This window comes from Notothenia rossii (assembly GCF_949606895.1).
Source record: "Notothenia rossii genome assembly, chromosome: 3".
NCBI classification, from domain to species: Eukaryota; Metazoa; Chordata; class Actinopteri; order Perciformes; family Nototheniidae; genus Notothenia; species Notothenia rossii.
The window spans coordinates 82559525-82675122 of record NC_136901.1 but is presented as its reverse complement, the minus strand read 5'-3'; the positions used below and the strand labels follow the sequence as shown (position 1 = coordinate 82675122).

The following is a 115598-nucleotide window of genomic DNA, read 5'->3' as shown; positions in this document are numbered from 1 at the left end:
GACCTCCAGCAGGGGGCGCTGCAGCTGCAGGAATAACCTGATGAAGTCCATCAGAGAAAGCTGTTCTCAAGACAATATCAACAAAGAACTGTAAGTTTAGGTAAATGCAAATGTGTATTCACAAAGGGCAATACACTTAAATTGTCAATACAAAATATTTTTAAAGGATTCATTTGTCTTAAGGCTCTTTTATTGTTTGGATTAAAAACGTTTTTTTATTAAATTGTTAATTCTTCAACAAATGTATTATTTACAGTAAATTCATTCGTTTTTGTACGCCTTATTTTATGTTGTACAAGTCGTTTCTGTGTTTTTGCTTCCAGCAATCCTGCAAGAGGGGACACATTGTTATAATTATATTCCAATAATCATCTAAATCAGATTTTCAGCTCGAGCTAGAAATTATTTATTTTTATAGAGGGTTCCGCCCTTAACTTCACTGACTTCTATTTCAGCAGTTTCACATAAAGACAGGCTTCGAATGCATCTGTATTGTTCGGGGTGTTCTCTCTGTCAGCAGTGTGTGTGTGTGTGTGTGTGTGTGTGTGTGTGTGTGTGTGTGTGTGTGTGTGTGTGTGTGTGTGTGTGTGTGTGTGTGTGTGTGTGTGTGTGTGTGCGCGCGCGCGCGCGTGTGTGTGTGTGTGTGTGTGTGTGTGTGTGTGTGTGTGTGTGTGTGTGTGTGTGTGTGTGTGTGTGTGTGTGTGTGTGTGTGTGTGTGTGTGTGTGTGTGTGTGTGTGTGTGTGTGGTTCTGACAGAGCTCCGGCTGGGTGTTTCTCTTTAATTCTGCGGCATCCCTCTCTCTGTATGCGGGTCTGCTGCTGCTGAGGAGGGCGGGCCTGAGCCCGATGAGCATATCTCGGACAGTAAACTAACAATGCGACATGCACGCGCAGTGGGAGGATTTCAGCACGCTGCTGCCCATAACTTCGTTTGCATTGATTAGATTTGGCCATGGCACGCTAAGCTGAACACAGGCCCAGTCCGCTGTCTGGAGGCTGACCTCGGGTAAACCCTCAGAGGCTCCTCGGACTTTTGGGATATTCTGCAGCAGAGCCGTGTTTTGGCGCAGCACGGAAACTCTGGCGCAACACAAAGGGGGGATGATCTCCAACTCAGCTGACAGCTAGTGAAACTAAGACCTTTAGAGACACACAGACACAGCTCGGTGCAAGATGATGTCACTGATAGATCTGGACGATGATCAGAGATGGGTGCCCACCCATGTGAATGTCACCGTGCTCCGGGCCAGAGGACTGCGAACCAAGGGCAAGCATGGCAGCCGCTACCTCTACACCATCATCCAGGTGGGCAAGGAGAAGTACACGACCGGGCTGGTGGAGAAGGCGGAGTTGCCCGAGTGGAACGAGGAGTGCTGCTTCGAGCTGCTTCCCGGGATCCTGGAGGCCGGCGGCCGGGGAGACTACCCCCCGGGGAGCGGGGACCTGCTGCTGACCGTCATGCACCGGGTGCTCATCGGACTGGACGTGTTCCTCGGACAAGCCGTCATTCCTCTTGATAGGATATTTCAGGAGGGGATGTGTCCTCGAGATGAGTACGTTGTGATTGGGTTTTAATGAAGCATGCATGACAAAAATGCCAGATTGCTGCTCATATAAGGGATTTAAATGATGTGTGATGTTTTATGTCAGACTTGGACATGCAGGCAGAGGTGGAACAAGAGGTTTTACAAAGTAGCAATACTACAGTGTAGAGATCCTCAAAATATGACTAAGTATCAAAAGTAAAAGCACCCATTATGCAGAATGGCACAATTAGCACTTGTACTTTAGTACTGGAATAAAATTAGTGATGCATGAATGTATTGGCATTACTAATGTTGCATATGGTAAAGTGCGAGTCAATTTCAACCTGTATAGATTGGTTATATATTAGACTACTCTGCAAAGTAACTACATTTGTCAAATATTAAAAAGTATAAAGTGAAAACATGGAAATACTAAGAATACCTTAACATTGAACTTGAGTGCAGAGCTTAAGTGCTTAATTGGATTCCACCAGTGATGATACTTAGCCTATTTAGTAAACATTACAGAAGGAGGTCTTTAAGGTTGTTTTTATTCAGATTATGTGAATCATTCAGCAGCCTAAGTGTTGAGGGATAGTTTTTTTCTCTCACCTGTTATAATGATCCTCATAGAGATGTGCAAACATGTGCTTTTAAAACCCAAATCTCATGAGCTGTTAAAAGAGTAAATGAGAGTTGAATACTTTAATCAGACATCTTAGTGTTTTGCAGGATGACACATTAAGCTGCTAAAGCTTGAATCCTAATTGCACACAGGCTCATTCAATTCTGGCCCTTCAGGCTGATACTGTTACAGAAGCAGTTCCCAAAATGCACTGCAAATCAACAAGATGAGACGACGAGTCGCAGTTTCCACCCTGAAACAAGTTCATTTAGTGATTGTATCGAGAAAGCCTGCATCTTTTTCTGCACACTTTCCATTTCCCTCTTTACAGAACTCAATTTATTCTCATATAACAGCGTGGAAAAACTAGTTAGTTTAATCTTCATACAGAAGATAGAAGTGATGTGTCATGCTGTTATGTCAGACTCACAGGAAGTGGTGGAAAAAGTACTCAATGATTCATTTAAGCAACAGTAACAGTACCACCGTGCATAATTAATAAACTAAGATTTCTACAGGAAAATAACCAAATACTCAAGTACTCATGGTGCACAATGGCTCATTTCAGATTTATATAATACATTACTGATTTAGTTATGGATTAATGTACATTACTTCAATGTGGAGCTGTTACAGGTATGGCTATCCGAACATCTTTATATACTATTGATTAGTTAACAGCTGATGTTAGGACCAAGAATATATCATGTAAATAGTATATATTTGATATAATAGTAATATAATTATAATTGAATAGGGCACTAATGTTTGCACCCACATTTAATTATAATCAAGAAATAAATTGTTTTCCATAGTCTTACTTAATATGGCTGTTGCTTGTGAACTGAGAACTGCCAAATTAGATTGGTGGACTTGTTATCAATACACTGATATAGATAGTACGAGTATGTGAGAAGGAGTGACTGATGTTCATCATTTGATGTGTTCAGAATGTGTGATGTGTTTGATGAGTGTAGAAAACCACAGGGAAGTGAAAATATGAAAAAACATTTGTTTGTGTCCATGATAATTAACTATAACTTAAAATGTGTTCCTTATTCTGCACCATGTGTTTCCGATAGTAGGAATGTTGATTCAGATAACATGCTGTAAGACTAAGTTATTTCTACAGTTTTTTAAATAACGTTGACTCTTTTATAACTTGCCTGATAGTGAGTATTTGAAGACCTCAGTTGTGCCACATGTAACGCAACAGGAGTCGCCATCAAAATATGAAACATCTCCACTAAAGCAATACAACACATCTGGCTTTAATTGTGGGCTCTCCGCCCTCTCTACGCTCAGTGAAACTCACTGAATTCCTGCTGTTAGTTTTGGCACTACAACACGTTCTCTGGTCCACTCTAAGGATTTAGGAGGCAGAAACAGAGGGAGGATTTCATTGGTTCACTCTTCATACAGTATTGTCTCATACAGTACACACAAGCGACTGGAACTTGAAGAATTTGAGTTGTGATTTCCTTTTCTGAGGGCTTGTAAAAACAGTAAGATTATGAGTACTATGCCCCAAGCGTTATTTCCAGGTTATGTAATATGTGGAAAGCATTGACACAAAGAAATCAATGTTATTTGTTGTTGTCCCTGCATGGCTAGTTCAACCTCTGATTGTCTATAACCGATAGCATCACACTTCAGTGACATCATTTGTATGACTGCCCAGACCCGGCGCCAGAACAAATCTACAGAGAGGGTATATGATTTTCATGGGAGGGCACACAAAACCGTCATGTGCCGCGGCCAGTGGCGGCGCCAGGGATTTTATTTTGGGGGGTAGCTTGACGTTTCATAGAGGGGGGTAGCTTCTTTTTTTTTTTTTAATTAATTTTTTAATTTTTTAACAGACATTGCTCCAGATAACAAACCGTACATCAAAACATGTAACAACAAACAACTAAACAAAACGTAACGGGGGAGAGGGGGGGGGGGGGGGGGGGGGTGGATGCAAGGATGACTTCCTAAGACAGCTGATTGTGACATACACAGGACATTACATACACAATACATTATACATTACACATGAGATGCCATATTGACAGGGTTAGATAGGAGAGCTGCGGACAGTGAACCGCAATCCTCCTGTCTCCCCTCAAAATCCCCCAGCAGAGAAGCTGCACGCTCCATGTTCAGTAGGTCCAGATACTCCCTCAGCCATGAGTCCCTAGTAAAGCAGGCTGGTTTGAGTTCCTTCCAGTTTAATAGGATGAGTCTTTTTGTGGCTAAACAGCCCAATGTCCAGAGCCGATCGGTAGTCCTTGCAGGATTGCCATCTGGCTTGAGACCCAGTAGACATGCAATGGGACATGTAGGGAAATTCACTTTTAAAGATTCAGACAATAAGGATATTACTTCTGACCGAAGTTTTTTTACCGCTGGGCATTCCCAGAGTAGGTGCAACAATGTACCTCGCTTGCCACATTCATGCCAGCATAAATCTCTGTGTTTATTGTCCATCTTGGATTTTGTAACAGGGGTGATGTAAGCTCTATTGAGAATTTTGAACTGTATGATCCTGAATCTTACACATTTAGAAGAGAACATAGCTGACTGCCAAATGGAGTTCCATTGCAAAGCAGACAGAGAGATATTCAAGGCATGCTCCCAGGACAGTTGGACAGGAGAATAGGTATTCGGGGCAGCCCTAGATAATAATTTATAAATGTTAGAGACCACACCTGATGATATGATTGCTTTCTTGAGGCGCTGGTCCTCTTCCATACATGAAGCAGGCATGGCTCCCTCCTTACATTTTGTACTAATAATAGATGCTAGTTGTGCATATGATAGAAAAGACGAGCCTGAGAGACCATACTGATTTTTGAGTTGTTGAAATGGAAGGGTTTGGTCTCTATATATCTGTCCAATTGTGAGGGGGGTAGCTTGACGTTTCATAGAGGGTGCTCAAACATGTAGGGCTTCCCATTAATGTCCCGGGCGCTACAGTTGAATTTTCTACTGCTACACTCCCCACTCGCACATACACAGTATACTTGTTACAATGAAGGCTCGATAATCAGCTCACGGCATATATGTGTCAATCACTCCCCTTTTAAACTGTATTCTTGTTTTACTGTCATATAGTATTTCATACCTTTTTTTAATGTATTACTCTTATATACTATCTGAAATAACATACATTGTAGCATTAAAGTTCACAGTTTATTTATAATAAAAATAATAAAAAAATGTTTTTACATTTTTATAAATAATATAAAACGTGTTTATTGGGGGAGGGAAGGAATGTCAAATGGGAGGGCCTGGCCTCCCGGCGCCGGGTCTGTGACTGCCACAGTTTGGATGTTGACTGTCCCTTTTCCTTGTGACTCCAGATGGTTCAAGCTCAACTCCAAGGCGGGCAGAAAGGAGAAGGACCGAGGCGGGCTGCAGGCCACGGTGCAGTTCACTCGCAACAACATGACCGCCAGCATGTTCGACCTCACCATAAAGGACAAGCCTCGCTCTGCTTTTGGAAAGCTCAAGGATCGAGTCACAGGGAGGAAGAGGGGGGACATGGAGTCTTCCTCAGCTATTGTGCCCGGACGCTTCGCAGCCCTGTCAGGATCCCTGGGGCAGCCGTTTGAGGAGGGGGGCGGAGGGCCGGCTGAGACTCGAGATGTGGAGAGAGCAGAGGAGAAGAGGAGCAAGGTGAAGGACTTCTTCAAAGGGAGGCTGCGAAAGTCGTCTGACACCAGGTCGTGTTCCTCCCTGGCTTCAGAGAGCAGTGTGTCTTCCATGGCCAGTGATAACCCCGGCCCCCCACCCAGCCTGGATCTGATGTCAGACCCTCCCAGCTCTCCCATCTACACCAGCAGAGTGAGAGTGGACACCCATTACGGAGAGACAGCTTTAGCTAAAAAGGGTAGGCTTTGACATTGTTCATACATCTGGATTTTGATCTGCTTTGATTGTCAGTGTGATAGGCACTCAGAAATGTTTTATTGTTTGTTTATTATTATGTGTTTACCTGCCCAGGGACTGCAGATGGAAATAAGCTTTTAGCTATAATCATGCATATTGTCTCTTCTCTTTTTGAGATGAATGCATTTTTATGCATGGTCCTTGATCAATAAAGATATAACAATAGTTTATATGTGCATGAAACAGCCTGGTGCCTTATAATGAAGCACATTCTTACAAGCTCGAATGCTTGGACCAGGTTAATTGGTGAACTCAGTTTATCCCAAATTCTGTTTTCATATATGAGGAATACAAGGTCATGTATTTCTATGATTTAAGATGGTAACCAATGGTTGCCTATGAACCTGATATGCTTCTTGTTTGTTTTCCTTTCCTCCATCAGTGCTCGCCAGCCAGCACACCACAAATGTTTTCACTCACAAGCGGGCCTTCAGCGATGAAGCCAGTAAGATCACGACAGCCTTCCCTCGCCCAAACCTTGCAGTGGAGTCTCTGAAGGGTCAGACCATGACTCAGTCCAAGTCTTCCTTGTGTATAAACGGCAGCCACGTCTACGACTCTGAGCCATCGACTCCGAAGAGCCTCGGAGCCCACCAGTCCAGGCTGGTGCTGCTGGAGAAATGCTCCCCGCTGTCTCGCTCCCTGCAGAACCTCACCAAGAGAAGCGAGGACAAAGGGAACTTCACCGGGGGCCGACGCTGGTCCTTTGACAAGACGAAGAAAGAGGAAAAGGAGGACGATAAGGAAGCTCAGGTGTCGTCTCCATCGAATCAGCAAGCTCAGGCAGAGACGCCCTCCACCTCCTCTGCCTCTGTTTCTCCCGACAAAGGGAGGAAGCTAAGAAAGACGCTATTCTCTGGAGGGAGGAGTGATTCTCTCCCAGCTAAGTCTGATATGAACCAGGCTGGTTCGACATCTGAGGGGAGGCTCAGAGGCTGGTTTGGCTCCGGTGAATCCCAGAACAAGCCAAGGTGAGTGAGGGTCATTTACAGGCTTTGCTCTGAGCTCCACAGTGTGTTGTGAATCCACAACAACCCCCACATGTGAGGCCTGCTTTCAGCAGCGTGTCCCGAGTTCAGTGTTTGCTCTGCTCCATGCTCATTTGAAAATGGAATAGATAGTTAACTCCATTTTACAACATGCTGTTTCATCATCTCATTCTATATTTTCCACAAATAGCCCTTGAGCACTTCTATTCTTTTTTGTATCACTGTGTGTCAACGTTTCTCTATCAAAGATGCAACATCACTGTGGTTTAGAGAAATGCTCCTGCAGGATGTGATGAAAGTCATCCCACATTAATATGAGCTCACCCTTGAAGAAGGTCTTGAATGCATTTTTTATTTTGCTTGATTATTTTGCAAATGTGCTCTGCTTTTTTTGATTAAGTTACAGTTTTTTTCATTTGGCCAGTTTGATGTACTACCTACTGATGTTATTCTAGGTAACACAAATGTCCGCTGGTGTTGTGGTTGTCTTCTCTGTTTGGTAACCTGGCACATCATTAACTAAGAGGACTATTGTGCCCTATCTTCCTCTACAGGCTGGAAGTTTCTCCTAAGGTAGAAAGCAGCTCAGACGTACCCCCTCCCCTCCCTCCTCGCTCCCCTGTACCCCTTCAGTGCTCCTCTCCCTCCGCCCCCCCCTCCGGTCATACCTCACCTGATGACTGCAATCACACCAATCCCTTCTCCCCCGCCTCACCCCCCATCTCCTCCTCTAACCCTTTCCCCTCACAGCGCAACCCTTTTTTCGAGGATCTCATAGCCGAGGAGTCACAGAGGTCCCCTACTTTTGCACCTTGCACCTCATCCAACTCCTCCCCCTTTCATTACACCACCCTGCCCTGCACACCCAGCCCGGCTCGGGATGTTACAGCTACAAATATGGCTCACATGAAACGGGAGCGCCCCAGGCCAGTTGCGAGGCAGATATCTCTCCCTGCAATAATACCCAAAGCAGCCAAAACAAAACCCTCCGCCCCTCGCTCCATGTCTGAGTGTACAGGAGAATGGGACGACTCTTTCGATGCCTTTGCCTCCAGCAGGCTCTACTCACCTCAAGGGAGTGTTCCTCAGAAGCAGAGAACCAGTCAACCATCTCCCAGTGATCTTCCAGGTAATAACAACACTCATGCACACGAGCTGCAAACATGTGAAGAGGAGCCTCCACCTTTGCCTCCAAGGAGACCTGTAAGAACTTCTGATGGCTGGTTGCACAGAGGACAAGAACTAGCTGTCCACAAAGAAGCCTACCTGCTGTCTCAGACCGGCGTGGCCTCGCTGCAGCGGGGAAGAGAAGCAGAAAGCAAGAGGAACAGTATCTCTCCGGACCCTCACACCAGCAGCGAGACCTCAGACTCGCTCAGCGCTAACTCTCAGACGTACGCAAATATCACTCCACCAGGATTCACGACAGATGAAAAGCTCAAAAGGTTCAAATATGAACCTTTGGAAGATGAAAACCACCGCTGGGGAGGGACGTTGTTCGAGCAAGACTTGTATGGACGCATGTGCAGAGGAAACTACGGACCACCCAAAATGAATCGTTTATCGTTGAATGCTGAAGAGATTGCCGGAAATAATGTGACATCCGTGAACTCGGGACCTAAAATACTTGATAGTGAGGTATCTGTAGCAGACCTTTTAAACATATCATGTTCTTCCTCAAAACCAGATGCAAAAGCACTAGAGATTACAACCGCTCGAGTAGCAGAGCCAGAGTCTAATCCACTTGAGAGCACATGCATCAACAATAATGTGTCTTTGTCTCCAACCTTGGAAGATCTGAACATGAATGTGAATAATTCTGATTTTGGCTTTATCGATTCAGATAGCTCTTCGCATTCAGAGGTAGTTGACCCACTCAAAGGCATTAGGAGTTTTGGCGGGACTTTTCCACAACCGCCAGAAGCTTCGCAGATAGCTGCTTACCATGTGGAGACAGTCACCACACCTGAGGAACTGTTCACTCTGAAGGACACCTACATACGGGAGAGAAACTCTTCCTTTGAAATACCTGCATCATCCAGCAAACTGTTCAAAGTCCCTCCAGTTTACCAAGACAATTGCCCTGATCAGCTGAATAACTCCAGGGTAAGCAGCAGAGAAATGACTGCGAGAAATGCAGACAATATTAAAACTGAGTCCAGAGGTGTTACTGCAAGAAGTGTTGCAGATTTAAAAAAGACACAAAAGGAGTTTGATGATAACGGAAACCCAGAAGCTAAAACAGCCACACTTAACCAACATGATGCATTTCCTGGTGTGGTCAGTGCACGCTTGAGACCAAAAGGACTCTCTCGACAAAACAGCAGCGGCAGCCCAAGCAACCAGAGCCAAAACGGAGACAGAGAGTTCGAACAGTTCTTGTCCCTCGTTCAAAACATTTCCGAAGTCAGAGAAGGACCGTCGTCATATCTGCCCTCTAAATCATCTCTTTCTTCGTTACTGTCATTAGTAGATAGCACTACAAATCAAAATGAGTCCAATGAAACATCACAGATATCTTCACAAGACAACACAATAGTAAAATCCTCTGATATCAGCTTTGAAGACCTTCATGCTAAAGTAGCACCAAACTCAAGAACCCCCACTAAGTCAAAGATTGGGGAATCTTTGCTCGAACCCTCTTTCTCCTCCATCCCGCGCACACTCTCCCTTTCAGGTGACGCACAGGCTAAGCCCCACCCTACCCTTTTTTGTTGCCCCTCCATACATCCCTCAAGCATGGGGCCCGGTGCTGGAGCCAGCAGTACTCTGGCAGTGGCCCCCTACACCTCCACCACCTGCAACACTGACCAGCCCCTGGTCGATGCACGCCACTCACTTTTTCCTGAGGAGACTCAGCCTGCTAGCAGCCTGCCCCGTCAGGAGAGCAGGTGAGAGACCTCCCACTAGGATATGACGTATGTAGCTATACTGACAAGCTGTAGATTTCCACATGAACTACAAAACACCTAATGTTTTTTTGTTTTTTGTACTCTTGTTGCTTTGTTTACTGTTGGCCTGGCTTGATGTTGAATGTCCTTATAAGTTCTTCCAATGTCGTTGGATGACACCCGCTGCATTGTTCTTGGCTTTGCTTCACATTTATGTTTTTCATCTCATTGTTCTGTTTCTCGTCGGCTATTGTAAATCTGTTGTTTTTCTTTCACTTTGCCTAAACTGCTATTACTTTGACCCGTTGATACATAATCTCCAGATATCTAGAAGTACATAAAAGGTTATTTCTTCTCCTTACTTATATTATATCACCAAAATATGTTACTTTAGAGTTTATGTGTAAGTTTGTTTAATTAAGTGAATTACACTTTATGTATTTTTTACTTTCGTCTTTATTTCTTTTTTGTTTTTTTAAACTACGGACCTTTTATAAAGTGCAATAAGGAATATTTCACAGTAAGATTTCAGAATAAAAAAGTATAAAAAAATCAATGAGGTCAAAAATTATGCAACATTACAGTGTGATTAATTTCATACCTCAAACAATTACCAACTTAGTCCAGAATTTAATGAACAGATTTTTTGAAAGCGAAGAAAAGTAATATTTTCCATAACATAAATGTAATCTTTCTATCCCTGTATTTTGGGGGTTCGGGAAGTGATCAGTGCCTTGTAATGCACATTGCAGGGAGAGATCAGTTTTAATACCCTTCTTAGTGCTTTGTGAAACTCTGGCCAAAAACTCCTTATCACTGGACATTTACAACCTATGCCAGTAATTGGCGTCCTGAAACAAATGCTGCCTCCAACATTTGGCATCCCCTCCAGAAAAATGTGCTTTCTGCTTTAGTTTCTATTTAATTTGATGTATTGTGAACTCAGACGTTTGGCTCAAAACCAACGGCAATAAAAGGCAATACTTGCATATAATGTGCACTTAGGAATAAGTAGAGGGCTTGAAGACGCACCACTTGGGGGTAGAGAGGATGAAATGCTTCAGGGACCCAGAGTTTGACGAGTCATGCCAGGAATCTTTGATAGAAAACATCACTAGTGGCACACCATGATAAGGCCCCGGGACTAAACTTTGTTCACAATCTTTTTTTATACTTTATTTACCGTGGAAACAGGAGAGAAAAATTAATATTTTGAATACAATTGTATTATTAACATATTTTTGTCTTGGAAAAAAGGACCATCGACCGATCTGATTGTCCCCTTTTAGTATCAATAATTTAAGCATAAGATAATCTGGTTGCTTCAGTAGTTTTTCTTCTGATTTCTAGATTTTGAAACATTTCTGTGCTGTTGTTGTTGAGTAAGTACACCCTGTGTTTCCCTATAGATTATTTCATCTTCAAGTAACAAGAGAATCACAACCCTTGTATCAAAGCCATTTTTTCTACTTTAACCTCAGCTCACATTCTTGCAGTTTGTAATGCTCCAAGAACAGTAGATTGTGCTTATGTTTTTCCTACATGGCTAGTGAGCCATGATTAATAAATCCAGCCAGATTCCTTCAGATTTCCTGATCTGCTTAGAAGTTATAACTGCTGTCTGACCTGCTATCAATCATTTGACCGTGCAAAATGATATATGAAAAAAAACAATAATGTGCTTATAGTAAGAGTACTGTGTTCAAATACTCGTGCTGACCTCTTTACTCTGCAGAACTCATCCAGTGAAACCGTTAACTTCCAGCCAATCAGAGAAGAAGGAGGGCCGGTCGGTCCTGGAGAAGCTGAAGTCCACCATCCACCCCGGACGCCACGCCCACCAGGCTGCTGCCGAACCTGAGATGAGTCAGGTAACAGAGACAAAAACACAACACTATATTAACCCTTTATAACCTGCAATATAAAGAATAATCTCGTATAAGGCCATTTTCTGCGCTGTTTAGCCACATTATGGGTTTTCTCATCACACAAATGCGACCAAAATAAAGCACCAATATGCTTTTTTGTGATATGTAACTGCAAAAGGATATTTCAACACTAGTTACCTGTGACGGGGTATTGCTAATATTCTGGTGGGACTGTGTTTAGTTTGAGTTACTGTGCACCTTTTTTTCATCGTGTGATTGAGTTTTATTACTGCCATGAAGTAAATTAGTCAAGGTATACAAAACTGACAGTGTGCAGCATCAGCCCAACAGCTCCTTTTAGACTGAGGCTACTTCCAACACTGGGGAAATAAATGCTGATCCCATTAGTTCTTTGGCCCAGATACGATTTTTCAGGTCCTAAAGTTATGTTTCTAGCCTTTCCCTGTGACATCCTAGTCTATTTCATTGTGTCAGCGGATAACATTATTCTGAGGCTGTTAAAGTAAATGGATAAGCATCATTTTAACCTGATACAGAAGTGCGGAGCTGTTTATTCAATTCAACTTCTTGTTAAGATATGATCTGTTTTTGCTTTTTAGTGTATCTCTATTACACATTTCTTTGAAAGTTTATTTTGGGATTGAGACTGCAGGGGAAATAATAACATCAAATACGAACAACCCTAATAATAAAAACAACCCTAGCTGTCACAACAGTGTTAAATAGTTGTTTTGTTTGTGGGTAGGACAAAACAAAAAATGGTGTTCCTACAGTACTTAGTGTGTGTTGCTGATCTGCATTCATTACATGTATGTCACTTACCTGTCAAACTGGATCTAAAAACGTCACAGTACATTTTCTAAATGTACCCATAACACTGCGCGACTCTCTCTGTGTGTTCAAACAGCGGAATAATTAAGTTATTAACATATCATAATAAATGACAGAAAGCTATTAGGTCCACAGGCTATTTAATGCTTCTGTGAGCATTTATTAACACCATTACAGCACTCAGTGCAGGACCATAGATCACTTCATTGTTTCCAGTGAATTAGTGAGCCATTTATAATCGTAATAAGCCATTTATTTTAATCAGTTTCTCATTTAAAGGAATAATTAGACAATATTACAAATACACTTATTTGCTGAGAATAAATTAGAAGAATCAGAGTACTCTCATATCTGAATGTTAAATATTAAGCTGCAGCAGAAGACAGTTAGCTTAGCTTATTCAAAATAGATATAAATGTAAATATGTAAACAGCTAACCTGGCTCTACACAAAAACTGAACTGCATCTTTCAATTGAGTCATGTTTGACCCTCGCGTCCAGCCTTAATTGCTAACATAGATAACCATCTCCTGTCTTTTGATTTGCTTTAAGAATGTCACAAAAACAGGAAATGAGCTAGCATTTTTGCACACTTAATTTTAATGGGTTTTTGGTAAAATGCCTAAAATAAGCTTTGTGACACAAGAGTAACAGATTTCTACATTTAGTACTACCACAAAATCCTGTCACGTGAATTCATGCAACTGAGTTGTTTTAGCTTTTTATTTCTGCCAATTACATTCATGCTTTAAAATCTTTAAATTTGTGGACATTATATTGCTGAAAAAAACATGAATTATATCTATGTTGGCCTCCAAACATACAGTATGTCATCCCAGCAGCACACTATAGTGGCATCTCTCTCATATAACTCTTGGCAAGGCAGTGAATAAGAATATTTCCTTAATGCCAAACTAATCATTTAAATATTTTGCACACATTCATCTTAACTGTGCCTGTCCCTTCTCTCTCGCAGGAGCTGAGAGTGGACAACACGGCCCACTACCAGCAGCTGACCAACATGGAGCTGATCTCCCTGCTGCTGCAGCAGGAGATGGACATGCAGAAGCAGGACGCGGCCTCTGAGCAGCAGGCGGCACAGCTGCACAAGTGTGAGGCTGATCTGAAAAAGGTCAAGCTACAGGTTCGAGACCTGGAGGACTACATTGATAATCTTTTACTGCGCATCATGGAGCAGACCCCCACGCTGCTTCAAGTCAAAAGACACAAGTGACAATGTGACGTACAATCCTGCAGAATACTGAACTCAAGAGTGGGTGCATAACGCAGGGTTAGTATTACAGATTGGGAATCACTGTTCGAGAGACAGTTACAGTCAAACAAATGCTCCACAAAATATGATCTCACGATCATCCAGGTCTTCTCACTGCTAATACTGCCTTGTTGATGTAGACACAATATTACACAAGATGCATGCTGGTTACTAGCCCAGTTTGACACAGACAAAAAGAAACAACATAATAAACTACTATGAGAAAAAAAGCTTCTATCAAACCTTAAAGGTAATTTTACTCATGCTTTGTAGAATAATTTAAGATAGGCTGTTGTCAATTTAAATTCTGAACTCACTGCTTATACACATGCATAAAATAAAATACAGGCTAGAGGTAACACTTTTTCAGAGTGCATTTAACATAAAACACAAACTAGTTCCTCTGGCAAGATATGATGTTAGCTCAAGTAATCTACATTTGCAGCTGTTAAAGTGCAAACACAACATCTCCACAAAGAATGTTCACCTCACATTGTTTTAGGAAATAGTGAAAAAAGGTTTACTTGAGGTAATGCATATTTTCAAATAGAATTTAAGAAATGCTAAAAAATGTGCATATGAAAATACTGCGCTGCATAACACAAAAGATGTTTCTGCATTAACATCGCTTTATGATAATCAAAAAACAATAATCCTGTTCGAAAAGACTAGGAGATGAAGACTTATTGTCTCTATGTTTTTACTTTTACAAATGATTTTGTTTGTTAAAGTCTTATTTTGTGTTACATGCAAAAACAACAAGGTTTTAATATATTTTGTATGTATTGTTTGTCTTTCTCGCTTTTATTTGTTGAAATAGCAACATTTTATTGTAGAAATAAAACAGCCTCAATGCAGCAGATAAGAGTATTATAAGTTATTTCGATAAAATACTTTTGTCATGATAATATATTATCTAATGTCACTCCAGTACCACTGTAGCTACTCACAATGCTTTACATGACCTTAGTACTGTACTGTAATAAAATAAAGTGCATATGAGCCAAAGTGTTGTGTCATTTGTTGTTGGTTTGGGAAGTAACTAAGTACATTTACTCAAGGACTGTACTTAAGTATACCATTTTGAGATGCTTTTACCTTACTTAAGTATTTCCATTGTATGCTACTTTGTACATCTACTCCCCTACAATTCAGAGGTGTATATTTTACTTTTACTTAATACCTTTGGTGACTTTACATATTTGGATTAATGATGTGAAATATAATCAACACTTAAACAAGACTTTAGTTACACCTGGAGTAAATTCTCAAGCCACCCTGCAGCATACAACGTCATTAAAACTAGCTGCACCTTTACCAGCTTTGACAAAACTTTAATGCATCAATAATTATAATAAAAACGTATAATATTATTCTGAAATGGAGCGACATGCATAACGAGTACTTTTACTTTTGATACTTTAATTATATTTTGATGCTAATACTTCTGTACTTTTACTTGAGTAATATTTTAAATGCAGGACTTCTACTTGTAGCAGAGTATTCCTACACTCACACTTCTACTTTTACTCATGTACAAGATCTGAGTACCATCTCTGCTTATCAGCACTAGTATGAGTGTTATCCATCCTTTATTCTGCAGCAAGGCTTTTGTCTCTCCACACGAGGGCACTCTTTACTACACAGTGTTATCAAACTGCTGGTTCAGCATGCACCTTGTCCTTGGTTTTCACATTCAGGATATTTTAATCTATGTGATTTATTAAAGATATTATGGATTTAAATTGCTTTTATTGCCAGCAGTGCCCAGCTTGCACTGCTGGCAACTTCACTTCTCTCTCTGTGAAATGATGATTAACATTCATTTCTGCTCTGAAGCAAGACATACTAGCATAAGCAGTCCTTGTGTACATGGACGCATAACATCAGCTACATTTCCTGTTAAGACTGACCAGGTTGTTCCCTTTTAGAAAAAAAAGGTTGAGCTGATTCTATATTGTTATCGGCTACTACCCCTTTAGTTGTAAAGATGTAAGAAAATAAAAGTGGTAGCCAGTGAATAGAAGATTTTCTTGTTAAAAAAGATCAATACCACTGTAGAAATTCTCAAATACAAGTCAAATTAATATAATTAATTTAATATATTAATATATATATTAATATAATTCACATATGTGAATCTGTAAAGTAACTCTGTGTCAGATAAATGGAGTGAAAAATATACAACCATGGCCTCCAAAATGTTGTGCAAGGGTATAACAAATAGTATATAATGTTAATACTCAAGATAAGTACCTAAAAGTGTAACCTGCTTCAAGTACAAGCTATGTACTTATTTACATACCACATTTAAAACACAATTGGGATGGGGTTACACACTTGGTAAAAGCAACATATTATTTTTAAATGTTTCTTCAGAACATTGGGATGGATGTCATGGATACAATGTGCAAAATGATTAAGATGCAGAATCATTTGAAGGCTAATGCACATTTCTAGACTTCAGTCAGTTTGAAAGCAGCATCTTCTGCTATAAGAGTCCAGTGTGGTGAGTAGCATCATTTTTTTTTTTTGCGTTATTTTCATAGACTGTATATAAAGGTTATTTTTCTATTGTCCCGTTAAGCCACACCTCCTCACAAAATGATTTATTGGTTCAATCTTGACACCTATAAGGTGCATCGGCTGTTATCTTTCCCAAGATCAATCCGAACAGTTATGCAATAGCGTTAACGTTATCGATTATTTGGGATGTGTAGTCATGCGGTTTAACTTTGCCAGTGTTATTGCAAACGGAAGGACTACACATCCCGACACACTGAGCGACACTCACTGACTGTAGTTCGCCCTACTTGAAAATCCGTTCATGATTCAGTTCATTAATAAATAAAGAGTTGGCTGTCATGGCGGAATCTGCAGCATGTCCTGCCTTCCAGCTCGGGAGACCGCGATACGAGCAGGTAAGTCTTTTTATTTATTCCCCGTCAAACTGCGTTAATGGCATTTTGTTTTTCAGGCTTTCTGTTGGAAAACCGCTCCATCCTCCGCCCTGCTGCTCTGGATGCTCTCACTTTAACGAAAGTTGCCTTTCATCCGCGATTCTTTGTTGTAAAACTGCAACAACTTTGAACCGATTATGAACTTCTGAGCGTGGTTGCACGAGTGTATTGTAGTTTAATTAGTACAAATAATGGTTGTGTATCGCGCTTTAACATCTCCACTTACAGATTTCACACCCTTTGCATCGCTGCTGCTGCTCCGTGAAATATATTATCAGACTATGGGCTGCAGCCAAGGCACTTTACCTCCCTAGTTTTTTGCAGCTTTAATTCTTATTTTTTAGGCTTTAACATTGCAGCTGTTTTGGGATTTTTTGATACAATATCTGCAAATCTTGTACACTTATCTAATCCAAATCGCACTATAACAGCCTGAAGTGTATCTAATATATCTGACTCTATCTCTGCTTTCTGCTGAGTTACTGTGTCCCCCAATGGGATCGAGATGAATGGGCTGCCTGTCCTTATCTGAAGCCCATTACTCAATTTTCCGTCCTCCGAAATGAATTTGCCTTGGTCAGCCCTGAAAGATAATGTGACCTTCACGTAAACCCGTGTTGCACATTAACTGAGGAAGCTGCACGCTGGGTACATTTCCATTTCTGAGGCTTCTTTCTTCAAAGACACTTATTAATCAGCAGCCTCAAAGAAATTATTCACATGAAGTATTGCACGGATCAAGGTCAATAAACAGATTCTGTAAATAAGTTACCAAACTTTTCAGATTTGCTATAAATTCAAATCAGATGAGCTTTAAATGCATATCTTTTCAAAATCCAGAGTAACGCGGAAAAACTATGTAAAGGCACACAAACACAAAAGGAAAGCAATTTATCCTAAAGTTTGAGCACATCAATTCTGACATATCATGACAGAACAGTTTGAATTGATTGTTAGCATTGCTACTGTAAGTGTAAAAAAAAGCCAAATTCCCCGAAATGTCCCGAAATGACTAAGAAGACACAAAACAGGACCACAAAGAATGCTAAATAACCATAAAAGGGGCAAAAAGGCCAATAATACAAAAAATGACAACAAGAAGACACATAATGACCATAAAGAATATACAAAATTACAAAAAATAGGCCCAAAACCACCACGTAAGGATGCAATGACCAAGTACTGTACAGTAGGGCGCAAAACAAAGAGATGAAAAACAAGAAGTATGCAAATCAATCCAGAAGAGATGCAAATCCACCACAAATGTAAGCAAAGCGGCCACAAGGAAAGATACAATGGACCCTAAAATACGTTGTTCTGTGTGTCTTTCACAGTGTCTTGCTCTTAGAGTGATGAGGACTAACTAATGAAGATTTACTAATTAGCACAGGATAATTTATGTTCACAAAAAGCCTGAGTGGCATTTCATTCACACCCTTTGTCACATGTGAATTACTTTTGTCTATTTTTATAGAGTACCTCACAAATTCCTCTTTTAGACCCCCCTAATTTTAATTTGAAGTAATTCAATCTTTGTTTACGGCTCCTATTGCTCGTGGTTTCTAAGTAGGAAGTCTTTTCTTTCAGACTCCCGTAGAGCTTTTTATTTTTCCACCTGCAACCTGCACTTCTTGTCGGGTTGATAAAGGTGCTGTAATACTTTCAGCTCCTTGCGTCAAAGCAGTTGAAATTAGGCCAGTGTTTGAATCAGCAGAAATCTTCCTCTGTTTGTCTGTTCTTTCTGCCGCGCTCCGTCTCAGCTACTACAGCCTTGTTGTGTACTCTCCAGGGAGCTGAAACTCATGCATAATTAAAGCAGGATCCTTACATGGATCCTCAGTCTACCCTCTCTTACAAAACAGCACTGCAGCACATATGGCCTGTCAGAGGAGGAGACGTGTGATGGAGGAATGGCAGTGGCAGCAGATCCAGGGTTACAGTACAGATGGATGGTTATTTACATTCTTCAGGAGCATTATTGTTTCCAGTCATTTCAATTAGGACCCGATGCTGAACAGATAATTGAAATATTGAAGGGGTTTTGTTCCACTGTCATTCCTCTTCCACTGCTCATCATCACTCATAACTCTCTCTGAGGGAAGTTGTTTGAAGCTGCCATGTTTTTGTCCATCTGGTTTGCCAAAGAGACTCTTGGCGTTCATTGCTGTTGGGCCTTTTCAGAGTGCTGGCACACACACTTAGCAATTGGCATGCTGATGGACACAGTGAAGGGAACTGGAAACAGGGCATTTGACCAGCAGCTCAAAGCCTCACTTAGATGGAGGAATGTCTTTGTTAAATGTGTTCAGGTTGCTTGTACATTTACTTTAAAGTACATCTAAAAAAAGGCAGATTTTACTTTTATATATCTCAGTTTAAATGGATTGTTTAGTTATGATAGCACAGACTGTCATCTATTTTTATACAGTTTTATAATTGGCTGTTTTTTTGTTTTGATGTTTCCACATTGAGCATATTGGCTCTGTTTTCCTTTAAGTGGCATTTCAAAGAATCCTTTTGTTAAGGTTTCATTTAAATAGCAAAGACTTGGGCAATGCTGTTCTTTGGGAACAAAATGCTGAGAAGATAATGTACTCAAAAGTATGTTTATTAATGGTGGTGTGTGGCGCAGTGGGTTGTGCGTTGGTGTTCGGATCAGGGGGTCACAGGTTCAAACCCCACTGCAGTCAGCATGTCGTTGTGTCCCTGAGACACTTCACCCCAAATTGCTCCTGTGGGGATTGTCCACAGTATTGAGTATGTAAGTCACTTTGGATAAAAGCGTCTAACAAGGGACATGTAATGTAATGTAATGCTAATGAGGTTCATCGTTCTGCATGGTGATTTAAATCTACCGCAATATTAAGGAAATTTACTTATTCATATTCTGGCTGACAGGGAGGTGATTGATAACACTAAAATGTCCCTGTACTGAATATAAGATACAACCAGCAGTGTGTTAGTTCACTGTAAAAATAAGACTCAGTGGAAACAGTGACTCTGTCCAAAGGTAACAAAATCACCTACAAGCACCTCTCAAGCTCAATGATTAAAATGTGACATCTTGTTTCTTAAAGAACAATATCTGTCTATATTATTTCTCCTGGCTCTAGCATTATATTTAAGCAAAACCATGATCATGGTTGATGACACATGGATAAAAAAGTCACTAAAGGTGAATATTTGTGTGCATATGGTTAAGATACATTTAAGGGATTTAGTATTTATCCAGCATTTAATCAATATACTAAGATTTAAACTAAGCATCATTGCATGACCTAAACACTTCTAAAAGTCTTACTGCAGCCCTGTTTATATACACAACAATAAACTGTACCCAATGTGACTAAATACATACATTTAATGTTCACACCAGAGCTGTGCAACAGACACAGCAATGTCTTAAGATGTATTAAACCAGTGAGTATAAACTAAAGCAATGGAAAGTGTGATAAATCCTCTCAGACTTAATAATACTTCTGATATTATCCATTCACAGAGGAAAGGATTTTGTTTTGTACATTCATTAACAATTAACCTTCTCTTACTTTTTTTTCAAGGGCTCATTTCTGGGTCGGCTGAGACACTTTGCGGACATCATTGACCCCAGCACCCTGTTTGTGTCCGAGGTAAAGAAAAGAAAAATCTGTAAACGTTTCAACAATGTGGTTCCGAAAAAAGATTATCCTTCCATCCATAATTATTAAAAACTTTCCCGTAAACAAATGATCAGATCTGTATTAAAGCTCATCAGGTTTAGGCCATGTTAAACATTTCTACAGCTGAAACAATTAGTTTTTAATTTATTGATGAATCAATTGACAGAAAAAGTGGACTTTTTAAAAATGGTTGTGTTTGACAGTTATATGACCTTTTCTATTGTTTTAATTGTAATTCAAAACAGTTCAGATCTAATGAAGCCTTTTCTTTTGTATGCAGCAACGATTGAAAGAATGCTTGAAACTCCTCGATGACTACAAACATGGCGAGCTTCCACCGGGAGTGTCTGATGGTCAGGTGAGTCTTTACCGACCTGGATGTGATAAAAAACAAAATATATTGCAGTATAATACGATAACATGCAACAGGAAACAGATTGCACATTACAAAGTAGTGACCTTAAGTTTGAAAATACCTGGCTTGAGCAAAATACAGTTATTATCACATTAAAAAATGTAAAGTTAACGAACATATCCAAACCAAATAGGAAAGAAAATCGAACATATGAACTTTATAATTAATTGAAGTGATTTTTAAAACAGTCTTGTTTACCTTTGCAGCTGTGGGAAGCCCAGAAGATCAAGCAGGTAAGTGATTCATGGCTCATATTGTAAGTCATTACATTGAAGCCTCTGGGCTCCTGGCAGCATGAGGGTGAGGTCATGCTCTCTGCACGCAGGCTATCATTCATCCAGACACAGGGGAGAAGATCTTCATGCCATTACGAATGTCAGGTACGACCTCAGATGAAGATCTTTGCCAAAGTTTTTCAAGTTTCCTCCATTTTGTCTTTGTTTTTTTACACTGAAAATCACTTCTTCACTGTGCAGGTTATGTGCCATTTGGAACACCGATTGTAAGTCCCACATGAAAATCATACATTCAAAATCATGGCTGTGCAGATGTCCATTTACATGATCGTGTTCGGGGATAGACGAAATGTAGACTTATTTTACCCCGGAAAATAAGCCTTTGTTCCCTGGTCTCATCTAGGTCATTGGCCTTCTTCTCCCAAACCAGACTGTGGTGTCTACCATTATATGGCAGGTACTGTAAACAACCAACACCTTGTGAAACCATTGCATTTATTGTACATTTTTACATTTTCTGGTAAGCACACTTTTACATGCAATGCTTTCCCACCAAGGACGTTGTAATATAAAGTGCTGCTGCTCTGTTGGCTTCTGTCTGTGTGCTGTCTCTTTATAAAGCAATACATAAGAGAGTATATAGTGCCTGTATATGTCTATCTGAACTTCTTCTCTTTCTTTTGACCTTTTCCCTACTCTCCTCCTCTTGATTCCCCTTTTCTCTTTCCTCCATAATTCTTCTTTGGTCGTTGCTTTAACCTTTGTTTATGGCCTTTTTTCTTTCCTTCAGTGGCTGAACCAGAGTCATAATGCCTGTGTGAACTATGCAAACCGCAACGCCACAAAGGTGGGAACATTGATATTAACATGTTTAGTCCCCCTAAGGACTAGACTAAGCATGTATTTATTAAATGGGCTGCTCAAGACTCTGTACAACATGTCTGATCACCATAATAGAGCTCATTTGTATTGTTTTTTGTTCTGAAAATGACAATTTACGACATTAAATCCCAATACAAACTGTCACTATAGAGTAGGGGTGTCAAACTCAAGGCCCGGGGGCCAAATCTGGCCCGCCACCTCATTGTATGTGGCCCACAAGAGCTTGCAAAGAATATAATAAATGTATTATAAGGTTACGTGCCGCTTTACAGGAGCACGTTGCCTTTAAACTACATGTCCCACAATGCATCTCATTTTGTGAGATGCGCACTGAAGAGATTTGCAATTACTTTAAATTATTTGCCCTAGACTTCTACTTTCAGACGTAGTTAAGTTATTACCCTATCAGATAATAATCCAATGCAGAGGAAATATTGTTAAATAATACATTATATTATATATATTTATCTATACTGCTACCTCCGCGACCCGACCACGGATAAGCGGGAGAAGATGGATGGATGGATGGATAGATATTTATCTATATTTATATAGTCTTAAAGTTACCACCGGCCCTTTGAGTGCAACCATAATTCTAATGTGGCCCGCGATGAAATTGAGTTTGACACCCCTGCTATAGAGAGTAAACCCTGTGTAAAGCTGTGACACAACATTTGCTCTCTCCTTCTTCAGCCTACGCCAACATCGAAGTTTCTTCAAGGCTATGTAGGAGCTGTGACCAGCGCTGTCTCTATTGCAGTATGTGTTTCTCCCTCTTTTCTATTTGAAAAGGGTCTTTTTGGTGAATCTGACCTGCACATTCAAGTCATGAGCTGCTGTTGAATGTGCTCCATAGTTGTTATTACATTGCTGGCTATATTTTATACAGAGTATCATTAACAGTGCTGGTAATATACAGTAAGCTTTTTGAATTGAGTTAGCTGTACAGTTTAAGTACTACTGCTAATGTTTGGCTAGAGTAAAGTAAATATACTAATGCGAAAACAAAGGACCAGTTTGCTGTAAATGAGATTTTAAAGTGTTTCATAGATTGTATAGGTTTGTACTGTAAGGTGAACCTGATTTGTGTTCTTATATGAACTATTGTAGGTGGGACTGAATGTTTTGATTAAGAAGGCCAACAGGCTGAGTCCTGCCACCAGGATGATCATTCAGAGGCTCGTCCCCTTCCCAGCTGTAGGTGGGTTTCCAAAGGACTTTCTGTACCATTTATATTGGGGGGTAATTAGTTGACCCTCAAGTGGTGGGAGTTACAGCTTCTTACTGGTTTTACACTATATTTAAATTCCATCTAAGACCTAATTTGTTAGAAATTAGTAAATAAGTTACATAAATCCCAAAATGCCAGCTTATTATAATTCTTACTGCAATGGATTTCTCAATTTCCCCAAGACTAGTCCGGCTCAAAATTGAGATATTTATAAAGGAGTTTCTTCTTTGGATCCATGACTACATTTCCGTTCTACAGCATATGTTTTTGTGTATATTTATTATCATAAAAGTGGCCTTTCTCGCCTGTCCTCAGCCAGTGCAAACATCTGTAATGTGGGCCTGATGAGGCACAACGAGCTATCTGAAGGCATTGATGTGTTGGACAACAATGGCAAAGTGGTGGGATCCTCAAAGATTGCTGCAAGACATGTGAGTTTCTTTTTTGCACACTACTCTTCTGCACTGAATAGTTCTGCTGGTTTATTCCCATGAATTGCAAATGTGCTGGTGGCTGATAATGGGAAAAGTCATCATTTAATGGGCGGGTCCTGTCACTCAGCAACCTATTTTATAAAGTCTATCTTCAGCACACATCGGATTTCATGAAATTAAATAAAACTCATTTAAACTCATTTGCAGAATTTGAAATGAAGCGTGTGCACAATTTTCTCATATTTACCCCAGGCGATCACAGAGACCGCCTTCACACGTGTGGTCCTCCCGATGCCGATCTTCATCCTGCCCCCCATCATCATGTCCTACCTAGAGAGGTCTGTACAGACATATGTGGTTGGATGTGTTACTAGGGTTGCAATTAACAATTCAATTGGGTATTGGTTAATCTAGTGATTAATTGATTTTTGTTCTGCTTTTTTACTTATCCTATTACCCACAAATCTATCTCGTGCCAATTCCAACATCATCCAATATCTTTGCCAGACTGCAAACCAGCTTCAAACAACACTATTAAGTCAAAGATAGCATGTGACTTAGTAAAGTCTTAAAATGTCTTTCCTACCTGTTTTCTGTAGCTGAAATAAACTTTCTGTTATTTAGTTATTCAGCAGCAGCAGAACTAGTCCTGCTAAAAGATGACTTGCTTAGTTAAGAAGAGTAGGAGCTGTATCAACTATCACAGCATCTGACACAATACAGCTATTTTTTCCTACATCTGTAAGATTTGCCAGAGGCATAGTGAAAAAATAATCTGCGTATAAGTCCTTACATTTACAAGATCATTCATCTCTTTCACAGCTAGCTTGCATCTTCTTTCTCAGCCTGCCTTCAGTTATTGCTCATCTAAAAACCTATCTCTTAATATCAGTACTGAGGCAGGCCCGCCATATGTTGTGCCCTAAAGTGTTTTCCATATACTCATTCAATAGTAGGTCACAGCCTGAGAAAATATAATAATACAGCCTATTGTTTTGAAGCACAAAAAGACTGAATAAAAATACACTTCTTCATTCTTTTGTTATACATACAAAAGAGCTTTTCTACAGTCTGACTCGATAAACCCAGGACTGGAACGTTCTCACAGACAGATTAATCTCCCACCCACTAATTGTGGAAAATAGCACCCCTAAATCTGCACATGCTGTCTTTTTCTCCGGATCCAAAAATAACTCCTGGCTTGGCAGTAGTCATCTGGGATCGATCCACACAGCAGGCTCACATTTCCTTTTATCACTGTCCCTTGACTCTGGTAGGCTGCGATTCCTGCAGGGAAACCGCAGATTGTTGCTGCCTGTCCACAGCCTCGTGTGCCTGCTCACCTTCAGCCTCTCGCTGCCTCTGGCCATCAGCCTGTTCCCCCAGATGTCTCAGGTACAGTACAACGCCGCTTCAACTGCTTCTACTGTCAAGGCCAGATGGCTCACAGAGAGAAAGAGAGGAGAAAAGAGAGCAGCTGGCGAAATTCTAATTACACATACACCACTTGACATGCACTAGTTTCACCTCTCATTCCAGATTTCTCTTCCCACGTCTGATTAAGAGTCAAAATGAATTTTTAAAGCTTTAAGACACAGAAATATAGAGCTTCAATTTCTACCTTCAGTCTGATTTTTTATTATCTTGCAGATTGAAGTGTCTTGCCTGGAGCCGGAGATCGCTATGGCAACAGATTGCAAGGTGGTGACCTACAACAAGGGTCTATGATGGCTGGCGTGGAGCAGGAGAAGAGATCAGAGGAGGAGGCTGCACGGTGAAGAGCTGTCAGGGAGAGCCTCGGCTGGGTTCCTCCTGACAACAGCTGAGGGGATGCCTCTGCTGCAGTATCATAGCTGAGCGTGTATATCATGGTGTACTAACCCAGGTTTTATTTTCTAATTTTTTTTAACCTTTACCAAGATCCTAGTCAATGTGTAAAAATTGGGACATATTCCCTTTGTCCTTGCTGTTTTTAAGAGAATAGAAGAAGCTCTGTATATAGAAATAATGATATATTTACGGTAAATCTGTTCTTTTTAGCATTAACGAAATTATTTTAATATATAGAATACAGTGTTTTCCACACACAGGCTATACTCTGTTGACCACTCATCCAATGAAAACAAAGGTTTTATAAATGCAGTTTAAACCTGCAAAAAATGACTCTCTACATAGCTGCTACATGTTTCCCATGTTCAGCAAAGCCTTTATACCTTTACCCTTTATTTAGAGCCATCCTTAGTGACAGACACAGGATTTCTGAGGCACACAAGACATACAAGCTGACATTTCTTTCTTTACATAAAGACATTACTGCCGTCTCACAAACATTTCCAGTGAAGAAAGATGATTGAAGAAGATTTAAACTGAGCCATTTACAGTTGTAAAAAAACCTCATCTGTGCCCTCTGCTGCACATTTTCATTTGTCATGGGTAATGGAAATTATCTTTATCTTTCTTGGCAAAATACACTGACCCTGATATATCTGCAATAAACTAATATCGGCACACTTGATTTATCACTCAGGCTATTTATCACTCTGCTGTATTATCGTGGCAGAGACAAAGTATATTGTTGACATGTGGGAAACACTGAAATAGATGTCAAAATAAAAGTCTTAGTTATCTCTCGGGAACAAGTCTATTTATCATCTGATGGTAGAGAAACTCTGCAATAACAGTCACTATGGGACAATAAGAAGCCACTCTGTGTCTGTGGAAAAATGCAGATACTGTACTGTAGATGTTTATTAGTTACACTGTTTAATCCAATAATGTGAAATAACAAACACGATTCTGCTGTCTAGATTTTGTTTTGTATAACAGCCAAAAACTGTACGTTAACCCTTCTTTCCTAACTTTGTAGGACGGACATTTTAAATGTTGATTTTTTCTTAACCCACTGCTGTATTCCTAACGACTTCTTTTGTACAATATTTGAAACATAAAACGTACGAGCTAATATATTGTACTACTGATCATGAACTAGTATTTTTTATTATTTTTAAAATACTTATACTACATGTTTATTATATGTTTGCTGGACAAAACACTGTAAAACGTCTATCTATATTATCAAAAAAATATACAATAAATACTCTTTTCTCCATTTACTTTATTCTGTGAAGACTTTATTTCCAGACTTTATTTAAGTGACATGTGCCATATTCTTTTTAGATAGATACATCTCTGCTAAGGCATCACATCTGTAAATATGTATTGGATATATTGAATATAGTTCTATTCTAATATATCTTGTCCTATCCTGAAAAACAAAATCTTAGTGGTAGTATACATTACAATTAAATGGAGCATGTCATGAGTCATTGTAAATTCACAGTTCTCTTACCACTCTCCCAAATCCAAGACTGCACCAATATTCCCATGCGTTATTTAATGTGTAAGCAAATGGTGTGTTTTTTAAGTTTTAAGTGTGTTATTTTATGATTTTAATGTATTTTAACCTGCACATGTACAGTGTCTTTACGCAACTTCTAATATCGCACTATACATTAAATGTGTTAGTATTTAGTTATGCCAAAATATGTGTACTTATGCTGCCTTTAGTCACCTACAATAAAGCAATGAGTTCCCAGTGTTGAGCAGTGACACACCTGCAGTTCGCATGCTGACCACCAGAGGTCGCTGCTGCTTCGCGCGGAGATAGATCGTCAGTGTCAGAGTTGAAAGGGGAAAGGTTGTCAGCAACATGGCTGCTCCCCTGGATGACATGTTTTCCTTCTGCGTGGACCCCGGCAAAGTCTCTGCCTGCGTGGATGTGAGATTTATAGACAATATCAAGGTAAGGCGGTGCAGAGTTGGTCAGATTAAAATGATTTAGAGAGATCCGGAGTTTGAATCGGCTCTGTGGCTGAGGTGTGGTGGACGCGTGTCGGCTGAGAGGGAGCATCACAGCCCGGCAGAGCAGACCTGCAGGGCTCAGGGAGAACTGAAAGAAAACATGTGGTTTATAAAACCTTTTCTGATCATTAGAGATGTGTATGTGCCTAAAACAATCAGTTATGTGCTGATTTGTACGTTAGGGGTGTCGATTTTAACCAGTAAATGTGAAATCAAAGGGACAACATCAACCGTTTTACACTATTATACTTAATAGGGTGCGATGCAAAGCAAGGAACTGAGTTGCATTGTTGAAGGAGAGTACTCAGTTCCAAATGCTGTGGTCCTGAAATACTACATTACAAGTAAAAGTACAACAATTACTCATTCTGCACAATGGCCCATTTCAGAATGATTTAAGATATCTTATCAGCTAAATGTATACATTTATAAAGTAAAAGGACTGGATCTTTTTACTTTTTTATTTTAAAATGTTTATATTGTCCTGTTTTTATCAATAACAAATACATGTAAGAACATTTCACTATCGTAGTTTGTCAATGTGGAGCCAATTTAAGAGATAAGATAAGTGATATTTTAATATATTAGAAAGTAACTACTAACTATAAGTGTTGTACATGTAGGGAAGTAAATATTAAAGTAGCATTTTAAATAGAAATATTTGTACCACTTACGGTTTTAAAAAAACACTGGTGAAAATGGAACAACAGTCATATTTTGTTGTGTCTCTTTCAGGGCAAGGGTCTCTTCGCCAAAAAGAGTATCAAGAAGGGAGATGCCATCTTTCTGGAGCGGCCACTCGTCTCTGCCCAGTTCCTGTGGAATTCTCAGTACAAATATAGAGGTGAGATCTGGACTGTATTTAAAAACACACAAACAGTTTAGTGAAATGACAACACATTGCTGTACATATTAATTTACATAAATACAAGACATTTGTTTTGGTGCTTAACAAAAAACTAGTATGGACAAGAAAAGATAACAAAACATAAAAGTGGTGTTCATTGTAAAGTTTATCTTCACAATGAACGTATCATAACCATTTGTTTGCCACTTGCTATTTGTTTTGTCTGGAATATCAAAAATCCATTGGAGAAATCTCATTGGGCTTTTTGTCAAGGGAACCCGTGCAATGCTAGCTTCGTGGTTGGCCTACAAAAAGAGGTCATGGACTTTTTAACTGCATCTTGCACCAATAAAGAAGCACTGAAACATTGCATTAATAATGTAGTATATAGATAGTCCATACAGGGATGACAAAACCATGAATGTTTTATCAGACTTGACTAATACTGGTTAACTGGAGGTCATTGATCTAGAATGAATATTTAAAGACCCTAAACTAACCGGGTCTTCAGTAATGTTTGTCTCTCTAGGCTAATCCACTATTCTTTTTTAGCCTGTGAGTACTGCTTACGTGCTCTGGAGAGTGCAGAGGAGAATGCGAGGAGACTCAGCGGCATCCCAGGACTCAGCCTCCCTCACCCTGAGCTCTGCAGGGTGCGACCGGAGAGGCACCAAGCCTGCCCGCAGTGCCAGGTGAGGCCAAACAGGAGACGGGTTGTATTGATTTCATGGACGTTGATGATAAGCCTCAATCTTTTTTTGTGGAAGTTGTCGTTTATTGCTCACTGGAGGAATATGCCCTGAAAAAGTTCAGATCAAGATAAAACTTTTAAGACCTCTGTGGTCATGGAGGAACTTCCTCTGCGTTGATGGTGGGCGACACGACTAGCTGATCGATTTTAAGAGGCCAGTATTGGTACTACGGATCAGTAAGCTACTCTGTCTGCTTCTTTTTGTTTTAACCAAAGGGGAACACTGTTTATGCTTGGTGGTTTCTTGTATTCACAGTATTGCATATCTGTGTAGGCCACATGTAAATAAGTTAAAGGGGACCTATCATGCAAAATGCACTTTTTGATGTCTTTTATACATAAATATGTGTCCCCGGTGTGTCAAGGAACTCAAGCAGCATCAGAAAATAAAACCCTCTCTCTTTTCTTCCGTACCCAAATCTAAAAACGGGGCTACAACAGAGCTGATCCAGATTTGCGTCCGATATGACGTAATATCTGAAATGTAGGCTGGCTTTACACCCACGGCCCTATCAGAAACGTTGCTATCAGAAACAATGCCCGACTGTTTTAGACGTAATATGGTCGGCGCATGTTTACATTAGCATCGCTAACACTCAGAGCTAACCTGTACTGCACAGAGCATGTGTGTGAAGAAGCAGGAAATAAAAAGGAACTCACCTTGTGGTATAACCGGCAAGAGAGAAAGACTTTGAGCTCCATACTGTTTCAGAAATAATCCTTGGTAATCCATGATATGGCGTTTCATCACCGCACTATCTGCTGGTAGCATCTTCCGCATGAGCTCAGCCCCCTTCTTTTCTTTTTTTTTAAAGCTTTATACCGCAAATCAGCACTTTTGAAACATGAAGTGAAATAGAGGGATATGAGGCATGGCTAGAATGGGTGATCTGTTTGGTATTTTGAGCAAAACACTTCATAGACATGATTTTTATATATCTGAGACCTATGCTATTGCCTAAAAGTAGCATGATAGGTCCACTTTAAGTTTAAACTGCCACAGAGCATTTTATTTAATGGCTTTCAGATTAGGGTTCCTGAAGCTAATACTAATTACCTTATTTCTACACCTCATTTTCAAAAGCTAGTTAAAACGTGTTGCATAGCGTTATATGTTAAGTGATTAAAACATTCAAGTGATTAAGATTTAGAAAACAAGAGCAATTCAATCGATAATAAAAAGAAAGGAAATGCAGTCAAAGCACAGAATAAATTAATTTAGGAGAATGCTACTTCATAATAATTATTTATTATATTTTTAAATGTAAGTCTTTTCCTCACTTTATCTGCAGTACCTGCTGTTGCAATAATGTAAAATTCCCCGTTGCGGGAGAAATAAAGAATTTCGGATTTGTTTATAGAAGACATTTAAATATAGGCATGATTATGGAAATGTGTGTGGGCGAATTACCACAGAGTTTTTAAGTTTGTGGAATTTATTTCTGTACCCGTCATTTAAAATGATTGCATTAATGTTGTGTTTGTTTCTGATTGATATTTTTAACCCTGCAGGTGATGTACTGTAGCAGCGAGTGTAGACAAGCTGCAGCAGATCAGTACCACAGGGCTCTGTGTTTGGGTCCCTCTCAGGAAGATCCAGACCATCCCATCAACAAGCTCAAAGATGCATGGAGGTCAGAGTTTGGTTTCATTCTAAACTCTCTCAAGTTAATAATGTATTTCACCTAAAAGGAGATGTGTTTTCTGTTCAGGAGTATGCATTATCCCCCTGAGACCTCCAGCATCATGCTAATAGCCAGAATGGTAGCAATAGTCAAACAGGTGAGTCTCTGATAACGTCTTTTAAACCCTTGGGTATGAATCATTGAGTGTTCAATTTAATCAGGGAGGGTATATTCCTCGTATTAGAATCAGAATACCTTGCTGTAAAAGGACATAACATCCCTATGTCATTTTGATTATTACCAGCCATAATATTTTGTTGCCCTGACAAATACAGATACAGAAAATACTGCTGTGTTGTAACTTCTCAGCTCAACACAACACAGCATTGAGTTTCTAAAGAGACAGATATGTATCTCAGTAGATGGGGGAGACCAAAACAGAGCCAAAAGGAGAGTGAACATGGACTTGTATTCATAATATTGTCATAAACCGGACTGTAAATTAATGCTAATGCTGCCCAGAGTGTATACAGACAACTATTTTCTGACTGTTCCGCATAACAACTTTATAAGTTCTGATTTGTTATTGTAATATTACACATGTGTAAGCAAGATATACTGTAATGCTCAACAACTACTCACAATTAACTACCGTCATTTTTGGACTATAAGGCGCACCTGAATATAAGCCGCAGCAGCTAAATTGAATGATGTGTACATTTATAAGCCGCACTGGACTATAAGCCGCAGGTGTTTTAATGTTAATTACCATATGTAAGGGTTCGTGCACAGAGGGGATTGTCGGGAAAGAGATGGCTGTTTGAGGAAGCTCCCATTTATTAACATTTCAACAAACAAGTTGCATATTTGCATAACGTATTCAAGTGTTACCATTTAGTGCAATAGTAGCTACAGAACATGTACTGTGCTGTGTAAACTGTACTGTATCACATAGCGTTTCAGACACACAAACTTTTCAACTTTCAAACTTAAACGGTGCGCTCCCAACGCACGTACCGGCAGTGATCTACAGCAGCGGTTTTCAACCAGTGGTACGGGGACAAACTGTCTCGCTCTCGTAATGTCTGTCTGTCTTGCTCTCGTTCTGTCTCTCGTACCACTCTCGGTTCCACTTTTACTTTTGCGCGCTACCTGTCTCACTCTTTTCCGGCCTCCAGCTTTTCCTGCTGGAACCCGCCGCTTAAAGGTGGGGGTCCTTGGACCGGCCATAGAGCCCATAGAGTTAAAGGTGGTGGCCGTTAGCTGTAAAAATCCATAGATTAGCCGCACCGTTATATAAGCCGCACGTCGAAAAATGGGAAAAAAGGCACGGCTTATAGTCCGAAAATGACGGTACTTGAATAACTGAGTGATGCAATGTTTTTGCTAAATGTTTACTTGCTTGTTGTACAGGCCAAGGACAAAGCGCAGTGGCAGAAGCTGTTTTCACACTTCTGCAGCCGGACAGGTAATGAGGAAGAGGAGATCGCCCATAAGCTCCTAGGAGAGAAATTCAGAGTAAGTGACCATGAAGTGATTTCTGCTTGAAATATATGAAATTGTTGACGTGCAAAATGTATGAAGTCTGGCAGTTAAAATAATATCATGCTTTATGCTAATCCCAGTTGTTTACGGCTCAATAAGCATAGCGTGACAATGTTGCCCCTCTAGAAAGAAGTTGAACTCCCACTGTGGCCATCTTTGATGTATGTATTCTGTTGCGTAACATTTGTTTTTTATCTAACATTGTTTCTATAGGGGCAGCTGGCCTTGTTACACAGCTTTTTTAAAGGAGCACTATACGATGACTATCTGAGTCGGGTAAGAAAGCACAGTTCAAATGTGACAACTGCAGGTTTTATACCAAAATACAATTATTTAGATAATTTATATAAAAAAGCTAAAATATGTTTATGTCAAATGTCATAGAAAACTAAGAAATCAAATAAAATGTGTACAATTGAGAATATTGCAGAAGTTGATATTGGAAACTGTCAATAAGTAATCAAATATTAAAAGTTCTGTATATTATTTCTGTGTCATAATGCAGCAGCACATTACATCTTGAGCTTGTTGCCCGGGGAAGCTAATTAAAGAGGTTCTGAGCTGACAGTTGTTTCGATTTTGTTTGCTTAGTCCCATTTAATGTTGCTCTACTTATTAAATCCATTTTGTATTATATAAATGTCATCTGACACTTTCCTTGTCATTTTGCCATGTTATTGACTTCATGTTAATGTACTGATCCATCTGGAAAGTGAAGTTAAATCTTTCAAACTCCTACAACTGACCCCGACCTCTACCCTTTAGTAAGAAAGGGGTCAAAGGAAATGATTGGACCTTCAGTATTGATCAGTAAAGATATGATTGTGTTGCAGTGGTTTACCCCCGAGGGTTTCCGCTCTCTGTTCGCTCTTGTGGGAACCAATGGACAAGGAATTGGCACGAGGTAAACAACCATCACTTATGTCCTTCAATTTCTTTCATTCTGGGCTCAATAGTAATTACTTTTCTTTGTGCTCTGTTTTTCTCCATTCAGCTCCTTGAGTCAGTGGGTTCATGCCTGTGATGCAATTCAGCTTCCTGTCCAGCAGAAGGAGCAATTGGACTCTTTTATCGACCAGATGTACAAGGACATTGAGAAAGGTCACAGCTTTATCTCAGTCTTGCAGTATATTTTACAGTTTGTAATTGTGTCTCAATTGAGTGTTTATTATTGTCTGTGTTGTCCCAATGCCATTGCTGTGATTATGTAACATGTGTTCAGACTCAGAGTTCAACAAATGTTCGTCATTTGTCTCTTCGTTTCTGTAGAAACGGGAGACTTTCTAAACTGTGAGGGCTCTGGACTCTTTTTGCTCCAAAGCTCATGTAAGTGCAGATGATATAACTGTTATTTAGTGGCTGTTGCTTGAGTCCAAAGACGCTGTTCCTCTTGTCAAGAGACCTGCTTAACGACTTTATGCCTCCTTGACCCTGCAGGTAACCACAACTGCATACCCAACGCAGAGGCCGCCTTTCCCGACAACAATTTCCTGCTTCAGCTCAGCGCCCTTAGTGACATCAACCCAGGAGAGGTCAGCTGACACGCCTGGGTTCGCAGTGATAAATTCTGGCCCGGAAATATACAAGACAGAACATCCCCTCTCTAGCTTTTGTTTGCTCCCTTGTCAGGCGGCATTAGAAGGCTGAGACTTTGAGGATTGCAGTTGGTTTGTCAAGCTGTCACAAAGATTGAGAAGCCTTGCATCTGCGTGGCACAGTGATGTCAAAGCAGTCGTGCTATTTTCAAAGCAAAGCTCTCCTTTTGAACAGTCCCTAAGACAGGAGCGCATTGTGTACGATGGAAGGCTGCAGCCACTTCCTGCATGAGGCGGAAAAAAGTGTTTTTCTTCTGCCATTTGAAATATACCAGTAGCTTGTATATGGGACTGAACTGTAATCTCAAAAACGTCTGCTGATCTTCTTTATTTTTCTTCAATCCTTAGGAGATCTGCATCAGTTATTTGGACTGCTGTCAGCGGGACCGAAGCCGCCACAGCAGACATAAAACTCTGAGGTACAGTAAGCGTATTTAATCCCTCGGATGATCCACTCGAACGGGGTCATTCTATTACGCTGACAATCTTAATCAATACAAAAAATCTCTTCCAGGCAACAATAGGGAGTTTTGAAGTAGACATGCTTGGGGTATGATGGCAGGTCCTGTGCATGCACTCATCAATCAACATGATATCAATCCATCTTTGAATTATAGCTCAACACTCTGGGCTAGTTTGTTCTTCTAGTCTCTTGAGTGTTTGTCAGCATCCTGTGTTAACTCTAAGCATTGAAAAAGAGCAGTTGCTTGCTCACTTGATGGTTTGAAAAAATCTGTGTACCGCACATCAAACCCACTAATTAAAAGTAATAAACATATGCTCTCTTGCTCCAGAGACTGTATTAAAAGTAATAAACATATGCTCTGGTGTGCAGAAGCAGATTTTCCGAACATGAGTGTGATTCCTTTCATCTATTGTTAGAGGTGCAACAGTGTGACCTGCGCTGCGTTCTCTTCCCAGGGAGAACTACCTGTTTGTCTGCTCGTGTCCAAAGTGCGTCTCCCAGATGGGCGAGCTGGACGTGACATCAGAGGAGGAAGAGGAGGAAGAAGAAGAAGGCGAGGCAGAAGGCGAAATGGAGGGGGATGAGATGGAAGATGAGATGACCGATGTCTGATGAATGACTTGCCAATATTGTTTTCAGCCGCTCCCTTTCCGGCCACCATGAAGCCCTGAGGAATAAAAAAAAGAAACTGTTCAAACCACAATCTGCGTTTCACCACGACTGTCCGATTTGTGTGGGAACATGTGTTATTATCACCACATTGCACTCAGTATTTCTCCATTTTGAGAGGTCGGTCCCAGGAAAATGTAAATCAGTATATGGGCAGGGATAGGTTTATTGTTGTTCTTCACTCTACTGCAACAAACTAGAGGGGTGAAACTATGGCTTTCAGCTATCTGGGTTATGGGTTGAACAGTTTATTGACTGGTAGGTCTTTGTAAATCCAATTTGCATGTAAGCCCGTTGTTAAAACTACATTAATGAAAAGACATTTAGTAAATTTCTGACTAAACCTAGCAATCAAAGGTAGAAAGCTTTAACCACAGAAAGGGCCCTTTTTTAAAACTGCTTTTCTGTTACAAACAACAGTGACCATGTTGAGAATCAATCCAAAACAGTAAAGTTGTTGTGCCAAAACAATAAACAAAACAATAGGCTCAAAGACTCAAAAGCTCCCGAGAGCTGATGGAAGCGGCAGAGGTTTTTAAATAGTGAAGTATTACAGTTCTTATACTTGTGTCTGACCTTCAGGTCCACTAAAGCAAACTCAGAAAACTGTCATCCTTTCTTGTCCCTGACAGCTCTTAAACAAGGCGAGGTGATTAAGAGAAGGTCAATATGTTCTCAGGTGTTCTCCTCCACTTAAGAAGTTTCTTACGTGACTATGCATTACTATATTGGAGAGGCCTTTTATTTATATTCCGTTGTAATTACAGTCTTGTCATCGGGGAGGCATCCAGCCGGTGAAGTTTAGTTTGGTTTTCCTCCATTGATCTATGAGGTTAAGTTTAACCTTACTTAATGTATTGTGGAGACCTTGATTTGGAAATTGCTTTGTCAGTAACTGTTTGGCCTGTATTTCAAACCGCAGTTCCACATGAGTGAAATTGCCTGCCGCCCACACATGAATCAATATTACAACAATGACTGTAATCACAAATCCCAATATTTTCAGTAACTCGACAAAGATTGGAAATATTGAATGACTAATCCTAATTTTCTCAGTTGGCATTAAGTGCAGTGGCACAGGAGAATGTGTAAGTGACAAATATATGATTTCGAATATTATAACGGGAGCATAGCAGTTGTCATTTTTACTACTCTGGCATAAACCATTGAAATTGGATGTCTGTTGAGTCATTTATCTGGTAAACACACCCCCTGCCTTTGCTACAGAAGACTACTGGTAAAATATTTGCTCAGTCTTTGCATATTAAATACAAAGCCTTAATCAAATTGTCTTCCTCAAGGGGTTCGGGTTTAGACTAATCATTGCTTCTTTATGCTTTTACTCTCCAGGCTGCCTTGAGCTTGAGGCATATTTAACATGCCACATGTAGATCTAAATCTCATATTTCATATGATTAATTAATCAGTGGGTTCAATTAGGTATTCTACTACTGATGCCTGCCAGTCAATCATTATTCATACTGACATTAAGTACTGGTCCTCTCAATAAAAGTATATTTGCAATGTTAAGAATATTCCTCCACATTACATTTAGCTGACCCCATTATGTTTTCTGAAGCGGATTCATTTCCTGTAGTGTTATGTTTTTGTGCACGTAAATGGTCTGCAAAGGCTCAAATCTGGGAGTTTCTCTCCTATGGCCTGAAACGCCTCAATTCGACTCCTTTGTTTACTCGTACCATAATGACATCACTACGCAACACTCACACTAATCGCAACAGAGCTGGCCAGCTAACCAATCAGAGCAGACTGGGCTCTGGTTTCAGACAGAGGGTGAAAAGAGGTGCTGCAGGCAGTATGAGAAAATAAGGGCGAGGCACCAAATACAAACCTGAAGATACAAAGTCAGAAGAGCAAGAAACCTGCATCTACATCCGCTTCAAATAACAATCAGTCTATGGCTGACATCTCTCCTTTCACCTCCTCAGTTAACTCCACTCCAATCCCCAGTTGTAGCTGTACTTGCATCTGATGCTAATTCATCCAGGATGCACAAAAGATAAAGCGGAAAACAATAACGCATCATGTCCATGAAAGGATTCGCACCTGGGACCCTGCGTGGCGGGAGGCCGGACCTCTGGACAGATCCTCCAGTGGAAGCTCCCCCACTGTCTGCGCTTTCCCTCAGAAGCCGTGCCAGGATCGCTGCAGGAGCTCTGTAACTTCGGGACGTTGACTTTGGTGTGGCAGCTCGGGTGGGACAAGATTTTGGCCTCTCCATCACGCAGCACGGCCGGTTAAAAGTAGTGAAAGGGCAGAGGTCAAAGGGTCCACCCCGAGAGAAGTGGTCTACATAGAGGCTCATTTGAAGGATGGAGCAGGAAGTGAGGAAAGTGTTTGAGGAAAGGAGAAGGGAAGCTTGGAAGCATTAATTACTATGCAGAGAAAGAGTCCTTTATTCTGTCAAAACAAGTAGGAAACGCTTCATATACATTTCAAAGACTACAATGACCTAAAAGAGGCATGTTACTGTCATGGCCATACTGTATTATGCAGATGGGGGAGGGACAATACTTGACTCTATTCAAAGACATTAAAGAAGCCATATGTTCCCATTACCATACTTTTAATCTTGTATTATTCTTCAAGGCTGGACCACACAATGCTTTTTTCTAATGTGTCTTAAACCCATCAGCATTAGATGCTCTTGCAGTTTCCCTCCAAAAATCTATACAGTTGAATAAAATATGATTTTCCGTCAGGCCCTGTAGAATGGGGAATATCTCAAAGATGATATCTGGCAGAATGTGACCTCCTTACAGCTGACTTCATGGGAAAGCAATATAGGGTTGCAACCAAAATGAATACTAAATATAGACCATTGTATCAACTTTTCTATAGATTGGCGAGTCTATACAATTGCAGTGATTGGTCAAACATACCTCCAACAATCTCCTGAAGCACTGGATGTTGCGTCTTGTATTTTCCAAAAAACAGCCCTAAATCTGTGAAAAAAAGCAAACCTTCACGTAAGAGAAACTAGGAATAGAGAGCAGTTAGTTTTTTATTCTTGCTTGAGTTAATTAAGCATAATTCATTTTCTGACTCACCACTTTGTAGATGAATTGTTTCAGCTATATACACTTATCACAATGTTTGCAACCCCATCTATTAAATCCTATTCAAATCAAATGTCCTTGTTTCCATGCTTTCTTTAATACCTTTTGTACTCTTGCTGTTTTAACAATGTTTTTAAAAAAGTATTCCGTTTTTTACCGAACATATTCTAAATGATTTTGACGCGTGATAGAAATAATTTAGGCAGGTAGTTTTATCTTATCATACTTTACTCTGTCCGTCTTTAACATTTCCAGCAACCTGCTGTTGATTTATCCGCCCGGGTGAAAGTTGAACCGTGTTGTTATGACTGCTTGTGTGAAAGTTGTCGATCTATTTCACATTGCATGCTCCAAGTGGGTAAACTATGAAATTAAAGCTGGTTTTTAGTCCCAAGCAAACTGAAAACAGGCCCCATGTGGAAACAATCTCCAGCCTTAGCTCTGTCCAGATTGGTTACCAAAACGCATACCATTGCTACCTAGGAGGGCCACTCCAGAACCACAGTGATGAACGACTGCTTCATGTGTAATTAGCCGACCTGAAGTAAGGTTATTGCACTTTAGCTCACCCTGCATACAAATAAACAAGAGCGAGGAATACAGTTTGAGAACACGAACATGGCTCCTGAGTGACCCACTGGCTTTGATCAATGTTTGAGATTTCTGCGGTAAACTTCTGCTGAAATCATTTCCTCTGTGAAAATCCAAATGATACAAATTGTCAACAGTACTGAACAGAAACACTGTGGGCTGCCCAATAACATCACATTCATCTTCAGGGAAAAATGTTTAAGACCTCAATGGCGTCATATAAATCTTGCAGTGCGTCCTGAGCCAGTGGGATGGAACATGAAGAATTGAGCTGTGAATCATCCAAACAGAGGCTTTAGCATCACAAATACAACAACAGGGTCTACAGTAACACCAACACCATGTTTGTGACGGAGGACTCAAGAGAAATCTGCTAGTTGTGATACCTGAAGTGTTTTTGTGAACAGTTTCTCTCTTTTGGTTCCTGTGACACAATCAGGTGCTTCTTTGTTGAGAGTGTAGGAGCAAAAAGGAAGAATTTCTGCAAACAGAAAAAACATTATGGATGGTTATAAATTGTCAACTACAATTGTAATCCATACAATGTTTTACACCCTCAGGATGAACTGTTATATATTTTCTGATCAATAATCAGGTCAGAATTAAGAAAAAATTTTATACACTGTACTGCATCATTACCAACATCAAAAGACCAAAAAGAAACAATCAAAATCTGATAAGCAGAAATGTGTTTACCCACTGAAGTACTTTAGAACATGAAAGCGACTGCTTAGCTCAAGCATTTTCCTAGCCTTTTTCTGCAAACACAAGGTGTGCAAATTTGAACAGACAAGGACTCTGTGGCTGCTGTGAATTAGCAAGAATCTGGTGATACGTGATGTATCATAAAAGGCCTGTAGAGAGGATTTTATGATCAAGGCCACATAAAGTGCTTTTTTAAATCTTATTTTAGATTGACTGCCATAGTAGCCTTTTCCGTAGAGAACACATAGCAATACAGTGTACATCAAATCAAACACAATGCTTTTAATGTAAAGGAAAAGTTGAATATACATTTTGTTACAGTCCCCTCAACATAAAAAAATAAAAGCAAGCCTTTTTGTGCAATCTGAGCCTCTGACCATGAATGCAATACCCCAAAACATAACATTGCAAGACTCAAATGCAGGGATATTACACCCCATTGTGTCCGAATTATTTTTTTAGAACATTTTCCAAGAACAACTCAGTAGCTGTGGGTTTTCCATTCCTGCCTGGATAGCGTAGTTCTTTTTTCTTCCCTCCCTCAGCACAGATTTGTAGACCCCCAGGACGTGTACATTTACTTTTGTATAAAACCTCCCAGTTGGTGGCTTGGAAAATTAAAACAAGTCTATTGTGCTATATGTGAAAGAGCTCAACTGTGATCAACTATGAATGCTTAGATGAATTCTTTCTCTAAGGTCAAGCCGGACATTCCCACTGAGACCAAACATGGTCTGACTCATGTAGTGCAAATGAGGCATTTGAAACACTTTGGCTATTCAGCTTTATCTCTCGCTATCTCATTTTCACATCTCGTGCAGGACATTCACAAATCCTTACAGGATGAGGCTAACGCTTTCTTTTGGCTGTGGCATTTCAAAGTCCTAGATGCAAACGAAGCAACTGTATCCAATCACGTGGAGCGTATTCTTGCTTGTCAGAAACATGCATGGTAGAAAGATAGCTTTGCGAGATAAGACACTTTTCAATATGAAGAGCTGCTCTCACCCCCTGTGGGCAGCTGGTTGATGAACTGTTCATCAGGAAAAAGGTCACATTCCTGAACCAACTACAACAGGAACCTTTACATTCAAAAGCCTTTTATAATTTTGTTTTATAAGTTAATTTCTGCTGCATGGATATTCATTATTCTGATTGCACCATTCTGCATAATAAAAAGGTTTAATGTGTTTACCACATATTTTAGGTGATACAGCAGTTGTGCAGTCAAACATGTATTATTAACAAGTACATTTTTTCAATATTGATTAATTTACTATCTGATGAAAAGAGAAACTGGAGATAAATGGGAAATGTATTTTAGTAAAAACATAATCTGTAATCTGATACATTTCAAACTTGGTGGGCGTATGTTTTAGGAACCAGGGACGTGTGGTGTCGAGTGTAAAGTTGTTTGGATAAGTTGTTCTCACGAAAGCTGCAAACAGGCCCTGTACACATGCTGCTATACGAAGTACAATAACATTCAGGATTATAAATAGAAAATGTCAGAAAACTGTGACAAATTGTCTTGACAATTTCATATATTCATATATTCCAACCTACTGTATTTACAGTTCAAAAACCCAAATATGTTCAGTTTACATCATAAAAAACACAGAAATCATATTTGAAAGCTGTTTGGCATTTGTCCTTGTAAAAACTAACAAGAATCAGCTATAAATAGTAAGTTTTTGAGTCCATTTACCAATCTAATACATGTGTTAGAATTTCAGCTGTAGTTTGGAGGTTCATTAGCTAAATATGCAAAATCTGTAACCATAGCAAATGTTTGGCTTTTGGTTTTATACATATTGATCTCTTTATTGGGCGCTGTTTTGTTGGCCCCGTGAGAATTGTGTCTTCTAATCAATCCCTGATGAAACGCCTGCAGGCAGCAGGAGCCTCTGCAGAGTGACCCCTTTCAAGATTTATGGCCCCCATACTCAAGTTTAGAAGAAAATGATCCTTCATCTGCAAATTTCACTGCTCGGTCCCAAATGAAATGGCCTGCGTGTGAAAGTAACACCCCCCCCTCATCACTATTTACCCTTAGGACACACTTTGACCAGTATGGGAAGGGGGGGAGCAGCCCATGCCTAATGCTTTGTGTAGTTTCCTCACAATTTCCATTGATTACACATAAAAAGACCACATACAAGCTTTGGTTTCACAAGGCTTTTTCATTATGCTTTCAGGATGAGATAACCCAGTGAACAGTTTCTTCATACATCTGTTATTAAAGCCACACTTCTATTTTCTGAAATTCATTAATAAAGACCTTTACCTGAACACAAACAACAATTGGTATGCAAAGGTTGGCCATTTGATTATTTTCAATGTACCGATAGGCTGTTTCTAAATGTTAATAAATAATGAACTGGCTTTATTGCATATCCTAGCATTGCATGTCAGACATCAATATCACCTCAGGACATCAGCTAATTAACAAGCTGGAACAAACAATAAGAATATTATCCGGAGCTGGCTTCCTAATACATCTAACGTCTGTTTACAGATTGAACAGATGAAGCGTTTAAATGGGACTGTCTTTACAGCACACTACAAGAACACCCGTGTGCCGCAAGCTACCTAGAATTTCCCAGACGACTCAGCTTTTAGTTTAAACAAACAATCCTCCAAAGACAACTCCCGCTCAGATGAAGTGACGCATCAGGTGCCTCTATGACGCAGTGAATGTCTCGTTCTCCAGATGGATGGGCCTCTGAAGGCCCCCGCTGTCTGAAACCAAACCCGTCCAAAGAAGTTTCATGATTGAGCTTAAAGGTACAAAATCCACCAAGACAGAAAGTTGGATCCAAGCACAAGCTGGAAATGTGATTAAGGCCTGAACCTCTGTGGTAAGGATCCACTAAACAAATCCCGCACCCAAAACTGTTATTCTGTCGCGGTTCCTCAGGAGACATTTTGCATTTTCCTAACATAAACCTGTTTAGTGTGACATGGGATGAGGGACCCTGAAGTGACAGATGTTTCTCTTTAATGTGGTGGGAAGTATTTTCTTTTTTTATCAGGGGAGGGGCAAAGCTTTGTGGGGCTCAGTGAGATGTTCAGGTGCTTGGGGCTGTTTAAAATACTACGCTGATCCATGCTTTCTCTCTGTTAAAGTTATTCATGTTGATACGAAATACACCTTCTCTGTTTCAGAGAGGAAATCAACTGCGCAGACATTTCATTGTTTTTCTCCTCCTTTAGCATGGCTAAACTTGAGTCAAAAAGTTATGAACATTTAGACTTTTCAAATAATTGGGGGTCATGGGGGTAGTGTAGCCTCAAGCAAGGTGCCCTGAACATGTAATTGTTCTTGCACATACTAAGTAAAACAGGGACCACTTTTCTTTCTGGGTTTTAGGTTTAGCTAAATATATACTACGCTGCCTTTCATGAAAATATCCTCGCTCCATTTCTCCGATGACGGTCCATTATTTTCATCTGCTAACTACAAGAAGTGAATCACAGATTTTGCGAACACTGCAGTGTTTGTTTAATTGTAATGGGACGGATGGAGCATTGTAGAGGAAGACGAGAAACACAAAGGCCTCTCTCATGGAGCTGGTGGTCTGTTTGTGTGGCTGGTTGAAGAGTGTTGAGACACCAGAGGGAAATCCACCAGACCTTCAAAGAGGAAGCGCAGCGGGGCATGCTGGCAGACGGCTGGTTTGGACAGCTTGCATACCTTATAACATAGCCCCAGTTAACTGACCAGCACACATAAACACAGCACCACCCACCATCGTGGAGGAAGAAAAGCAATGTACAGGACAACACATTTGAAATTTAAAATAATGACTCCCAACTGGGAAAACCTTTACTGTACAGTAGCTCCAGGGTTACTTCAGCCTTTACCATGATTGCGGTGTCGTTTTAAAATAGAAGGCTGTAACATCCAAACATTGAGCTGTGATTGAAAACTACAGATGTGTGAACAGGTCACCAAAAGTAATACATTTTTCAAATGGTTTGCTAAAAAGCAATGAATTGCTCCATTTTGTCAAAATAAAGGGAAAAAAGGTATAGAATATGTTGGGTGTTCTTTCACTTCAACTATTGATCAATAGGGAAAAAGCTTTAATTATTAAATCATGGTGAAAAGCTATATAGGGGATACATGGTTGAAATAGAACATTAAATGTAATGACAGTAAAAAATAGTTAATTAAAAAAATTTGATAAATATGAACAAAGCTAAAAGTAGTTGGGAAAATGGTGGAAATAGAGTTTTATGAAACTGATCAAATTGGTGAAAACATAAAAAGCAGCCAATTGCATAATGGGTGAAAATGCATCCATTAAAAGTAATGGCTTGATGTTTGAAGTGTAAAGGATTCTTCTATGCAGAAGTCATTGCTGATCAAATGACAACTGACCAAATTGAACATCAATATCTTAAATGTATTTAAAAATATGATGTGGATTATAGCAACATTTAAGTTAAATCACATCCAGTTTTAAGTCTCTTATCAAATACTTCTGTATGATGACGTCCATGCAAATTAATAAATGTGTATATTCCATTATTTCCATCCAATCACTCACACTGCGTCTCTTACACACAGGAAGCCACTGAATTATAGATGCAGAAACAGGAAATTCCTTCCTCTACCCTCTGTCACTCAGCCTCCGACCTTGCACTAAATCAATTAGTGTGCTGCAGGCAATCAGCAGACCTCCCCAGAGTCGCTATGAATGTAGCCTTAATTCACGAGGGCCTCTTGGACCCCTCTCCACAGCCTCTACCTGATGGGTGGCCAGCGCTCCTGTTCATACAAACAGGACAGTCATTTCACGCTGCGCAAATCAGAGAGCAGCAGGGGTGAGATGGTTTTGTTTCCTCCGCTGTGCAGCATCCTGTCTTCTCCGTATAAAGGGTCTTCTCTTGTGTGGTCAGGGGGGGCTTGTTCCACTCGCTGACCACTGTGAAGGTCCCTGACTGTGTCCTTTAGGGGCTTTTGTCTTTTATAGTGCTGCTTCAAAGCAAGTGCTGGTATAACAACATGGTTTATGATGTCATTAACCTGGCTGAAATAACCAGGATATATAATGTTGAGTTTAATTTGATCCTAGTATTAAAGATAACAACTCCCTGTGAGTGTGAATGCAAACCAATTAATTGAACCAACCCATTTAAGATATTTATCAAGGAAATGCCAATGTTTGCTCGTTCCAGCTCATCACGAGAGGATTTACCTATAGAGACTGAAAACAAAACAAAGTAGAGCGCCAAAGGGGTTAAATTGACTGAATATGTTCTGATATCTTTGAATGATCATTAACTATGGACATTAAAGAAAGTAAATGTGTATGAATTTGTCTTAAAATTACGAGCAATAAAAGATAACGCAACAGACGGCAACATTTTTTAAATTGAACTTACTATGAAGCTCCTTAAGCCGGGGAGCAGATTCAGGTTATAATTCTCTGTAGGTTCATCATGTGCCACATTGTCATCAATGTATAATTTTTTGTTAATACAAAATAGATTATAGCAATTTAAATGGATTGTTCAAACCTTTGTTTTCAACCAAATATGTGATACTGTCAATCAATCTAACAGAAAGCTTACCAGAACTTTGGATGAAAAATAAATGTCCATCTAACTACTCGAGAAGACACACAGAACAGGAAATCATTTAGGTCTGTCTCTCATTAAGTGCATGTTTCCATCATGTACAGGCAGTTGGGGATTTATGTAAATTGTGGGCAAATAGTGAACATTAGTGGTAATTCCACATATTAGTTGGATTGCATGTCTTCCATACAATGCTCCGAACTTCATTCTGGGCTGACTTAGCGTTTCCGTTTGGGGAACCTGACACTTATTCAAGCTTCCAGCCATTCAGTGTTTATCAGTAGGATCAATGCAGCATCTGTGTCTTTCTCCCCATGAGACTCTGTGGGATGTAATCCCTCTCCAGCCGAGCGGATCCTGAATCTTCCCCATTCACTCTCGCTCCCAAGAGGACACGGAGGCACATTTCCCATGGACCTGAATAACTCTGCATGATTTGCGCAATGTATCGCAATATTATTGTACCATAAAGTAATGGCTGTGAATCATTATTAAGAGTGGTTGCTTTTGAGATTGTGATGCCAAAGTGACATGACCCTTTATGAAAAAGAAGATCTACACAGGGAAACTTGTCCTTACATCCCCCTGAAGCTTTTCATACTTGTGTTTCATGTATGGAAACAGATCCGATCTCAGATCAAACAAATGCTGTGGTTTTCTGCATTAAACTGGGACTTCACACTGATTTCCCTTGGTCATATTTCCCTGACAAACATCAATGTGGGATGATTAAATCACCGGGGAATTACACACCAAACTGGGAAATAAAGAGAGTGGTGTTCTGGGAAATTAAACAAATTACGACATGAGATTTAATAAAGCAAATGAGCAAATTAAATAAATCAAACATTTAACAAGCTAATACACACAGAATGCACAGAGAATGGCACTTTGTGGTAAAAGACTAATTATTTATTTTCCACAAAACTTTGTTTAACTATATTAATTGTTGGCTGCAGTTTCATGGTTTTAATAAAAGCAAAATAAAACATGATCTTGTAACATTCATTTTTACCCAGTGCAGTCACCACCCTTTTCATTCTCGACAGCATAATAAGAACAATTATCACTTGTGGTATTACATAATTATCTCAATCAGATTTGATTGTACCTCTTTATAAGCACTTCTACCAAGCACCTCAGGGCGAAACACCCTGGAGGTGTTATGAATTTGTTCTTTTGATAGTTTCAAAACCACCAGTTTTTGTAAACATAATCACTTAACATTGTATATCCATTTGAACCCTAAAATAGGGTGACACAGAAAATGTAAAATGACCAAAAAATTAGCTGAGCTTTGAAACTCTCTGCTTTAATGTGCTGTCCAATCCTCTTTATGTCCTCCCTGGACAGTGTCCCTCATCATATTATTCTTCACATTTACATTTCTACATTATGATTTGTAATGAAAAGAATTGAACACACACCATACAAGTATTTGCTCACATCTTTCATTGAGAACACAGCTTTTAGAATTGGTATCTATGGTCTTTGTGGAAGCATCTAAAGGTGAAACTGAACCTTATTGTTTGTTGTTATGATTGTGTATGGAACAGTAAAGAATATGCGCCTTCCTTTATTAGCTGATGCAGTAACTCACTAGACTCTCCCTTTTGGTCTATCTATTCTCTATAAAGGATGAGACTGAGTTTGTGACTAACACATTTAGATTTTTGAGTGAAGGATTCTCATTAATCTAAGGACTGCCCTGTCTCTGCAGCTCTCACTGTGACTGTTACCAAACTTGGCACCATCCAATAATTAGACTGGCAAAAAATCATTACATCATTACTCGAAGAGGCCGTGTAATCCAATACTTTTTTTTTTTTTGCTTGTTGGACCTCCTTAGTATGTCACTATGATTCAACTTACATGGACACTCAGATGGTTAAATCTTTAAACATGAATGCTGTACACATCAGGGCACAAATGCACATTTTCATGGTTAAAATGTATTTTTTGCCAGACGGAAAATTCAGATTCCAGAAAGTTAAGCTAAATGCCTTTAATCTGCAATATATGTTTTCCTTTTAAAAATGTATAACATTTTTCGATGTGTGTTTTAAGTTCATGAAAGTATCATTTTGGTCACCAGAAAATGGATTCTGTTGTATCTAAGCTCGACCCACTCCAGTCATCGCTGCTTCCAGCCAAACTGCTAATTTGAGGCTTTAAACCCATAGTCCACAAACCAATGGGTGATTTCACAGTGACTACTTCCAGTTATTATACTGTATACAGTCCATGGTTTATGCACAAAACAGAAACAGGCTCTAAAACCTTCTATTTGTGTTGTACAAAAACAGCAAAGACTGTTATATTGCAGTACATTTGTTGATATCTGGGGCCTAGTAGTGGGGCCCAGGGCAGTCATTTATTAAAGCAGGAAAGGATGACACCTACAGTAGATTGCCTTATTATTTATAATGCTCGCCAGGCATTATGTGAGAGTTTTTACAATGACGGTTTATAAGAGCAGCGAAGAGGAGAGGGTAAAATCATGGCACAGCTCCTATTGTGGCATTCGGTCATAGGTTGTTCATTTACAGTTTGTATTAGTTTAGAGTGTTTAGGATGATTTGCCCAAGCTAACCTCCTGTACAGTATACTTAGTGCTTTACTATAAAAGAGTCATGATAAAAGATTGTTCCTTTATCCAGTTAAGTGAATATCCAAGAAATGAACCTTGGATACTCAGAAAATGTCTTCATTTATAAAGCCACTATAAAGTTCTTCAGTATTTCTAAAGACTGCAAAAAATGCAATAATCTATATCTAAAACTGTGGCTAAAAAAGTATTAAAATATAACACAGAAAATGTATGCATAATAAGATGACGCAGAAACCAGCTGGAGTGCGCTAGAATTTGAAAATACACAACCGGAAAAAATCTGCCCATTCCTTCAGACTTCCTTACAGAGCCCCTCCTCCAACACACACGAACGCGCACATGACCAATGAGGGCACGAGATAAGTTTGTGCACAGATGGAAGGCTGACAGGCAGGTAGGCCATCCACTTATTTTAGCCGGGCCGGATCAGATGATTGGTCGTGCTTTTTACAGCGCCACGGCTTCCACAGATGACATTTTTTAATGTATTTATCGTCAAAGCATTTGCATCATAAGTTATTCATTGCTATCGGGATGTTAAGAGCATTCCATGGAATATAACAAAAAGTGTTCCTGAAATAAATTACATACCCCACCTTTAACTAATGTTAAATGCAATAACGTGTACCAGTTGTATGCATTACATGAGACGAAACACATGCATACAGGTTCTAAACCAAAAATAAGAAGATAAAACTAGTACTGTATCTGATTTATGGGTTTATCCAGAATGATTAGCGGAGAAAAGAGTTGATCTGTGAATCCATAATCTGTACCACATTGAATGTGAGGTATCCCTCTGTCATAACCTTCATCTCTAATTCATGAAGTAATGCGATACACTGCACACAACACAGAGTTTATCATAGAGCATGCTACATTGAAAATTGCATGGAAACCTCAGGCCAGCATAAGCAGTGCAAGGCCCTGTGAAAAACCTAAAGAGCTGAATACTGCATGAGTTGAAAGATGTCTTTGCCTCTGGCCAAAAGAGTGAATCTCCACCTGATGCAGAAGCTACAGAATGCCTAACCTATATCCTACATGTTGCTTAAACTAATGATCACATATGGAGACCATCAAATAATCAGCCTCCGAGTACTTTAAACTCACAATAAATACCCTCACAACTCCTTCTCAAGTCAGATCAAGCAGCTGCTAAATCCCCTGTTAACAGAAATCGACAAGTAGCGTACTTTTACCAACAGGAAAAAACAACAACATCAACACAATGACAGCTTGCAAACCACTTTGTGGATTTTAACGCTCGCATCCATCCACACTGTCGAACAACACCTTTCAAGAACAAGAGGAAGCAGAGCTATTTACACATTGTAAATTAATTGTGTTGCTGAAGACAGTCACCACGACTTCTACCACTCACTCTGCAGCCAATTAAAGGAAGACACAAGGTAAATTGCTCATTCAGCTTGTTTTCAGGAGAAATGAAAGTGATGATGACTTCAAAGCTTTGGAGATTGCATACATTATGGAAATGATGTGAAATGCCCTATGAACACTCCAATAAGCTGTGTAAAATAAAACATATTTGCACTTTTGCACTCTTGTATATATTTATGCATGCACTCTTGTTTAATTCTTTGTAAAGCAAGACATAAAGTGGAGATAATAGTGTTTATAAGAGAGGTAGCTCATGAGACAACAGCCAAAGTAATAGGTTTCCACTTTAGACTCCTAAAAATAACACTGCCGCTGAGCTGTTTGCTTTACAACCAGCATGGAAAACAGCAGAGGTTCCCCTTTCAACCTTTGCCCTCGCCAGATTTTGCCCTCTAATTTGGCTAATTGTTTTTTTTCCCAGGGGAGGCGCATACACAACCGGCATGTGCAACATCAGTGAGCGAGTGTCCAGGTCAGGTCAGTCTTAAAACACAAAGACATGCGCCCAAAATGATCTGGATCTGTCATTCCACCATAGACTAACCCTAACCCTTGGTATCTGCTGTTTGTGGAGTTTTTTACAACACAGACCACCAAAGGGAGATGCTGCTGTCAACACATCACTAAGGTTTTCAAACTGTCCCCAAACAGTAACACTTCATTTTCACTGCTGCCAACACGGCTCTGTATGCTTTCACTCCAGCTCCTTTACTTTCACAACAGCCTGACATGTCTGTTTATGTTATGAGTCAATATTTTTTAAGCTTATACAGATATACATGCTGCTTGAGCGATGCAGTCAGTGAAGATTTGTTGGTGAAGTCAACTCAAACCGCTTCAGTCTGGTTGGGTGTAAGGATCGGCCTGGTCTCACACGGCTGGTAGCTTTTAAAACTGTGTGAACCAATCAGCTGTAATTAAACATAGTTACTTAATTATCCCTGAGAGCTATTAGGTTGACTTGAGCCCTGCATGGCAAAAAGCAGCCAGTTTGCAAATGTCGCTATGAAAGATATAATAGTTGCCACAACAAAATCCTGTGGTGTATCCTAGACAAATGAGCATCTTGGCACCTGATAAACCGTATATGTTACCCGCAATGTATTTAATCCTAATTTTATTCTCAGTAGCAACATTCTTCTTGTGTGCAGTGAGATGAAGTACCTTGGTCATTATATTTCTGATGATTTTACAGATGACAAAGACATCCATGGACAACGCTGCAAACTGTATGCCCAGGCAAACATATTAATGCAGAAATTTCACAAGTGCTCTGTAGATGTCAAGGTATCACTTTTTAAAGCTTTCTGTACACCATTGTCCACGGCTCGCCTGTGGAGTAACTACAAGGCTAGAAGCATACAAAAACTAAAAGTTGCATACAGTGATGCTTTACGGTTGCTGCTGAGGGTACCAAGATGGCACAGTGCCAGCCAGCTGTTTGTTAACTTGGGGGTACCTACCTGTCAAGCCCTTTTAAGAAAGTTAATGTTCAAATTCATGTGTTGCATAGAAGACTCGGACAATCATGTTATCTCGATTTTAATTAACCCTGTGAAGAGTTCTACTCGGTTCTCGTCCATGATTTGGAGACATTGGCACAATAGCCTATACAGACAGTGAGCATGTGTGGCTAGCTGTGATTGGACTGATTTTATGTTTGTTTTTATTTGTTTTGTGTTTAGCTTTTTTAATCTTATTTATTGATGTGTGTCTTGTCATTTTGTATGTGATATGGACCTTGAGTCTGAAATAAAGATTGAATTTAATTGCTTCACTATTTAACACACTACTACTAACAAAGGACTTGAAGAGTCCATACACTTCATAATATCCAAGTCTCGACTCAGCTACGTCCAAAGGATATTACATCTGAATTGAGTCCATTAGTTTCCAGTTGTTTTGCTGCAGGTCTTGATCTTTTTTTGTAATGTGTATAATAACTAAGTGAGTCCAATGTCAGTCCAAGTAGACCCATGATAATCTCTGATCACTGTGTGAATCATAATCATTAAAGCAAGATGGAGCATTGCACCACACAAGGAGTATTTTGTCAGTCAGGCTCCACGATCATCACGCAAACATTCACACAAGTAAACTAAATGATCATGATTTGAGCATTCAGAGTGCCAATAATCTAAAAGTTAAAACTATTTCAACTTTGAGCAGAATGCACTTCAAAACTGGTTTTCAATAGCAGCATCACTTCCCACGAACATCTGCTCTGCGCTTCTAGCTTACAAAGATGTGTGCGTTGAAGTCGAGTGTCAGAGAAAAAGACCAAGTAGCCATTTATAAACACAAAGAAATCTGCATACACTCTCCCACACATATTTCAGTGTGCGCGCTCACATTGACAAATCCCTGGAGGATGAGTTATGGATCTTAAAACACAGAGCTGTTGATCCAGGTGCCATCTGATTATTTTTGGCCACCAGGAGTGTCAGGGACTCTGTGATAGATGCTCACGGATAACCTTATCACCCCCTTAAACCTACCACAGAGATAAATTGCTCATGCTGGAAAAAAGGAAGGAGAGTGTCATGAATTTAACATCTGTCACAAGCAGTGTAACCCGATCTCTTTTTCTTTTCTTATCGTTAATTACATGAGTGATAATAACTGAACCCTGGGGTTAAAGAAAGGGTAAGGTGTTTTAAAAAGGAGCGTAAGGAGCGGATGCATGTTTTCTATTTTCAGCAAAAAATCAACCCACACCTCGGTTGTTGTTGCAGCATGTTGTGCCAATCTTTACTGTGCTGACTATTAGAAAAAGTTGATCCTTATATCAGTAGCACATTCTTTTCCTCTCCATGTTTGTTTTATGAGCATGTGTCTGTTTGTGTATGTGCCTGTGTGGTCCAAATTAGGTTTAAGACTCAACTAGGCGTCCACAGAGAAGTAACATAACCTTGCACACAGTGGGCATGAGACAGACCATCTGTTGTAGTGAGAGGTAACGAAGTCGCCGTCTGTGCAAATGCCCGCCACGCAGTCTGGCACTGCTCTATTTGGCAAGGCCCTGTCTGTAAAGCACCATCTTCAGACCGCTATAACTGCTTGCTCCCAAACTTCTCTCCATGTTGGACAAACCATGGAGTCCCTCTTTGTCAAACACTTTAGAGGTACAAGGTAGATTTCCTCCCCTGACATTTACAAGTGACTCCTCTGCCAATACCCACTAGCCTGCGGGAATAAAAGCTTTATTAAACCACAGTATGCATCTTCAAATATTCAAGAATGACACACGGGGTGAGGAAAAAAAAGTTAATGGGAGTTGTTTCAAATAATGGTCTACTGAGCTGGGAAGAAAGAGGAAGTGTCCCAGGGGTTCACACAGAACAGGAGCCACTCTGTTCACAATCAAGACATGATGTCACTGTCCCGCGAGTAATATGTATGGCCTGCTTCTGCGTCAACTGTGTGTGTGTGTGTGTGTGTGTGTGTGTGTGTGTGTGTGTGTGTGTGTGTGTGTGTGTGTGTGTGTGTGTGTGTGTGTGTGTGTGTGTGTGTGTGTGTGTGTGTGTGTGTGTGTGTGTGTGTGTGTGTGTGTGTGTGTGTGTGTGTGTGTGTGTGTGTGTGTGTGTGTGTGTGTGTGTGTGTGTGTGTGTGTGTGTGTGTGTGTGTTGAAGGTGTAGAATGAAGTCCTGAAACACATGCAACAAGACTCATTATAGCTCACTGCTTCACAAACACTGTCTCCACTTCCCACCCACATTTTCCACCTTAAAAGAGGTTATTTACTTGTGTTTGTCTGACCCGGTCATAACAGATGTCTCAAACATGATTACATGGATAAGAGAAAAACATGTCAGATGATTGGCAGTAGTTTGAGTGTAACACAATGCAGATCCTGATGCAACATTTCTCCACTTAGACAGGAAAATAACATCACTAAAATGAAGGATTTCTGTTTACTGTGACGAATTATCCAGAACAGGGAATGTTCAAGTCGATGAAACTTGTTTACAATGCTGCACAAGAATAAGTGACAGCTAACGACTGTGTCTGAAGGAAGAACAGCAAAGCACTGATACCTCAAAGTATGGTTACAAATAAACAAGAGAAAACAAATTAAAAAACTAAGTGGATGATCTTTTTAGGTAGAATAGCAATTAAACATAAAACACAGTATTTAAATAGACACACAAACATAGTTGTGCTACCTCATTTCGTCTGAGACGTCATGTCAGGATTCTAAAACCTGACTGCTAATTATCTCAACTTACAATTTTTATCATCAACTAATCTACCTTTTACTTTCTCGTTTACTCATTTGGTTTAAAGGGGCCCTATCATTCTCAACTCCCTATGGCGTGAACTTTGGGATTTTAGCCTTTGAAAACCATTTACATGCACAAAAAACAATATAACACACCACGGGAAAGCGACAAATCCAAAAAGCATTGTAGGGCCTCTTTAAAAATCTCAGAAAATAGTATAAAAACTTAGATTTTAATTTCTTACAATTTAAGGTGATGTCTTTAAATGTCTTGTTGTATCAGTCCAACACACAAAAGTAACCAGTTTAATGATAAACAAAATGGATAAGCAAGAAAATGTCATTTGAGATGCTGAAATTGAAATTTTTTCACATGAAAAATTACCTTGACTAGGAATCGATGACCAAAACAATCGTCGATAATTTTTCTGTTGCGGAAAAAAAGGGTTCAGGGCATTTGGTGGCCTTTGCTGTTTGTTATTTAATACAATCCCCATTAGCACGAGCAGGAGCGGTGGCCTAGTAAATCCCAGCCTGACACCACAACATGTCAGACCCAATAAGGTCTAGTCAGGAATATAAAAGAAAAATCTTGTGAGGCTTTGTAAATAGTGTTTAGAAGCCTTAAAACCACCAAAACAAAAATGTACAAAATGCATGCATCATGTAGGACACTTTGAAGCTAAGGGAAATTAGGCCACTGTGCTTTGTTTTGTCATGGAGAAGTTAAAGTCTGCAGTTGGCAGTGACTGTAGCCTTTAAATGCTGCCAACTCATATTTACAAAGCCACTCGTCTCTTCATCACCCAGTGCTGGCACCTTGACACAGCAGCGATTAAAGGTACAATGACTAATCCCTCATTAATGTCGTGTCCACACGGCCCTGGGCTAACTTAGATAGGAAATCGATGTACCTTTGCCTGAAGCAAGAGCTGAGAGCTGTCCATCTCCCATGTTTAAACAGCAGCTACTCTCCATATTGAACGATTGTAAGAGAAGTAAGAGACGCAGGACATATTGACAGTAACTACATACAGGCTTTGGTTTTAGACACAATCTATGACACATGTATGTAAGAGAGATCAGAGCTGAGGTGATTCAGATCACGTTAGGTTGCTGTTTGTTAATTTGATGGTAAGAAAAGACAAAGCCCTCTACACCCATAATCCACTGGGAGGGAGCCATGGACTTTAATGGTTCAGAAGAAAATAAACATTTTCTCTCTAATTCTCCACAAACCGTTGACGGGGCTTTTTCATTCTCGGAGCATTTAGTGTTGATTTGAATTACAAATGCACATGCACATTGCAAGTACTTTACCCCGGAGCTCCCTATGGTATTGTGCTGCTCTTTAAAGATTCATAATGCATTTTCACAGCCTATCTTCTCCACGTTTAAGCAGTCTAACTCCCCCTAGAAATGGTAATGTATTGTTCCAAATATTCTCATTGCAAGCTTGTTAGAGAGTTAAAATTACAATCGTTGAGGCGTAAAGACATTTTACAGTTACAGTCTTTCCAATTTGAGGCTTCAGCAAAAAAAAAAACTTAAAACAACTAAAGCTCTGGAAATGCTTAACGTTGTCAGCTCATGTAAGTCCAGTGAAGCCCTGTAGTGGAGCGGCCATGAATGGCTGTAAAGATAACACCAGCCGGCTGAAAGACCTCTTCAGAGGTCTTCATTCTGTCTCTGGTACACAGCTGGATCATCCTCTTGGACCCCTGTTGTTGCCTTACAGACACACATGCACACACATACAGTAAAGCACCCACACTGAGTATGGCGGATACAACATGGTGACCCTTTGTTATCTGCTCCTCAACAGCTTTGTTTGTGAGGATCATCTGGAAACTCCATTTGTTGTGGCTGTCTTTGAGACGCAATAAATGGGCGAGTCAACAAACTCCAAATGCCCATCAGGACCCCCTGATCATACTGAACCATATATTGAACAGATGGTCAGAAAGCTGAATTCTTAACATTGAAGAATCAATAACTTGTCTGTTTCAAAACAGTGAACAGCTCTGAAAATGGAGCTGCACAGCTCTAGTTGTCAGTAATGACCAGCAACTGGATCCACCTCCCTGTGGGGGCCAGTGTTTTTTAACAGTTGAGGATGCACAAATACATGTATTTGTAAACTCTCATCAACACAACTGTATGTCCGGGTGACTTTCTGCTGTTCCTAGCAGCATTCTCCTCCTGTTAACATCAGAAATGTGGTATTATTATTTTTACCCAATAGCTTCTGGGAGTATATGCCAATTTAAGTGGCTCATTGCCTAAAGCTATCTGACTTGTGAAGGAATCTACAAAATGAGTCTACCCTCTCTGTCTGTATTTTATCGTATGGCCAATTATGTGTGCTGTCGACCTGAATTTGGACTATGAGCTCTCAAACTTTGTGCACAGGAAAACTGCAAAAGCTTTTTGGCTGAGAGTGACCCAGATCTGCCTCTTCTGTTTGGATTTTTCTTGTATTGATATTAATCTTTTTGTTTGATTTTCTAAGATAACTGAAATAGCTATCAGTGAGGATATAGGCTAGGCATTTGTCATAAAGGGTCTCAGATTAAGACTTGTATAATCTGACTGACCAACATTGTGACATTTTAAAACAGGGTTATAAAGAAAAAAATAAACAAAGTCGAGACTGTACCAGGAAGGTATCACAAAGGGATTTGACACCAAACTCCAACTTTAGTTTAAACTGCCAACCAAATTAACATGATATGCTTTTTGTTGTGCCTTTCTAACTCTTTGCTGCACAATTTCCCACTAGATGACATAAGAACTAATGTTGAGGTTAGAATTTGAATATCATAAGGGGAAATTATACAATTATAACATTATTGGAGCATCTGTTAATCCTATAGCATCATAAAAAATACAACCAAACAGGTTAGGACCATTATAATACAATGGCCATATTAAGTGTCAGTAGAGATAATATAATGCTGTTTTCGTAGCTGAATTAACCTTATATCATACTCAACAACGCAACAGAAGCCCTGGCTGTTTAATGCCCTTTCCTGCACAAACAGCTCTCCCTCTCTCTCTCCCTCTTGGCAGTGGCTCTTCCCGGCAGCAGTCAGCATCTCTTCAGCAGCGGACTCAAGGACTTGTGCGACCACCTCGACGCGCAACAGAAGGCTCTCCCTCACAATACCGGACCATTCAGCGCACAGGACAACTTTCACTCGCATCATTACGCATGGCTCTGGCTTTGCGCAAAAGCGCGTCTGCAACACAGTCTTGCAAGAAACTGATGGGATTCTAAGATATTTAAACACAGCCACAACAAACTAAAAAGACGATTTAAGGAATTTGCAAGAAATTATTTTCCTTGTCCCGATAATGTTCTCCACACGCAGAGCAGGATATCCTCTTGTTGCCGTGTAGTTGTATAGCATTTCGTGAAGATACGACGCGTTATCTGAAATTCATATTTCATATAGAGATGGATCTTTGGGGAATGTATCTGTTTCACCTCATAACTTTTGGTAAGTAAATACTTGTCTGTTAATAAATTGAATAATGTTTGAATTATTTGTCTTTAGCAGGTTAGGATAATGTCCAACCCGCTACTAAAAATTCGATTAATCTTTTTAAATTAATCAAACAGAATGAGACTGTCGTTTCTTTATTTATTCTTTTGGATGCCAGCCTGCTAATATCTTTATATATATATATATGTATATATATACATACATATATATATATTTTTTTTTTAAAGACCCACGAACTCAATTCAAATAATTTTAAATGTTTGAGTTATAAAATAATGTAATTTTCCAGTCAGATATCACCTCTGTTGTATGTGTTACGCAAACAAGGGCTTTACGCAAACGCGCACGGGATACAACGTGTGCATGTGTGCGTCTGAGCGCGTGCATGGGATTATGTGTGTGCATATCAAACCTGCAGTAAACGCTCCGGGGCTTAGTATAGTGAATGTTTTGCCCCATGGACATGCATATAGAAACCTCATAACATGTCCATCTTCTAGGTATATAAATGTTGCACGTTATTTATCATATAGGCTTTTTATCCTTACACCAAATAGTATTTGTAATATTGACCTACATGCATTATACGTTTTATGAAACTTGCTCATTGTTTAATCTATTAACCCGTCTAAAAAGTGACAATGCTCAGCAGTAAATCAGTCATTGCAGTGTCACTGAGCTACCTGCTCTCATGTAATTGAGCAACGCTGGAATATTGATTTGAGTGGCAACAACCCACAGTCTTAAGGGGGAGAGCTGCATGCTGTTGGCTCACAGTGTCTCTCCATCTCTAATACACAAATGTGTCAATCTCAACCCCAGTGTTAACTGCCATTATAATTATACCATTGATGGCCATAGCACCAGAGATATTCATTCTCCTTTTAATTAGCATAGTTTTCTGCCTAACAAAGGCAGCAATGTGCATTATATCTTACCCTTTTATTCATTATTAATTAATTAGAGGAATTAATGGAGATGCCATTAAGAAATGCTGAATGGAAATGAATGCAGTTTGGTTTTTGAATCAGCTTTTCTCTCTGTAATGATGTCTGACGGTCACACATTAATTTGGCTGGTAATAGATGATTGGAAACAGATGGGGACAGTGGTGTACTTCAGTGATATGCCTAGAAACAACTCAGATTTCTGTTCTTTATGCAAATATTATAATGTATGCCAGAGTATTGCTCTACTCAGGATACATTACTGATAATAAACTAGATGCTGATTTTAGCCAGTTTAGCCATCTGCTCAAGTTAATTAGCCAACACCAAACTGCAAAAGGTCAGAAACTGTTGGATGACTCAACCCATTTTTTGCGGGGAGTTTCTGTGACTTTCAAGGCTGAATATGGACAGAAAACCGAGCTCAAACATTATCCAGGTCTCTTAACTGCTCCAAATACCTGCAAGCCAACACAGAGGGATTTCAAAGTCACAACAATTTCTCAGGAAAATCTCTAAAAGCAAGGCCAACAATTTATAAATGTTTTGTTAAAAAAATATTCTGAAAACAGTCTTTGGCTGCAGCTCTAGCCTACGCATATGGACAGAATTACATTGATAACCATGGTTCTTGAAAGTATAGCAATATTAGCAATACTTCTACTCTAAGCTTGCTCCTTAGGAAATCCAATTCATGTTGGTCTGAGATGAGACATGAACTTTGAGCAGCAAAGATGTTTAGATCCTGAAGAAAACATTCATCTAGCAACAAGGTCAGTTCATGCATTGAGAGGAGTTCAAACTGAATTGCTTCCTCTACTGCTTTGAAAAATAAAAATGAATCCCAGGCAAGTAGTAGACTTTCCTATTTTTTATGATATCTGTATGATGAATGTGTACCGGAGCTCACTTTGACAGATCCACACAGAGGTTCAAAATTATATGGAATTACCACAATTGTGCAGTGTAAGTCTTTTTTTTATAGGTAAGATAACCATTTTCAGGCAATATAAGACCCCATTTACACGGGAACGTTTGCGTTTACGCAACTAATTCATTTTCAAAAAAGTCTTCCGTTCACATGCATTCGGTGTCCGTTCACACGAGCCCACTGGAAACGCTGTAGTACATATGCCGGGCCTGTAAGTGGCGCTGTACTTTCGCCACAAAATACACAAAAAGCAGCGAAGAAGACCCCGAGCATGGTTGCCATAGTTGCCCTTCTGTTTATGCCCCGCGGTGGATTTAGCAACATGTAGTTCAAGTAATTCTCCATGTCCACTTCTTGCTGATGGTTGTGGTAGAGGAGCTGTAGATTTTGCACTAACATCTGTAGTATGGTCAGTAGCTACTGACAGTAGCTACTGACCATGCTACAGCAATGAGCAGCAGAGGTGGGGCTATGGCTTCATCGTTATCAGGAAATTATCGTATAGGGCATACACACTGCGCCGTTTGGCCCCCCGGAGCGTTCCGGTTGCAGATCTATCCACCTTGGGACCCGTTATCGTTTGCGGGGTCCGTTTCCGCGTTTCCGTTACGGCCTTGTGTGGCTGAACGGGCTAAACGAAAAAGAAAAGCTGCAGATACAACCGTTTGCGTAATCGTGTAAACACCGCCTAAGCTTGAAATGGTAACAGGCCCCCCCCCCCCCCAGTGACTTCACATCCATGTTGTATGAAGTTCCAAACCCAAGAAACCCAGTAGCAGCGCGCAAGGATATGTGAATCGTCCATTATTCTTCTAATGTTTCTAAATGAGGTCTAGTTTGTATTCAGATTTTTTGTACTTGAACCTATTTTCTCAATCAGAGCTTCTCTTTTACTGCATCAGTGGCCAGCTACAGCCTACCATCATGCAATATGTTTTGATTTAATGGTTTTGACATTGTGGGATATGACCTGCGTCTTTAATGGAGACAGATAAGTACTGCCAAGGATGCTATTACCTGGCATATTGGCTGGCCTCTTGTAAGGGATCTGTCATGAATCTCATTTGAAGCAGGCAGTACGAAAGGCGGACAAACAGCCCATCACATGCTCATGCTGTCTTCATGTGGGACAGATAGGACAGTCATTCCAGTAAAACAGTGTAACCTTGACTGTGAGATTTTCACCAAGACACTATTACCACATTAACCCCATGTACGGCACAAGATGTATTTGCACCATAATACTCACTGTTGGTCGGGGTTAAATATACTAACACATCACAACTAAACCATCTGATTATACATCATTTTGAATAATTGTGTGTGGTTATAGGAATGTTGTTTCTTCAAAGTGATGACACTGAAGATTCAATGTGCTTGTAATTGTGCGCAAAATGTGTCATTTAATGGGACATTGACAGCCTATCACACGTTGATGGAACAACTGACTTTCTAGAGTATTTTATAGGTATTTTTAGGAAAGATGTCTAAGAGGGCTACAAATCATGGTTCTGTGACGTCTTGTTTAATGGGCCCCTTGGTTTTCAAATAAGTTCCAAAAGAGGAACTTTAATTTAACCCAAAATATACCTTAATTTGGTGTAGCCTGGTTACAGACTGTCCACATCATTTTGTTCAGGGAAGGGCACAAGAACATATACTGAGTTTCATTTCTAGCATTGCCTAAAGATTATACTCAGAAGTAAAATTCACAAAAAGTAGTCAAAATATACTTTCTTACAACTCTCAGCTGCCAGTTTATGTCATTAAGGAGCAAACTAAATCTTAGAAAGGTCTTATTATAATTTTCTAAAATTCAACAACATCACAGTGCATCCCCCAAAGTGAACATAAATCAATGAATCAACACTTCTCTAAAATGGTTTCTATAAAACTGAACAGTATAGCCCTTATAAAAGCTGAATGTATTGCAGGGCAGTTGACTGCATTCTTTTTTAGCCAGGTGTACATAATAAGAAGGACCCATACAATGAATAATAGTAAAAGACTGACATTGAGCCCCACATGGGAGCTTGTCATGAAGCCAGGTAATAACTGTTACAGCCAGACCAATAGGTCTTTTTTAAATCAATTAATTACAAAAACAAACATTTATGGGATTCCTTAAATGTCGTTATAATTTATTGAACATTGAAAATGTAACTTGTTAGCGCTTACTGCTGGACCAACTATGTAATGAATGCCGTTTCTAAATTGCCTTGACATATCTTTCAAATGTATTGAACATCCAAGCCTCGACACATGCATATATTGATATATCTTCAAATGAATAACTCTAATAACAGGGTTTCTTTTGAGTTTGTGAGTTGATACAAAAATGGGGTTTTAAAATATGAAATACAATCAGTGAAATACCTTCACTGAACCTTTTTAAATAAATGATTATAACTTCTCAAGAGTCAGATCCACAGGAAATACAACTCGGTAAAAGGATATGAGTTCAATACATCTGAATAACATTCACTCTGACAGTGCTGGGTTAAAAGCTTCAGAGACAGAATGGCAGTTACACTTTTCCTGTGGGCAGCGATGTTCTCCACCCATTGTCAGGGCCCTTGAAAATGCCTTTGTGTTTAATTAGTGAGGTTTTAAAATCGGCTGCCTGTCTGATTGCTCTGGCTTTTAATGGTGAAAGTATTCAAAGTCCCACATAGTCATCAGCCTATAATTATGAAATCTTATAACTTCAAATATTATAGGACTTCTATGACATTTGGAGAAAAAGCAGCTCATAGTTTAAAAGACTGAGGCAACATTGTCAGGGTCTGCTGGGGGTGGGGTGGGGGGGGGGGGGGTTGAAGCCGAAGACGTAGCATTGATTAGCCGTGATGAATGTGGGTGAAAAATAAATGAGTCTGAGTTTAAAGCCCTATTCCATTACTGTAGTCGAGTGCTTCCAGTTATATCACTGTTAACTCATTACTGATGTGTTTACATTTTAAGATGTATGTGATTGAAGTCACGTTGGGAAGTAATGAGCAACAACATGCAATGGGGAGACACTGACTACCACTCCTGTCTATCTAACATTTATATTTCAAGTCTTAATAGGCTTAGTGGCTTAGTTCTCCAAGGCTGTTAAACCTTATTGTTTATCCGTTCGTTTTATTAATCTTTCATCCTTTTGTCCAGCTGTCATCAAGTGGGAAAATATTTTTGAAATATAACCAAATCCGACCATTTAAAAATTCCATACTTTAATTATAAAAACATAATTGAATCAAATGTATAATATCTCTTTGGATCCTCAAAAGACAAATATCCTATATCACTCAAAATACCTTCAATGAGACCTTGGTGTGTTAAGATTCTGTAAATAGTACTATCCCCATGCTAATGTAAAATGATAATGTCCCACAGAATGTAAATGGTTTGATAAAGATATCCATATTACGTACTATGGCCCATATTGCCAGACTACACTCTTCCTTTCATTTGCCTTTAAACACTCAGACGGAGTGAATGCTTTAAAGCAAAAAGCTAACTTTTGTAAATTTAGTCCAGGATGTGCAACAGCAACCACTGACAAAGATCCTGGCAAGAAAACCCCACTGTGGTTAAAGCTGGAGTCAGAATCGAGCTCATGGTGAGGTGCTTTGTTTTCGGAGAAAATCTTGACACTCTGTGGTTGTAAATTGACCTTCCCAAAAGACAGAACATTTTGTTATTTGGATTAAATGTTTTTCTCTGAACTGCTGAGCAAGCCTTTATTTTCCCTTAGTCAACGATTTGCATTAGTTGATGAAATGTTGTGGGTTTATTGAAAAAAACACTGCAAAAGGCTAAACAAAGATGATGCTGTTCTGTAAGATGCCTCAGGATTACGTCAATTAAACTTCTGGGACGGACATGCTATAATATATATTCTCAATTACAGAGTATCTGCTTCACCAAAACCCCGGCCCCCTTTCCTATGTTTGTCCCAATATTACCCTCAATTATCATGTTACTGGTCAGTGTCCGAGATCAGGTCTGATACTCTGCTAGATATAAGACGATGCCCTCTATAATACTGGTAGGTTATTTTCAAACATAAAACGGATAAACTGACAGATTAAACGTCACTCAGATGAAAGAAAAAGCAGCAGTGGTCATTATCTTAACTCAAGTGACAGTGATCTATTCACACAAAGGGTTTCCTTTAATCTGCATAGCACACTGGTTTTTAAAAACTGCTGTTGATCATCAAGTTTAGAGCTGGAGGTGAAAATGACACAGAGCGTGCATAAGTAGGGCTCCTCCTCAGACTAAAGGCAGCGTCTCCCTCTCCATTAGACCTGTTAGGAAATTCAGAAAATGGCTCTGAGGTTATAGACATACAGCGGCCTCAAAGGGCCAAACAGAGGCTCATTAACTCAGAGTGTGTCAGTGGTTATCCGGAGAGAGAGACAAGTAGGCACAGCCCCATTGTTATACAATTTCAAACGGAGGGCTTAAGCCCCACTTCTTGTAGTCAGTCTGCGACACAGCTAAACCTGTTTGTTTGTATGAGTGAAGTTTCATAAAGATTGAAGCAAATTGTGGACGAGAACGCGCAACCGAGGTCAATAGACTTATTTCAAGGTCTCGGTCCTCTTGTTAAGTGTGAAATTATAATGTCATTGGACAAAGGCATGGACTACAGCCACTGAGTGGGAATACATTCTTTAACACCGACTGACATGAGTAATAATCGGAAATAAATAATGCAATTTCTAGACCTTGGTAAGACAAGTAATCCTTATAAAAAAGATTAGACGAGCAAATGTGGACCTTTTTTAATGTGTTTCTCTCAATGTAATAACCTTTAGTCAATGTTGAAATTCTTTAAAATTATTATAGTGACTTTTCCGTTTCCTCTTTGACTCTCTGGCATCTCTTGCTGACGGTGAAGCAACTTCTTAATGAAAAAGTCATCTGACCTGCGGTATTTTTACTTCAGATAGCAATGACTGCTTCTGATATTCATTCCTTTTTACGCTTACCAATATTTCTGCAGTATAGAGCTACAGTATCATACAGTGGGTAGCTTTTTGGGCTAACGTTAGAAACATATCTTGTATTTGTCCCACCATATACTAATCAGTTAACTTATTTTTGCCATAAACATTGACCCATTATGTTTCAAAATGTTTCAAAGTGTTAGGCAGTGTGAGCCAAAAACAGAAAATATGTAATAAAAGTTTATAAACCAACCACAAAGCCAGAAAAGGAGCTGAGACAGCGATGCTTGCAAATGATGGATGCAGCATCGTTGTATCATTGCATTCCCAACAAAGGTTTCATGACAGGCAGGATGAATGAGCTCGCTAACTGAGCGTTTTGATATCGGTAGCTGTGCATATGTACCATACTGATCTACTCTTGCTATTATTTGATTAGTGCAGCCTCAAACTTTATGGTATTTCATTACCATTTCAATGTTTGTTTACATGCACAGGGAAGTGAATTACACTGCAGTTCAGCCAGTAAATGGAATAGTTTCTTATCAGCATCCCCAGACTACACCATATACCAGGAAAGCTATAGCACAGAGCAGTTTCTCACTGAAATTAATTTGGCATTTTTATGCCTTGGGGGGGCTCTTCAGTTAATCAAATCAGTGAAATCAGTTTGTGGCCTCATGGTAGCCACAATAAAAAGGAATGACTGGAAATGCTTGTTTGCACAATATAAATTGAATTATTGTCTACACCGAGAAGTAGTATTAGTAAAACCTAATAAAAGGCTACGTGTCGTCACTATATGTTTAAACCATTTCACTTCATTATACTCTGCAGCCTGTCGGGAAAAGAGACATTGGATTTAATCTTAGTGGAAATAATGTTGACTCTCCCTGAGGTAAAGAAAATATGACTAAATATTGCAGATCTTGCAAAGCATATTTTACTATTCAGTAAAAAAATCAACCACATGCACTTTTGTTAGTTACCGTAGCATAGAGATTTGGAATTCAAGTATACTTGTATTGATAATGATGAAAGCAACATGTATTTTTAGAGATGTATAATTTGGGACATCCACAAACACCACTCATTTTATTATTCTCATATCTATTCACTGTTCCAAGTATGAGTGGTTTATACATTAGCATGAACAAAAAGTGCCTTTACTCAAATTCTGTTTTTGCATGTCACGATCCAACTATGCAGGACAAGTCTACTAGAAGCCAACAACATTTGTCCTTGTTATCAAAGCAAACTAACACCTAAAAGTAATCTTAAAGTAATCACTGTAACAGGCTAATTCTGTGAGTGTTTAAACATGTCTATCTATGTAGGACTACACCACCTTCAAGGTTTATGTAGCATCTCCAAAATAGTGAGCTTTTGTCGCAGAAGCAGCTTTTAGACATCATATTTTATTTCCTTCCTCCTTTGTCTGCGAAGAGTTTTCTCGTGAATGCACCCTTTTATACACTGACACTTGAAGATAATAAATAACTTGAGTTGTCTGACTGAAATGTCTGTTATTGCAAAGAGCTTATTCATCCGATAAGTGAAAGGAACTAGAGAACATTGAATAATGAGACTGCTTTGGATTCAACACATACATATGTTATATATACTGTAACAAGTCCAGTACATTTTGTCCCACCAAGCATCCTTCTGAGGGGATCGGTCAACTTGTGTGCTGAATAACCTTGTAATGTAGAGATGTTGGAGGTTGGAGTGAGAGCTGCTCGATTCCTCCAGTGTTTAAGGGAAGGAAACACGCCATTACAGAGGCAGCAGACAGGAACCGGCTGGAGGGCACCTGTCTGTGCGAGCTGCAGAGGATTTACAACATCTGCTCCATGCGGCGGAGTATGCCACCTCCATACACCAATATTTAATTAATTATTATTATAGGCACAGTGAATGACGCACACAACATAAACTGTGTGGACAGAAGATTCTCATTTCACTTGAGTCTGAATCCTAGAAGATACATTATGGGATCTTCGTTCAGTTGTTAGGATTACTTGGTTTTAAGTAAAGCCCCTGAGGGAGATTGGCAGGCTTTATTACATGTTAAAGGTCCTGTATTATACTGTTTATCAATATATTATAGGTCTCAGATATATATAAAACATGTCTCTGAAGTGTTTGGCTTGAAATACCCAACAGATCATTGCAGCCTCCCATAATCCCCTCTGTTTCAGCCCTGTTTTAAAAGTGCTGATTCTCTGTCTGTTACTTTAGATGAAAATAAGGAGCCCCTCCCCACGCCCCTCTGAGAGAGATTTGGTTAAAAAGAACACAATGGTGCTCTAGGAGGAGATTCAGGTGATAAGGTGGGCGGGTGTTACCTTGGTTGGTGATTGGCTAATGGTTACACAAGCCACAAAATCGCTATGACATCATAAAGTTGCCAAAATCTGATCAGCTCATTTTCAGACAGGTTTTTATATAAATGGATCAGGACAGAAAGAGAGAGAATCTTTTTTCCTGAAACTTTCAGAATCTCTTTACACAGAGGGGACACATGTTGATGTAGAACAGACAGGAAAAAGGGGATTTCGCATAATAGGTGACCTTTAATATGTGTTTGGAAACCTAAATCAGCATGTTCTACACTCACAACTTTCTTTGACATAGCAGCACCTCACATGTCTCATTAATGGCCAGAGCGAGACGAGACGTTGGCCTCGCCTGCAGAGACCTTTGACTCTGTCACCACCCAGTAGATTCAAATCCCTTCCCCTGTCCATGCCTTGTTAGGTCCTAATTAATAGCATCAAGAAAATGCCACTAAGCGTTTGACAGCTTTCTGTGAGTGATAACTGTGAAATCAGAGCTGCATTCCCATGGATATTCCTCTTGAGAAGAATCACTCGCTATTAGGGCCATTGACTCTCTGCCACATACATCCTGGGGGATTCAATACGGCTGATAAAAGTAGGAAGACCCTGCTCTGAAAGCTGCAGGAATATGTTTTATAGGTATTTTCTGCATTACTGTGTCATGAAAAAAATATCTTCACAGTTGTAAACATTGTGAAAAACGTATAATCATTAACAGTTTGTAGTATTCCAATTTTTTTTCGTGAGATCAAATCCCATTTTTACATTTTGTATACGTAGTCCGCATCTCTGAATTACCAATGTTTTTACAATCGGTATGTATATAGACGTTTTTATTGTGGTTTGCAGAATCTGCCATTGTCAAGATTCAAATTCCATTCACACTCTTAATGTTAAAAGAAAAATGATTCAAGCTTCAAGCCTAACTTTTCACTTTCGTCACAAAATATCACAGCTGTTTGAAGTGCTAATGAACACGCTGCTCCTGCCAAAAAAAAGTGTTCAACTCGCGAAACAAAGTGACTTTATTGTGAAGCAGCCACAAGAAACATGGTGCCTAAAGGTGATAAGAGCAAACTGCAACAACAGTATTTTGGTCTTCTTGTTTGACAGTGGATCAGTTAAAATATGCAGATGCCATTTTGTGTTTTCAATAAATCTATTGAGATGTAATCTGAAAGGAATGGACGTTATTTGATGCCCTGTGAATCAGGAGCAATGAGCTGCTTTAGGTAGAGATGCCAAGAAGTTTTTGGCAACACTGCTATTTATTTTGTATGTGTGTCTGGGGGTCGCAAGCCCTTCTTTTAACTTTAAAATATGCAGTTGGCCTGTATCTCAGGAATGAATACAATTCTGTAAAAAATAAATATATATATAAAAGCTGGGTTATTCTTTTAGATACAAATATTTAATAAATTCACAGGAAAAGCGCATGGTTTAAGACCTGAACACAAGTTATGTTCAGAGCCTTTCTCTGTATAACAGCATTCGATTGCACTGTTTGCATGTACTGCTTTTTCTTTGGACACATCTAAAAAATGTGTCACTTAGTCAGGGTCGTCAGATTATTCAGTGATAGAAAATGTGTCCCTTAAGGACACACCATCACGTTTGGCGTAAGATGGAGAGAGTCTTTGAGCCAGGTTGAGGAGGAGGAGGAAGAGGAGGAGGAAGGTGTCTTCACATCATGTTGCAGAACAAGCTGCTGCCTGAGATGACCTGTGTCAGTAAAGGAAGAACACCTGTTTGAGGTCACAGAAACAACACATGATGATGTTGTGCAATACAAAAGGTCATGTAAAAGCTGATGTTGCTCTCCTCAACTCATTACAAGGCTACAAGACTATTCAAGCAGAAAACAAAGGTCGCTTCAGGATGACTGTCCCGCTCTGAGTTCATTTGGAATGCTTTTGGAAAGGTTATGCATAGCGACAACACAGCGAATAAAATGCTAAGATGATTTGACTAATTTGCTTTCGAAGCTTATCCATAGAGCATGTCTACCTCTTTTGATAATTAGACTAATTTGGACATATTCTTTTTATGGCATTACCCAGGCAATTACACTGCAACCTTTCGGGGAATGACACCACTAGTCAGCTCGGCATTTTCAAGTGTGACTTTCATAAAAGTAGAAAAAATGCTAATTACCCAGGTCATGTTATGGGTTTATTGTCTCCATTTTTATCTTAAGAAATGTAGTCTAGCCAGCCTTAAGTCTGGCCTATCAGTGGGGAAGTCGTTTTCTTTTTTGAATCAAGCAGGTTAATCACATTAATGTGCCAATATGCATTCAACTGAAACAGATGAACACACCAGGAATCCTTGAACAGGCAGCTGGAAGAGACATACGTTGCATTCAGTATGAGCTAGCATTGACAGTCTTGGTATTCAGGGACCGAGGAAAGTAAGGAGAGCAATGTATGTGAATATCATACAAATGGAAAAGCAGCACACAATAAAATCGATCCATGTAACTTACTGCTGGAGAATAGGTCAGTATGCTTTACACAGGTACAATAGTGACTTAAATGTATTGGAGCGACGAAAATGAGATTTAATTCCTAACATTCATTAACTATAGTTATTTTCCATTTGATAGCGCCTACATTAATTGAGGATTCATTTTCGAGACGCATATAATGTGGACCTCAATGCATGTTGGACCCACTAATAAAAGACAGCTACAACAAGTTCATCTCTCATTGTAACCAAGAGCAAATACTGCAGTGCATTTCAATACACATTCTGCAAATGTATAAATAACACTGACATTCAATTGGTTATTGCCAGGGTTAAGTTGATACACCTCTTTCGATAAGTACTTTCTCAAAACATCAAAGCAGCGTCAGACTCCTGTCAAATCTTGGTCGACTGGTTTGTGGACACCATGCATTTTAGCAATTCTTTTAAAAAACTCATGTATTGTCCATTGCTTTGTTATGGAAGATTGCTTTATATGTTACATGACCCTGCACTCCTGTTTGAAGGAGATTCTTTGAAAGTAAAAGCCTGGTGTATCGTGAAATTTAAATGCCTCTTTGTGAGATACTTTGTTGCAGATGGAATCTAAAACCAATGGTTTTCAAATAAAATAAAATGAATGACAAAAAAACGTGTTCCTTTAAACATAAAGAAGATGTTGAAGTATAAACCCAAAATACAAGTATGAACTTGAAAATAAGCATTATATATGCACACTTTAAGATGGACCACTGATGCCTGTGTCAGTCAGAAAAAGGGTGCAAGAAAGAATTTAGTGAAAGTCTACAAAAACAAAGCACTATCAAAACTTATAATGTGATATATTGAGAAATCTATTTCAAAACCCTTTTTCTTGAAATGTTGTAGGCCGTGTTGGACAAGTCTGTATATGTTTTAGAGGAGTTCTGGCAAACTATGAATGCATTAATGCTGCAGTGAAATGTGGATAACAGGCCACCATTATGATGGCAGAAACTGGCCTCAGATGAAAGCAACTGGAATGCCGCTGGGATTACAGCAGCCGTCATGTACTTGTCATATTTTTGGATTTGTGCAGAGCTTGTCATATACATTTTGTCATTCTAGAAATAAACAGCTTGTTACTCTGTGGCTGAACAGTTTCAGATTCCTTACCATTACCTTCACAGAAACACAGCAAACATGGTTAATGAAGTCCTTATTCAATTATACTCTAGCCTCAAGCTATAATCCAGGCAGCCTGTTTGACTGAGCAACTACAAATTTCAGAGTTGAAATTAATTAGGACATTGTTATGGTTTATTGCAAGTGGAAGTTAAATTGAAGTGACTGAAAAAGAAAATTGTAATCATTTTGTGCACGGCACTGCTTTTGTTCTACAAACTGTGACAGAAATATCTAATGGGTTTTGTCTGAATAATAAATAGCTTTTTCAGTGAGACTCAGTATTTCTGTTTACAACAAACAGTGAATGAGGGATGAAGCAGGAAGCAGTGTCATGAACCATGTTCGCCAGGAGATTTGAAGAGAATTAAACATAAGCTATTTTATATGTCACGTCTTCAAACTGGAATAATAAGAAAAAACAACATTCGAGGTGAAATGCACATCAATCATTAAATAAGTATTAAACACATTTGCAGAGCTTCTTCACAAGCATACAAGGCTACATGCTATGGTATGATTCACACTGAGAAGGAGCTTTACTGTGTATATTCCTAGTATTTTTTAAGACTGCTCAACACTTCAGCTTCTGACTTTGAATTTCTTCTATCACCAACAGTGTAAGCATAACTGACAGCTCTGAAGGTGACGAATAGGTAGCTGGGTTTTTTGAGGAATGACTTTCCCATATCCTTTGCAATCATATCCAGAACAAGTCCCATTATGCCAAACAAGTTTACAAGAAATAACAGAAACCTGTGTTAACTGAGGGCTTTGTTCCATTTAAACTCTAGGTCATGCCTTTTGGTGTTTCTTATCCCTTTGTGACCTTTCATCCGATGCTTTTCAACACTGATAAATTAGCTTCTGAAGATCATTGTTGTAGTCCCATGGGCAGTGCAGGATTGACAGAGTTCTGCGCTCCGGAGTCTCCCTTAATAGGTTAACATCTGGTCATGCTGACCCACATTTCACTTTTTGTCATCTCAATGTGGGCTTTGGGTGAACAATAATTCCCCCGCACTGATCCTCTTGTACAAAGTGGTTACAGTGTATGTATTATTACACCGATTACAGATCATGGAGGCAAATGGAGACGCAAAATCAAACTGAGATGAAAGGCAGAGCTGCTTTAAAGGCCAGTCAACACATTGAGATAATTTACAGCTAAACCGAATTGTTCCACTTCACCGGTGTGGTGTGCATCTTGACCCGTAAAATTGAAAAACACAGTAAAAGCCGTCAGATTTATTACCTGAAAAGGTAAGGAAAATGCCATGTTGCAACTCTTTATCGCATAGGAGGTAATCAGCGGAAGAGCCCCATCTTCCTTATTCATGTGTGAGCTCCTGTCATTCGCTGCTTCTGCTGCATTGCAACCCAACAGACGGCCCTCAAGGACTGGAGGCATGCTGGGAGTCTTAGCAACACACAGGACCCTGCTGTTAAAGAGTCTCATCAGTAAAAGTGTCCATCAATCATCGTATTGGTATGCATGGCCCCTCTCCACGCCTGTAATGACTCTTGAGTGACAGCCACAGCTGGCAGGTGTTATGGTCTTGCCACAACATCAGGCCCGACAGAAGGTTAACACTTAATCCCTTTGTTAAGGCAGCACTGCTACTGTTCCCTAAATAGGTTCCTTTTATGCATTAGCCCTGGGAAAAGGTCACAAGGAACACTATTGTTCCTGAGATACAGTATGTGCTTCTACCTGTGTGTATATTCCAACGATTTTAGAATAAACGTCTGAGAGGAATGCTTAAACTCAGTTTGAACCCACTAACGTAATATGCAACTGCTAAGACATACAGTATGTTGGTCTAGAGACCTCTTTCAAATGTTAAATATTAACAAGAGTTTTTATTCTGGTTGTGATATATTTTACATTTTGGAATCAATTTAAGTTTAAAGTAAGAGCTTTAACCTCCATTTTGAGAATGAATATCTGTGTCATGTGATTAGAGTGTGAAGAAGTGTTTCTTTTTTAGATCTACTATTGAACTACTATCAGGCCCACATTTCAAATAATCAAGCCCATATAATAACTTCAATTTAAAGTGGCCCTATTATCTGATTGGTTAACTGGCTTGCTCTCTTGTGATTGGTCAATCACTAAGAGATGTCCCACCCCTTAGTCGACCACCTACACGTGGTTGGGCGCTAGCCAATGAGTGTTACATAGTGATGCCAATATGTCACGTAAACAAAGGAGAACAATTTAAAGTGGACCTATCATGCTATATTTGAATAATATAGTGTAGGACCACACCTATATAAGGCATATTTATACTTTTTATTTTTCAAAATACCAAACAGATCATGCATTTTAGCCATTCCTCATTTGGCTCAATTTAACACTGTCTTTGCATGGGCTGATTCTGTGAGAACAGCACCATCTACAGACCTGGCATATGTACTACAGCGTCTCCAGTGCTTTCGAACGGCAATGTCCGTGGCTGTCTCCTCCTGATTGGTGGAGTTGGACCAATAGCCGTAGCGCCACTTCTGTGACGTCATAGAGGTGTGCAAATCTGGATCAGTCTGTATCAGATCCGTAGCAGCCCCTTTTTAAGAGATTTGGGTATGGAGGAAAATAGAGAGGGTTGTGTTTTCTGACACTTGGTGAGTTCCCTGGAACACCGGGGACACATATTCATGTAGAAAAGACGTACAAAAGTGCATTTTGCATGATAGGTCACCTTTAAGGGTTTCAGGCAAGGGGAGAGAGTGTGGGAGAGAAACTCCCTCTGGAGGGAACTTTGGGATTTTAGCCTTTGCAGACCATTTACAAAACCTACATAACACACTACAGGTAAAGAGAAAACCCCAAAAAGCTAAATAGAACCTCTTTAAAGCTACAAAACTCTTCTCTCTCGAACATATAAATATCTGACCAACAGAACATATAGTTCAGGAGATTTAAGCCTTATGTCAAGCTCTCATTCACTGCTATATAATACAAACTGCCAAGTTAACCTAACTTTAAAAGTGAGTGACATCTGAATATTGAGGTAGTATTGTTAACTTTGGTACCATCTCTCTCTTATAATCAAAGGGAAAGGTGTTGTATAAGACCGCACAGTGAGAATATCCACCAAAAGACTGGTGAGATGAGTAATGGCGATGTAACAAGTGCCTGTTTATTCTGATTGCGTTATAAAAGCAAGATATGACTGGCAACCATCTTGCAATATGACAGCAATGTTTTTCTTGAGAATCATGTTTAGTATTTTCACTGTGCTGTATGTTCTATATTTGAAAAGACCCATCATTTGTAAGCCCTGATGTCTGGCACAAGCCCTGCTCAGTGCTGCTGACTGCCAGCGCTCTGAAAAACATGATGTGTCACCCTCGCCCCCTCACCAGGCAAAGGACAATATGCTGATAAGTGAATTGCAACCATTACATACCAACAGTGGATGCACTCATAAAGTCACAATTTCCAAGTGAAGATAAAGCAGTCTTTGTTGTGCCACATTGAGACTGAACTTGACAATGCAACACCAAAATGCAAAGTGGCGCACAAACGTGAAGATAGGGGATTGTAGGACATTATTGTGCTAATTTTTGTCACACACACAAATACTTGAACATAACTTTCCAGCAGATCAGCGAACTATGAAGTACTGTAACATGGGCTACTTTTAACGCAATTCATTTGGAGATATTTCCAATAGTTCTTCTTTCACCAAAACATAATTCAACCCAATCTCTATTTGATTTCCACTTACATTTCCGATGTTATCATCAAATACAGAACAGTGTTATGATCATGACTGCAGGATGCTTCACATTCTTCACTTATGAAAGAAAAATGTATTTGGCAAAGATTCCCCAAATAATTTGTTGCTGATTATAAAACATCATTTTAGCTTAGACTGCTTAAGGTTTTAGATTAAATAAAAAAACAAGACATTGCCTTGGCCTCTGGACAAATTCTTATGGAAAAGTGTTAATATTTTTTTAGGATAAGCAATAAAACTTATCAAACATTTCTGAGTTAACAATTAATAATATATGAATGGGTGAATAATTATCAACAATGGAAAGACCAGTTAGTTGCAGTCCTAATCTTCTTGCAGAAGGATAACTGAAAAAACAATTAATATATGTGTAAATCATGGTTTATAAGATATGTAAATTAAAAAAACAAAACTTATTTTAACTGTATTAAAAAAAAACATTCGATTGCAACTGAACGTGAAAGTTATAGATTTGGCACTTTTCTTGTTTTTGGTTTCCTGTGTGAATGCATGTCCTCGCAAAAAATCTATTCAGCCATCTCTGTATGGATGTATTCTTAGATAACAAGGATGCAGATAGCGTTAGCATCTTCAAACCTAAACCTAAAGGGCTGTTACTGAACTGCTACTGTGTCTGAATGCTTTTTTCACAGCTGGGTGAAATAGTTTCTATTGTCAGGTTGAGATTTGCTACAAGGAACAGTACATTGTCTCCCTCCAATTATGTGAAGCCAGTCAAGTAAGACTTTTTCAACAGTGCCTTTGTCATGTAGTCTTTCTTAAGGCTCAACAGGCACACATTAAGCTGTGGGTTTGTTGTCTGCTCATATATGTTTCCATGTGTCGGCTCACGGGTGGTGTTTTGCCGGACTGAATTTTGGCACTTGGCCCACTTGGCTTTAAGACTTTTTCAGGCTGCCAGTGATATATGCCTCAGGTGGGTTGGAAAGCCTTCAGAAACCACCTGAGGAGGAGCGGTTAACGCTTTTGCAGAACAGAGTGGAGTTAGTTTTTCACTTCAGCTACAATAACAGAGAGAGAAAACAATGGGGTGGTGATGGCTGACATTTGCAGGCAGCCTTTTTTGTTCAGGATAGGTTACATTTGAGTGTTTACACCAGTGAAACATCTGTTTTTAAGTTGCCTAGAAAACGTTCTGCTTTGGCTTAATATTGGTTTTGGCTACTTCTTATGTTTTCTTGTGAGCAAACCAGGAGCCAGGTGCATTAAACTTGGTGTTTTTTTCAAGGCTCCAGTACAACTGCACCAAATCTATGGATAATTCATGGGGAAACAGAAAAAATAAGAACCATATAGTTTCACAAGATCCTCTCCAGCAGCAAAGCATAAATCCTCTTGTGATTAGGCACAGCTGTGGCTATTCACAGCACAGAGTCTTAATATATCCTACACGCACCTGTAAATCATCAGACAGTGATCATCATCTAACAGGAAATAGGCATGATGATGATTTGATGAGAATGATTTAGCTGAAATTAGTTTACAAAGTGTTTTGACAAACAAAAGGAAATAAAAGGATTTTACGATTAAAAAAGCAATTTAAAGTTTAGAAATCAGTCTTTGGCAATGATATAGTATGAGTGAAATAACCCAGGAGAATAACATTATATATTGTATTCCATCTCTAAGTTTATTAATTTTCAATTTACCTGGCCAGCCAGCCTTTTCTAAAAAACAAAACACCAGTATGTATATAAACATGGAAAAGCTCTGTATATCTGAATTATACAAAGATGTGCTTATTGTTACCGTAGCCATGATAGCACCATGCCTCTAATGTCGGTTGTTCGGACTGAAATATCTCAACAAACTACTTTGTATTCTCATCTCTTCCTGGCAGTGATATCGCATCCTGTGACTTTATCAGCAAGAGTTTTGACAGGACTCTGGCAGTGTTGTTCAGTTAGAGGTTTATTGATGTCATTCATTATTTTATTCTCCTTTAAATACCAAACGTCTTAACATCCCGGATCCCTGTCCACACAGGGCTCACACTATTTGTTGAAAGGATAATACAACAAGAACACAAACAAACACAAAACGTTACTAGTCAGCTTGTACTTTGAAGATCCAAAACAAACTTTAATGCTATACGTGCCAGAGTTAGTTTTACAGCATCTAGTCTTTGGATCAAACTGACATTAGGTGCTTACATGAAGCAGTATTTCGAGTCATGAATAAGAACCACCATCTTCCGTGAATTCCGATATAATCTTTTGTTTACAACTCGCTCCCTTCAGAGAGCATCCCCTGCATTAAAGGATCACTTTGTGCGGGTTTTCAAACGACACAGTTAGAATGTGAAATTCAAGAATAAAAAAACACAGCAAAGCACGTTTCAAAATAAAACTTGCCTGTGTTAACACATGGTGAGCACAAGGAAACATCACGCCCAGGCCGCCAGTAAAGGAGAGTGATTAGTTATAAGAATATGTATCAATGTAAGTGCCTCTGTGGAGAGACGTAAGCACATGCAGTGAAATACACAAGAGGCGACTGAGGAGTACAAGCTGTGATAGTGAATTTATTATAATTCATTACACTGTATTCAGAGAAGCAGACATATGCAATATTATTTGTCTCGAGGAGTTGAGCGTGCAGAAACGCTTGCTACTGGCTGAGATTATGCATATTTGTTATTTTCTTAAATGTCACTTGTTTACTGCACTGCAGCATTTGTGTCCATGTTTGGAGATGGGAAAGAATGATGCGTGTAGGATCGTCTTCCTACAAACTGAAGGACCATCTCCTCTCCAAAGCTCCTCGGAGGGAAGCATTGATTAAAGATAGGGTTGGTTGTGTTGGTGGAGGATGGGAGATGGCTATCAGGGAAGTAATTTGTTTATAGTCTAGACCCGATGCTATCTCAGAGACGTGAGACGTCACTTAGAGAAATACAGGTTTATTGGTGCTTTAATGGTATGTAATCTAGGTAATCTACAAGCAAAATACGTGGTTGTGTGTAAGTGCATGTGACTTTGAAGTGTTCCATCCTCGTTTTTGCAAAATGTTAAGACATTTTTAGCTTTTTCATGTTTACTTGTTGCAGCCTGTAAAGAAGTTAACTTCAGTGGCTTTACGTAGCAAAACTCCCTCAGTCATAGATTAGCAAAGCATTTAATTCATGCATGTTGGGTGTCGATCAGTATTAAAGGACTTCTAATCATCAATCAGTCTTTCTAATATATTCCAATATTTCAGACCCTTGTTGTCTGCTATTGGCATCCCTCCATCACCGGAACACCCTCTGTTCCTAAGCTTACTAACCTCTTTTGATGGCCTTTCCTGCCTTAGGTTCAAGGTTCTTTATTTTTGTCTTACGACCATAGCTACAGTGTAGTTATGCCGATGAAAATCTTAGGTCACAGGCTTCTCCAACAGTGCAACACAATAACAAAGATAAACAGAAAAATATAGTAAATGGTAAATACAAAAAAGAAAAATAGTTTAAAAAAGTGAAATAGTGCAATAAGAGTCTATATGCAAGTTATTGGAATGATATATTAGAGAAATAGATAAATAATTACTAAGTAGCAGATGAATGTTATGGATGTTGTTTCAACAGTTCAGGTGTTTAACAGTCTTATTGCCTGTGGGATGAAACTGTCTCTGAGTCTGGGGGTTTTAGTCCGGATGCGGCGGTAACCCCAGCCAGACGGCAGCAGACAGAACAGTTTCTGGCTGGGGTGATGGGGGTCTTTTATAATCCGGAGGGCTTTCTTCCTGAGGCGCTGGGAGTAAAGGTCCTCCATGGATGGCAGCTCCGTCCTGGTGATGTGCCGTGCAATTTTCACCCCCCTCTGTAAAGCCTTACGTTTGAGGGCGGTGCAGCTGCCGTACCAGGCCGTGATGCAGCCAGTCAGGATACTCTCTATGGTGCACCTGTAGCAGGTTAGGATACTCTCTATGGTGCACCTGTAGCAGGTCAGGATACTCTCTATGGTGCACCTGTAGCAGGTCAGGATACTCTCTATGGTGCACCTGTAGAAGGTCAGGATACTCTCTATGGTGCACCTGTAGAAGGTCAGGATACTCTCTATGGTGCACCTGTAGAAGTAGCAGAGTATCCTGGAGTCCATGTTGAACCTCCTCAGCCTGCGGAGGAAGAAGAGCCGCTGTCAAGCTTTTTTGGTGATGGTTGTGGTGTGAAGAGTCCATGTCAGGTCCTCAGTGATGTGGACACCGAGGAACCTGAAGCCTCATGCTTTTAGGTACTGCAACTTGTATTAATAGTATGCGTTTGCTGCATATCTATTAATTGCCAACAATATCCTTTAATGTGTGCATATCGGACTGAGCTTTTGTTGAGATTCTTTGCAAAGAAGCAACTATTGGAAAATATTTTTAAAAAGCTAAAAACATTTATATCCAGCACATAATAGTTACCTAACACATTCAGATGAAAGTGTGAATGCTTCTCTTTTTAATACTTTGAAGTTGTATCACTGCACTTTTCTAGGTCTTTGTGCCATATTTGTTTGATGTCCAACATGAGTGGAGCTGACATTGCTTTGTTTTAAATACAGATGGATATGTTGCAGTCTCATTTGCCAAATCTACTCTCCTTTGATGTCTGAAATTGCAATCCCATAAAAGTAAAATGCTGTTGTCTTATATTGAATATCAGACGGCAACTATTTATAACAGAAAATACAGGCTACGTCTCTAAAATAAGATGATTAATTCACTGGTAGAATCTATATTCACTTATGCTATAAAAAGCTGTAATTGATAAGACATACAATAGGATACATAATAACCTAATTTACTTTAACAATATAAAGAACTTTACTTTTACTCCAATGGCAATATTCTGCAATATAACAATACTTTAATGTGATAAGAAGGAGTTTAATAAAGAATAAGACCAAATGTAATATTAACTTGGATTTGTATTAAAGTGTGTCACTTCTAACCCTTTAAATGTAATGAATTTTAATGAGTGAATTAAAAAGGCACATTTACAAGCCTCAATGTCTGCTTTCAGGACATTTCTGTTGGCTCAAGGTAATATTTTAGAGTAGAGAAGTGTAGTTTTTGAAAAAACGAATGTGTTTTTAAAGCTTATATTGCTTAAAACATTGATTAAGGTCAAGGTCACTGTAACAAAAATGTTTTGCCCATAACATAATAAAATCATAAAATGTTGGTGCGGACAGAAATTGTCCACGTCCACTGGTTTTCAATTTAAGCTCAAAATGATTTGAACACACACAAAATGGCTTGTGTTTTCTTCCTGAACATCCTTTGTTACGTAGCCATCAATCCAATCCGCTTTATTTATATAGCACATATTAAAAACAGAGGGTTTACCGAAGTGCTTCACAGCAAACATAACATTATAATAAAATATAATATTACAATAATTGATAAAAGTCATACATAAGAATAGACAAAAGGCACATAAAGGCTATGGACAGACAATAAAAGGATAAACATCGATAAAACAGAGCTTGAAAGCGAGGGAAGAGAGGTGGGTCTTCAGGCGGGACTTCAAAGTTTGGAGGGTGGGTGACAATTTGACATGGGGGGGCAGGTCGTTCCAGAGTCTGGGGGCTACCGCTGAGAAGGCTCGGTCTCCCCTGGTCTTTTTCTTGGTTTTAGGGGCTACTAGCAGCAGCTGATCAGGCGACCTCAAAGCCCTTGAGGGGGTGTACACCTTTAGGAGGCCGGAGATGTACAGAGGGGCCAGCCCATTAAGCGATTTAAAAACAAACAATAAAATCTTAAAATGAACTCTAAAATGGACAGGAAGCCAGTGGGGGGAAGCCAGAATAGGTGTGATGTGCTCATGCTTAGGAGTTCCTGTAAGCAGCCGAGCCGCAGCGTTTTGTACCAGCTGCAGGCGTGCCAACGAGGTCTGGTTTAGGCCGGCATAAAGTGAATTACAGTAGACGAGTAGAAACAAACGCCATCAATAGTGGACGATCACTTACAATTCACAAATCTTAGGATTACTGAAACAAAGGTGATAAGTCTTTAAATACACCAACACAAAAGCATTTTGCTTCCCGGCCTCACTGCTTTGTAGCAATATAGTAGTAAGGTAACAATCCAGATGAGTTCATTAAGTTTCATTTTCCATTTTATCTCTCCTGAAGTGGACCATTAAGTCGGTGCGCGAGGGTAACCGATCAGCTAATCTGCTTGTGATTTATGTGGCAGGGAAACTGAGGACTTAACTGAGCCTCGGACCACATTGATTACTGACATGGTTAATTGGCTAAACCCACTGGTACATTGAGACAGGCTTATTGGAAATGTCAAATCAAGCGCCTCATTTGCATTCATGATGTATGGTGTCTATTCCAGCTTCTGCCCAGGCAGCACAAACTGCCACACATAGCAGGAAGGGCCTGGGAACTCTGCCTTGAATTTGCAACTGACCATCTGGCCTTGGTCGGAGTTTGGCGTTTGGTGATTCCCCCCCCCCCCCCCCCCCATCATCATGCACACGTTTGAATTGGATGCACATAGGTTACATGTGCTGAATAGACGATGAGGACTTCAAAAGATCCTCATGGGAGTGAGACCGAATTCCCCAATCGGGGTTTGACTAAAGATCCAGCTTTAAAGAGACACACGCAGATGATTGAACATTTTTTTTTATGTCGGTTCATTACTTTCGTGCCTTCTGTGTGTGTGTGTGTGTGTGTGTGTGTGTGTGTGTGTGTGTGTGTGTGTGTGTGTGTGTGTGTGTGTGTGTGTGTGTGTGTGTGTGTGTGTGTGTGTGTGTGTATGTGTGTGTGTGTGTGTATGGGGGGGGGTGTGTTTGTTTGTTTGTTTCAGATCAAAACAGTAGCTGAGACAATTTCGCTAACAAAATCCTGTAAAATACCTGTGAGAGCAGATGAAAGCAGCATGAAATTGAATATTTTTTTATATAAGCAGATGGGCTAAAAGACATTACGGGAGAAAACAAAGGGGATATGAATTTAAAAGTTGAAGTATTATCATTTTCTTGGCAAATGTGCTCGTTTGGAAATAAATTAGGAAAAAAAACCACCCAAACATAAGGTGCAAAAAAACACTTAATGAGGAGTACTGGTCTACAATGAATCCTCTAGCCTAGAGTGCTATGATCAGATCACTTCATGGTCAGGTTTATTACAGAAAAAGTCATCAGTGGCTAAAGCCCGTAGAGGAGTGCTTTTTAACATTTAACAACAAACATCTTTTCTCAACCAAAGTGCTTATTGCCCAAGCCCAACCACAGCTGTAACTCTTGATGCACTCTTTTAGTTTAAAGAGCCTTATGCACACAAACAAACCATGTCTTTGAGCGTAATCAAGGCAGCAATCACATTAAGACCAACTCTAGATACACAGAAGGCAGAGCATTTAATTACTTCTAATTCATTACATGTTAATATGCCTCCAAGTGTCAGCTGTTTGCACAATACAGTTTATAAGAACAAAGACCCATAACACAATATGATTCGCTTAGAATGCATTTCTATTTTTTCAATAACAACTACACTTCACCTACAAGTAAGTAGTGGAGGTGCAAGTTTAGGCGTGACTTTATATCAGTTTTACTTTGTGTCTTCATCCCAATCTACCCAAAGTATTTATGCTGCCATCCGAGGTCAGCCATGTGAAAGAAAAACAACAGCTCCAATTTCACCAGCTGTTATGTTGTCAAACTGAGATAGTTCAATAAACAATAAACATGCTAATACATGGGCTCTTCACCATAGCAACGCATAAATACCTTTGATTCTTTCACTCAGTAACTATGTCTGTATTTCCTGACACACACCTGTTATTCAAGTTATCTTTCTGAATAGACTCGACTCATTTCAGGGGCAAAAGCTAGGGCAAGGTGAGTCAGTGAATGAGAGCATGATTTGTAAAAGTCCGTCACTTCAGATTGTTCACACAGTAACTGCATAATACAAACATTTTCAGCGTGCATTAATACTAGTTTTCGTAAAACAAACTCTCAGTGACGTTAGAGGGAATATAGCAAGTGATTCAGCCTTCAGGCCAAGTAATGAGAGAATGGATAGCTACAAATCATATTATTCATGTTAATGCACTCAAGCAAAGTTATAATCATCTCAATAGAGGTAATGTGAAAAGAGACCGAGATATAAAGCCCTTGTTTTCATAGTTTTAATGCTTTAATAAAGAAAATCTTGATAGAAATGTTAATGCCAAATGTGTGAGGAAATAATGTGCCAGAGGCAGAGCGGTCTTCGGTATACTATGGTCTGTTTTTGGATGCGAAGAAGGAAGACACACATGTTCACAAATATAGGCCATTACCAATTGTTAGCTGACACTGGCTGGTTGGAAAACATTAACATATCGTCCGTCCGGTCTTAGTCTATTAATCAAATGGGTTTGTGCTTTGATTACCAGCTCTTCCTGTCAACACTAAGTTTCATTGATAAAATTAAACCCTTAGTTGCTTACCAATGGTCAAGACAGCACATTGCAATGTAGTAGTGTGTTTGAATGGTGTTTGAATGGTTAAATGTAAATGCAGCAATTTAAAATTCATCGCTATCTTGGTTTAGCATGCTCTTAACACAAAGCAGAGTTGATGCTAGTAGAAATATAGTTCGTTTGTCAGGCCATTGTTCATAAAGCAAAGAATTGGAGACATTTAAACTTTGACCTGATGAAAAACCACAAATGTCATCCTCATGGTGGCACGAGATAATCACCAAAGTAATTCTCTAGAGATCATTAATGTTCGATGTCACAAAAGCAATGAGATCCATCAAAAACATTTATTAAAATGTCACTGAAGATAATACAACCTGAGCATTCTCATATTTTCAGATTTAGAGTCACTGATTTAACTTAATGTTCAATATCACCTCACATAAAATTGAGATTTCCCCCCTAATACCTGTGCTCTTTGTTGTGCTTTGATTTTCTCTCTCACAGCTCTGTTAGAGGTCATTCTTGCTGGCAGAGACTGCTTGTTGGCTGGAGACTCGTGCTCGAGTGATGAGACTTGTAGTCCACGTTTGCGGACTCTGCGTCAGTGCGTGGCGGGGAATGGCAGCATGAAGCTGGGCCCCGGGGCCAGGAGCCAGTGTGCCAACGCAGTGTCGGCGCTGCTGTCCAGCCCCTTAAATGGCTGCCAGTGCAAACGAGGCATGAAGAAGGAGAAGAACTGCCTGAGCATCTACTGGAGCCTTCACCAGTCCTTCATACATGGTCAGTGTCTATAGAATAGCAGTGGTCCTTTAAAAGTGTAAAAATCAAACCGTTGCTTAGTTCACATTCGGTAGCTGAAGAACCACAGGTCATCACAAACTGTACCGATGACTAAATATTAGACTGTGTACAAATGATCATTTAGGCGATTGGAGTCTTAGTGGCAACATGATAACATGTGATAATTATAGTATACAACCTAATTAATTTACAAGATTCATGTAAATGCTTTACCTGTTTCTATTTTGCTTTCAGGACTCAACCTGGTGGAGAGTTATCCCTATGAGACCGTGCACAGAGATTACGACTACGTCCGCTTGGCCTCTATTACAGCTGGCAAGTTCACTGACCTTCATTAAGTTTCACCTTATTTGATACAATTTTAACCTTTGAAGATGGATTGTTCTTGCACAAATACATGACTCGACTGAATTTACCCCTGGAAGCATGCCTGGGGCAATTAGAGGTCCCTTCTGTTCTTAAGACACAGTTACACAAGAAATGCTATTCATCCTCATGTAGCATCCAGAAGGGTGTTGTTGTTTTTGGATTAATTTGCCAGATTGACGTGAAATAACACAACGAATGGCTGCCAATGCTGTCCATATGGAGTCAATATTATACTTAGGAATTCAATTATATCAAAATCTAATTTAGCAATGCAACTCTTAAAATGTAATAAAACAAGCCCAAACTCTGAAAGGCAGGTTAATTCTGTGAAAACACGTTCATCGCATGAAATGTTTACTGAAGGCTACACATTTAAGTAGAAGGTAGAAGTCGGAAAACATTGGCCGAAGTTAAATGAGAGTAAAAGGTGTGTTAATGCGTGTATTCTTTTTGTGGTAATTGTAGGCCAATCTGGTCCTGTTGGATGTTAACTTGTCTACAGTAACACTCCTTGTTTTACCTCTAGCCATAGTTGAATACAAACAATGTCCAGAGAATTATTCTGCCTAAAGCTACCATCCACCCCAAGAAAGTTCATGTTTTTCATCATGTTTACTGCCAGAAAAGGGGTTTATACTGTATATTTATCAAACTACAAATCCAACAAGAATACCTGAAGAACTGATGACTAATCCCTGAAGCTCAAATAGCTCAATGAGGTCGGCTCGTTGCTCATTTCCCAGGCAGGCAGGATGTATACAAAAGGTCCATTCAGAAGTTGTCATGAGGAGCAGGGTTCACTCTCACACCAAGCATGACCTGTCACAAAGTCAGGCTTGCTGTATTTTACTGATGCAATAAAGGACAGGAAGCTGTTTGGATGTTTCTCGCAGATCACATAACGCTAGCATTACTCGAGTTACACTTGAGGTGGGAAGACACTCAGATAGTTTTAGGCATGTTACTGAATCTTATTTAGATCAGTTTCGTATTTAAAGACATTTGTTTGCTTTTTATGTCTTCATTTGATAGCAATATTGGAGAGAAAAAATGCTAAATCGGGGAAACAAAGCAGGGGAATGACATAAAGCAAACGGGCCAAACCAGGACATTTACAGATAAGGGGACAGCAGAGAGAAATTAGCAAAGTAGCTGACTATAAAGCAAACTATACTTTTAAAATATGGCATATAGGCCTAGTATTTTGGTGCACTATGCCTGCTTTTATGATTATTTTAATCAGGATGATGGAGAGGCATACACCTTGTTCTTGTACTAGCAATACAATGATGCAAAGAAGCTAGCTGGATTATATATTTTTATTCAGATTTTGCATTTTATTACATAACAGTACAAACGAATTTGCAACCAATCCCCACACAGAACAAGCGAGGGTGATGCAACCAATAGCACAAAAAAAATACACACATAAAAGAAAAAAAAGAAATGGTCACTAGTGCACGGTAATAACATCAGTAACAACTGTCTAGAAGGATTATATTTGAGGCATTATTCTCAATGCAATTCAAGAAATTGTTCTCTTTTCAAAACGTAAGAACGAGATACCAGAATCCTCTCCTAAAACTCGTTTTGTTATTCTGGTCCTCGGGAAATGAGCCACATTGCTTATTCACACACACTTCCACCTTGCTGCGGATCTTAAATTCCAAACGACCCATCTCAACTTTTGAAAGATTACATCTCAGCTTGTTGAATGAATACATCAGTGCAAACTACAGGTCTAACACGCCGTTTATATACCCATAACATTTTTTTTGCTCAGTTGGATTTATATTTCCACTGATATCTACACTTTTCTTTGACCTTACTTCTATCCATAGACTCAGATGTTGGCATGACAACTGTGAATCGCTGCCTGGACGCAGCCAAGGCTTGCAATGTGGACGACGTGTGCCAGAAGCTCCGCACAGAGTATGTGTCGGCTTGTATCAAACCCACTGCCAAGTCGGGCTTGTGCAACCGGCCTAAATGCAATAAGGCTCTGCGCCGGTTCTTCGACCGAGTCCCCGCCGACTACACACACGGACTGCTCTTCTGCCCCTGTACGGACACAGCATGCGCGGAGCGGCGGAGGCAGACTATTGTTCCCAGTTGCTCTTATGAAAGCGCAGAAAAACCCAACTGCATTACACAGATAAAGATCTGCAACACTGACTACGTGTGCAGGTTTGGAGATAAATGGATAATTGACTCCCATTCATTGTTATGTCTTTCTCTCAGGTCTATAACAGATATTAAAGTTATTTCTCACCTGGTCTCATATGGATACGATAAGATATTGCCGTAATATGATCCAATTCCCCAGTTTCGTTTTGCTTTAATGAACTAACTATTTTCTCAATGTATCCCAAATAATCAAATCTAATGTTTAATCATTCCAGGTTTCTTCAAGTACTCCTTGGATATAGATTTGAAATATACTCACACCACATATTTGGGCCAGTGCTGTTCAGTATTATGTCTCTTTGAAACCAAATAAACAGCCATTCAATCAACACAATGGCCTGCTGTTTTACCCTAAAGCTTTCTACCTCCATTGGTTAGAACACCCCAGAGAGCCGGTTGGAATAACACATTAAATATTTAGCACAGATAAAGAGCCAGATGGATCTGAGTTATCGCTCATTGCTATCTCTGGTCATGGCCATTATTTTTCACAGCCCCATTACACTCAGAGGGCTTTGCTAATGATCCCAGGTCTGGGGGATGAAATATATTACTCTTTCTATCACTTTACACATTACAGTCCAATGCTTTCAGTCTACAGCACGTCCAACAATATTTCTTTATGTCAGAGGGGCGAACGTAATTAAATGAAAGTTGTAGTACAAAAATGGACTAAACCAGTGAAGTTTTAACATAAAATCATACAGAGAGCTATGATGATCTTGCTAACCAGTGTTTCGTTGCTTCTCTAGGTCTCGCCTGGCACAGTTCCAGTACGATTGCGAACCCTCCGAAATATCTGCCAATGGCTGCAAGCAAGGGAACTACGGAGCCTGTCTTCTCGCCTACACAGGGCTCATAGGTAGGTGCACACCTGAGAGGTGAGAAAAACACATACAGAAAAGAGAAGATTAATTTAAATGAACAGGTGGAGAGACGTGAAGGAAGATATATGCCATATGCTGGGTTAGAGAAGCAAGCTTACAATTGTGCAAGAAGCAGAAAAGAAATAATGAATAAATACTGAACAGGTCAGGAGTGAGTGGGAGAACTAAATAATATTTCTAATTAAAAACCAGAAGACAAAGGTTCAACACAGCTTAACATACAAAAGCATTCATATTAGACTGACTAACAGAGGCTCTTTCTTTACACAGTGTGTTTTAAAACAAACAAAGAAAATAGGAGCAGCGACTTATTTTCCGCAGAAACTGGAGAGAGGAGATAACCTAATGCATTTCAAGGACCTCAAAAGTTGCCCCTCAGCACAGACACACATTTTGCATTCTTATTCCTGTCTTGTATTTATTAAAGCACTTGGAATCCAAATTCCACTATGTTGAAGGAAAACAGCGAGAGAAAAACATTATCAATGGCGGAGACTTCCATGACCTAAACATTTATCAGAGTCTCGCTCTATAACATCATACAAGTCAATGCAACGCCAGTCTAAGCAAACGATACTAGAATGTTATCATCACTGTGGATCAGGTCAGCGTAAAGGAAATGCAGCGTCCATTACTACAGATGATAATGCACACGGTGTAACAACTCAAAGGGAGGATGAATATTTAATATTGATTGATGTCCGGTGCGTTTTCTCTGCAGGAAGCACAATAACTCCCAACTATATCGACAACTCAACTTCCAGCGTGGCTCCATGGTGCTCCTGCTCGGCCAGCACGAGCCCGAGAGGAGACTGTGATCACTTCCTGGGATCCTTCACCACCAACATCTGTCTCCGTGAGTGTCTCCGACCCTTTCCACAATTTTTGAATGTACCAACCTTTAATAATAATAATAATAATAATAATAATAATAGATGAAATTTGTATAGAGCCTTTCAAGGGACCCAAGGCCAGTTTACATGGTGAGTAAACAAACCAACAAAAGGGGCAAATAATTTACATTCAAAAGTACCAACACAAGTTTTTGTGGTTAGGGGATTTGTTTGTAAAGCTATTGGAGAGGAATACAACATTTACTTTTAGTTGCAATTTAAGAGTAAGAGCTGTGGTTACGTTTTAAAGATACATTTTGTATTTTTTTTTTATAGTGCAGGAAAATAATGAAACTTCATGGAGTTTAGTATTTTTTGTTTCTTATCATCGTATTGAATTGGATCAATGTGTGTCAATGGTATTGGTATCCACTTCTAAAGTTCTTGTACAACTGACATCCCCAGTTTCTATACATCTCAAAGAAAAACAATGCAAGGTTTTGTCTCAAACAGGGGCGCTGCGCCCTCTTACTTTCAGCACCCTCATACCAAAATGCAGATTTTCCCCGTAGAATTTTAAAGTGATGCCAGAAAACAATATTTCTGTTCTTCAGAAACTGTAGACAGATTTCTTTTACAGAGTTCCGACCTCACATGCATCATCACACAAGTAAGCATATGGGAACTTTAAATTGAAGTGTGCGTATAACAAGAGGAAGTATAAACGGGTATAAAGAAAACCCCATCACTGTCAAAAACAAATACGTTTCATAACTACCTCAGGTGCTTGTATGGTTTCATATTAATTCCCTTCACAGCTGGTACAGACAGAGTAATTGCATTATGATATGAAATATAAAAACTGCGTTCCATAATCAGAATAATTTGAACTGATAACCTGCAACAGGAGGCATTTAAACAGACTTCAAAACTCAAGTAAATGAGTTTTGGATGTGAAGAAAGTGACAGGACAGAGCCGTTGGGATTAAGAGAAACATATGTTTCCCAGCATGCAGCAGAGTGAGATGTATTTAAATCAGATATCATGTTTTTTATTTTTATTTTAAAATGTGCTTTTTCACACTCTCTCTCTCTTAGTGATTTTTAATTGCTCACTCCATCGTCTCTTGTTATTAATCATCGACTTCAAGCTGTTTCCTTGGTAATTCCACCTGGTTGTTCAGACAGTCACTTCTTACTGAATAATAAGTAGCTGGGCTGTGAGTGTTGTATAATTGGATATTTACTGCAACTCCTCTAAACACCTAATGTACTTTCTTTCTTTAAAATATGATCTAGAACATGGGTTCCCAAACTTTTCAGCCCACGACCCCCAAACATTCATACCAAGTATTTAGTGACGCGTTTCTAGAGCTACTAATTAATATAATGTTGCTTGTAAATACATGTATAGCATTTTATACTTGTGCTCTAACTGGTCGCTGACTCTTGATGTTAATAAACATGATAATAATATTCAAGAAGACAATGTTAACACCACATTTATGTATGTCAGTGGTGAACCGTGTCTATCACAACTGGACCTTCTGTAGACACTGAAATGTGAGAACTGTTGCTTGAATACATGGCAATGTGTCTATAACATGCAATCAGTGGGTTTTCATATATTTCAGTATACTGAGCAGACAGACCAACTAAACAAAAGGCAAATACAGAAAGCAATTGAGGGTATAATTAAAACAATGTGAGCATTCATTGGGACTTTTTTCAGTTTCATATCTAAAGAACTATGGTATGAATTTAAAGTTTGCTGCTGATGCTTGACTGTCCATCATAAATATGAAATATATGCTGTGACAGCCACTAAGGAAATGTTTTGTAACCTGAATGATGAAGAAAGCTGCAAAGATTTGGATGGTGGAACATGTAACACTAAAATAAACACATCAAAAGAGGAACAGACTGTAGAACAACGTTCAAGACTTTGTGTTGTATGGATTACATGATCAAAGTTGCCGATTACAGTTATGAGCATTAGAAATAGCAGTCTTAAACAAACAATAAGACTACTTTTTTTTATTGAAATCAGTTCAGCTGATGAGATAATTTTATAATATGGTACTACATCAGCCTTAATGAAGAAGGCCTACATTGGTGTCTTGTAATTATTAGTGTCTTCTGTTCTTCTACCATGTTACCCAATGCTAATACTCTTCTTTCCATTTCTCCTATGACCTCTGCTCCTTACTATTGACCTCAGCAACATATATATATCACTGAACCTGTATCGAGTATCTTAACTCGGTGTGAGCGGCGAGGTGAATCTTTGGCCAGTTTCTCCTCGGGCCCAAAGCCTACAAAGGATACAGAGAGAGTCTCAGAGTTGTTTGGCCAGTGCAAACGCTCTACGAGTTAATGAGGTCGATGTGGAGAGGCAGGTGCAGTTTGGATACTTGAAGAGAATACTGAGTATTTTCTGCTTTCCCTCACTCTCTCTTGCCTCTGCTGACCAAACTAGGTCTGGCTCAGCAAATTGTGAAAAATGTACGACTCAGAACCGGAGGCCTCCAATGTGAAAGCATAGGACATGACTGGAACTCTATCAGCATATTGAAACAACGCTGCTGAAATATAACAACTGTTTGTCTTTTGATTTCCATATCTAATATTTCAGAAAATGCTCTTATTACGTTTGGAAGTGAATCAGACCAGCAGCCAACTGTCAGCCAGGCCAGCATGCCGAGCCCTGGGTCCAGCAGCAGAGAAACCAGGAGCACCGCTTCTCCACAAGAAACCATTGAAACTATGAGGAACATTCTGGATACAATAATACCAACACAGGTGTGCAATGTTATTGTCATTTTAAATATAACATTTCAAATGATTTTGATGACATACACTTATGTTTAGAGAAAGGGAAGCACATGTTAAGCAATTTTCTTAAACTGATCAATCAATTATCAGTTAATCATTAATAATAAATACAAATGTAGAATCATTACACCCCTAGTGCGCATCCACACACCATCTTTAAACGCTCTGGGAAGGAAACACAGAGGGCCTACCTTCATTGCTGACGATGAATGGTTCCTCGGTTCACTTTTATTCATAGAAATCACCTACATAAATATTCAGTGAAGCATTGAGGTTTTCTCCATGGCACTTTAAATATCGCCTATGAACATAATGCAAGCTGTACAAACAGAAATAAATGATTCTTCAAGGTTCAATGTGTAGTAAGCTGCGTGCCAAGACACGGCAGGAATTTATGACTATTTAATCCTGACCTTCAGAGCTAAACACAAATTATCAGCCGTCTGCTTTTACACAAGGATTAATGATGAGAAACCAAAGGGTTGTTTATAACACACTAATATAAGCAGATCATCAGGATTGGACCATTCAGAAAAAGAGTGGCCATATTAACTGATCTCTGTGTCTCTTCCAGGCCCTGGGAAATGAGCTGCTAGTGGGTCAGTCCACCCTGCCATCCAACAGCTTCCCAATCTCTGCTTCACCTCCCAGCTTAATGCTCCAAGCTGCCCTCTGCCTTCTGCTGTTGCTCTTTCATCTGCTCAACAATGTACACTAAAGGCTGCAGGGGAGCGTGCTGAGGACCCTCCTAGTATCAAGCAGATGGGAGGACCATGCAGCTCAAAGGAAAATGGACCGTGCGGCGTTACTCCTCCCTCTAAATTTGTACAGCAATTCTGTTTTTCTATTTTTGTGTCCGAGTGGTCCAGTTCCACCTGCCAGTGTGCTCTCAGACTGTGGGAGACCCCTGCAGACTGAAGCCAGTCTGTACATTTGTACATTGCCGTCGCGATCAAATCAAGCTGAAATGAATTGTCACTTATGTGGACTTACGCAACTCTCAGCTATCGAGCTGTATCAATTTTCAAGAGTTATTATGAAAATATACTGCAGATATGTATGATACAAAGATATGAAGTATAAAAGTACCTGTGAAGATTTGTGTTATCAACAGAAGCTCTTATTTGAAATATTGTAAGGGGAACTGGTTGGAGTAAACCGGGGAGCTTTGTGCCTGCTCAGTTTTCAGCAGACAAAGTGATTGGAAAGCTGCTGGAAGATACCACTCTCCTCAATGGACAGAAAGAGAACCATTATTTCTGATCAATACTGCGATAGTAGGAGGCAGAGGGACAGAAGAACTCAATTTTGCTCAGACAACAGGAAGAAATGCCATGTTTCTTACATGTCCAGCAGCACTATCTAGAACAAAAACTACCAGAGTACACAAGAAAAACCTTGGCATAATAATCGTCCTATCAATCAACTATCTCACAACATCTGATGTGATATTGCTAAAGCTACAGTATCTGTTAAACAGTCCTTGGTCTCTATCTGCAAAGACAAGCTCTTGGACTTGATGCAGTAACGTAGCTGCTATACTATGTGTTTGTGAGCGTAATACCCTTTTATTTCTCAATGTGTCCGTGAACATTGCTCTACTGGGCTCTGAGTGTTTGTGCCAGAAAGGAAAGTAAATGGTTGGACTTACTGAACGTTGCCAACTCCAGTACGGAGACCGTGTGAGAAAAGACAGTGATGAATGATTCAGTATTTTCTGTTCAAGGAACGTGACGGTGAATTCTAAACAGCAGCAGAGGTGCTGCAAATAAAAAGATCTCAGATAATTATGTTTACAAATTAGCATCATTTCACTTTTTTACTAATGACAAATGTTTTTTTGATGCTGTTGAATTAAGGTTGCTGGGGATACAGAGGCAACACAACTGGAAGAAATTGTTTACTTAAACTACCACTCCTCAGATGAGTTTCGCAGCACTCTAGGGCACATTATTTGAAATGGGAATTAAACAGGATTTAAAGCATTATCCAGTTCTATTTGTGACCTATAGTCTTCTCAAAAACCAATCTGAATAAAAGCCCATCAGCCGCCTCACTTCAAAGAGCTACTAGACTTATTTCTTGGTTTCTTAAAGGCAAATAAAAAATCCATGTCAACCCCTAAGGTATTTCCGCATACTAATTTACAAGTATTATTTGTTAATTTATCCCTCATCTGACAACTTGAACAATTTTATCCCTACTTTAATCCATACCAAAGACAAACAGGCAGTTTTCTGTAGTATAGATTAAAGCAGTGCTCCAATTACTAAAATAAATACCACAATCAATGACAAAAGCAGCACAGTGTGCAATAAAAAGCTGTCTGATGACCTGTTTCAGTTGATATACTCAGAAGGAAAAGGGTGACTTTAGTGGCTGATTTCTGCTGGCAATCCCACTTAACCCTCCACTGTTTTATTGTTTAAATTTTGCCTTTAGTTTGCTGAATACAGACAATTAACATTACTTAACTCACAACAGGCACCATAATTAAGCCCTGGTGGTAAAACACGATGAAGTAATTATCTTGTAAGTGTTGTCGATGCAGAGCCTAACTGCACTGTAGAGGGGCTAGAGTGTGTGTCAGATGGGAAGAAGAAAATATTCTGCAAGTGGACCAGTGTAAAAATGCAAAAAACGCAATTGAAATACAAACGTTTTTTTTTTAAACAACAGTAGCTCAAGGCACCATTTTTTTTTTTTTTTTACTGCATCCCCTTACAACTTGAATAGATTTAGGACTACTTTAAAAACGTTTTCAGTACTTTTTCTTTGTCACTCACATTTGCTGTTAATCTATTGTAAAAGTAATTATTTGGAAACATTGCTATTTCAAACCTAAAAAGTATAATTGATGCCAATAATTATGGATAAAATATCTTAAGCCGTATATACGCTGGAATATAGACCAAAATATGTTCACATTGTTATCAGCTGTCAGGCAAGAGACCATGATGCAATGCTATAAAATGACACAAACTCTAACCAGGGGCCAGTTTTGCAGACAACCTCCCCAAGACGGAGAGTGTCGCGCACTCGGCAGTGAGACTGACCCCAAGTCAGCGGCGGATGTAACTCGTGCAGACATCCCAAACCCCCACTCTAAGGTTTTTGGCCAAAAATATTAGAAAACATTTAACAAATAGGCCATATCAAAGGAGGTTGTGTTGACCTAACTGTGAAGCTGGTGTAAATGTCACTGCAGTTAAGATGTATTGTTAATGATTATTAAAAGTCTGTTTGCTTAAGAATGTATAACCATTCTCGAAAATCTGTGAGGCTGCATACATACAAAGCCGTGCGCAGAGCTAACTGCTAACGTCGGCATGTTTTCATGCTAGCAATGACACAATTATAATGCTGATGTTTGCAATCTTCATTTACTTATTAACACTAAACCCAAAGTACAGCTGAAGTTAATGAGAAGTTTGGGCATCTCCAGTAATTACAGTTAATCCTCTGGGGAACATGAATGTCATTACCAAACCTCAGTACATCCAAAAGTTCCTGACTTGTTTCAATCTGGACAAAAGTTGTTGGCAGACCATCATTACAATCCCAAGAGCCACACTTCTAGCAAAGCTACTATGAATAATAAGCTAACAATGCTCTAAATGTTGGTCATATTACACACCAACAGCTTTTACTGAACTGTATATGTCTGGCATACTGGTCCAATAATTTGATAGGCCTATAATGAATGGTTCCCTTTGGTGATGTTTGTCCTTTTGCTGGTATTGGTTGTAAGTTTATTATTGTTAGATATTAAACTGATATACTCGCAGTTTGAGTTTTACACAATTCCGTATTTTTTCAACTGCTCTGAAAACAAACCAATGTGTTGATTGCCACAGATTTGAATCAAAAGCTAAAGTGGCAACAACTGATTATTTTGTTATGGATTAATCAATGAATATTTTTTGTTGATGAAAAGCAGGAACTGTAACAAGTTCTGTGATTCCTCTTTGATGCCATGTCAGAACAAAAACTAAAAATCCCAAATTATTCAATTTAAAAAAGACATCAAACAGAAAAGCAGAAAAGTCTCAAGATTAGGAATCTAGCACGAACCCATGGTTGCCTTTGTGTATTGGCTAAAACATGGAAACATACAAAAAAATGTCAGGATTGTTGAGGCCCTTTGTAGTGGTGATGCTAACTGAATGAGTTACTTACACCACAGTGTCAATCCTTCTTGATGCTATGCTGCCCTTACAAATGAATGGTATGCATTGTAACTGATGTCATTTTCAAGGTTACAGCTAAAGCAGAGAGGCAAAGTCAGGAGAAGGCTGCAATATTAAAGTTATCCAGCTCTGCTCAGGGAGAAAACGTAGCCATGTGTATCAAAGTTGCCTAAGGCTCAGCGTTATGACTGTAGAAGTCCTTTATCGGAATGGGGGGAAGAGAGAAGAGGGAATTTAAGATTGTAACACTTTGTTCGGACTGTGGTGATATTACTCCAGAGGCACTGACACTGAAATGAGCGGGAGCAGTGACTTGAGAAGTCATAACTGCACAGGGAGGAACTGTACTAAGTGTAGGTGAGAAACAGATTGCTGTGATGAATCTAAATACTCAGAATATGATCTGCGCAGCTGATTTATCCCCGACTCATCACTCCATGAGTGATGCACTTTCATTTTCAGTGTGCAGTGCTCTGGAAAAAACCAACATAGTTAGTCTAATCTGTTCTATCTGATGACCCATGATACAGTTTGTCAAGGTGGCGCTTAACACTCCATAACAAATCGTGTCACTCTAATTATAACCACAGTATGCATGGAGATGAAAAAAGAAATACTCAAAGAGAACTTCAGCTCATTAATATGCAAACAAGGAGGAATTTGATGCAATGATTTGATGTTTGAGAGATGTTAAATTCAGTCTAATTCAATGCTTTTGATCAAACACAGTATTGTGTATACGAGTAAGAGTTCTTTAATGTATGAATGAATTACTTATTGTGAAATCAAATACAGTTTCAATAGAAAGAAAAGCCCATGAAAGCAAAAAAACACACTGACAGATAAAAAAAACAACCTCTATTTAGTATGGGGCAACAATGTGTGGGTTTCAAAAATTATTGTATGAGATAACAACTGCATACATTAGAGCATTGAATGTGTATTCTACATATTAATGTATTCATCACTGCAGTAAACCCTTCATGTATAGATCTTAAGCTGACATACACCATACTGTCTATGACTAAAGCATCACGTTGTTATCCACTGTGGGGATATTAGTAAACTCCACCACTCACTGGGTGGTGTAAGGCGAGTGTGGACTGCGAGGTGTAGGATTTTAAATATTTATGATGAGCTTTCCAAGGTTTGAGATTTGATATGATTAAGGCTTTAGGTTCCTCCATAACCTTGTATCAGGTAAAACAACTGATGTAGCTTTGAAGCAAAGTTGGCTCACTGCTTATTTATCCATCAGCACTAGATGGAGAAAGCGGCTTATGAAATATAGGCAGGGAAAAATAACCTGACACACACAGAAAAAATATCAAATATTATGCTGCCCACGTTTCTTTCTTTGCTTACTTGCCTTCTAATATTCTCTAGAACTTCAATGTGTGAGGGACTATCGCTCGGATTTATTCACCCATATCGTCCTTGCCCCTCCATTCACCGCAGTTTCTGCCCAATGATGGCTCTGAATCCAACACCGATCAATAGCAACAATCAAATGTTGCTCAAGGGTGTTGAAAACCTCTTACTATTTACCACTGGATCATTTTAACCTGCAACACATCAACCGACTTCCAGTACTTTCACACTTTTCTCACCATGCAGTTACGGTGTTTTTTCAATCTCTCGTGTGTGCAGGGAATAATTCAAATTGATTCCTCCCACTAATTGTTGTTCAGCGCTTGCGACATATATCAACTTAATTGTCTCACTCCAACACGATGAGTTGTTAGTAGCTGCGGCATGATTTCACTTGCAATGAAAGAAGTGATTAAAACTCACTGCAATCGAACACAAAACCTATTCAAGGTTCCCTCTTAGAATACTGTATGAGCAGTAAGTACATCTAAAATGTACTAGGGAAATAAGTAATGATGGGTTTGAACTGTTCAAGTGTTCTGCTGGAACAAAATTCATTCATTTTGTTGCATTAGAAGTCAATTTCAGTTTGTATGCAGAAGGTTATTAAATTGCAGCATGATTCAAAAATGTACTTCAGCATTATGCAAAGATAATCAGAATCAGAAACAGGTTTATTGCCAAGTAGTATGAAGAATTTTCCTTGGTGTATATGGTGCATGCATACACACAGACAAAGAAGATCAATTATAAGAAAAGGACCAAACAAAAAACTATTATAATAATACAATCTAGCAATATTTACATTAAATATAGATGAAATATAGATAACCCTGTACAAAATAAAATGTAATAAAATTAAATATGACATGTGCAGTATTGGTATGACAAGTGGAAAGCCGTTTAGATATAAGAGGTAATGGTAATGATACTAATGACAGCAGAAATGAGCTTCAGCCTCCTTCCAAATAAGTTAATACAAATAACAATGTTTAATATAGGCAGAACAAAAACATGTAGAATGATTTTGGAAAAAACTACCCATGTGAAATGAAAATTGACAATCAGAGACAATCATCTACACAAAGGGATTTGTAACTAATTATAGTTTTTAATATGAGTAACCCATTATGTATAACCGTGTCTAAAGAGCATCACTTTGTTTTCCCCAGCAAGGTTCCAACAGCGCGGAAAATCTGAGGCAAATTCCTCATTACACAATAGTGTGATATTTATAATGGTTTCTACTAAATACTGAGTTTAATCTTTGAGGTACAATTACTGCTCAAGACTAATATTGGGGGAATAAGTACATCTAGAGAATGTTTTACTTGATATAACCATATAACGAATTTGCCATCATCTCATTGGCCGTGATTTCCTCCATTGTCACGTACAGTGGCGTAGAACTGTATACCTTTCAGTCTTTGTGTCTCGATGAGATGAAAACATATTTTCTTGCAGATACACTCCTCCAGATGTACGAGTAGGTTCAGGTTTGTCTGCTCACATCTGTGTTTGAATGCAAGCCTGTGTGTTCATGGCATGCGTGTGTGTGTGCAGCATGTAGGCGTAAGTCTGCAGACATCTGTTTGTGTCTATAATCTGTGTGTGTCCATGCATATATATGTGTATTTCTATGTGTTTGCATGAATGCACATGCTCACATTTGTCTTGTAAAGGTGAGGCCCCTCATAATATTGTATGTTTTACTGCCAGAAAAAGGCTCAGCGTTTCTACAGTAATATATAAGTGGCTCAAGTGTACAGGTGTACACATGAATGTGAGCATAAAGACTGAAGTCTCACAGGGAATGAATTATTGTTACAGTGGCCAGCAGCTGCACTGTAGAAGACGCCGTCGTGTCCCTGAACAGGACAGTGTCTGAGGGGGAGCAGCTGGACAGTGATGTCTGCCCACTACTCACTAATCCTAAACACCCTTTACCCCCTATGGACTCCAACCGAGGCCTCGTGGGAGCTCACTTTATTGCTGGGTGCTTGTGTTCTTCCTGTGGAGGCCATTTGTTAAGCAAATGCCCCTCCCCCAGAGACACTTTCACAATTACTGCCAAAATGACTGCAAGTATGTCATTGAGCTGGTTTGTATACAGTGGCATCATTCAGTCAACATGCAGAGCTAATGGACGGTCTAAAAGTAGAGAAATAGCAATATTCTTCTCCAAGGAATTACCATGATCCATTCTCAATTTAAATGAACTATAAAAGGTGCTTTTGGAGGCCGCAGTTTGTAGCCCTGTTGAACCGTGTTGAGTTATGTTTAAGGGTGTTTCTACAATTATGTCGACCCCATCATATCAATAGGACCATGATGAAAACAAGCTATATTTAACTTAGCTTTTTAAATAAATCAAAAATGAGGACAGTAAAAATAACAGCAATAACTCTTTTTTATAATGATTGCATTTGCTTTAGCTAAATATAGGCTTTTCTTTAAGTTGCCATTGTCTTTGAAAACCCATTGAACATAAGTTTTGCATCATTGACAATGTAAGATTGTGTTATCTTTCAAATGTCAGTTCCTGCATTCAAGGATCTTTGGATAAAAGAATTTGCACTTCTTGACAATAGCCTGAAAACAACACGGCAGGTTGTCAATAATATTTTGATGGAGCATAATAACAAAGGCTACAGGGTATACACCTTTACTTTAGACAACTAAATATTACGAGGTCGTGCAGCCTCTTCAGTTATTCTGCCACACAATGAATAAAATATACAGTAGTGCTACTTTTATCTGGATGTGCAGTTACAGCTTAAACAAAAGCATGTTTTTCTCTCTAATAATTCTCCATTGTTTCTCCAAAAGCAGCAGCGGGAAGTAGCCCACTCCCCCCAGCCCCCCATGAAATGAAATCCATACCCCTGATAGTGTGACACCAGAGTACAGAGACTAACCACAGATAAGCCAGCAGGCAGCTCTGCACTTCTCACCCCTTTTGACATTTCAAAAATGCCATCCCCAATCATCCCTTGGCTTAAATCATGTCCCACCACCATGAAGACACTGCCCTCTATAATCTCTACAGGACAGCTGTTTTACTTAAGGGAATCATTGTGTAAGAAGTGACTTTTTCCACTATATGTGTAAAGATGTCATTTATGATCACTTTATCCGACATTTCTAAAAACACATAAATAAAAAAGATAGATATTTAAAAAGGCAATTGATATTTACTGTCGAGTAAGTGAAGTGAAATAATCTAGTGAAATAAAAAAGATAAATAATTTAAATAAAAAGCATCTAAATGTTTAGAGCCTATGAAATATACTGTACAGAAAAGCGCCTCGTGATTGGGTCTTATCGGTCACGGTGTGCCCTTCCCTGATTGGTCACACCCCTCTCACTCTTGCCTTCCCCCACAGTGGTTTACAGTGAGCAAGTGGGCAGCTGATAAAATAATAAGTACTTTATTGATCCCAATTTGGGAAATGTATGCGTTGCAGCAGCATAAAAAGACAAGGCATTGTACATTAGAGAAATTAAAAGACTAGAAATGACCTCAAGTACAGACATTGAGTGTACAAAATAAGAAACTCATACAGTTGAGTTGCACCAAACAATACTTGATACTGATAATAAAAAATAGTTTATTGTATTTGGGTAAAACATTACTAACTGTACGGTCATAATTAGGGTTTATGTCACAGATCTGACCATTTTTCAGCAAACAAAAAGGAAACCCAATCACTGTTCATGCGACCAATTGCCGATAAATACTAATCTTGCTTTGTTGATTTGTTTTTTTAGTATCTGGTAAACAAAGCTCTTGACCAACCTTTTCCCCACTGTGCCAAAATTGTTTTTAATTGATTCAAAGTCAGTTTAAACTGTCACAAATGTGAAATCCATTTACTTTGTTATACACCTAGCCCTGCTCACCAAAATAACATGTGAAAGATTGATAAAAAATCCTTCCTAATTATATGTTTAGTAAATACAATGTTCTATTCAGACTGTCAAATGTACACTTGACAGGTGTCTTAACATGTTCTCTCTTTTAAACTGCAATGTAGAAAATGTGTCTCAAAGTCAACTTGAAGTGTAATAATTGAAAGAAAGCAGAGTCAACAGAAGTATAAACTCTGACTGGTTCAATTAACTGAATCACTTAGTCGTAAAGAAAACCCAGCCAATTTACCTTTAAACTCTATAGGTTAGCGGGCTAACATCAATTTCAGTTAAGCATTAAAAGGGTACATACATTAGGTGAATCACCATATTGCCAAGTGATTATGCAAAACGATATAGTTCCCAGCTACATAAACGCAAGCACTCAAATTTGCCCCAAAAACACATTCCCATGATTCAAAGTCTTGACCTTGCTGACAGTAATGTTTCAGATCATTTCAGTCTGGTTTCTGCTCGGCTGCTAAATGAGACATTCTGGAGGCAACAAGCTGGTGGGTTGAGTGCATGAAGTTGTCAGTTCACATCCACCTCCGATACCAGCCGTGTCCTCACTCAGTCACTATCATAAGAGCAAAGCTGTTCAGGCTACAACAAGCAGCAATTTCCCCCGCGGGAAATCTCTGCATGGGCCAGAGGTTGGCCTGTTCTCTTTTTGTCTCTCCCTCTCCTGCAGATGTATCAACAACTTTCCAAAAGATTTAGTTTAAGACCTAAGTCAAGCCAACAGCTGCCCGTTGGAAGCACATCACCTTGTCCAGTCAGCCTTGATAAAACCACCTTTGCGTTCTTTATATTTTCCCAAAACAACAAAAGGAGTGAAAATCATCACAGGCTTTCATGTGTAAACATTTGGAGATGCCTTTGTTCTAATTCTGAAGTTGTATTCTTATTATCACAATCACAACATGTGTACAAAGAAAGCAGATGTGCAAATATTAGGGTTTGAGGTACTTGTGCAAAGACAACTTGATCTATTTATGTTTTCCTCAAAGCTACCAACAACACAGGACAAACTGCATTTTTTTTTACAAACAATCACATCAACGGAGATGGTGGTAACATATTTTCTCTCTGTGTTTTTCATACGAAGAAGAAGAAGATTCAACTTATTGTCATTAAGTAGTACAGGTACTATATAACAAATGGTTTCTCTGCATTTGACCCATCCTAGTGTTAGGAGCAGTGGTCTGCCATTATGTACGGCGCCCGGGGAGCATAGAGAACGGTGCCTTGCTCAGGGACACCTCGGTAGCACTTGGTCTTTCCGGGACTTGAACTGGTGACCTTCCAGTTGCCAAGCCAAGTCCCCATCGACTTCACCACCACCTTCCGATATGAATAAGATTGATCTGCTATTCACATATTGTTAGCAACACGGCTACCACTATAGCATGTCTACTGTTCAAGAAATAAGCAACCTTAAGAATCCCGGAGAACAATAAACATCCATACAGTATATAGTTCACAAAGGACCGTTTCCACTGCTACCATTACTCTGGTTGTTCTGCTACCTTAGCACTTTTTTGGTGTTATCAATAATTTAAAATATCATTTTAGCAATACGCTTTCTTGAAGACAATGATTCAGTGTATTATATAGGGAACTCAATTGAAATGCAGCTATAACATTTTGAAATCGACATTAGGTTCATAATAACAAGCAAAAATGTTAACTATTGCCACTCCACATTTTTTAAATGACCACAGGTTTAAAAGACGTAGGCTATGTAATAAATGAAAACAAGTGTGAAGGTAGAAATTAGCAAAACACGAAGCATGGCCATCTGAAAAAATTAACCGCACTTAGTAGACTTTAAGCAGTTAGCAAAACATTCAGTATCACTTCCTGCCAAAACCATCAATCAGAATAAAGGAGGCAACAACCCCTCACTTAATGTTTTGTAGTTGTTCTTATAAACATGCAGTTTAGGAGACTCTGACCTGGGATTATACTGCCCCCTCGTGGTTTGGGCGAGCAGTACAGCACATCCCCAGAATTCAAAATATCAGGACCTGCTGATGCTTTACAATTACTGTTGATGTTACAGCCACGTTAGTGTTGCTGTGACTGAAATCAAATGCTTTCAGTGCTACGAGAATTATCCAACATGTCCTTTTCCCGAGATGGAAAGTGTGATATTCAGAGCTGGTAATTCGACTTACAAAAACCGAAGCTCTCTGCAGTCATGGCAACGTGGGACTGAGACTCAGACTGTACACAGGTGCTCAAAGAATCTTATGAAGAAATGTCAAGTTTCATACAGACCAAGGACGAATGACATTAGAAAATGGCAAATGCAATTTCCAAATGTCATTTATTAAGATACATTATGAAATAATGAAATACACAGAAGAGATGAAAGCTACTCTTATGAGGAAACTGTGTAACGAAGAGTTGGCAAGAGCAGCAGTTCAGTGGCATTAGGGAGACATGCGTCATTGTTTTGTACTGGAAAATATATTGTTTTCTTACAACACGATTTAATTTAACTTAAGCTGTGGCATACCCTGGGTGCATTTAAATGTTTTTATGGTGTTTGAAATTAATTTTAAAAGTCTAGGTTTCTCCATTTTGAAAAAATATTGTCTTGGGTGTGGTATTGTGCAACATTTCTGATGTTTCAAAAACCTAACAATTGGTACAACTGAATTTCCCTTTATGTAATAACAATACATCTGATTTATTTTAGTTACATTGATTAACCTTCTTTAAATTGATTCAGTATTATTATTTTCCTTGCAAGATGTGTCTTTTGCTGTAGGGCAATTCTGATGGGAAACCAAGACAAAAGGAAAGGAGGGAAGATGATGTATTTTTCTTTGTACAATACCGTAAAAATACTTCCATTCAAGCTTCAAGGTTCAAGGCTTTTATTGCAGACTTCCATGTTACCCAGCTGGCAGGCATTTATTCTCCACCTTTCTGTGCCACATTATAGTAAGTCACTAAGCCAAACTACCTTGATCCGAGTTCTCTATGTCACCTTATTAGTGCTGCCTCGCTGCCTAAGGCCCACTCAACCAGAAAATGTGTCACCTATCTGTGTCATTATTTCCCCATTTTTGTGAAGCTAACAGTTCACATCTCAGTCTCACTGTGGTTTATTATCCTGTTTAAACTAGACTGCTGGAGACAGGGCAGTATTTTTGGCAGGGTTAACTAAATCCAGGTTGACTGATTACCGAATGGTTGCTCATTAACTACAAAGCGACAGTGACCTCTTCACAACACCCAACCTTATCAGAAAGCCTTGCAAAATGGACCAAACAGCACACCAAATGAATTTGGTTGACATATGATAAGCCCCAGCTGATGGTTCTATGTATCATCAGCTACAATTAGTACAAACAAGCTTAGTGTCTATAGACTAATGCAATGCAATTTATTTCTTAAGATGCCAGTCCCAACTCTCAGGGAAATGTTCCTATTCAATTAACTAATCACATTTTTCTGAGAAGTATAAGCACATCGTTTTAACAACCATGGATTAACAACAGGATACTTGAGCTCAAGTGGGAGGGCATCACAATGAGAAACACAGTCATCTTAATATAACCACAAAAACTCATGTAGAAGGCAGAAAGAGGTAGATAAATCAAGTGAAAACTGGTGTCATCAAACACAAAAAGGCGCTAATTGAGCTTTGACAGGCAACTTGCGTAAGAGCAGAGATGACATAAATCACCTCAGGGATAAACATCGCGACTTTACAAGTTATTCCATCATGAAGTTTTAACTGACACACCTTCAAAAGATATCCTCACACACAACCTTGGATCACTGCTGACAGTTGGCGTCCAAAAGATGATGTTATGTTTATTTTAGCTGCAGATGAGGACAGTTTACTCAATCTGTCTACCATCGTGCCCACATCCATGCCCTATTGCTTCAGTACAAATTGTTGACTTTTTGTCAGTGAGGCCTTAGTTCACTTTAATTAAAACTCCTGCTCTAAATTGTATCTCTAAAATTAAGGAAAATAGTGCTATAGCCTGCATAAAACTAACAATATATACAATTAAAAGTAAATACATGTGTTGTGTGGAACAGTAAATCATGGGAGTTTTATTTCTTTAGATATGGCTAATGATTGTCTATGCTTATCTCTTTTTGGTTCCTGTAAACTCGACTGTTAACCAGGGAACGGTGTACAACAATGTTTCTCCAAATTACAAACAGTCACAGTTTACACTTTTCTCATTTCAAAGAACCGAAAGAGCCCCAAAGGTCTCAGCATGCCATTTTGCAGCTGATGAGGTCAATTCAGGTCAGCCAGGACACTAATATACAATTCAAATTGTATCATAATGTTAAGGCCTATTTCCTATATTTTCTTACACTATCAGAGAACTGGTTAAACATCCTGTAACACCAAAGGACTAAGCTGTCGTTTTACTGGCTTGTTATACTGTACAAGAGCATAGTAACTTGCAGACATCCTGATGTACAAAAGCTACTAAACAAACCACAGACCCATCAGGCCCAAATGCCAAATCACTGCAGAAAATCGCTTGATAACAACCATGCAAAATCTAACTGATGTCAAGTTGTGTAGTGAAGTTGAGCTAAACCCATTGCTAGTTAATGTTATATCTGCACAAACAATACTTACATAAATGCACCCAAACACAGCTCTCAGTCTCTCAAGGAACAGTGACATAAATTCCTACACAACAAGTGTATAGGATATCAAGAAGTTACACAGAGTATGGCAGAAATAGCAAACAGCTGCTGTGCAACAAGCCAAACAAACCACACGAGCAAACCTCTAAGCAGCAAACTGTATCACACTGCACATTTGATATAAAATGCGTCGCTTACCTTTAGATAAGCATTTTCTCGACGTTGTGCACACAGATCAATGAAGTCGTTAAAGTTGTCTTTGTAGTTGGTCTTTATTTACAGCAGTGACAACACACAAAGTGATGGATTATGATCCTCATTCAAAATGTCACATAGTGTCTAAATTGTCCGCAGATTGAAGACCATATGTTCATAAAAATGCTACATGATGTGCATCATATTACTGCTTATCACGGTCCTGGAGTAAGGTGAGGTGCAGCCATGACATATAATCATGCTAATAAAAGTTGCTTATCGGGCCAACATTAAAAATACAAATCCACAAAAGGACAGCTGAAGTCTGTCTGCAACAATTCATCATGATTCACGTCGATGTCATTTGCAAAGTAACACAAACACGGCTTGTCTAACTTGTGAGCAGGTAAATCCCATTAAACGTCAGATACCATCTATTTCAGATATAACCTGTTTAAAAACCAAGATGGCGCATAGCCTGATTTCTTCTCTGATTACCCAATTGACATGTGGCTCTCAGTGCTGCCACTGGTGGCCGGAAGCTAAAAAGCAATAATCTTTAAGGCTAAAACTAATGAACTGAGTGAGCAATAACAACACATATGTAATTGTGATTACATAGCACAAACTAGAAAACATGTTTTGATATAATATTAGAACCCACTTAGCTTTTTAAACAATTAGTTTAAAGGTAAAGACTTGTAATGCTTCTAATTAGTTGTGAGTATTTTTCTTCTGTTGTAAATCATGTGTTTTACTTTTTATTTGATAGTGCTATTTTTTTTAAAACATAATAGAGAAAATAATTACTACCACCTACATACTTAAGGCACATACCTGAAGTAATCATGCCTTTAGTTTTAAATGTACAAATATGATTTCTTCTGTTCTCAAGTTGAACATAGGTGAACGTTGTTTTTTAGTTTTTGTTTATTGACAGCACATTGAGTATCAAACTCCCTTTCAGATATGTAGTAAGAGCCACACAACTTCCGTAAACATGAACTAAAGAAAGCTTGGCACAACCAATCACAAGGTAACAGAGAAGAAAACTCCCTCTGATGCTTAATGCAATACCCAATACCTTGGGTTGAGGGAAACAGCTTGCACATTAATAAATCAATACATAATCTGAAACAATGAGAAACAGATGTACTAATGGTTTACTGTAGCTTGTCAACATAATCAAAGATATTCTTTAAAAAGTTGTGAAATACTGAAACACAGAATAATTGTAATACACATTGATGTATGTAGATTTCACTGGTTAGGGTTTAACTATTGATCTTGGTGTTGCAAAACATATCCCTCTAGAACAAATTTACTTATTGCACACTCGGCTGATTACTTCCTTGAACTGCAGCGGTAGCCACTTAGATTACATTCTGAAAAACAAATAATGTAATAATGTGTTTTGTGACCTTGCAAAGAGAGATTTAGTCATCTGTATCACAACATATTACAAAGGTTGCAGTAGTACACTCACAGTGAACTATAATGACATAATCCTGAACTAAGACTTGGAAGAGACCATTGGCAATTTATTATATAATCAGGCATGTGACGGGCCAATCCGTGAGATGCAAGAAGATTTAAAACCTACAGACAGATCAAATTAATATATGTCCTATTGATTATGCATGCATGGTTGTCTGCTCAAATTTGAGATGTATGTTTAATATGAGAAACATGCAGTATAATGCATGAGTATATGTCAAATCAGTTATTGGGGTAGTCAATTCAAGATACATCATGAGATCTACAATTTATATTCTTAACCATATGTGATGTACAATACTCTCAATGTACAAGATAGTGAGTTTCAAATGATGCTAAATTGGAGATATATAATGAAATATCTAAAGAAACTAACAAGAAGCACATTTTCTGAGGAATGAGATTCATTAATGAATTACTCAGAACATTTGAATTGAAATGTCTTGTTATGTTTTCAGCCTTTCCTTCGTGTTATAAGAATAAAACCACAGTTAAATTGTGCACAGGTGAATGTTATAATCATGCATAAGTAATAATAAGTATAAATAATAAGTAAATGTGTGTGCATATTCTCACAATCATGCATAATTAGACATGTACCTTTAGACTTCCCTTTCGGCTTTTTAGACAGGTTAGTGACATGGCCTTTTGGTCCATAGAAAATATCTCATTTTGTAGAAATATTCATGATAAAGGCTGAATACTATTGGTCGCTCCATAATGGTTATATTTCTGTTTTCAACCATAAGTCTTGGCAACTGTTGGATGGATTATATTACAAGATGCTCATGAGGCTATCAGGATGTACTGCTTTTACTTTGGTAGTTATTTACCTTTTCTTTAAGTGCCATCGTCACGTCAATAACGTTAATTATAAAAAGACCTGGTCTGTGATAAAATACCTGAAACTGAAGATATTCACATCTTTACCAGCTCTTTTGTGCTACACTAGCAAAGGTTAGCATCAAACCTTGTAAACATTATACCTGCAACAACACACTACATGTTCTTCTATTAGCATTTAGATAAGTATAGCCTCAGAGCAGCAAGCACAGCTGTAGACTTTTAATCTGGTTATTCAACGGCTTTCATGTTTGCTTAAGGTCTCTTCCAGGGCATAAATAGTTTTTGTTTCACGTTTCAGTGACAATTTAAAGCACTACAGTGTTTGTAAAGCTGACCTATAGTTTGTATTCTCCTGCTGCTTTTGTAACAATTCAGGGTCAAGGGGAATGAATTGGCTTTCTTTTCATCTAAGGTCGTACATTTATTAGCCTCCTCTGCAACATATCAATGTCTGAAGCCTCTAACTCTGGTGTGTGTTTGGTTAATGCCTGCTGAACAGAGGATATGAATGAATTTGTTTTTAAGAAGTATCCGTTGCTTCTGTCTGAGGTGTCTGTTGTTTTCAAACACACCCTTAGGTGATAAGCAAAAAATAAAGGTCTCCTCGCTTTATCCATGTGTTTGGTGTTGCTGTTTGCTTCAAATCAGGTTGGATATTGTTATATAGACAGGAAAATGAACAGCTGTAGAGCAATTTGAGCACTTGTTATGAAATAATTACCCAGGTGGCATTTGAGTAATCTTTACATTCAATTAATAATTTCAATTTACAAATGGCACTCAAAGACACCTTGGTTCCCACTCTGCGAGGGAAGAGAAAGAAAAAGAGACACAAGTGAAAATTGGGTTGATTGGGATAATTGAACTGATTTATCATCTGAAATAACTGTTTAGACCTCCCTCTTTGGCAGGAGAGGGATTTGAGTTGAGTGGAAACAAGATATTGCCCAATAGGAATACTTTCACTCTGAGGGATGCAATGTTTTACATGTGAAGGTAGATGACTGACGTGCATTCCTGCGAACATTATGTCATCATATCACCTAAATTGATGTATCCTACATTAAACACTGATCTTTTCAAATGTGTCCAGTCTCGTTGTAAGTGAGCCTGTGTTATATTACCCCTGTAAAGATAACCACATTCATGTGAAATAAAATACGCTCTTTTATTGAAGGCGTGCAGGGTCTGTTGCTTTTTCATTTGAGCTTTTGCTTTGTGCATCTTTCATGCCGCCTGTGTTTATACCCTTTACCGACCAAATGAGTGTGTATATATAGAAGTTTTTAAATTGAGGAAAACTCTCTTAAATAGGGCAATAGACTCTATTTTTCCTGTAGATATGCCTTTCTGTTTTTTTAAACGTGTGTGTTTACCAGAACCGGAAATCAGCTTTTAGCTAACAGAAGACGGCTGCTTGTCAAGCCACTAACATATTCAAGAGGACACTTTACTTTCTTTTTTATCCGTTACATATTTAATCCCTCTTTAAACTCACAAACCGGAGTTGGTGACTGTTGTGGAAAAACAAAGAAACATGGTTTTGGTACGTTTTATTGAGTGTCTGCTCAGTTTAAATGGAGTGTGTTTAAGGGCAGCATTTGTGTGAGTTTGAGTCAAACAGAGAACCTCTGGGTTGGCAAAATTCAACGTGCATTAAACTTGCATTCTCTCTGCTCTGGGTGTCAGACAACACATATATAAACTACAAACATGTTTCACATTCTTCTCTTGCTTGAATGACCTCACGAGGACTGCTTGTGCAACATGTGGCACCGCAGCATTCTATAATGAGTATGTGCTCAATTGTATATTTGCAAAACCCTTTTTGGTGGCTGTGAACAGACATTGTTGCCTTTGACCTGTTAAGCCCCGAGCCTGTTTTCCAGGTCTCAGGCTCGAAAATGACATTCCCAGAACAAATGACCATAACTACACTTCTAAAAGGGGAACATTAATAATCTTTTTACTCAAAGCAATGATAAACCTGTGAGTTGGATGTAGAAGAGTCAGAATCAATATAGATTTTTGACACTGTGTCTCAGGGCTTCTTAATATATATATAAAAAAAAAAAATCTGTTATAGAGGAAACGAATGGCTTTGAGATCCTTGGGTGGAGCCTTTTGAATCACATGAATGCGGCAATGACTCATCCAGGTGAACACTAGGGTTGTTTAGCATATCATTGAAGTGGTGAACGTCTCACAGGACAACTGCATTAAAATATCAAAGAGTCCCCGCTGTAGTTTCCTAACACCTTTCTTCCCCCATCTCTTGTCCCCCACCTTTTCTTTGTTTCCTCTTTCTCCACCTTCCACATTACCTTTAGCACATAAAGTCAGCTTCACTGTGATTGGCAGGGAGGACATTAATGTGTTATTTATTGGTTGTGAACCATTTCCCATCTACCTGAGGGCCTGCCTGCGTGACCACTCATGCGGCAACTCTCACACAGGAAACACATTTTCCAATCCCTGCTTTGTAAAGTCATTTTAACGCCGTTTCCAAAAATATCCCTGACTTTTGGCTGCACTGCAAGCCTCTCCGGTTTATGAAGAACCAAAAGGAGGTAGAGGAGATGTCCGGAGTCACTGTGACTCACTTTTCTGAAGGTAAGCGTCATGAATTTAGATCATATTCAGGCACGTTGTGCATGTTCATGGCTTTGTGCGCTGAGTAAAAGAGAGGAGGACTTAACCTTTCCAGGAAAAGTTTGGCTTGTTTTCACACATACAATTCTAGTCAATTATTGTGCACTGGTCTGTGATCTTTTACTCAGAATGAACTATGCCACTTTTTATCATTGTATTTTCACAATAGAATTTGATTCAGATATTATTTCTGGGAAATAAAAAGTGATACATGTTTGATGAAAATATGCCCCTCTTATCTAGAATGTGCATTTATTTGCATGCATTTTCCATTGTGCTCGTTCAGGATGATATGCAGTAAACACGGTTGGTTGCTAAGCGATGACCTTTATGGACAAAGGTCACAGTGTGAATATAATGAGCAGCAAATCCATTTAAATATGATTTATTCATTGAGAGGTGAACACAATCGACACAAAAAAGTGTTTATGTTGGACTTCAGGTCCCACTGCTTCATATCTGCTTTGTTGTGTATTGAACTTTACGGTCTTGAGTTACATGTGTTTATTTTTGTCTTAAAAATGCATACCAGAGTGACTCGTGTCAAATTGATCAATCTCATCGATTTAGAATAAACACGGAAATTTTTTTTGAGACAGTCTCTTAAGTTTTATTACAGTTTATGTTTTTATTGGAGGCAGTTTGTGGTAAATGTGTCCTAGCTCACAGTCTGTCTGCACAATCACATGGGCTGCACATATTTAATGTTTGACCACAAAAATGAACGTTGTAAGCTGCTGTGCACTCTGTTAGACATTTAAAGCTCTAAGTCAGTAACATATTCATCCAGTAGCTCTTATACGTCATCCATTACTGAATCATGAAACTTTGATCATGCACATTAGATTGAATAGACATCCATGGAATATGCTTTGTTGCTTCGATAGACAACAATGTTAATATCATGCCTGTGTGTGATGTGTTGAGCTCCTGATGCTCCTGCAGCTTGATTCATGTTTCACACGTAGACTAAACCAAACTAGCGGTGCACTTGCAATGAACTCGCTGACCACACAACATTAGTTTAGTAATGCAGCATTTTCTTGCTTTCCTGGCCTGTTTGTTAGTGATGTCATAGTCACTGTTTGACTCTTTGCTGTGTCAGTGATGAAAGTCCACAATGCATACTGCACGTACATGTCTGTGCTGTAAAGGAAATGTAGGGGTTATATGAGGTCATGTGTCAGTCTATTTCTGCATGGATTTGATATAGAGTCATAAGCAATGACCAAACTCTACAATATGAAGCTTCGATCTGTGCATGTCTTGTTAGAAGGACAAATAAATAATAACACAAACTATACGATTGTGGTCTCATGCAGTCATTTTGAATCAGGGCCTAAACCAGGACATGAGACCTACATGTGTCTTTTTTTGGGGGGTCGGGCTTGGTCAAAGACAGATAACAGTAATACTACATTATCAAATATACCTTTTTATCATATAATATAAAATGTGCACACATACTTAAGGCCGTTTCACCACAACTCGTGATACAGCAGCTGAGGCCTACATTTCGAGATAAAGGTTGACGTGCTCCGGTTTACAGATAGTTTATTATCATTATGCAACACAGGGTTTCACAAAGAAATACAGTTGCAAAACTATTTCACACAAGAAGAGCATGATGAAACACAGGGAAACAAAAACAGTGCCAAATGCACTTTTTAGACTTTTTGTTTGGTCTCTATTGATTTGTTTGCAGGAGATAGACAGGAAAGTAAGAGCGGGAGGGGGCAACATGCAGCAATGAGTTGTGGGTGAGATTTGAACCCCCCGGCTGCTGCAAAGACTAAAGAGTCAGATGAGCTATCAGGGCGGCCATCATCATGCATTCACACCAACAATTGAGCTGTTAATTTGTCTGAAAATTCACACCGGCAAACGGCTACAGGTACGACCATGTTTCAGAAGAGAGACCAATGGAAATAACAACCATGTCAATGATTGGACATCTTGATACATTTTAAAGCAAACATTCATCAAACTGGTAGATGCAAATAGAAAAACTGCAGCTTGCGTTTTCAAACCAGATGCACTACACTGATAGGAACATCTATTAATTGTTTTTAGCTGGCCTTTTTCACCAAGAATAGCTGTTTCTCCTAAATGGAAACTCTTTTGATTGTATCCTTAAATTAACTGAGTCAGATTCTGGCTGAAATTAACAAAAGACTGTGCTGCCCTCTCATGGCAGTGGAGGGAAGAGTCATGTACTTCTTTGGTTACCTTTGTCTTGCCTCTGGCCACTATATATAGATTGCCATTGCCAGCTTACTTTTTCTACTTGGGGGCATAGTTTATTATTTTGCATCCACCAACCAATCCAAAATCAACCAGTCCGTTTGAGAAATACAATTTTACTGAGCCCCTAAGTTTCTCCAAGAAAGAGCTTGTAAGATTTTAACTTGTAACTTCTATCATAAATAACAAGCAGACATAATGTCAGTAATTATATTTCAGTATTAGTAATTAAATACAAGGAATCCACAAGGAAATATTATCACCTTATACAAAGACTATTTGTTTGGAATACTACATGATTTCCTTTAGAAAGTAATCTTCTCTCGTAGAGGTTGTCTCTTTGTTCCAGTTATAAGATCTTTCAACATTAGCAACTAAATTACTCTCCCAAATTGTCAGAGGAAATCACATACATTAAATTCCTCCAACAATAGGCAAGTACATAGAAATAAGTAGAAAACAAATTGGTCAAAACAATTTTCATGAAAGTAACATTTGAACGAACGAATGAATGAGTGAAGAACAATTCAGGAAGTTACAGCTAGTCAATGAATAGCTAAATGGTTTCTGAGTAAGTCTGAATCAAGATTTATAGATAATGACGAGACAAACGGGCTGCAACAAACTACAGTATGTTAAAATATATTCAAACCATGGAATCAAAACAAAACATATCTGATATACCCATCCAACACAATAACAATTTGTCATGATGTGTCGTTTGATTTCTGCTGAGGAAAGTGCCAAATACTGTGAGAAGAAATGTATCCTTTACGTTATAAAGATACGAGGTAATGTTCCTCTTCTTAGGTGGTGGCCACCAGTGGAGTCATTTTATTTCTCTTTCAATTTTGCCGAGCAGCAGGTGCAGTGGTTTGATACTAGTGAAATAGCTAGTGTGTCATGAGCCTTGAAACAATATATGTTTTATTTATATTGTACTACTTTGACCAGGTATGTTTGTGTTTGCTTTATTGGTATCTGGTCTCAAATACTCCCTGATGCCTTCTGTGAAAACCTATTAGTATTAGTAATATTTGTTGTTCAAGTGATTCTGTGAGTTTTGCCTACTGAAAGGGATTTGGAACTGGTTTTAAGGACGGGTCTCACATTTCGTATTCTTTTCAAAGGGTGGTTTGATGCAATTCTCCTGATTGACAATAGGTGGCAGTAACGTGCCAAGAAATGCAGCAATGACATTACATTACAGACATAGGCAAGAAAGGAGAACTGTAAAAATGTTTAAATTATTCCAAAAAGCTCCTCTGTACATTTTTGTCAAGGCAGAGTTTACTTAACATGTTATTTTTTTTAATTTAGGCCCAAAATACACAAAATCATTTTGGTAAATGGTACATAGTTTTGTATGTTTACAACAAAATGTTTTGATGGGGCACAGATTAATAATTTTTTTTATAAACAGAAACATGTTGTCAAAATAGCAATTTAAAAACGTTATAATCCAATAAAAATCTCCACATGGATATTTTAAACATATCAAAAGAAGTAAAGATGAACTTTTGTTAAGATTTTCTTCATGAATGTTGACTGCCTGTCTTTTCTCACTGCAAAGTTATTTAAAGAGGGTTACAATGAATGAACAACACAAAATTACCAAAATAAAAATAACGCATATTTGCATTTTACTTACTTACCCAAACATTAATCGACACATTTGAAAATAGAAAGAGGTTATCATTTAAAATGGTTTGTTTTTTGACTCAGTACATACAGGACTGTCTCAGAAAATTAGAATATTGTGATAAAGTTCTTTATTTTCTGTAATGCAATTAAAAAAACAAAAATGTCATACATTCTGGATTCATTACAAATCAACTGAAATATTGCAAGCCTTTTATTATTTTAATATTGCTGATTATGGCATACAGCTTAAGAAAACTCAAAAATCCTATCTCAAAAAATTAGAATAGTTCCTCAGACCAAGTAAAAAAAAAAGATTTATAACAGCAAAACACAATCAAACATTTGAAAATGTCCATTAATGCACTCAGTACTTGGTTGGGAATCCTTTTGCACGGATTACTGCATCAATGCGGCGTGGCATGGAGGCAATCAGCCTGTGGCATTGCTGAGGTGTTATGGATGCCCAGGATGCTTCAATAGCGGCCTTTAGCTCATTAGCATTGTTGGGTCTGGTGTCTTTCAGCTTCTTCTTCACAATACCCCACATATTCTCTATGGGGTTCAGGTCAGGGGAATTTGCAGGCCAATCGAGGACAGTAATGCCATGGTCAGTACACCAGTTACTGGTGGTTTTGGCACTGTGGGCAGGTGCCAGATCATGCTGGAAAATGAATTCCTCATCTCCATAGAGCTTTTCAGCAGACGGAAGCATGTAGTGCTCTAAAATCTCTTGGTACACATCTGCATTTACTCTGGGCTTGATGAAACACAGTGGACCAACACCAGCAGCTGACATGGCTCCCCAAACCATCGCTGACTGTGGGAACTTCACACTGGATTTCAAGCAACTTGGATTTTGCTCCTCTCCAGCCTTTCTCCAGACTCTGGCGCCTTGACTTCCAAATGAAATACAAAACTTGCTTTCGTCTGAAAAGAGGACTTTGGACCACTGTGCAACTGTCCAGTGCTTCTTTTCCTTAGCCCAAGTCAGACGCCTCTTCCGTTGTCTTGAGTTCAGAAGTGGCTTGACCATGGGAATACGGCTATTGTAGCCCATTTCCCGGACACGTCTGTGAACAGTGACTTTTGATACCTGGACTCCAGCTTCAGTCCACTGTCTTTGAAGCTCCCCCAAATTCTGGAAGCGACTCTTCTTCACAATGCTGTTAAGGCTGCGGTCATCTCTCTTGGTTGTGCAGCGTTTCCTGCCACATTTCCCCCTTCCAACAGACTTTTTGTGGATGAGCTTTGAAACTGCACTCTGTGAACAGCTTGCTCTTTGAGAAATTTCTTTTTGTCTCTTACCCTCCTGATGGAGGGTGTCAATGACGGTCCTCTGGACAGCAGTCAGATCAGCAGTCTTCCCCATACTTGTGATTTAGTTTACTGAACCAAGCTGAGTGTTTTTCAAGGCTCAGGAAACCCTTGCAGGTGTTTCGAGTTAATTAGACGATTCAAGTGATTCGTTGAACACCCTACTAGTATACTTTTTCATGATATTCTAATATTTAGAGATAGGATATTTGAGTTTTCTTAAGCTGTATGCCATAATCAGCAATATTAAAATAATAAAAGGCTTGCAATATTTCAGTTGATTTGTAATGAATCCAGAATGTATGACATTTTTGTTTTTTTAATTGCATTACAGAAAATAAAGAACTTTATCACAATATTCTAATTTTCTGAGACAGTCCTGTATGCTTATTGGCACCCCACCCCATCAGTAGGTATATCAAAGATTTCACAAACAGGACATGCTTCTGGTGACTCAGCAGAATGACATGTATCATGTTTCAAAAGACGCTTCAAAGACAAAAGCACTGAATGAATCACAGGAGTGGGTGAGTTAAGTAAGGTGTGCACACATTTTACAGAGTTAGCTACTTGGTAAACTTTCTTATAAAAGTTTAATCAGGACAAAAGTATCCAGAAATATCAAACACAATACACATATTTCAAAAACTGAAATTCTAGTTCATAGGCACAAGGACCCAGCAGACAGAAACATGCCTCCCTCTTCCTGCCCTCTCACTTCCTCCCTCAAACCAATGTGCTGCTGGAGGAGGGGCAGTTTCACTTCAGAATGTGTGTGTAAGTGTGTGTGTGTATGGGTGTGTGTATGAAAGACATTGAGAGCACATCAGTGGTGAGTGCAGGGTGATTTGGGGGCAGAGAGAAGGATGATGGGTTGACCTTTGGAGAGCGTCTCACCTAAATAACCTGGATAACATGGAAGCCAAAAAGGTCCTCCATTTTGTGCCATCTGGTAAGTATACAGGGGTGGAGGGTTGTGAGAAGGTCTGTCATGATGAAACATGAGCCAACAGAGCCCAACACGTGGAGAGATCCTCTCTACAGACTGTGTGTGTGTGTGTGTGTGTGTGTAACTGAGCTGATAGCATCTGGAAAAGGTGTAAAAGTTATCTATAGTGCCGGCTTTTATCGTTGGATGTACAATAATTTCTATTATCTTTTATTTGCCAGCTTCTGTGGGTGCTATTTCCTTTTTTCATGTCTTTATGTGCTCTGTTTGAAAAGCACAGAATATGAGCAAGATGCTTTTTATTGCCAGGAAAGCCAGGAAGTCAAACGGATATGGCTTAATATTTACAATGTGGCAATAAACGCCACACTTATCGGTCATAGATAGGTTTTTTACAGCTAACCTGCAATTGATTTTGGCATGTTTT

General features: G+C 39.1%; 5 protein-coding genes across 7 annotated transcripts in view; all 5 read left to right on the top strand.

Moving 5' to 3' along the window:
• The first annotated feature begins 527 nt into the window (after positions 1 to 527).
• On the top strand, positions 528 to 14962 carry rab11fip5b (RAB11 family interacting protein 5b (class I)). 2 transcript variants are annotated; one of them, XM_079667856.1, is made up of 6 exons: positions 528 to 1553; positions 5499 to 6028; positions 6470 to 7058; positions 7631 to 9967; positions 11733 to 11838; positions 13664 to 14962. In XM_079667856.1, exons 1-6 carry the CDS (start codon positions 1174 to 1176, stop codon positions 13919 to 13921), a joined length of 4200 nt encoding a protein of 1399 aa, XP_079523982.1. In that variant the 5' UTR covers positions 528 to 1173; the 3' UTR covers positions 13922 to 14962. The 2 variants fall into 2 exon arrangements, with proteins under 2 accessions (XP_079523982.1, XP_079523981.1); XM_079667855.1 differs by having other exon boundaries at positions 11703 to 11838.
• A 1749-nt stretch (positions 14963 to 16711) lies between these two features.
• sfxn5b (sideroflexin 5b) lies at positions 16712 to 26890 on the top strand. The gene is made up of 14 exons (XM_079670733.1): positions 16712 to 16881; positions 20481 to 20549; positions 20860 to 20937; positions 21201 to 21227; positions 21320 to 21374; positions 21471 to 21496; positions 21634 to 21687; positions 22021 to 22077; positions 22806 to 22871; positions 23223 to 23313; positions 23659 to 23774; positions 24030 to 24115; positions 25055 to 25172; positions 25428 to 26890. The coding sequence occupies exons 1-14, from the start codon at positions 16825 to 16827 to the stop codon at positions 25503 to 25505; spliced, it is 978 nt and encodes a 325-aa protein (XP_079526859.1). The 5' UTR covers positions 16712 to 16824; the 3' UTR covers positions 25506 to 26890.
• A 528-nt stretch (positions 26891 to 27418) lies between these two features.
• smyd5 (SMYD family member 5) lies at positions 27419 to 36313 on the top strand. Its single transcript, XM_079672752.1, has 13 exons — positions 27419 to 27579; positions 28374 to 28482; positions 29038 to 29177; positions 30749 to 30870; positions 30949 to 31018; positions 32275 to 32379; positions 32620 to 32682; positions 33240 to 33310; positions 33401 to 33507; positions 33676 to 33732; positions 33844 to 33938; positions 34350 to 34420; positions 34923 to 36313. The coding sequence occupies exons 1-13, from the start codon at positions 27487 to 27489 to the stop codon at positions 35077 to 35079; spliced, it is 1260 nt and encodes a 419-aa protein (XP_079528878.1). The 5' UTR covers positions 27419 to 27486; the 3' UTR covers positions 35080 to 36313.
• Positions 36314 to 56449: 20136 nt separating this feature from the next.
• Positions 56450 to 92386, top strand: gfra4b (GDNF family receptor alpha 4b). The gene is made up of 8 exons (XM_079672751.1): positions 56450 to 56838; positions 82306 to 82581; positions 82837 to 82917; positions 84813 to 85158; positions 85911 to 86020; positions 86767 to 86901; positions 89514 to 89680; positions 90288 to 92386. Exons 1-8 carry the CDS (start codon positions 56796 to 56798, stop codon positions 90429 to 90431), a joined length of 1302 nt encoding a protein of 433 aa, XP_079528877.1. The 5' UTR covers positions 56450 to 56795; the 3' UTR covers positions 90432 to 92386.
• A 16433-nt stretch (positions 92387 to 108819) lies between these two features.
• Positions 108820 to 115598, top strand: part of LOC307034044 (solute carrier family 4 member 11-like) — a 24252-nt gene continuing 17473 nt past the window's right edge. The window contains exon 1 of one of the 2 annotated variants that reach the window (XM_079672745.1): positions 108820 to 108981. In XM_079672745.1, the coding sequence (XP_079528871.1) occupies positions 108921 to 108981 (61 nt within the window). In that variant the 5' untranslated portion in view covers positions 108820 to 108920. Of the gene's footprint in view, positions 108982 to 114953; positions 115175 to 115598 lie in introns of those variants that run through there. The other variant, XM_079672746.1, reaches the window with a different exon arrangement.

Coding starts and splice junctions, on each gene's coding strand:
- rab11fip5b (XM_079667855.1), top strand. CDS start 1,174: ATGATGTCACTGATAGATCTGGACGATGATCAGAGATGGGTGCCCACC. Junction 9,968..11,702: donor CTGCCCCGTCAGGAGAGCAG/GTGAGAGACCTC, acceptor TTTACTCTGCAG/AACTCATCCAGTGAAACCGT. Junction 11,839..13,663: donor CCGAACCTGAGATGAGTCAG/GTAACAGAGACA, acceptor TCTCTCTCGCAG/GAGCTGAGAGTGGACAACAC.
- sfxn5b (XM_079670733.1), top strand. CDS start 16,825: ATGGCGGAATCTGCAGCATGTCCTGCCTTCCAGCTCGGGAGACCGCGA. Junction 22,078..22,805: donor CAAACCGCAACGCCACAAAG/GTGGGAACATTG, acceptor CTCCTTCTTCAG/CCTACGCCAACATCGAAGTT. Junction 22,872..23,222: donor CCAGCGCTGTCTCTATTGCA/GTATGTGTTTCT, acceptor GAACTATTGTAG/GTGGGACTGAATGTTTTGAT.
- smyd5 (XM_079672752.1), top strand. CDS start 27,487: ATGGCTGCTCCCCTGGATGACATGTTTTCCTTCTGCGTGGACCCCGGC. Junction 31,019..32,274: donor TGGTAGCAATAGTCAAACAG/GTGAGTCTCTGA, acceptor CTTGTTGTACAG/GCCAAGGACAAAGCGCAGTG. Junction 33,311..33,400: donor GGACAAGGAATTGGCACGAG/GTAAACAACCAT, acceptor TTCTCCATTCAG/CTCCTTGAGTCAGTGGGTTC.
- gfra4b (XM_079672751.1), top strand. CDS start 56,796: ATGGATCTTTGGGGAATGTATCTGTTTCACCTCATAACTTTTG. Junction 82,918..84,812: donor CTTGGCCTCTATTACAGCTG/GCAAGTTCACTG, acceptor TTCTATCCATAG/ACTCAGATGTTGGCATGACA. Junction 86,902..89,513: donor CACCACCAACATCTGTCTCC/GTGAGTGTCTCC, acceptor CTAATATTTCAG/AAAATGCTCTTATTACGTTT.